The 138,287-nt window shown below is 43.1% G+C and overlaps 1 protein-coding gene across 3 annotated transcripts; it reads left to right on the top strand.

Annotated features, from left to right (window-relative positions):
* The first annotated feature begins 51,807 nt into the window (after positions 1 to 51,807).
* PXDC1 (PX domain containing 1) lies at positions 51,808 to 115,947 on the top strand. 3 transcript variants are annotated; one of them, XM_080379930.1, is made up of 6 exons: positions 51,808 to 52,459; positions 80,948 to 86,289; positions 102,759 to 102,850; positions 103,136 to 103,253; positions 107,249 to 107,360; positions 114,306 to 115,947. In XM_080379930.1, the coding sequence occupies exons 2-6, from the start codon at positions 86,115 to 86,117 to the stop codon at positions 114,421 to 114,423; spliced, it is 615 nt and encodes a 204-aa protein (XP_080236056.1). In that variant the 5' UTR covers positions 51,808 to 52,459; positions 80,948 to 86,114; the 3' UTR covers positions 114,424 to 115,947. The 3 variants fall into 3 exon arrangements, with proteins under 3 accessions (XP_080236056.1, XP_080236055.1, XP_080236054.1); XM_080379929.1 differs by lacking the exon at positions 51,808 to 52,459 and having other exon boundaries at positions 61,339 to 86,289; XM_080379928.1 differs by lacking the exons at positions 51,808 to 52,459; positions 80,948 to 86,289 and adding an exon at positions 88,457 to 88,847.
* Positions 115,948 to 138,287: the final 22,340 nt, after the last annotated feature.

Genomic DNA, 138,287 nt, shown 5'->3' with positions numbered 1-138,287 from the left:
AACTACTGCATAGACTGTGCTGGAAGACATATGGAACACTAATGTGATAAATACCAAAATACCTGGTAGAAGAAGGTGATTGTGCCTGTGTGTGAAGGGGCATTGGGACAAATGGTAGTGACTTGTATAAAAAAAAAGAAAAAAAACAAAGTTCATTCACTAACTGTATGTCTTAATTTGCTGTGTTAGGTGTACCATGCTGCTTTTTCACACTGATTTTGCCTGCAGCTTTGCATGTACTGTTTTGATTCCACCCTCCCACCCCCGCCGATTGAGGAAATGATCACATTTCTGACAGCGCTAACACATTTCATTCTGCAGTGTTGGCAGTGTGTGTCATGTGATGAGTGGGAGCATTAGCTAGTCTTAGTAAAGCCGAAGTACACGTTGAAAGCATGTACTTAGCAGCCTTAGACACTGTTTAAATGTTAAATTCTTGTGTGTTTAAACTCTGTACAGTAAATGATGTACTGTTTGCTTTTGGTTTTTTAACTCGAAAGGTATAAACTAAGATAAGCTCATGTCCTCAAGTCACTTCAGGTATGTGGTGGTTGATGGAGTGACAGCTTGATTAGTTTTGGTTTGTTACTTATGTGGGAGAAAGCTTAATTTACTCGGTTTCTTTATCTGTCGGAACAAAGGTAATTCTGATTACAAAACTAGTGCTCCTTTTCCAGAGTCTTTTGATACCAGAATTAAAATCTGGACTTGGATTCATCAAATATGATAAGATACCTTGAGCTTACAATAAATTCATTCTTCACCAAGAGCTTTTCAGTATCTGGCGATGGAATAACAGGGGAAAAGGCTTTTTTCTAATTTTTTTGTGGCAGCTGTATTAAAATGCAGAATGGTAAATATTATCTAAATATTGTAACAAAAAAGAAGGAAATTTGTGTAATGGAATGGTCACTTGCTTGCCTTGTTACAAAGAGAGATACTTGTTTGCAGATACTTACTTCCTAGAAAGTAGCATATATGTCCTAGTACATGAGAAAATAGTGGTTGGAAAATCTGAGGGAAATGGTAGTGGTGAACTCCACAGACAACATAGTGGAACAGTGGTAACCTGTTACTCTTTATGCATTACTGTAGTAGGCACAAGAAATCCAGTTTCCTGTCCTATCAGAAAGCTTTGGTTTATAGGATACAGCTGAGCACGACAGGGGACTGTCATTAAGTCCTGTACTACTAAATATCTGGCTTTTAATACACCATTATGTTATACCTGTCACAGTATTTTGTCTCTTTCTGCAGTATTACTTTGAAGTATATACTTTTTCATTTATTTGTATTAAGTCAGTACTACTTACAGGCATCAAAGATTTTCTTGCTTTCAAATTAACGACGTGCCTGCTTTGCCCTGTTAGATGCACATTAGCCATCATGATGTAAACACTTGCATGCTTAACTTTTGCTGAGGAAATAGTTCCTTTTGCAGTTAATAGAATTTTTCTTTATGAGTTTGACTCTCATTACACAGTAAGGTTTATTTGAGATCAGGAAGTGAATGTTTGAACCAATGTCTGTAAGACTAAGTGATAACACTGTCTGAAAGTACCCTTCTCTTGTATGTAAAATCTCCACTTACAAAGTATTTAGTTCTTGTCTGCGTAGTGGTAACTGCAAATGCCTGCATAGTGTTCCAGAGCTAAATAGTTTGGATGTTTGAAATTGCCACTCAGTTTGCCTGAGTTCGGTAAATACAGTTAAGGTGTTTTTTTCCTTAAGTGATCTATTTCAGGTCTGCAATAGTCTTACGAATGTTAAGCACACTAGAACATAATGCTCTCTATTTCTGAAATTGTATAAAAAATACAACAAAATGTAGGACTACAAAAGGAGGGGGGAAAAAAAGAGGGGAAAAAAGCCTTAAGAAACCCAACCCTTTTCTGGTTCCTAAGCATATACTTTACACCCACTCAGAACCTATTGGCTGTTTCAGGGGACTGTACTCAAAAATGAAATGTAAAGGGTAGAAATCACATGAAGATCTGAGTATAAGCAATACTAAGGATGGCATAACTGCAGTGATGAAATATACAGAAAAGTGTCATCTCTAAACTTTTTGAGTATTCTGATTTAGTTTGTGAATAAATGTAGTTTACTGCTAATCAGTTAGAAAACAGTTTCATTATTCAAGCTCTCACCTGTTAAAATTCTTTGTGCTTTGAGTTTACCAGATACATTGCACTATATTGTTTTTCATTCAATCTGCAGTGTCAACTGCTCATCAAATTTCAGGATTACAGTGAAATTTAATTTTAAAGTGCATTTCTGTGTATATTGATATGTGTGTATATATATTTGGGGGGTTTTGTGTATAGTGAACTCAAGACTTAAATGTTTATGTAACTTATTACAATAGTTATAAGGCTTTTGTCTTATCAAGAGCTTAGAGCTACGCAAAAGAAAAGATGTGAATATCTGCCTTAGTGACTTGGAAGTCAGATGACTAGTTCTGATGGCACAGAATCCAACAGGTTCACATTTTTGGCAGTTCTGCTGTCAAAGACTGCAAGAGAATTTCCTGAAAGTTGTGTGTTTCAGATAATAATAGTTAGGGAGATTTCTGTGCTGCTTTAATAAGAAAGTGTGGGAAAATATTTCATCTTTTGTGTAAATCTTAGCTTGAAAATACAAGTTTTTCTATGCCTGTGTAGTAAAATATTTTCTTACATGCTGGATCAAACCAATTACATTTTATTTTTGTTAGGTGTGAGTGGAAGGGAGATTTAAGGTTTGCTTTCCTGATTAAGCATAGTTTAAGAAAGTATAGAGTCTCTAGCTTCTTGCATTCATATAAATAATATTCATATAACCACCACCTAGGTACCACAACCCTGAATATAGAAAATATTTGCAGCACCAACCATGAGTTTTTTTTAAACTGGTACGGTGTATACATTGCTAAGTCTAAGAATTAATTTTAGCCAACTTGATCAGTTGTTTAATCTGACCACTCTGTGAATCTCCTTCTATACTGAATGGAGAGTTGTGGCCATTCCCACAAGACATCTTAGTGTCATATGAGACGTTACTTAAATGTATGGGCTAATTCATCCCCATTAGGGTTACTTACTCTCTGCATACAGTTAAGCTTACAGAGGAAATCTGGAAGATAACATGATGTAGGATGTATCCTCCTGTAAGTGATTGTTTTCGTTTCCTAGCTCATAGGGCTGCAAATAGTCGTTGCCAAAATAAACAGGTCGTCAATATCTGTTTAAGGGAAACCTTAAATTACGTTACAAATGGCTAAGTTTTGGAATCTGGTAGTTTGATGTTAGGTAACAAGTGCGGAGATTAACCCGCAAGTCTCAGTTGGGGTTCTCTATGGCCTGTATACAGCTGTATTCTCGGTTGGCCTTCTGTGAGGGAAGTACCAAAACCCAAAGGTTTAGATTCTAGACTTTGATATTCCCTGACTCTGAAAGAACTGAGATTTTGATTAGGATCAGATGATGATTCCAGTGTCTCAGGGGAAGATTTAGACCCGTATTAAGTATGTACCAGACCTCACATTTTAACATAGAAATAATCCTTGACAGTATTTGTGTTAAATGATTAAGTTCTTGGTTTTGAGGTATGTCCCCCTGTCATAATGCAAAATAGGTAGTATGAAATCACAAATACAGGGTCAAAACTTAGCAGTATATTCAGACTGGTTTGCAGTTTTCACTATGTTGAGCTGGAATTATATGCAGATGCACACACAAAAGTGTGCACCTCTGGTGTTCATGTGGCTGCACGCTGGTGTAATTGTAATCTAAGGATGTAAATGCATGTAAGTCCTATTAAGACTGAAAATTAAATTGGGACACTTGTGCTTGTAGGAGTTTGGATTCTTATTATCTGTACAGAGGTTTTATTTTCAAAGAACAGATATATTCACAGGTGCACAACTGACACTAAACCAGAAATACTGCTGAAAACATGGCACTAACTTGCTCCAGTGGGAGGAGAAAAAAAGGTGAAAGGTGTCCTCTTGCTTGTGTAAAATGAGAGATATTTTAGGACTAGGAACCCTCATTTGGGGACACAGCTAGCTGTAAGTGAAATCATTGAGGTGTGAGTCAGGAGAGCTGTGTTCTGGACTAGCTCTGCCACTGGACAGAGCTATGAGATCTTGCTAGGGGTGACTCATCCCCTGACCTACTGTATGGCCGCTTCGGATTTGTGAATGCTCCAGCTAGAGACTGACTGCCTGCATTTGTGCAGTGCTCACTGCTACTGGTGGTACTAATGACTGATACGTTTTTAATTTATTACAGCATTCAGAAGAAGAGCTTGGACCTTCAGATGCACTGACATCACACTTGTGAAGCATTTGGCTGTAGTTTTTGCTGCTATTCTTCCCATGACAAACAACTCCAGAAACACATTAAGAAATGTCACTTGGGTTCAGGAGCTGGTTCCCAGCCCACCTTTACCCTCAAATCACTTCCTGTGGAACATTAGGTCCTTCACTCTTAGACTTCACCAGAGCATCCCAGCAAATAAAGAAGCTGTTGGCATTGTCAGACTTTTGTGCTGAAAGCCAGGGGTTATCTGGAAGAAGAGAAGAAGTGATCCTTGTGTGCCGATTAAAAGCACTTAGGAATGGTCTTCCAAAGAACTGTGTGCGCATTATGGTGCAGGTGGTGACTCCAGTGTGCTGAGAGGAGTGTGGAGGTTTGGGTTGCACAAAGGGTAGACATGTAGATTTGTTATGGTTACCTCTTGCTCATACGTTCCGCTTGCTTACAAATGAAGGGTTTGACATTTCAAGGCAGAATCTGTTGAAATGTATGTACCAAAGCCGACAGTGACAAAGCTAACAGGTGGTTTCTGTACTAAGTCTCTCATTTTTAACACAGGTCTTTATATAAAACAGTAAATTACTGAAGAAAATCAACTGATGCAATAGCACTCACAATGGGGTAAAAAAAAAAATCAATTAAACTTCTTCATGGTTATTTTTTATAACAAAACGTGTTATCATAAGCTAATCCAACGTTGAAGTAAAAATACAAACTATTGAAATATGACATCAAATAAACTTGACTTGAAAATCCAGTGATTAAACACATCTGTACCTTATTTACCCCAATAGAAACTGCTTACTTTAAAAAAAGATTAAATTAGAAGAATGGAATATTTTCTAATTTTAGGCTTAGAGGACTGGTTTTACTCTGACTGCACATTTATTTCTTGACTATGGTGGTTTTGTGGAGTCTGTTATTAGCTATGAATGTTACTTAAGAAATGTAACCCTTGCTAAAAATAGAAAACCTGTTATCACAACTTGCTACCAGACAGAAGCAAATAATGACTGAGCTGTGCCTACACTGTTCTCTTAAACATAATTGTAAAGAATGTACTACTTCAACAGGATAAAAGTTTCCTTTCAGGTAAGCTGTGGTTTTCTTGATTTACAGTAAAATGTTAGTAAAAGAGTCATGGTGGAGAGTAGCTATTAGCAAACTGTAGTAATATCTTTATTAAAGAATTAAGGAGAAACCTTTTTCAGAAAAGAAAATTCTTATGTTCTTAGGAACTGATGAACGTCACAGACCTCATCTTCCTGTTGTACAGTTGGAACAGAAAAGGTTTGAAATGCATACCAAACATAAACACTTGGTTCCTCTTTGTCTGGAAGTATAATAGTTGGACACTTGCAACTGAGCACATAATGTAATTACTAATGGGAAATATTTTCTTTCCTTAATACAATTTGTATGGCAGCATTTTAACTTGTTTGCGCAACAGTCTGTTTTTTTTAACTGGTAAGTTAAAAATGAGTGGTAAGTAGTCATTTAGGGTTCCATTGGCTTTTCACTAACTTTGCATTGGGGAAATATTTTGATCCTTGTTGATGTTAGGCCCAGGGGACGTTGACTTTAACAAGTTGGTTTTTAATAGCATTTAGCAGTAGCAAAAGATGTGAACTGCGGAGGGGATGTAGGTATGTGGAATTTAATTAACCAAACTGGAATTCAGCCAAAACTTGGATGAACAGTCCCAATCTTGCAAAAAGTGCAAGGGGACTTCTAATAGTTAGTAAGTGAACTGAGCTTTCATTTTGATGTCACCTTGACAATTGCGGTGTAAGCAATCTAGTACCTACTTTTCTAGGGAATTTTTTCAGTAATGTTGTGAACGATGGCCTATACCACTTACTAAATTACTAGTAATTACTGGAGATTACCTCTGGCAGCATTCTATCCTGTTTTCACATTTTTCATTTAAGCACCAAGCTCAACCTTAGCATTTGAGAACAGGCAAGAGTACAGCCTGGAGTAGCAGAGCTGCAGGCATAACATGGTGCAGTTGCTTGCCCACTAGAATTTTTAATGTGCTGGGGTTTTTTTTTTTCCTCCCATTTTTTTCCCCACTGTTAGTGGAAGCTGTATAGTAGGCTTGATAAGCTAATTAGGAATAGGATCTTGAATACAAAGTGCTTTATTTCTTTTTTGTATATTTATTAGTCTATTTAAGTGGGCAGAAATATTCAGCATCAGCTAGTTTATTGAAAAGACTGACTATTGATAGCAGCTTTTGTATGTATAAAATATGATTCATAGAGCCAAATTCTGATCTGTTCTTTATATCAGCCTCAGGCAGTACAGTTATTCTACAGTAAAGTGAAGAATTTTGCTGTGTCCTTGTAAGTGGTCTTTCAATATGAATATGACATGGTCCATCAGAAATGCTTCCTTACTCTTTAGAAAAGGAACAAAATGTAGGTACAGAAACTAATAATCTTGACATTTCTTTTTTGTTGTGTGAGACACCTTGGTATACTAGTCTCTTATCAAAAGTCCATACACCCTGGTCATTCAGAACTATCTGTTAATGGAAGACTAATGTGACTGTCATATAAAACTATAATTTATTAATATAAAATATTTTAAATGTAATTAGATCAGTAAACAATTAGATTCTAGTTCAAATGTCACATATATTACAAATCTTCCAATCCTGCTCCCAGCTCCAAGCACAATTTTTCTAGGAATATTGAGTTATGCTTTATGTTCTTTTTGTGTAAACCAGCAGAGAGTGGTGTGTCTGATTTTTTATTTTTTTTTTTAATGTCAACTTAAGCGAGTCAGAGGGGAAACTGAGGTAGATTTTCTGTGTGACTGTCATAAAGCTGGTAACTCTGCTTCCTCTTGAGCAAACTCTCCCTTGCATTCCCTTTCCTCCTTTCTTCTACTTTGCACAGTAGTTTCCACAAAGTGCAGCCTCAGCATAGGTATGGGGCTGTAACAGAGTTGACAAAGGACTCTTTGTCTTGCTATATTCAGGCAAAGGTCCTACTGCTATAAATAATGCATGTTTTAATTGGAAACTGCAAATAGACATATCAGTCTTTACAGGCTGGTTGATTTCAGTATAATCTCTTAGGGGCAGATTCTGCTTATATGCTGAACACGCAACACGTTCCCAAAATTTGTGGTTGGTTGGTTTTATTGATAATACCTGTGCTAGTGAGTTCCTTTCTATAAATTAAGACAAATGTCATATCTAGATAATCATCTGGGAGTTTCTATCATCATATATTATGAAAGCTGCCTAAAACACTATTACAAGACTGGGTACCTGCTGATGTTAAGAGTTCTAGGTTCCATTTGCCTTGGTCAATATTAATGTGATTGTGCACTATACCTACTGAAAGTAAATTTAAACTATTAGTACAGGGTGAGTTTAGAAGAAGATAGACATACTCATTTCTTGCCGAATTTCCCTGGGATTAATCACACTATGCCTGATGTTAGCCACAGGTTTAGGCTTGCATGCACAATTACTGTGGATAAGCTGATACCAGGCTAATTCATGAAGCTGGATTGCATCTAAGAGGATGAGCACAACTTCTTGTACCATTTTAATTAAATTGGTTTAAAACCACACCTTAAGGCCTCCTCTGAAAATAACTTCTACCAACTTCAGTAAAGGAGTATGACAGTTACCTAAGTGGTGCATAAGTGTGTGAAGGCTATTAGTTTGCTTTGGGCTAGGTTGGGTTTTCCTTTAATTTGGATCATTTCTCTTTGCACGCATTCATCAGTCTTTGTTTTAAATTAATTTGACATTGTCAAGATGAATTTTGCAAGGTTTTTTTTATCAGTTTGTAGATACTAAAATAGATGACACACACCACAGCCCTGCAACTTGCAGAACTGTAGTAAAAAGGGGAGACAGGTTAGTGTGGCCCAATGTCATTGTATTGCTGTCCAGTTTGGGCACCCAAATCTGCTGTTTGTGAGCAGGCCTGAGAAACATATACCTAGAATCATAGAATGGTTTGTTTTGGAAGGGACCTGGAAGATCATCTTGTTCAAATCCCTTTGCCATGAATAGGGACACCTTCCACTAGACACGGTTGCTCAAAGCCCCATCCAGCCTCGCCTTGAGCACTTTCAGGGATGGGACATCCACAGCTACACTGGGCAGCCTGTCCAGTGTCTCACCACCCTCATAGTGAAGAATTTCTCGCTAAAATCTAACCTAAATAACTTTCATTTTAAAGTCATTACCCCTTGTCCTATTGCTACATGCCCTTGCAAAAAGTCCCTCTCCAGCTTTCTAGTAGGCCCCGTTTAGGTACTGGAAGGCTTCCTGGAGCCTTCTCCAGGCAGAACAACCCTAACTCTCAGTCTGTCCTCATAGGAGAGGCGCTCCAGCCATCTGATCATCCTTGTGGCCCTCCTCTGGACTTACTCCAACAGGTCCATGTCCTCCTTATGTTGGGGGCCCCAGAGCTGAATGCGGTACTGTAGGTGGGGTCACATGAGAGCAGAGTAGGAGGGTGAGAGTCACCTCCCTAGATCTGCTGCTCATGCATTTTTTTGACGCAGCCCAAGGTACGATTGGCTTTCTGGGCTGTGAGTGCACATAGCTGCATCATGCATGTTGAGCTTCTCATCAACCAAGAACCCCAAGTCTTTCTCTTTAGAGCTGCTCCCAATCCACTGTTCTGCCCAGCCTGTATCTGTGCTTGAGATTTCCCTGACCGGCATGCAGGACTTTGCACTTGGCCTTGTTGGACTTGATGAGGTTTGCTTGGGCCTGCCTGTCAAGGTCCCTCTGGATGGCATCCCTTCCCTTCAGCGTGTCGACCACATGTCACAGCTTGGTGTCATTGGCAGACTCGCTGAGGATGCATTTGATCCCACTGTCCCTGTTGCTGACAAACAGTACTGGTCTCAGTACCAACCCCAAATGAACACCACTTGTCACCAGTCTTCACTTGGACATTGAGCCACTGACTACAACTCCTGAGCGTGACCATGCAGCCCAGTTCCTTATCCACCGAATGGTCTGTCCATGTGTCTCCAGTGTAGCGGCAAGGATGTCAAGTGGGACAGTGGTGGATGCTTTGCACGAGCCCAGATACGTGACATCAGTTGTTCTTCCCTCATCCACCAAGACTAACTTCATTATAGAAGGCTGCCAGATTTGTCAGGCACAACTTGCCCTTAGTGAAGCAATGTTGGCTGTCACCAGTCACCTCTTTATTTTCCATGTGCCTTAGCATAGTTTCCAGGGGGATCTGCACCATGATCTTGCCAGTCACCAAGGTGAGACTGTCTGGCTTGTAGTTTTCTGGGTCATGTTATTTTCCTTTTTAAAAATGGAGGTTACAGTTTCACTTTTTTTTTAGTCAGCAGGAACTTTACTGGACTGCCATGACTTCTTAAATGCAATGGATAGTGGCTTAGCCGCTTCATCTGCCAGTTCCCTCGGGACCTGTGGATGCATCTCATGTCCCATGGACTCGTGCAGCTTCAGGTTCTTTAGATGGTGTCAAACCTGACTTTCTCCTGTAGCAGGTGGTTCTTCATTCTCCCAGTCCCTGCCTTTGCCTTCTGCAACTTGGGTGGTGTGGCTGGAGCACTTGTGGTGAATACTGAGGCAAAATAAGTCATTGAATACTTTGGCCTTCTCAGTGTCCCAGGTAACCAGGTCTCCTGTTTCCTTCTGGAGAGAGTCCATGTTTTCCCTAGTCTTCCTTTTATCACCAACATACATATAGAAGCTTTTTTTTTTGCCCTTCCTGTCCCTGGCCAGTTTTAGTTCTGTCAGAGCTTTAGCTTTCCTGAGCTGGTCCTTGGCTGCTCAGACAATTTCTCTGTATTCCTCCCAGGCTGCCTGCCCTTGCTTCCACCCTCTGTAGGCTTCCTTTTTGTGTTTGTCTGGGAGCACCTTCTTCACCTGTGCAGGCCTCCTGGCATTTTTGCCTGACTTGCTCTTTGCTGGGACACATCACTCCTGAGGTTGGAGGAGGTGATCCTCCAAGAATGCTTCTAAGAAATAGAATTTAGGAATAAATTAGGATTCAAATGTATAGAACTCTCAAGTGATGTGGAATCCTTCCAGAAGGGCCTGAAGGCTGATTTCAGAAAATGCTGTTAGGAGCACCAGATCCCAAGCCTTGGGTGCATAGAGCAACCCAGTGTCCCAGCATGGGTATGTATTGAGTTACAGGTGAGCAAGGTGCCTCAGAGTCCAGTCCAGAAGGTGCTGGCATTGAGCAGGTAGCTTTCAAACTAAGAGGCAAGGCTGAATGTAGGATTGAGTCTTGCCCCTAATCTTCAGACTTAGGTACCTCTGGCTGGTCGTGATTCAGTCATGAACTCTTACCTCCTTGTTTGATGGCTGGAGTTTGTTTTGACCAAACACAACCAGGGGAAAGTCGTGGGGCCCCTACTTCAATTTACTTGCCTATGTGAAGATACCCCATGACAGTTCAGGTCACTCCTTTGCACAGGAGGACAGGGTTTCATATTCTGTGCTTCCCAAGAGTACGGAAGGGTAAAACCTTTTGGAAATGGAGTTTATAAAGTTCTCCTATTAAAGTGTTATTTTTGCATGGGGAGACTAGGCTTCTCATTTCAATTCCAGAGAATATTGAAATCTTCTGTGTAAATGGAACAGGGATAATGTCTCATCATTCCAGGTAGTGTGTCTTAAATGCTATGTTGTATAGATACTCTCTTTTTCTGTTGGCTAATAATGAGTGAATTAGCCTGTGTGCGTAGCGGTGGCTTCAAATGTTCTAGCTTTATGGTCACGGCCCTTTCTGTTAGGAGTGGTGGGGCTGTGGGGTTGTCATCAGGCTGAAGGGTTGTTTTTTTTTTATTTATTTTTCCTTCATTGAGGTTACAAAACAAGCAGGGGGCAGAAGTTAGGCAAGGAAAAATAGTTTGGTCTCATGCATCAGTCTTTTCAAATGTGCCTGTCCTTTTTAGGACAGTAGTAAAAATAGGGAAGAAAGGTAGCTTCATTCCCTTCTTCCCCTAGAAGATTCTTCTTGAAAACAAATTCAGGATAACTAATAAAATTAAAAAAGTAGAAAAGAGAAGTTTGATTTAGAAGGAATTGCTCAAACCTGATTTTTGTTGGGAGACTAATAGTTAAAGCATCAACTCTACATTTTGCAAGGCAGTGCATTGTGTTAGTAAGTTATTTTTTTTTCTTGATCATGACTGAACAGGACTTAATGATATGTACATGACATACATTCTTGGATTGCTTTGCTTGAAAGCATCTTGAATAGTCTTTCAAGTTTGTTGAAAACCTAAATCAATGTTTTTAACTTGACATTCCTCTTTTCAAAGGTAATTCTCCATCTAACAGGACATGTAAAAGGCCAACAGAAATAAATTGGCTATGAACACAGCAGCAGTGTTGGCAGAAAATGCCTCACAAACATATATGGATTATGTTTCCTCATTTACAGTGTATTGATTATTTTCACAATAATCAGCTGCCTCTGCACTCTTAGATACAGAAAACCTGTGCCGAGAGGTGGCACGTGAAGATGAACCAACAGACATGGGGTAGGTGGAATGTTTCACGCTGAAAACTGATATTCAGCATTCTTTTGGGTTATTGCCTTCGTAACTCCACACCCAGTGAGTAATGCGGTCATACAGCAGTGACGAGCCACTGTAGCCCAGGGAGAAGGAAGCTCTTTCTGCGTTCCTAACCAGGTGTATTCAAGGTATGCCTGTAAGCTGTTGCTGAAAGCGCTGACTGCATCTAATTGCTGTTGATTTATTCTGGTACTGAGCCGTACTGGTTAATAGCTGTTAGTAGAGGAATTTTCCTCTTTATAGGTGGGGCTCAGAGCCTTGTCGATTCAAGTCTTGCTGGAGAACATCATGCTGCTATAATTACTGGTAATTCTTATCCCTAGGGAAAGAAATCTGTAGCACTCCTCTTTTGTGTCATGAGGAATACTTTGGCCAGAATTGTATTATTCTTGCCAGTATGGGTTGGCAAGAAATCATGGCTCCTTGTCCTGTCTGTCGCTCCAGTGGCCCTGCCGCTGAGGTTATGTGCACAAGCAGCTCTTGTCCAGAATGAGATTGCTCAGGAGGTTGTTCCCAGTTTTTTGTTACTGACGCACTTGCTGTGAGACAGTATCTCTCTTCAGCCTCTAGTTTTTAGGGACGGGTGTGTCCAGCATTAGAAAATGTCCTACAATGGTAAATTACTGGATTACTGTTGTTGTTATTGGTTCATATGCAAATACAAAGAAACAACAACCTAATATAATCCTTTTACGTACTAAGAAAACATCACTTCCTCAGTGATAGTGCAACTGGCTCAAGGCGTTTGTTGTCTGAATTTTGGAAATGATGTCTTGGTGATTGGAATGCCTTTTCTTCACTTGCCAGCTGCTGCATGGAGGTGCAGCAGTTCCATTTTTCATGTGGCAGCTTTAATTTCTGTTTCCTTAACAGAAAGTGAGCAATGCAGCACACCTTTCACAGGATGCAATTAAACCTGGCTTAGTCACTGCTGGAGGAACAGGCAGAAACAGGTCATGTAATAGAAACTGTCTCTAATAAAACTGAGACAAACATGTCCTGTTAAAGGTTTGGGGAAATCTCTTCAGGCAAAAAAACTGTTTCCTAAGGATGGACTTTGCATGGCCTTCCTTCTATTGTACTTTCCTTCCTGTAGATGACATGCTGGTACCAGTCATGTTATTCAGAGTGAAGCCAGGATATCATGCACCATGTCTGCAGGCAATGGCTTTACTCCTCACCCTGCTGAAAGGGGTCATGCCGGCTACTACTGAACCTTTCTAACCTGATCTTGTATTAATTTTGAACTCTCCTGGAGCCAGATGTGTGATTACTCTTTCCAAACTTTAGTAGCCTAGGAAGCCATGCATTCCATCTAGAATTAGGCACGTGGATTCCTTCTAGAGGCAGGATTTTTACCCTGGGAGTAATTAATCTCACCCTAATTGGGGTGGTGGAGTAACAAGGTGGTTGCTTCCTAGGTATAGCCACAGCAGGAGGTGTTAGAGTCGTAGAATCACTTAGGTTGGGAAAGACCTTTGAGATCATCAAGTCTGACCGTTAACCCAGGACTGCCAAGTCCACCACTACAACATGTCCTAAGCACTGCATCTACGTGTTTTTTAAACACCTGCAAGGATGGTAATTCCATGATATCCTTGCACAGCCTGTTTCAATGCTTGACCACCCTTTCAGTGAAGAAATTTTTCTTAGTATCCGATCTAAACCTCCCCTGGTGCAACTTGAGGCCGTTTCCTCTTGTCCTGTCAGTTGTTACCTGCAAAAAGAGACTGACACCCACCTGCCTACAGCCTCCTTTCAGGCAGCTGTAGAGAGCCATGAGGTTCCCCCTGAGCCTCCTTTTCTCCAGGCTAAACACCCGCAGTTCCCTCAGCTGCTCCTCACAGGACTTGTGCTCCAGCCCCTTCCCCAGCTCCGTTGCCCGTCTCTGGACACGCTCCAGCACCTCAATGTCTTTCTCATAGTGAGGGGCCCAAAACTGAACACAGTGTTTGAGCTGTAGCATCACCAGTGCCGAGCACAGGGGACAATCACTGCCCTTGTCCTGCTGGCCACACCGTTTGGATACAAGCCAGGATGCTGTTGGCCTCCTTGGCCACCTGGGCACACTCCGGCTCATGCCCAGCCGCCTGTCAGCCAGCACCCCCAGGCCCTTTCCCACCAGGCGGCTTTCAGCCACTCTGCCCCCAGCCCCCAGCGCTGCGTGGGGCTGGTGTGACCCACGTGCAGGACCCAGCACTGAGCCTGGTTGAACCTCACACCACTGGCCTCGGCCCATCGGTCCAGCCTGTTCTAACAGCCAGCACCTCTGCTGCCTGCAAACCTGATGTTGCAACAGGGTCTGCTGAGGGATCTTTTTCAGGTTATGAAATGCTGTCAATAGTCAAATTGGTTATTAAAACTCCTTTTCGGGACCTGTCTGAAAATTGCAATGATATTTAAAAAAGACCAGTCCCTGCAGTCTAGTGCTGAATGTGGAATTCATATGAGTAAGAGAGGCAGTATTGTCCATGGTGTTTTTCTGTACTATGTTTTAGAGACCTCCTTAGAGTAAGATCGGTGAAAGACCTCTATTATATGACAGATTTGAAGAAAAATTAATATACTAGGATAGAATTTAAGGCCAAAAAGATTATCAGAGCAAAATCTCCCAGATAACATAGAGACCATATTCGGCTCAGAAGATAAACTGTCAGTAGCCATAGCACATAGTTTTGTAATACTCTCTTGCAGTTCCATGAACAGCAAAATTAACGAAGGCTTGTTTCCAAAGCATGTGTATGCATGTCTTGCCTCTTCCCATTTAGATTCTCTGGTGTCTAACACTGTGGCCATTTCCTCTGTGGCAACTACAAGATCCTCTCTTTTGTCTATTTTCAGAAATTATTTAAGGGTATAGTGTTTTAGAACCTCCCTACCTTTCTGTTAAAGTTGATTAAAATTTGCGACTGGGTTTCAGAATTACTAACAGGCAGTGGACAGACCCATGTCTATGTAGAGCACAAAGACGTGTTTTATTTTCACAGGAAACCTGGCTACAAATGTTAGAGTGAGGGGTGTGGTGATGTGTTAAAGAGTATTGAGAAATGACTGGTTTCAAAGTGTGGTTGGCCCCAGAACACACAGAAGCGTGCCTGTGTCAGATAACCTACCTCGCCTGTTCCCTGTATTCCATTCCATGGAACTTCTGTGTGCCAGCTCCCACTAGACAAGAGATGGCTTGTGTTTTATGAAACTACTATACCATTTAAAACCAAAAAAGAAACGTACTGCTGTAATTCTGTCTCGCAATGTCTCGCAGCTAAAATGTTGCTTATTTTATTTCTAAATTTGTGTTGTTATTTTTAGCTTGAACTTTTTACCATTGGTTCTTGCAATGCATTTCTCTGCTAGGTTAAACAACCCTATGAGACCAGGTATTTTTCACTATGTGTGTGTGTGCTGTAATTGGATCATTCTTGATTTCGTTTTTGATAAATGAGGCATGTTGAACTCTTTAGTCCCCTATGGGTAGGGCATTTTCTCTAGCCTTCATATCATTCTGGCTCTTCGCTCTGTAATTGCAATCAGTGTGGTCAAAAAACAATTTGTAAGTTACTTGTCAGAAAGCATACTATAGACAGAATCTGGCTGTCACAGAAACCTGCAGAAAGAGAGAGATCCTATGTCCTATCTGCTTTGCACAATAAAAATATGTGATAATGTAATGATGGCAATATCAACTGGATGTTTTTTCTTTTTTTCCAATGTGGCTATGAAGATGCTAGTTCAGTACAAGCTGTAAAACCAGCTAATTTATGAAGTTGCATTTTTTTTTTATATTTGTATTTAGGTTTCCTTTTACAACTCTTGCATTCATTAGCAAGCATTTGTCGAACCACGCTGTTCCTTTGAGATCCTCAAATGCCCTGCTTAAAGCCAAGCAGCGTGTGCATTCGTGAAGATGGCCTATCGCAACATGTTTCCATTTTTCTCTCTATGAAGATCAATTTAAATTTATTATTGCCAGCTGTTTCTTTCTGCGGTGTGTTTTTTCTCATGTGATTAGCAATCCTGATTGATTCAACTCCTTGCCCTGCACAGGGAAAGCATCAGGGCTGTTCCGTTATGTCAACTTGTGTGGGAAACTAGCATCACAAAAGATTTAAACCCGTAAGCAGAAAGAACATGTGTTCGACCAGGTTTTGCTCTTTTAAAAATGCCCTTTGAAGTGGTAATTTATTTTTTAATTAGAATAATAAATAAATGTGGTTAGGTTTACAGTTTGTCTCAGTTTTATCCAGAGTGGTGGTCCTATTGTGGGGTTTTTTGGGTGAATACTTGCACCAGCTTTGTTTGCTCGTCCCTATCTGACGCATGAGAACATCATCTCATTGACTGCTGAACCCTCTTGCTCATGGAGCAGCGACTGTTCCACACAAACACAGTGATAACACTTAATCCTTAGTCTCTGAGGTTGATCAATAGATTCAAGTTAACCATTTCACCTTATGGCTAAACATTAATTATGCAGAGTGTACTAATGCCCTTTTTTAAGAAACATTTTAACCTTATGCATTTAGTGATTAAGTGCTGGCAGGTCATTTTTTTCCTGTGCTGCTGCAGAGTAAAGTTAAACTTAGCTGGCTGCATCCATGCCTCTAGCTGGGTGACGAATTGTATGGGTTTAAGTCGATGCTACTGACGGAATAGATGGGTTGAAAATCAGATTCTTTTGTTGTTACAAAACAGCCAGGCTAGAATGAAATGGCAGTGGTTCAAGCACATGCTAGACAGACCGTATGTTCCTTACAGTGAAGCAAAGTGGTGTTGTATATCTGTATTGCTAAGCATAAGGACAACAGCTCCAGCTTCCAGAACTGCTGGCAGGAGTCCTACATAGAAATGTACTCTTCCTCTATCCTTTAAAAGTCAATTAGGAGTGAAGCCAATGTCTGTTCCTGCCCACCTCATGCTAGAGCAAGATGTACTTGGAAAACATGCCTGATGTAAAGGAGTGGACATCATTAATATATCTCAACTATATATACAACTAAGTTCTAAAATAGTCAGCTAAAATTGGCACAAAGCTATCACCTCTGAAATACAAGACTGCAGAGGATAACTTGGGTCATTGAGTCTCGTTCCTCTTCTCCCAAGAATTAAATGAATTCTGATTAATTTATCACATCCATTTTGAGAGATGTCATTTTCCCACCCTATTGGAAAGCTGCTCCAGAGCTCTGATTCTTTCCTACCTTAAAGTCATTCTCTAATTCTCACCACAAATCGTAGACCTATTTTCTCTATTTTAATGTCTGTCTGCCTTTGCTCTGAGAACTCTTCCTTCTTTCTCTGGTGCTTCTTTTAAGAACGCTTTTCTAAAGAGGGTACTCTTTTCTGCAGAGCTTGTAAGCAACCACGAGCAACAGGAACACTTCTCTGTGATGTCTGGTAAACCAGTGTTTTGGGCGAGACTTCCTTTATGAACTGTGCTTGACACCTTAAAGATGATACATTCAAGAAAAGCCCCCTCTTAAGAACATGTTTACATTAACTTTAAACACATTAGTCTGAATTGGAACTATGTGGTTTCCCTCTAGGGTTCTGAAATATTTAATTTTTTTTATATTGTCACTCTAATGGTGAGGGAAAATAATAATGGCAACAGTCAAATCAAAAGTTGAGGATCTGCAAGAGATCTTTGGTGAAGAAGAAATGACAGATTTGTCACTGCGGGCTTATTATATCAGCCTGTGGGCTTCTGTTGGACTCTTGACTGAGTATAAACATGGGGACCAGGCCTAAGGCAGCTACTTGTAACCCCATATAAATTTAGATGCCATTAAGTGGCAGCTCATTTGGCACTTTTCTAGAACTATAAAGTCTGCACTAGAACATTTCTGGTAGTGCAGCGTCAGAAATACAGATACGACAGTTTAAGACAGCTGTTTTGAGTGCAGTGTAATTTGTTGAGGAAATTCTGGATGTAAGGTGCATTGTCTGTATCCCAGACTGTTCTTGGGTGAAACGCTGTCTGCCTGTGTTGCTGGACTTTGAAAACTTACTCTAGAAGGTGGAAACTGACCCCTGTTGTTTTACTTGAATGTTAACATTAAAACTAATGGGAGCTTAATTTTAGGCTACTCTTAAAACTGCATTTTGCTCTTCTCCAATTTAAGTCACTTAAATCTAACTCCTCAATCACGTGTTTGACCTGGGGTACAAGTATCTCAGGTGCTGTCCAGATTGCATAAGGACGATGAGGTGAAGTAATGTGCAGTAGCAGAAGTCAAGGTGAAAAACACATTCCCTGTATTTTCTCGAGGTCAGAGATTCTGCAATGTCTTAGCTAAGGCTGAATCTTCTTCAGCATTTCTTCTTACTGTAGAGAAATCCTCAGTGAAAGCAAACGCCCTGCTGTCATCTGAGAGCTCCATTTCTGTACTTCACTGCTGGCTACTTGGGGGTGCCATTAACAGCATCTGAGATTTTTGAGGGAAATGCCCAATTGCTTTGTGCCTGGGAGAGGAGTTTGAGATGACAAGTGGAGTTTGAGTAAAAGTGGGTTGAATACCTGGCTGTTGATGCTTTAGAGCTATGTAGTAGAAATAGTTTTCTAGTGTACAAGTGGTAAGTGAGCCAAATCAACCTCAGGTAGATTTGCTGGAAGGCTGTGGTTTTCCTCCTCATCAAGAAAAAACCCAAATCTTTTAAAGGCATTTCGTTCTGTCTTTGCAATTTGCATGACCTTAATGAGTGGCTGTACACACCTGAATTGGTAAATTGGTGCATCTCCTTAGGAGGATAGTTGTATAATCTCACCCTTTTCACAAACCCCACTGTTTTGTATGTAATGCTCCAACTAAATCAGAACAGGGATAAAACCAAATAAGCCCTGCTGTGATTCAGGCATGGGTAAGACAATGACAATAGTCATCTGCTGAAACAAATTGCTCAGACTGCAAGAAATGTAGCTCTACAGCCCTCAGCACTAACCCCCGCATCCCCACACCCCATCTTTCACCCTTGGGATCTTTCTCTGTTTGTTTCAGGTCATGATATTTTCAGCTCTGGTGCTGTGCTCCACATACTGCGTACTGGAATGAAGTGCATGTCCATGTCAGATGGTAAATTCACAGATTTGCTTTGGCTTTGCCTTCTGACTTACACACTCCCAGGTTTCGTCACGATGTCATTTGCTAAAAAGCAGAAAGGATTAAATCATTAGCAGTAAGTTTTTTCCTTCTTGGTTTTTTTTTTATTTTCTTTTCATGACATTTCTTTCACATTATTAGGCAGAACATTGGCTCTGCATCAGCATTGCCTGAAATTGTGTGTTGTGCTGTCTGCCATCCAGCAAAGGAGAGGACAATTTAAATGCCTCTCCATGCAGTGACAACTGAAAATAATTAGGAACTACAAAGCAACTGGGAAGTGGGAGGGGGAGGGGCATGTGGCTTGGTGGTTCCCTCAGTGCTGACAACAAATGTAAGGGACCAGTTTCATCCTAGCACTGTATGTATGCAGCAGAAGTAGTAGGAAGCCCGCAGAATCAGAAGAAACTAATATATACCCCAAACTTTGTCACTGCTGAGTCTCCCAAGAGAGTATGAGAAATACAGCGCTGCTACAAGGAGGCTTGGGACTGTGAGAAATGACATTGTGTTGTGCAGTTTGACTCATGCTATGTACATCAGTGTGGGTTTTTGAGGTCAGGTCTGCAGCTGGTATAAATCGTGACAGTGAAAAGAAATGTTAATGCAAATTTCCCTCATAATCTTTAATTCATTTTTCTAAATCATATGGCAACTGCAAAGCAATTTGTCTTCATTAGCATGAGGCAAAAATCCTAAACACTTGGATAATTTCAGTAAAAAAATGCAACACATCTTCAGATGAAGATATAACTTAGGTCCAGCTGCAAACCATGCAACCCAATCACCTTAGTGGAAGGTAGTTCAGAATTCAACATCACTAGCACTAAACGCTGCAGCAGCATTGGATTTAAAGCCAAGTTGTCTTCTGCTCTTGCACTGGTGTAAATTTCGGTTACATCCAAAGAAATCAGTGGGTTTGCACTATTTCTGCAGTGCAGGTGTAAGTGAAGAGACTGGTGGTCTCCGCTGGAGTGTCTGGGCCTCTTCTACAGAATCGCAATTCCCTCTCTAGTAAGGGATGGTGTCAGGTTAGGATGGTTATTTATAAATCTCTTTATGTGCTGTAAACGTAGCCGTGCTGGTTAATATGAAGAAAGTCCCTTTGGAGAGCCACACAGCAGGGACATCTGCAGCCAAATCCACGTTGCAGACTTCTGTTGGCACAGCGGTATCAGCCAGGGATATGAAAGGGTGTGATCTCTGGCTAGCGGAGCCAGGCTACAAAAATCTCCCAATACCAATGCAGTTACACCAACGTAACTGTTATAGCTATAGGGTGACTCTCAGAAAGGTTGCCAAATGCAGTGGTTCTGCTGCTAAGTTACGTCCACGCCAGGGATGCTCTGCTGGCTGCATAGGCTAAAATAGTTACTCCAACAAAAAGTCCTATTAGTATAGATCAGATAACGTATCTTTTAAAACCTGCCTTCTTTATCATAGCAGTTAATAATTAGCAGGCTTTAGGCAAATGGGGGATCTGACTTTTTCAGCAAACTGTGGAAGACAGGTTAAAGCTGCCAAAAGCAGCTTGTGTGTCATGGCACTGGTGAAGTAGCAATTACAGTCTCCCTTTGCAAGCACAGCATGGAAGAAAAATTTGTGTTTTACTCATAAACCAGTAGGTTTCTTTTTCTTTTTCTTTTTCTTTTTCTTTTTCTTTTTCTTTTTCTTTTTCTTTTTCTTTTTCTTTTTCTTTTTCTTTTTCTTTTTCTTTTTCTTTTTCTTTTGCTGGTGATTGTTGTCAATTACCAAAATACATGATATATAGTACCAAGGGAAGTAGAAATATTTTGTAGGGGTTTAAAAGCATAGCACAATGTTTCGTTTTCAGTGATGAAGGAGAAGCAATACTGCATCTTATCTGGATATAGATGATTACCCTGCAACCTAACTCCCAGTGTTTTTGGAGCTCATCTGTGAACCCAATCTCAAATCTACATACTTCCCTGGAAACAGCAGATGCTTCACATCTAACAAGAGTTCTCTTCTCCCTCCCCATTTTTATTTATGGAGCCTTTCTCCTGGTCTGGAAAAAGCACTGGTCATCTTTTGCCTAGTTAAAAATAAATAGGGTTCCAGAAATGAATAATAAACAGGACTAATAATAATATTAAATAAGCAAGCTGCTCTCTTAGAGAAAAAAAAAAAAGAAAGAAAAATCTAACTTTTCCTAGCTGTTTGCTTTATTTTAGCACGTGATTTGCAGTAATGCTTCCAGCTCAGAGATTCTTAGAGTTATAACTCTTCCACTCTGTAATTTGTTGTGGTTTTGGACAATCTAGGCACTGATACCAATGGCAGAATGGGGGGAGTGGGACAAATTTCTTCTTATGTGTACACTAGCACTTGCATTAATCTCTGATTTAATGTGCCTGGAAGGTTTCACATCCTTCCCTTCTGAGTGTGGCCTCTATGTGTCTGGGCTTTGTTACATTCCAGTCAATGCAGCCTAAATCCATATTAGATAGGTCATAATGATTCTTACTATTCAGCTAGGGCATGTAAACGGCTACAGTCATCAGATACTAGTAGAATTTGAAACTGGCTTCTACTGAAACCTGATATAAAGCAATCTTTGAATTTTTAATATCTCTTATTGCATAAGCTAGTTTTATTAATTCTGCTCTTTCACACTGACTTGTTAAGGAATCTCTCTGATTATGTTGCCGAATCAAGATACAGCAGAGAAAAATATCAGAAGAGAAGGGAAAAACCTCTAGAGCCAAAGGGCAAGAGAAAGAAGTTTCTGTATGTGTGATCTGAAATGGGGCTGAGAACTAGTGAAGCAAAGTACCACTAGGAAAACTGCTGCAGTCAACACTGCTGGGAAGAGCTGTGGTGGAACAGCTGGTTCTGGTAGGCAAATGCAGAAAACTTGAGGCTCTGTTGCTCTGCAACACATCTGGGACACTTAAACCCATTTTTAATGACATGAATGCAAAAGGATGGAAAATGAGGCTCAGCAGTTACTTTTAGTGTAATACAGTAAATGATCCTAGGGTCTGATCCAGCAATGTGGTGAGCATTCTCCAGTATCATCCAGGAAAAGTACACAAGAAAAGTAAACTTCTTCCAGATGGACTCCCACAGATCATCCACTGCGTATCCAAATATTTCTTAGGAAATCACACCAGCTAATAACATTTAGGGTAAGCAGTAGCAAGATTAGGAGTTCCTCTTACCGATCCAAAACTGTCATCTCTGCTATGGTTTAAAAAGAATCTTCTCTACAATTTCTACCATGCATCTCTTAAGGAGGTAACCTTTGGGGCAGGGGGTGAATTCTAGTTTTACCATTCAAGTTTTCTATTTGCTGTTACAGTGTCTCTTGTGAGAGCCAATGGAAAGTGATTTTGAAATTGTTCGATACAGGAGCTTGGAGCTTCCACTGTGGTTTGGCATCTGTTGTGCTGCTGATCAGATTAGCACTGCTGAACTGTTTTGCATGCTTATCACAGGAGATGAACAAGCAGGCTTCCAGAGAGTGAAGGAGATCTTTGTGCTTTAAAAAAAACCAAATTCTGATTATATCGGATGGGCTTTGTAGAAAACGTTGTAACTCCACACGCTTACTGAGGAATGGGCTTTAGTATTTGAAAACTGCAGACTTTTCACCTGAATCTTACCAGTGGATCAGTGTGGCTGTCATGGTGTGTTTAGTAAGCCTGAAGAAAAGAATGTAGTTTGGATAGCTGTTATGTGATTTGGCCTGCATCACAAATACGGGTTTGATTCCCAAGTTTACTCATAAACAACTGGAAACGTCTAAACATGCAAGATTGAATTTGCTTCCTTCCTGGCCTGAAAAACCAACCAACTGGCCCCTTGCCCCCACATAGCACTGATTTGTAGAGGAGTGAGCTTGGGAACTTAATCCTGCAAAGGAGAGGGGTGCTTTGATAGCCAAATAACTGTAAAAGTTGCAGATCTCTGTATTTACTGTTGAAGTCTCTAAAATCTGATCTTCAGATGGCAGCCTAGTAAGTCCTCTTATCACCAAACTTATTCCCTCCTTTCTTATTGATGGAAGGACTTAAAACCAGATTCACTCTGAAAATTTAAAGTACAGAGGAGGAATAAATAGCTACCTGGAACAGACAGGGGAATTTTATGTGAGGATGAGAAGATGAGAAGTTTTACTGCATCAAGCAAAAGAAGACATAGGATTTTAAAAATCCAGTAGCAGGAAAAGTTTTTTAAAAAGAACTGCCAAAGCTTGTGCTGATCTGACACAACGAAGAAACCTGACTGGCTCACCTGGAAATGGAAAGCATCCTTAAAGAAAGTTCAGGAGGCTGCTCCAGTTTACTGACTTTCAAGGTACAAGACCTGTCCAGATGTTTGAACTATTCTTGAAGTGTTTGGAAGTGCGTATTTTGTTAAGAGGTACGATGTAGTCCTGAATTACTCTGCTTGGAGGATCTCTGTCATTCTCATTAGCCTGAGAAACGGATAACGCAAGCCAGAGGCAGACACGATACAGCCCCCTCTCTGAAAGGCCCCTGATGGTTCATTCATAATGTTCAGTAGCCTTGTTATAATTGCTCTTCTGGGTTTCTCCTTGGAGGGCTACTTCTGGTGTGTTGTAACTCACCTAACCAGCTGCAGTAAGTATTTTGAGAGCACCCACTGTGGCTCTGCAGGCTGAATGGAAGACGTGTCTTGGAGGTTCTTGTTAGCTTTTGTAAGTTTGCAAAACTATATTCCTAGGTGTTCGTGGTCACTCTAACAGGCCTGCTTCCAAACTCTGCCCTCAAAGTCAGTGAAGCAGGATGCAAACGTTCAATTCCATCAGGTTATGGCAGCAGGATAGGCTGCATCAGAGCACACCGCGCGTGTATGTAGAGGCATTTGCTCTGGTACTGATACCCTGGCATAAGTATGGTGATGGACAGAAGGCCAGAATGTATGCAACTCTGAGACCTTGCTGACCTGAATCTGTCATCATGTAAGCGGGTAATGTTCTACCAAGGCAAAACAGTGCAGCAGAAGACTCTGCAGCATAGGGCAACAACAACCTGCTCTTCACTGTATTTGGTTTTCCCATTTCTCATTTTTGGTTAACTAGATAGGTTGTATGAACAGCATTTCACTGCATCTTCTCCTGACCTTAAGAAATTTTAAGTAGCCTGCAGCAACGAATTTACTCCCTGACCTGAAATGTGGTATGAATTATCACCCTGGAACAGTGCATTTAAAGTAGTTCAGTTTCAAGCTCAGTCTTTCTGATCCAGAGCTTTCTGGGAGCAAGACACACCTGCCTCTACAGACAGCAAAGCCTGGAGGGACCCAAAGAGATTAGAAGCTGCTGCAGCTTTGCTTCTGTTCTCTCTCAGCTTAGTTCACTGCCCATGTTGATGTTACAAGGAGGTGCAATGTAAGGTAGCTTTTAATATTTTGCATTTCATTTCCACTCAGTTCCTTTTTGCTTATTTGTGCTGAACGTGTAACTACTTGTCTGGATAAGAAACAATTCCAGAGTAAACAGCGAACAGCTGCCATGTGAGGTACGTGTGTGTCCACCATCAGTGGTAGGAGAACGGTGATGGTGCCTCTGTTGTCACACTGTTTGCTGCTCTGAAGGGGCCTTTGTCCCTTTGGTACCACACATAGCCACAGCACAGTTTGGGGACCCCACTGTGAGTAATACGTTTTCTAGAAAGAAAGCTGGTTTACAACTTACAGTAGTCAAAACTGAGGCACACAGTATTAAATCCCAACCTCTGAAGTAAAGAGCGTGTCCACAAATACAAGAGTCCTCAGCTTCTCTTTAGAGCTCTTTCTGCCTTGCAGACATGTGCCCAATACTTAATGCATAGAATCATAGAATCATTTAGGCTGGAAAAGACCTTTGAGATCATCAAGTTTGGCCATTAACCCAGGACTGCCAAGTCCACCACTACAACATGTCCCTAAGCACCATATCTATACATTTTTTTTAAACACCTCCAGGGATGGTGATTCCACAAGCTCCCTGGGCAGCCTGTTCCAATGCTTCACCACCCTTTCAGTGAAGAAATTTTTCTTAGTATCCGATCTAAACCTCCCCTGGTGCAACTTGAGGCCGTTTCCTCTTGTCCTGTCAGTTGTTACCTGCAAAAAGAGACTGACACCCACCTGCCTACAGCCTCCTTTCAGGCAGCTGTAGAGAGCCATGAGGTTCCCCCTGAGCCTCCTTTTCTCCAGGCTAAACACCCCCAGTTCCCTCAGCTGCTCCTCACAGGACTTGTGCTCCAGCCCCTTCCCCAGCTCCGTTGCCCGTCTCTGGACACGCTCCAGCACCTCAATGTCCCTCTTGAAGTGAGTGCCCTAACTGCTGCAGAGCAGAGTGATAGAACTGTGCTAAAACACCAAGTTACTCAAGATCCTTAGTGCTATGCAGTATATATTAAATTATTTTCTCCGGGTTTAATACAGATTTTTTGCAATGTTTTTGCTCTTTGCTACTACTTACTTGTTTAAAAATATGGAGTGGAGAGGGAATGTAGAGTTTCCATTTGAAAACTAGGAATGGTAAAAGTGTTATTTGCTGAAATGTGGGAAATGGATATTCTGTTCTGAGCCAGTTTGGCATCTGGGAGGACGCAAGTCCTCAGGTGGTTGTTGAGCGTCATTTCACACACTTCAGATAGTCTAATCCAGCATTTCCTTCTTTGGCTCATGCTTGTCCCACTTGTTCCTGGTATATCAACAGGTTGTGGTTTTTTCTTTCTAGAAGTTTAGCAGTTTTTCAAGAAGAAAAAAAAAAAAAGTTTGTTTTTTCTTCTCCAGGAGAAAAAAATAAAGCCTTTGTACCATTTTTGTACTGATATTTGACCTTAGCAAGAGGCAGTGGAAACATGTTTGACAGAAGCCAAGGCCCTCATTAAGGAAAACATTAAGTACCATCTGAATTTTTAGTTCTGATTGTAACTGGACTTGCAGCACATTGGCATAAGCATGAAATTAAGCACAGGCTTGAATTTTTTACTGGACCTCTATGTCTAGGTAGCTGGTGTGTCTTTTGGTGCCAGGAAGAAACAAGTTCTCAGAGGACTGAATTAACAGTCTCTTTAAAATTGGTTTCTTTTGCATATACTGTTACTGGTCATACAATAAAACAAGTTGTCTCTGCATTTCATTAGCTTTGCCCATGCATGCATACATAAGTAGTATGGCAGCGCCCATTGAAGAGACAATCGCTCAGTACTCCATTGTGTTTGCACATGCATGCATAAGAATGTTGCATTTTAATATATAAAGGCTCTCGTTATGTGGTCTGTGATGATGTTTGTGGAAGTAAGCAAGCTTCCTGGAGTGTCCTGTCTCATGCTTCCAACAACCTGTTTATTTGCACTGGGCAAAGAGGTTTGGCTTTCCAGACCCAATACTTGTTTCACAATAATCTGCTCTCTTTCCTGGACTTTCCTATTTCCCTTGTTTAAATTTTTTTTTTTTTTGCTCCCTTTGCAGTGTTTGTTATAGTTCAGTCTTTTTCACTTAAACCCATCATTTTAATTCTAATAGAGAGAAGTGGTCAGGTGGGACAAAATGACAGAGATCTGTGCAGCAATTGTGTTTCAAGATAGTTTCAATGTGGCAGCCAGAACCACAAAGAAATTAAATTGTTTTAAAATGTTACATTTCCAGACAACATCTTTTCTTTGGAGGGAACAAGACCAGGTTCTTAGGGATTAAACAACACATGATCAAATGATTAAGAAGTCTGTCAGCGTATAGTGTAGCGGAAACACGATTAAAAATCCTGTTGGGACTCTGTGTGGATTTCAGCGTAGGAAAAGAGACAGGTAGTACTTAGGAGTGTGAACCAGTAATTAAAAGCTACACAATGTGTATGTGCTTGCATGTATATTAAAAAAACTGTGTAGTGGAGAACATAGGTGATGCAGATAACCAGCAGAGCAAGGTTATGCTGAAAAAAGTTTACAGCTTCCTATGAAGTGAATGTGCTTTGGCTGTGAACTAAATGATACCTCCCTCCTGTTCTAGTCCAGAGACAGCTGTGGAGCGGTGGTGACCTTCCTTGTGTGATAGTGTGAGGTGCTATCAGTGGAGAACTGGATTGGTGCTGCCTCATCCAGGTCAGGTTTTATTCGAATTCCAGTCTAAATACTAGTCACGGCAGAGGAAAGCATTTTACTGAACTGCTTAGCCTGAAATCTCTTCCTAGATGCCCTTGCAGGTCACCAATGCCACTCTCCCCCAGCTTTCCTCAGTATCTCCCTTCCCTGTGGGGTGATGCTCTTTCTCCCCTGGGGAGGCAGGTTATGCTGACTCCTCTGTAGGAGCAAACGCTGATGCCTTCTGAAATCAGTGGGCATCTGCTTATTTAATCAAATGATTATCAAAGCAACAAACCCTCATCTCAGGCAATTGCAGTGCTTCCTATAGCCAGTGGGGAAACATTAACTTCTGATCTTGCAGTTTTTGAGTACCATCTGCCCAGCCTGGTTCTCAGAAAGTGCAGCTCACTAACCTAGCTGGTATTGTTTGAGGATATAGCATAGATAAATATGAGCATAAGATGGGGGTTGCAGGTTGCTTCTCCATCCTCAGTTACTGCTCTAAAGCAGCCTTTCAGGAGGCTTCCAGCTGATGTGGAAAAATCTTAGAAACCAAAGTAAATACAGTAGGGAGTGGTGACTCTCATCACCCCCACCATTTTTATGACAACACTTCTCCTGGAGGGAAGCGACCAAGTAAATCCTGGCCTCTGCTGGGAATGGCCAAATAAAATCCCAGGTACCATGGGCAGATACATAAGCTGACAGATAATGCTTGACTGACCAGACCTGAACTGATGCTTTGAAACGGAAAGCTACCATGACCAGTCATCAGTTTCCTCTGTCTGAAACAGAATCCTTGAAGCTGTTCGGATTTGAAGTGCTCAGAAAATTAGACTTCATCTGCCTGTAGAGAGAGATGGGGGGCAGGGGGGAAGATCAACAGCTTTGATTATTTCTCTGCTTTTAGCGCCACAATTCGGTGTTATGTGTTATTCATGGCATCAGTCTCTGGTACTGCTGACATTTGTCATTGCTGGTTTCATTATATGCAAATGTGCAAGCCCCTTTTGTAGACACTGCATGAGACTTTTTTTTCATTATATGAAAGAGTTAATGTGTAATTAACAATGTACCAGTGAAACCAGCACTTACTTGGCCTAACATAACAGGAATCTGTTCTTCTCTAATAGCATTTTCAGTTCATCACACCCACCGTATCTCCTTGGGATATGAGTAATAACCTTGCCTTTCTTGAGTCAGATTCAAATGGTGCTTTTTTTCCCTTACTGCTGTAAAATGAGTCTGAACACTGTTGTACGTGGTAATTTAAGCTACCCCTGTTCAGATATTGCTGGCCTCTGCTGGTACATAAACCTCTAAAACATCGGGCTTTCATTAGCCCTAAGTATGAAAATTAAGCTCTGAATGTGGTTATCCTGATATATATCTGGAATATGTCCATGGAGAACCACAGCCTGACTGCAGATGTTGGGTTGTACCTGGGGTGATGGAGAGAGCATGCCTTGTGAAATGAGTCAAGGCAACTGGTACCCTGTGAATAAGGCCCCTAGATTTATGTGTAAATAAGAGAGGATTTTGGCTCCAGAATACCAAATGATACTCAGGGGATGGTGCTTTCATTGCATTTATTTTAAGAAAAATCTGCTGTTGGGGCAGCAGCAATTTAACTCTTTATTATGCTCATTTCTATGTGGCTCATTGAAATATTCCCTGCTGGAATATTATTCAGAGGCTTATTATCCTTAATATTATAAAGCTCTTCATTTATTTAAATTTTTTTAGGTTAAAACCTCACATACCAAAGAAACCATGATTACAGGTACTTTCTATTCTTCAAAGTTCACCCAGCCTTTCAAATAAACAAAAATAAATATTGCCCTTTTCCCTGCCCCCTTTTCTTTATGTCCATGTTTGCCCTTCCAACACAGTGCTTGGATAAACAGGTTCTCTCTGCAGCTCTTTGCAGGAACAGTGAGGGAGTAGAGAAAAAATTATTTAGACAAATTGTTGTCACTTCAGCATGGAGGAAAAAACACCATAGTGCTGTGCCTGCGAACCTTTCTGGAGCCACTGCAGTCTGTGCCAGGGACTGAGTGAGGAGATGTGGACTAAGCCAGCCTGTGAGGAGCACAAGACATGCTTTGCAGGAGTCTTTCTCCCCTCAGCCTGTTGTTCCTGCAATCTCAGTAGTGAAGGAAGTAAGAACAGGGAAATTTAACTGTATGCTTTTTAAAACATCCAGTGTATACTGTCTTCTAGCCTGCCATGGGCTGTACCAGAAGGCAAAGCTTCACCGGAATATTTGCAGAAGTTGTTCAAAACCTTCCCTCCCCACCCTCCCAGTTGCAGTTTAATTTTGGCCAAAACCAGATTCTTGAGTAAAAATGAGGATGTTTCATTCAAAAGTCTTTACAGCAGAAAATCTTTTTGTTCGTTAAATTAAAACCAAACCATTTTACTTCCTTGCCTTGTTTAAAGTCTGCATGGAAAATAGTTTGGGGGTTTTAGTTGGCTTTTTTTCCCCCCCCACCAGCTAAACTAATAAAATGTACTAGACTTTTAGAAATATTCTGTTGTTGTTAAAATATCTTAGCAAATGAAGCCTTCCCTAATCTGTGATTTCATCTCATTACCTCTGCACACATTAACCTCAGCAGTACTCAAAACCCATTCACTGTACTGAAACCAGACTGAACCCTGCTGCAAGTCCTGCAACTCAGTGGGTGAATTTGCCCTTTGAAATCTCCAAGGCAATTCAGCAAATCTCATTTGCAGGAGGGATCAGGTGAGAAATTGTTGCTGTTCTGTGTAATCTCATTCAATTTTCCAGATGAGAAGGGACTGTTGGTTCTCCAGTTCCCAGCAGGATTTTCAGTGCGTTGTGGAGATCAGGCATGTGAAGGTCACGCACACTCCACTTCAGCTGTGTGGTTTTTACCTCCAGAAATGAGAACTTCTCCAAAAAGGCACAATTGTTATTGCTACTTATGTCTTGAAAGAACTGCCATTATGTAGTAAATTATAGTGTTTATATATGGGTTTGGGACCTTGATCAAAAATAGAGAGTTTTCTTAATCCTGTTTGTCAGAGGCAAAGATTAAGCATAGATGATCCACTAAAAGAAAAATTGCAAGAGTGTCTGGATTTGATCCTAGCTTGAGAGAAGTGCTAAACTAAAGATTAAGCTGTTCACTCTTAAAGCTGAGCCAGCGATTCTCCTGGAAACCATTATGGCTAACGATAAATTCTATAGAAATCCTTAATGTATGAAAATATAGTATGCGTGATATCCAGAGAGATATAAATGAAGCCAAGCAGAATTCCTAGATACTTCTGGCACTGTTGCACAGAGAAGTCTTTGTGGTGTTGTGAACAAAAAGTATTTAACCCCTGGCAAAAGCAGTTTGCAAGTACCGTACTTTTCAGAGTAGGTGATGGCTTTACAATGTGGCAAAGGGAGAAACCCTGACTTTCCACCCGCTGTAACCCTGGATATTCTCCAGGGCTTGGGTAGTGCATCTGGAACTCCAGAAGCATCTTTTGCATCATAGCCTGATGCCATTGCTGGGAGCAAGCTCCTGCCAGACATGGAGCCTGGGTTTACAAGGTGCAGCTAGAAGAATGAGTGCAGCGATGTTAGTTCTGCCTGTGATTGGGGAAAGGGTGGGCAGGGATTAGACTACATGAGTTCAGAGGTAACTGGGCTAAAGATCATAGGTCAGCTCACTGTCATTAGCAGTAGAAGTCTGGAACTGCTGTTGTGTATGTGCAAAATAATATGCAAATTTTATAAGTTAAAGAAACTCCCAAGAAATGTCTGGCCCCTGCACAGATTCTTTTTGCTTAACGCAAAAAGGAGATCTGTACTAGTACTCCTTCCCTTTAGTATGGCACCTCAGAAGGCAGCCATGAGCTAATCCATTTATTCCAAGGAGAAAAATGAGAGATGGAAAGGAGGCAAGATTTTTGTATTAAATTTTTCAGTGTAGAAATTTAAAAACCGGCACCATTTAGATGTCTCTGAGCTCTTGCAGGCTGCTCAGGCTGAAGTGAAGGAAGCTTCATAAGATTAGTTCTAGTACAGAGTGGGTTTTGCCATGTCTGACTGTAGTGGAAATGTATCTCCCAAAATATATAGTGTCTGTCTCAGGATTCAGATCTGTGCTTGACATGTCGGAAGAGCCTGGACAGTTAAATGAGGCTTCAAAGGTAACAAGTATGTTGAGAGCTTTAAAGCTATTTGGATCAGCTGTAGAAGTATGGAAGTAAGTCTCTTGCTCAAATAATGTGAGAAATGGAACAGGAAAAGGTACATGAATAAGTGTTTTATATTAAGAGTTTACAACTTGAATTCACATATCTATGACAGAAAAGAAAATATGTTGATTGCTTATGGCTGAAACTGTTAAAGCCTTATGGTCAGCAAATGCTGAAATGCAGTTTATTTTATTGCCTCTGGAAGTGATCACTGTGAGAAGTCATTGTGATCAGCAATATGTAGCCTTACTCCCAGCAGGAGGGGGAAAACGCATTTTCTTTTTTGAAAAATTCAAGAGTTGACTTCAAAACAAGTTGTTGTACACCTATTTCTATGCCGGAGTCAGAATTTGGCTACAACATGCTCTGTAAAAGCCCCAGATGAATTTTCTGTGATGCTCTAAAAATCTCTTCCTTTCCAAGTAAAACCTAGCAGTGAACAAAAGTGGAACAATACAGAGAGGCCATATGTAACAGTGCTGCCAAAATAGTTCCCTGTTGTAGCCTGGGAGAGGAGCAGAAGGACAAAAGAGGCTTAAAATCCATGCAAAACTGTCCTCCAGCCCTGGATCGCTGCTGTTCCATACAGCGTAGTGCTCTCACCACCAGTTCTGCTCTGCCTTCCACGTTTCTTTCTGCCAAGTGTAGAAACAGACCCTTACTTACTCTTCCGTATCGGGGAATAGATGTATTAAGCAAACTGTAGTGATAACATGCCTGCTTTGATATGTACAGCCTTTGAAAAGGGACTTTCTTCTAGAAAATATGTTGTTCTGCCCTGTTCCCCAGATTTTCTTACCCCAAAAGTCAAGCTAAAAGTCTCCAAACAAAATCAAATTAATAAATAAGCCTCCTTCCTTGTGAAATGCCACTTCAAGCATGGTTCCTACCACTGAGAGAAGGGCACTGCTGTCATTCTTTAGTGGGCATTGACATGATCTGAATGTCTGAACAGCACTTTTGTATTTAATGCTCTTTTTTTCTGCTGCTGGGCTCTCTCATTATCTGTGGCTCATCTGCATTCAATTTATTTTGTGGTTTTGGGAACTGCAGTAGTTAATGCTGAAAGCCATGAAGGCAATAATGAATTACAAATCCTTTCAGTAAATTCTTCTGAAACATGTGCAGTGCTTGACAAAGGTCCTGAGCAGACAGGATCGAGACCCAAAGTTTCTTTCTGCCATACTTGTTTAGGAAGTTCTGCCACAGCGACGTTCCCCTTATTCTAGCGAGGTGCTCCCTCGCACGTGGCTGACTCGATGGGACGTGGCCACAGAGCTTGATGCACCTGGCTGCTGTTCTCGGCTCTGCTGGTGAGCTGCCGGGCAGCTGCACTACCTCCCTGTGCCTCGTCTTCCTCTGGGACCGTGCTACTGGCCATCAGGTGCTACTAGCCATCGTGGTGTGCCTTTGGAAAGCGCCCTGAAGGGAAGGGGAGGGCAGCTGGGCAATTAGTCTAGACCCACAGGCAAATAGTGGTTTGTGTGTGTGTGTGTACTGTCTCACTAGGACTACTCAGCCCTCACTTAGACCGCTTAGAGCTCTAAGAATGTGTCTCTGACCATGCTGTATAATTCATTCAATATTCTATGTCATTGGCTAATAAATTTATTGATGTATTGTAGCATGGATACACCTGGCCAATACTGGACTCCATGAATGGAGCTGCTGCCTTTTGGTTACCCTAGAAATATGTGGCGAAATATCCTTTAAATGATAGGATATTGTTAAAATTAATCTTCTAGCATGCTTCAGTGTAAAGCTTGATTAGCTAGTAGCCAGAGCAGTGCAAGGCAGAACTGCTTCTGAGTGTCGCTATTAATTATGTATTATTATTTATTAATAATTGATATTGCTTTTTTAGATGGGCATGGGGGCTTGGAGCTAGTTAAATGTGCCCAAGAAAACGATCTCTGCAACGAGGAGTTGAAATTGGCAGGAGCTGCACTTGGGGATCAGCACAAATGCAGTCCCGCAGTTTGTTGTTGTTTCTGACAGTGAAGCTATTGTGGGGCAGGGAGGGAGGGAAGGGGAAACAACCGCAGCTGGAATTTTCCCTTTGGGCTCTGCTGCCTCCCTCACCGTGCCTTGCAGCAAAGCTGCGACACTCTTTTGAGCTGGCACAGTTACTGCAGAAGTAAGTACTGGGTACAGTAGCATCCCCCAGATTGCTCTATGAGGGTGAATTTCACAATCTGTCACAGCAACAGCTGAGCTGGGATGTGCCAGCAAGAGGGACCGTGAATTGCTGGGTGCTGGGCAAAGGCAGTGAGCACTGGCCGAACAGGGCAGCTCTGGGCTAGGGAAAAGGGTAACCCTAGTGCTTTAGTTAACTCTGAATTATGGTCCTGACTTTTTAACTTGTGTTCATGTGAGCATTCATTTCTTTTTGTCTGACCCTTGTGGACTGGGGGAGAGCCCAAGCCAAAATTCCATTTACAAGCACTGTCTGCTCTTAGGGTCTGGATGGAAAGAGCCTGCATCTCAGCCGTCGCGGAAGTGATACCTCTAGAGCTCATTATGTTTTGGGTCCATTTCTACATTGTTTTTAGCAGCCAGCAAATTTGCTGAGGGGCTGAGCTATAGGAAAACCAAGGTTATTGTAGTAATTTGAAATTTTAACACCAAGAATGAGAGTTAAATTCAGAGGTGTTCTTGTTGTGTCTTTATAACAATCATATAATAGTCCTCAGGAAATCCCACTCAGGCACAGAATTCAACCCTCTGAGCAATTTCTCATGATCTTTTTGTTTGGGTGGTGACTTTTACCCATGTTTTAGTTAGAGTTCCTTAACAGTTTAAGTTACCTGTTTCCTTCAAGAAACTTGATGGCTTTGTGAAACTATGTTAAGTGCATGACAACTCTTAAAGCTCCTGTTCCTCTTCCTCTGTAAAGGTTCGATGATTTTTAACAATACAAAATACTAGAAGAGGTCACTGCAGACTTTACTAATCACATATATCAAATATTCAACATCCTTTCTTCCTGGAAGGAACTGGCTAGCACATCCTTCAAGTTAGACTTGGTAAATAATGAGGGTATTACTTCTATTTTTCATGAGTCAATATAATAACATGTCAAAAGATAAATATGCTCTCTATAAAAAGTTTTATTGCTTGTGCTACAGGGGATTTATTGCTTCTCTAATAATAATATCTAACAGATGTATATGCTATTTTGTAATTGCATTAAATGAAATAAAATGGCAGTGCAATGAAGACAGTGTTTTACAGGGCCACTACACAACTGTGGCATAAGAAGACTGGAGGTAACGGTATTATGATGAGACATCCATTAATGCATAGACCACTACCAGAGTGGGGGTTGGGGGCAGGAAACATGTATTACAAAAAAACCCAAACTGTTAAAGGATTACACAGTCTTAAGTTTCAGGCAGAACGTGAAGAAGCTAGCTTAGAATACAGATGTTACTTCTGGTTATATCCTTTCATGGAGCTGTGGAGGTGTTTTGATGAGTTATCACAGTGCCTTGTTACTCGAGTGAAAACTCCCACTCTATACAAAAGCATTTTATAATGCCAAAGAGGTGATCATACAGCCCTAATGGTTTTGTGCTATAGCAATTTCAGCATGTCTGCAACCCTTCCCCTCTGATGACCACCCTGGCATCTCTTGAGGAAAAACATCATGGGTATTTGGTGGTTCACAAACCTCAGATTGAGAATTGCTGCTATAGGTGATGTTGTATTTCTTGTGTTTGTCCATCAGAGGTAATGATTTCAGAGGCAGTCGGGATAGAGAACAAAAAATGCAACCAAACAAAAAAAGATAGGATGTATTTTGAAATATTTGTGGTTTTTTAAATTTGGTTTCAGCACTGAGATGAAGATTTTTCTTTCTTTTTTTTAATTAATATAAGCCCTGCAGACATTTTGCTGTAATTGGAAGCTGCAAATAACTGAGAAAGAAAAGAACTTAAACAGGATAGAGAGCTGCCACAGGGAGCCAAAACTGTGGGTGGGCCTTCGACACAACTAAAGAAATGAAGAAAAAAATGGGAAAGTAGACTATCTCTGAGGGATTTTCCTCCCAAAAGCTTTTGTGAGATGGGAATTCAGCTACCAGTGGTTGAGGAGGCAATGATCTGAATGACAAGCATACTGGGAAAAAATCAGTGGCTCTGCACTGCTTTCTTCATGCTGGCTACTTCAGAGCTTGAATTCCGTAGTTTTAATTTTTGGTGGTGGTGGGTTTTGTTCACCTAATGTCCCAGAATGTGCAACTCATTTTGGAGCAGTAATGCTCATGTTGGTGTGGTACCGTGCAGTAGCTGCCTGTACTGGCCTCAGCTCTTAGGGTTGTTGATTCACTGTTGCTGATAAAATCAAACAAATAAAAGGTATCAGCAGAACCCATGCAAAATAGGGAGCTCTTCAGAGAGGCTCTTGTTTACTAGTTAGTTGGATTATGGTTACTTCGATTATTACTACGGTTTTACTCTATTGTTTTCCTGTCTAGGGTAGCTATGCTTTTAAAACCAGATATCAAGAGTCTTTTAGATGCCATATTCCATGTCAGAGATTTTAAGACTTATGCAGTAATAAAGACCAATAAAACTCTGCAGTTTTATCACTTAAGCGCTGAGCTTGTGGTTTGATCAGATTAGCATTATACATCTCTTTCTTCTAAAACACTGACAAATATGACTGCAGCGGCATATCACAACTGGGTTGTAACCCAGGGATCAGGACATACCCTCCAATATTTTTGCAGAACAGTTTGGACCAGTCTTAGGACCAAATGCTGGAATAGCTTCTTTTAAGTGTAATGTTTTATGTATGGGTCTCTGACAGATGCTTAAGGCTAGGCTTTTCCTGCTGTAGCTGGACTTTTAAATAAGTATCTCAAAGGTGCTGAGTTGCTTAGGGGACCCCCCGCACTTCATTTGAGCTGGTGGCAGTCAGCTGCACTGATAGCACTAGAGGCATTTTGAAAGCGTGTTTGTATGATTTTCCTTCACACTGCTCTTTTCTGACACATCCAGATTTTACAATCTTAACTCATATGTATTTGCTAATCTCCAAGAGTTAATTGCTTCCTTGTGGAAATCCCAGAACAAAATGTACTCCCAACAGAATACACATTTCTTGGGGTACATTTCTTTTTCTGAGGCTTTTTATTACTGATGGTGTTATTTGATTCATTTTCTTCACTTCTCACTGATACAGGTGAATGAGGAAGGGGAAATGATCCCTCCTCAAACATGCCTTGGAAAATCTGCCTGTTTAATAAACCCATGAACTGGCAATCAGAAGGCACATTTGTGAAGTGGCCTCTACAGCTGTGGCCACAAACAACCCAAGCAGTTGGCTGCCTATGCCGGACATCCCACCTCTGGGCTCGTGGGGCTAGCATTGCCTCCAGAATAGACTTGTCACAGGCCAGCCACCTCCCAGGAAAGGTCCCTAGACCATTCTAGCTGCCAGACCATGTCTGATGATGGTTTGAGTAGAGTGTGCCTGGAGGTGGTAAATTTGTGACAGGGAAGATATTCAGGCACTTAACTCGTGGAGAGCAGCATGTTGGGGAGCTTGGGGATGCTTTTGGACATGGTTTGTCAACGGAGCCGAAATGGATAGTGTGTGCTGACACCCTCTTTCACATGGAAACTGTATTGTATGTGGCAAGAGCACTGGAACAGGAGTCAGAAAAGCTCATTTCTAACTGCCTCAAAAGATGATCTATTGCTTGATCCTCATCAAGGTAGCTGTCCCTGTGCCTCTGGGGGGACAGGGGGGAAATTAAATTTCTTACATGACTTCTAAGCATATTACTGCTACTGCCATTACTGCTACTTAAGAGCAGCTTATGGATCTACACAATCTGGCTGTAGCCACTACTGCTGCTGCAAACAAGGACTTTTACAATTTCAATGTCACCTGATGGGCAGGAAGCCAGTTTGACAATGTTAATTCTCAGAAGTTTGAGTACTCTTACCATTACATCAACACACGCGAATGTTAGTAGTGGTTGTAAAATTATGCAGCCTTAAAAAAAAAAAAAATCCAGACACATGCCAGTTCTATTATAGACCCCATCTGTGCATCTACTGGTTCAAAATGGAAAAAAATCCCTTGCCTAGCATGTTGATCAACTAATTATTATAAACTACATCTCGCAGTAACATCCTGTTTCAATGGTGTACAGCTGTTTCTGTCTCTCTGTGTTTCTTTCTCCTTTTTGTGTCTTTTCCCAGGCTTCCTTCTCAATGCTTTCTAGCTAGCGGAAGAATTGATAAAGTCCTTAAAACATTTGATCTGAAGCCTTGATCCAAAACAGCGCATTCAGTAATAGCCTTTGAAATTAATTCAGTGGACTTTAGATCAGTATCTAATCATAAAATGCGAGGAGCAGTGAAACACGTCCTCTGCTTTTTCCCCCTGCAAAGCTACAGATTTTTTTATCTTCTTTTGAAGGCCCACAGGAATTTAAATCTGCTTCTCAGGCTGCCTTGTGGTGTGGCATGCTCAGACAGGTGCTGCAGCAGCAGTAGCGATGGCTTACAGAGCTCCTGTCCCTCTCGGGTCGGGTCAGGTCAGAGTGTCACAAGCCGTTGTGCTTGGCAGCGAGACTTACTCCATCTCTACCTGTCCTTATTTCCCTTTCTCCCTTCCAGGCTCACTACTCGGTTGGGCTAATGCAGTGGCTGGTGGGATCCTACCCTAAATGGGCTTGGGGAACCAGTTTGGGTTATAACTCCTTTATTTCCCTGTTGTACCCCAAATTTCCGTACTCTTTTTTTTAAGCTGGACTCTTCCCCTTACTGGTTTTGACAGTTTGGCCATGCAGAGAGCCGTGCTGGCAGAGCTTGAAGATGAATGGGGTAGGGTGAGGAGCAGGGAGGTCAAGGGAGTAAGCCAGGAGCTATCTGAAGGGTGTTTTCTCCCAACCAGTTGATGTGGAAGCCAATGCAATGGAGTTAACCCAAAAGACTAAATTGTGAGGCTCCTCCTCAGGGTTCAGCTTTTACTCTATGAGTATTTCTACTGGAATTGCTGCTGCTGCTGCCGGGTAGGAAGTGTGAGTGCAGTCTAGCTCTATCAGCCCTGGCTCCAAGGCAGGCCCATCTGGTGATGGATCCCTTTCAAACATGAAGTATATTTGGACTGATTTATGCTTCTACCTAAAAATCACGCAATACTACCAGAGCTGAATATTCAGTTGAATCTGAACCAGGCAGTGTTATAGCTGTGTTTATTTTAGTTGTTTGTCTTTGCAAATCAGCTCAGACTGAAGGCACAGAAAGATTTGCATGAATGATTGCAAACAAAAAACTGCTGATTTCCCCAAACTCTAGTTAATTGACCATCCACCAACTCTAGGAAAAACAGATGGAAACTGTGGCCAGAAAAATAATTTTTAAAATAAAATCTTTGAAACACCATCAAAGAACCTGCAGCACGAGTCTGTAGCAACAGCTGTCTTTGGGGGATCTTTAGTATCCATTCAGAGCAGGCAGCAGAGCAGGGCATAGGTGACCCTTGGACCTCACCTCTTGTTGGCCAAGAGCCACCCAATTGTTGTATGTTATGAACATTGCCTCCTCTCCCTTGGCACTGACACGTTTTCCCACGGGGGCCACCAGCGCCAAAGGCTTTCTGAGGGTTTCTCAAAGAAAGAGGTCGTGCCTGAAAACTGGAGTCAAAGTGGCAAGCTGAGGAAAGGCCTGTGCAACAAGTCATCTAGAAAAGATAGAAAACCCTTTGTTCAAGGAGGAAGCTCTTTGCCCTGAGTTTCAAAGAATATCTCCGAGGAAATGCCTGTGGAGCCTATGAATATACGCGAGGAATTCTTCTCCTATGATATTATTATTACAATTCAGATTACAGTTTTATTGCAGTGTATAAACCAAATCCAAGATCTGCGTCTCTGTTCCCTGTTGGTCTCTTGGCTGTTCACATAGGAGGGATGAGGAGAGAACATACAGATGTCCTCATTTTCACTTCTTGTTTGAAGTATGTTTTGTGCAGTCTAGACAATGGGGAAGAGTAGGATGCTTGAGAGAAGTTATATATTAAAGATTATATATTAAAGATAATTTCTGGGAGGTGGCTAGTCCTGTGGGAGAGATATGAAGCCTGCATCAATGCCGGACAAAGAGAGATGCTCAGTGTTTAACTGCAGGCTAACCCTTCACAGTCATCTGCTGGCTTTAATCTCCAGGCTGATGATATGACACGACACATGTTCCTCTTCAGCTGCTGGAAGAAAGAAGCAATTTTGTACAATGACTGTGCTGGGGTTGGAACTATTTCATAATTCAGTGAGAAAAATTGTTACAGAAAGTCATGGGATAGTATTTCTGAAACTCCTGCTGTCACCATTTCAGTAAGAGGATCCGAGGAGTTTGCCCTGTAAAGCGGGGCCTCTGAGGTGCGCTTCAGCCTAGTGATTCTTTTTTTCCAAGACAGAAGTTATTTCAAATGCCCTGGAGGCCAGAGAACATATTATCTTCACTTGCCCTTATGTATCATAACTTACTGAAAACTTCCCTACAAATTAACGATGTGACACCAAACATCAAAAGCCGTGACTGCCATATGTGCTTCAGGAAGAGGACGTGAGACGTCAGGGGATATCTCTTTGATTTGTTTCTTTTTCTTGGCAGTTTTAAATCACTCCACAGTTTCCAGCTGCAGGGGTATTCCTGCAATGACTGAAAATACACTAGGATACTTTATCTATGAAAATAGTGATATGTCTCCTCATCCTTTCAAGGCAGACTCAGATCTTCTCCCCCTACAGTTCCATGAACAATTATAGCTGTCTCAGGTTTCACAGGGAACTTTTTTTCCACTGATATCTTAAGATATTTTTGTATGTGAGCTTCACAGGTGTGAGCTTCATAGTTTCACTGCCCGGAAGGTGTGTGTAGCAAGTCCTTGCCACACCAGGCACTGATTAGAAATTAGACAGCTTGATCCTCAGCCATGAGGCAACCAAATCATGGTGTGTATGAAAAAGAGGCATTACACGCTCCACCAAGGGGTCAGCCACTCAGAAAGTACACCACCTTACTTTGTGCACCCTTTTTTCTACCTCAGGCTTTGCTGTTACCACATTTTAAACCTTTTTAAACCTTTCAGGTCATTGCATGAGTCGTGCCTTGGTTGAGGCCTCCCTTTTTGAAGGAGGATGCAGTTTCCCCGTGGCTAAAGCCAGTCCAAATCCAACTGGCCACCAGTCCATGTGTGCTCCCACTCCAGGTAGTTCTGTTATCAGGCGATGGAGTGATTCAAGGAATTGATCTGCCTAAAAATTAGTTCAGAAAAAAAATATAAATTTTAAGCTCCTTGAAGTGGCATGTTTTCCAATTGCTATACTACTTATTTATTGCTGCCACAAATGGAAAAGTAGGGAGACAATCTACGAAGACAGAATGTGTGGGTCATTCAGCATCCTGCAATATGCAATATGTCAGGCTAGACACAGCCATGGTGATTCCTTGTTTGCTGCTGGGTAGCAATTTTTCAAGAGTTCTGGACAGAGAGTTTATTTTGAACGATGGTAAAGAAGCAGAATTCTACGAGGAAGCAGAATTAAATGTCTTTATCCTTGCCTTCATCAATGAGTTCTGTAGGAATGTCATGGAGGTCTTGTGAAGGATGAAATGCAAGCAATGTTCTGCTTATAAAGGTCAGAGCAGAAATAGCCATCCTAAGGATGCCAATTCAGATATTTTGTTTGACTTTGGGAGAGCTGAGACTGTTCTAATGCACTTTTCTAGTTTACCGAGCCAGCGTGGTGCAAGGGGAAGCACGCTGCACAGACTGCTGCAAGACAAACAGGCCGAGAGTGGCTGGGGCTTGCTGACTCAGCCGTAGCAACTCCAGTGCTTCCCCACGTCCTGCTGCTTTGCATCCTTAGTGCTGGTGTCACCGCTTTCAATCACAGCCGTGTCACCTCCTGCAGTCATGAAAGGCAGGCAAGGAGCCGAGTGCACACACACGTGCCCCCCGCCGTGCACACTTACGCCCGCAGCAGCAGCGAGCAGATCCTGGCAGTTGCGCAGCAGCAGTGCCCTTACGGCTCACACAGCTGCTCTGCATCCGAGGCAAGGATGTCCCCTGTGCTGCAACAGCAGATGTCAGACACGGCAATTTAGGGGACAGGGTGCCACTGCAGCCCCAGCCAGGAGGCCATGAAAGAAGGGCACAAAGCAAGGTCACATCTGTTCTGGAACAAAGGACATCTGTCGCTGGCCCGAGCAGCTTTTTGGCATGATTTCACAAGGACAAAGGCTCAGGTTGACTGATACAAGACTGGTACTTCATAAAACAAGCCATAGGGTCTTAGGCTGACCAAATGTGTGCTGACAGTGAGATGGTGCTCTGGTGGGTGTGAGGTTTTATTCTTCCATCTAAGGGAAGAGTGTAGCACAGGATGGTCCCCATCCCGTGCACAGCATTTAACCACACATCTGCCCATTTCTTAGGATCTCTTTGTGCCATTCAAAACCTAGACTACTATCAGATTATAGGCAACAGATGTTCTCTTCAAGTGGTTTTGTGTGTGACGTCCTTGTAGCGGGAAAATTTCTTTTGCTTCTTTAGAGGCTGGGTTCATCTGTTGCTTTCTACAGGTTGTTAAATTGTAGTTGTGGCCAACCTATTTATTGAAAGGCTGCAAGCCACTGACGTACATCTGCCTTCTGCATGAATGTGAGTCTTATAGGAGAAAATCTTTTAGAAAGGACAGACTTCTAATGTGCCTTCTGTAAAGTGTTCTGGAATTAAGCTGACCATAGCAAATTCTGATAATTAGCTTGTTTAGCATCATGGTTAAAAAAATATGTTGTGCCTCCTTCCTTTCTCTGCTGGTGCCAGTAGTAGCTGTATAGCTTTTTAGCTGGAGGGATCAGAGCACAAAATTTTGTAGCAGAGTGTGTGTGCAAGTATGCACACAAGTATAATGTAGTGGAGGTTTAGGAGAACAATAGAAAACCAGAACAGTCAGGAATATTCATTAGTAAGATTATAATAGCAAGATAAGTGTATTTAGTTGTTGTATACTGAAAAACAGAAGCAAATGACCATTAACATTTTAAGAGCTTGTAGCTTCTTCCTATGCATTCCTTTTTACGTTCAGCCCAAGCTGCCACATGCCTGTCTCTGAGGGTGTGGGGAACAGCGAGCAAAATCCTCACTGTGGGCTGCTGCACAAGTTCACCAATGCATGAAAACACCATAATGCATTTAGGCATTAAAAAACCCTGAAACCTATGGAAGTTTGTTACATGGTACCTCTTAATGATATGCTGGCTCCATTGTGTTACTCTGCCCGGGCTTGATAGTGCTAAGACAGAACAATGAAGAAAGATTTTAGCATGGTTTGTAAAGCTCTGGCAGGGGTGTTGCACCCACTGTCCTGCAGGTAAAAGCCTCTGACCTTGCTTTTGCAAGTTGCTTGCAACTGTCATAATGATAGTTGCTGAAACTGCTGGCTTTGCCCGGCTGTTTAAGAAGCTGATTTTCCTACTGCATCTTTGAATAAAAAGAAAATAAAATATATTACAGAAACCAAGGCTGGAGATATGTATCCTCACTCTACTCAATGAATGGGAAATATGACAGAAAGAAAGGAAGAACAATTTCAGAACTGTAACATTCTGCTAGATGGTCTGAAACTTAGCACCTGCTAATACATCTGCAGTCTTAACAGAGAGGTGTGAGGCACAAAATTCACACTGGGATCCAGATGAACTCTGTCTACCACAGAGTTAAAATAAAGAAGATGGAAATTGTTTTTGTATATACAGGCATGTCCAGATAGAATTTCAAAAGTCCAGCGATGGTAGGAGAAACTGCAATAAAAGAATGGATAAAAAAAGATCTAATTTTCAACTGCTGAAGATCTTCTTTTCCAGAACAATTTGTTATGTACTGCTGTTTGATGGCTTTTGCAAACATGTATCTGCAATGGCGCTTTTGGGCTTTGAGCAGTCTGCAATGTTTGAGCCCCTGTTCATTTCCTTTAGCCCTCAAAGTGACAAGAGATGTGGTAAGTACAGAGACATAAATGGAGAGTTCAGATTGCCTGGCTTTATCTTCATATAGCTTGAGAGCCTAAAATAAAATTGCAGGCATCATATGCAACCAGTGGGACCTTCAGGAAGTGTCTAAATGATGCTTTCCTTGCTGCATTTGCTGTACAGGCAGTCTAAGGTTGGGCAGTGTGAATTCTCCACTTGAACTGAGCTGATGTGCTGCATCCTGAAATGTGCTCTGGAGTGCTTCCTACCGACTTTATCCAGTTCCTGGCCACCTCGGGCCAGAGGGGCGGCCCCGACTAGCACGTCCTGAGCACAGGAGGAGACAGAGCGCTCCACCAGATCATCACTGTTTTCATCTGAACCCAGTGTCACTGGCAAAGGATGAACTCCTTGAATACTTTTCCTGGTTGTTGCTTGGGAAGCTGCTCTTAGGTTTAATTCATGGCCCACACAGATGTCGGTATGGTCCATCAGCAGGTGAGATAAAGCTGTCAATGTTGGCATAAAGCAGCTTGGTAGAGACTTGTGGACATAGAAAGAGTGTTTAAGGTGTCTGTGGATACTCTTGATGCTAGTGCCACCTTCAGCACCACCAGTCTCCTCATTTTTGTTTCATTCTTCATTAGTTATAACAACAAATCAGATCAGGGAACTTATTTGGGTTAAAAACAGACTGATTTAAAACCTGGATCAACTCCTTGATCAGTCCACCTTGTGATGTTTATAGCTGTTATATAGGATTATATAACCACATCCTGAATAAATGTTCCCCAATAACAAAGTGATACCACCTGAGGTTTGATCAAACACGAGTTTCTAATCAGTAAGTGTCCTGGCACCACCGAGGAGGTGGTGAAGTAGTGGAAATGAATAACTGTGAAGGGGATGGGAGCTTGTGGAGGTTCACATGCCACTAAAAGAGACATCCAGGAGCCGTGGTCTGCGTGGATTGTAGATGTAACATACCATACAGAGGCCAGCAAAATAGATATTCCGGAATTATCATTAATTAGGAAATGCAGAGATAGGTCACAGGCTTCTACTACAGACCTGTGCAAATTAATCTTCTGGAAATTTTTCTTTCCCCACATTCCTCAAGCACTCCAATAGTTATATATAGCCAAAGTTGTTGGAAGACAGCCATTAATGAAGGACAGTAGTTGGCACGTACTGCTACAATGACTGGCACCCAGAGAAACTGTAATGATATGCAAAGTTGAAGAGGTGTTGTGTTTAAAGGTAATGAATTCTTTAAGCAATCGTTATTATAAAGTGTTCACTCAAGCGGTTGAAACGACATTTATTTCATTAGTAAAATGAGGAAAGCTGGTCTTGATTTCTGGTTTTGAGCTGTGATTTGGCAACCCCCTCCAGCTATCTGAAACAAAACAAGAGACATTGTTTGTTTACTGGTTTAAAGCCAGTTTCTCGCACAAAACTCCTAAATCTGGTATTGTAACTATCAGTACTTTGCAATGTATATTTTAGTCTTTTAACATGTATTTTAGATCATGTTGTTTCAAAATCAATGACTGAGAGAAATTAAGAGGGCTCACCACTTGCAAAATGTCATTCCCACTCTTCTTAGTTAGCTTTAGACCTCAGCCAAAATTTATATCCCGATTATATACCACACCCCAAAGAAACAATAACATTTTCATAAGAGGAAAAGAATGCTTTGGGATCACCAGAATAAAAGCTTTCAGAATTATCTTGGTGATTGGGTCGTAAACAAAGTCGCTCTGAAATGGAGGGATAAAAGTCATAGGGATTAATACCAGGTCTTGCATGTTCATAACTGTTAGTACTTCTCCAGTCCTGCTGTGGAGGTGAACGGATACTCCAGATGTGAACCGTGGGCATGCTGAGTCCAGAGATGTCCAGGTTTAGCCTTGGCTTTGGTCCCTGTACTCTCTCCTGTCTTTACTGTTGGCCAAATCCGAGCTCTAGAGCCAAATACCTCAGTCCCTGGAATTGACACCAAGACCTGAACCACCCCGCTGGCTCCTGTAAAATCCTGTGCCTTAATAAAGAGTCAGGATGGGGTTGTAAGGAATGGAAGGAGCTTGATTATTAATGCTACATGTAGCAAACAGAATCCCACCATTTCTCCACGGGATTTAGCATCTGAGTTTTTTAAACACACTGTGAGTTGTCTGCTGTCACCAGAGAGCCCTCCCTAAGGCTGAATGAAGAACTTTGCATGTCCCTTGCTCATTTCTTGACAGGTTTTGACATTACAATGAGCTACAATGAGCCGTTTATTTTCTGGTGGAAAGTTTAAAAACGAAGGCTGGAAATTCTTGGCTAAAACCATGCAATTTAAAAAATTTGAGTGCACTGTCCCTCTGTCCCAAATCCTTCATCACTTCCAGTTGCAGATGGATGGCAGTCAACAACATGCTATTGTTTCTGTGTTTTGTCTTTAATAGATCTTTCTCTCTGTGTTTTATTCTGAGATTTTCCTGATGGATGTGACAGAAATCTGAAAGCTGTAGGTTTTATTTATTTATTTACCCACCTACTTTGCCGTTAAGCTCTAGGAATGATAATTTGCTTTCTTCTGTGGCGTTGTTAATTGTCTAACATGAATTATCCATGGTTGTAGAGACATCAAACCGTCTGCTGGCACAATGGCCCCTGTGATAAAGGGTAGAGCAGCCTCATCATGGTACCCCTTAGCACTATTTTAGTTAAGAACCTGTCAGTCTCCACTAAACCCCCCATTATTCAGGATTTCTGAGCAATCTATAAATATTTGCTCTGGTACAAAAGAGCTCAGCTGAAGAGCTCCTATTTTTAGCTGGAGGTTAGGCCTGGTTTTTTGTTTTGTTTTTCATCTCCTTTTAAAAAGATGCTCTCAAGGTTAATGGAACCATAATTTGACCTCCCTTTTAATACGGTGCCTGTTTGCCCTATGCGTATATTTCTGTATATTTGAGTATTCCCCTGACAAATACGTGACAACATGAGTCACTGCGAAAGATGGGGACCAAACAATAAAGTTCATTTGCTGTGTGTACAAGACTGAATTCAGTAGTAAGTCAGGGCACAGTGTATCTTCTGTCAGAAGGTTTTGAACCTTTGTTAGAAAAAAGGTCTTGTAATTAATCCTCGATGCCTCTCTTAGGGCCTAATCATGTGATGGGATGTGCCTACACTGGCCTAAATGCTCAGTGAATGGTGCCATCATTTCCTGCCCTGACCCAGCAAAGTGCTTTGGGGGTGGGGGGTGGGGGGTGCGGTTTTTGTGACACATAGGTCTGATGGGTTTGTCTTTTATTAAATGGTATAGAAGTTCTTCTAATGAAGGTAGTGGTGGGTTTTTTCCTGACTGTTCATAGCACAGCAAGCCTTCTACTGGAAGCGATCAGAATTATCATCAATTATAGTGAACCGAACTGAGCTCAGCTGTCCTTATTATGAAAGGCGCAGACCAATTACTTTAAAGGCCAAATCGTATCTCATAAAGCTCCTCTGGTAAAGAATACTGCGTGTTTTGATTGGTGTTTATTGGTGTTCATCTACCATAGCCAGCATCATATCGATAGATAGAAGCGCAATGAGGAAAAAATATGTTTGGGCCTTCCTCATCTGTCTCTGATTTGGGAGACAGAGTAAGTGGTAGCTTTTAGCTGTCAAGCTTTTTGTATTCAATTTTGCTTTCTATAGTATATTACAAATACATACTAAATCCTGCACTGAAAAAAAATATTGCTAAAATCTTACCCTTGAGAACTGAGAAGACTACGAATTAAGGTCACAGCGCAATCTGAATTTGGCCCATTTGGATACACAGAGTAGAATAAAGTCTTTGTTAACGCTTACAATTTCAGGGCACGTGACTGACCAGATATTTGTCTAAAAGGTACAAAACCCAAAATAATCTAATTTCATGCTTCCTGCTTCCCTAAGCCTTCTGGCATAGTCTGTGGGAATGCAAATCTTACTACTTTCTCTAGATACAGTAGGGAGTACTAAGCCAACCTGGACATACTAAAGCCCATGTGACCACATGGGATGCACCCAAGGGTGTTAAGGTCAACCTTGTAAGCCAACCGATGTCACGGTGAGGCTGCTCCCTATCTTTTTTGAAAGGTTATAGTGCCTGAGGTTCGTTCCTGATGCCTCAGAAAAGGTATCACACCTGCATTCAAGATGAGGAAGGAGGATCCAGGGAGCTATGGGTTGTCCAGACTCACTTGAGTCCCTGGAAACATCATGGAAATGTGTGAGACAGCATCTGGGGCACTATGTTCACTTTTGCACTCCTCAGTGCAAGAAAAGCATTGAGATACTGGAGTGAGTTCAGCCACCAAAATGTTTTAGAAGCCTGGACCAAAAGATGTGTGAAAACAGGCTGAGCAAGCTGGATGTGTCCCATCTGGAGAAAGGAAGGCTGAGGGGAGATCTTACTGCTGTCCTCAACTACTTAATGGGACAATAAAGGGAAGATTGGACCAGGCTGCTTGGGCGCATTATGGCAGGACAAGAAGAAAAACATGCTGGAACGTGGGAAATTCTGACTTCGTATAAGGAAATTTTTTTACTCTGAAGGTGGTCAAACACTGGAACATGTTCTTAGAGAAAAAGAAAGTCTCCACCCTTGGGGGTCTTCAAAACCCAGCTGCACAAGCCCCTGAGCAACGTGCTTGAATTAGATCTGCTTTGAGCAGGAGGTTGGACTGGAGACCTCTGAAGTCCCTTCTGACTGGAATGACCGCATGCTGGTTTTGAAGGAGATAAAGTATTACAGTTTTTTCAATAATTTCATGGGTCACCCTAGATCTTGTGGTTAGAGTTAAAAATAGAGTTTGGAATTTGCCAGACCTCAAATCGATCACATCTGTGTTTCCAACTTTGCTCTCACAATAGGAAAGCGGTTGCCTTCTTGGACTTGTTTCAGATGCTGCCTGGCTGTGGGAGGCAATTGCAATGACACAGCAGAAAATTATCATGAGATTGCCACATATATGAAAGGTTTAGTGATAGCAACTTAGGTCATGGCCGAACTTGACCTTAGAAAGTCTTTTTTTTTAGCTTCTTCTACCCTTGTCTTTCTAAAGGAGCCGGTTCATCACAACCTTTCTGGAGTTCTGCATCGCAGCAACTCCACTGTTAACTCTGAAAGTATATTAGTGTATACAACTGGAGCATACTAGTAGCCTAGCAAACCCAGAAAATGCCAGACACTGGCAAAATAGTACACTATTACAACCCTATGTATAATAGCTTTTCAGTGATGGCTTAATTTGACTTTTTAATTTTGTTAAAGGACTTGGGCTGGATTTATACCACTACATTAAAGGTCCCTGGGAATGTTCCCAGCCATTGAGGCCAACTGGCATGGAACAGACTGCATCTACGATGGTGAACTGGGTTTGCATGCACTGAGTGGCTGTAAGCAAACTGCTGCTTGAGTGTGGTTCCTGGCACAGTCCCACCACCAAAAAAAGTCCAGAAGTCGCTTGGGAAAGCACTAGATGGAGCAGGCTCCATTCATGCCAGGGAACTCTCTCATGGTTTTATACATAGGTAACAGTGGTGGAGTGCATAGGCACATGGTGGGCATGCTTGAATTTACTAGTAGAGCTTTATACTCTAAAGCAGATGAGCTAGTAAGTTCTTGTGATGAGAAGAGGACACCTGAGTACATAGGCATAAGCCATGAAGTACTGTTAGATGTCCTGGATCCTCTCCTGGTACTAGACTTCTATAGACTTCTTGGGGGAAGGGCTCAGCCTTTTGCATCGGCTTTCATCCCTTCACAAGAAATTCTGTATTTACAGCTACTTTAATGTTTTGCTGTCTGGCAGTTCCCAGTATGTTAGGCCTTAGGTCAAGAAAATGTTAGTAAGCAAATTCAAAACTCAGTTAGATTTCTGTTTCTGTTACGGTTCTCTACCATGAATAAATATGTGTACAGGCGGAGTCTCCTGCAAGAAAACAGAGCAGGCATGAGAGCCAGGGCTTACCTGCCCAACTGCCTTTTGAGATTGCGACTCCTCTGAGACTTAACCAATGCTAGCAAAAGTGTGTTTCACTGATGTCTGTGTGATACCCTGAAAAATCTTCTGTGCTACAACCAAGATGTATGTTTCAAATATCTCCAAATGAAAAGACCTAGAAACAAACGTTTCTTGCTCCCATTGCCATGTAAACCCAGCTAAATGTGCACTACAGACCTTAGAAAGGCTGGAAGTTGGAAAAATTAAAAGCCACGGATGTTGTTCCTCTCTGTTGTATATGAGCAGAACACTAGCATATGTCTGCATAAATCTAATGTGCAAAAGATGTACAATTGGAATTCACCTAGTCCAATAAGGACAATAATTATTCTTGAGGACTGTGGAACAGTAAGTGCTGAAGTGGAGCAATTGCTTGAGGTAGCCATGAGGTATTTTTCTGTTCTGAACTTTATTTCTGTTACGTATGGAAGAAATCTCCCTGTCTTTGATGGCTTCAGAAACAACCTACAGAGAAGGTCTGACCAATGCTCTGAGGATATTGCTGGCACTATGGCTCCGGTGCTTGCATATTTCTTTTCTTTGTTCATAACAGACATTTTCAAGGTGTGAAGGACAGAAAGCAGATGGCAGTGGGAATCTCTTGGTTTTCCCCGTTTCCCACTTAGAGAATGCATCCATGCAAGACAGAATGGTACCAGAAGATGACATGCTTTTTCCCTGGAAGAACTCCTAATGTGGCAAATTGACAGTATCTGCTATGGTTGCATTGGGCTGCCTTCAGAATGGAAGGAATCCTTCCTGAGACTGCAGGAGCAAAGTCACTGAAATGATTGCCGGGTAGAGCCATTTCACTTTTCATTATGAGGGTATTTCTGTATCTGGCCTGAGAAAATATGTCCATGGTCTTTGATAAACTATCTTTGAAAGCTTCTGTCCCTGTCCAGGGATGCTCCTAGGGGAGCACTGTACAAACTACTCCAGGGAAACCCTCCATGGTCAGAAGGCTACAGCAAATAGTTTTGGCTGGTTGCAGGGATTGCATAGGGTTTATGTAGGATGTATCCCAGTAAGCAGCAAACACTGGGGCTGCAAGGATGTACAGGGCCTTACAACTGTTCTGCAGGCCATGCACCACACTCCGCGTGGCATAAAGAAGGGAAATTCTGTAGACTTGAACAAGTCCATTGGTTCAGCAGTATGAAAGTCATTCCTCTGCAGCTGGGTTTCTGCCTGCTGAAACCAGCACTTAGGCTTTCACTTGAGTTTTCTGTCCTTGCTTCAAACCCTTACTCCCACGTTCAGGGACAGAAGCAATGTTGCCATGACACAGTCGACATCCCATAAACCCTACAGTTTATTTTCTATCAACATCTTTTTGAGTCTGGGATCAAATTATAACACAATTATACAAGATATCAGTAGTGACGACCAACCGAGCCACACAGAGCTGTTCTTTCAGACTTTTTCCGCAGATAGGATTGAGAGAGTTTAGTTCTGAAGGATGCTACAGATGTTGGGGTTTTCTTTACAAGTTTTAAGCTGGTCTTTGAAAGTGATCCCTTTTCTCCCCATTTTGAGGTAGTTAATTTTAACTCCAATACCACATACAGTTCTGATTGCTTTCATTGCAGAAGGGTGGATTGGAACTAGCAGATGCAGAAAAGGGCAGTGAGAAAGATAAGCAGAACAGGGATCCTGCTTTACAGTAGGAAATTGAAGGGAAAGATTTGTTTAACCTTGCAAAACAAAAGCAGAAATGGGATATGTTTGCTGTCTGGAAATGCATCAGGCGGGTAAATACCAGAGAGGAGAAAAGGAGCCATAGATGCCTTAGAATACAAATGACCAGAAATAAATTTAAGCTTGAAATTAGAAAATGGTTTCTAGGCTTTCGAACTGTAGCCCAACAAGTGGGATTTGTGACTGCTATTAAAATAGATCTTGCTGCAGTTATGAATGGGGAAGGGCGATGTGGGTGCGTGTATTAGCAGTGGGATAGACTGAATGACCTGGTAGGTGCTGGGTTTGTCTTGCTGCCGTTACTGTGCTGATAAATTGTCCTGGAGATAATGCTGTGATGATAGCAAGAAACAGATCCAGCAGATTTCTTCCTTTTTAGCTGGAGTTCCTCTTCCTAATTTTAAGTTCTCTTTTGCTATGAGTTACAACATTTCATGGTTTGAATGTTTGTCTTAGGGAAAAAATCCTAATGCTTCTAGAGGGGGGGCTGATGCATTTTGAGGACAAGTACGTACCTGCTGCAGGGCAGGAAAACCAGCAAGGACAAGCTGGGAAGGCTCTTTTGGCCCTGGCCCACCTCAGACATCCTACTGAAGTCAGATCCAGGACCTGCATCCCATAAAGCTTTTTGTGGGAGGGAAACCCACAAAACTTTTCAGTTCATCTTGCTTGGGATAGCTTCGCAGGGGCAGAGAATCTGCTCTGCCAAGGTGGCAGGTACAGTTGTAAAGAAGAACAGTTTATTCTGCAACAGGTTTCTTCACAATGTGAAGAATGTGAAATTCCTGGATATTTGAACAGATTTTTCTACCTGCTGTAACACTGTTATTTTTCTGTAGGGTTTGCAGCAAGCAGAATTTCTGGAGGTCCCAGGCATCCTCATGAGAGAATCTCTTCTGTGTACATGAAGATTTCTACACAAGGGAAATTTGGGATGACCTTTTCCCCTGCAGACCAAGCCATGCTGGCGAATTTCCAGCCATATATGAGGACAAGGCAGTTTATTTTGTGTTGTCAAAGAAAAACAGAGGTAAAAGGGTAAGCTGATACAGGTTGAAAGAAATGGAAAGAAAGCAGATCCCATACACTGGAGACTTAGGCTGCCCTAAAAACAAGAAAAATGGGGTCCAATAAGTGACAGTCCAATTTCATTTGATGTTCCCAGAAGCTGTGGGAGGAAATTATCCTCTTAACATGGAGTCAAGGCTCATTGAAGTGGATGAGAAAATTGACTGAATCACACCCAGAGGGTGTCAGTGCCACATTTTGGCAGAAAAACTGACTTAGAAGATGAAAAGGATAGTGCCTTTCTGTGAAGAATGGAGCTGGTCTAACTCACAAGTAATGACCAAGCCATAAGCAGCTGGGGCACTGGAGAGCTGTATGACAGATTCCCTGAACTGTGCAGGGTTGGAAGGGAAAGGAATGCCTGAAAACACTCAGTGGCAAAATAACTGAAGAATAGCTCTCAGTGATAAATGAATCCAAAAGGTAGAGAATTTTTTTTTCCCTGCTCCATTATTATTTTGATATACTTTTCCTGTTTTTTCTTGTGACCACTTCAAGGAGAGCTCTTTCCTAGCAGAGATTTACTAAAGACACTCTGACATCAATTTCCATTTTGTTCCAGAACCTGTAATAACAGGCAACAGAGCTGCAATCGTGGATGAGTTAATGATCTCAGGGGTGGTTTGGAGGTGCTCACAAAGAAGTGGGCACCTAAGGTACAGCTGCCCACAAACACAGAGGCTTTGCAGAGCATGCTCCCGCAGTGGCAATTCTGCTGTACAGATGCAGGCGTGCCAGTCTTGAAACTGTTTTCATGGTTGCATGTATCATAAATGTGCCATGGGCCCTGGGTCAGCTAATCCAATTTGGCAACACAGAAACTAGTAAAAGAGCATAAATTCAGAATAGGCTATGATACATTCAGATATGAATTGCCCAGAAGAAACAGTGACCACCCATACTGGCCCATTTTGGGGTCTGCATGGAACATTATTGGTAAAACCTTCATGTTGTAAACGAGTTGAAGGTTGTTTGTGACAAAGCTCCCAGCCTGCCCTGACTATGTAGTAACTTCACATCTGTACTAATGCCTGCTGTGTAGATAGATCAGTCATGTGGAGGGGAAAATAGGCAAGCTGAATATCTCCCACAGGTCTAAATGATTCTTGTTTTGGAGTGCACTGTGTTAAGTAGTTGCTGAGAAATTTGGCCCTGAATGCCATTTGTTTCCTTGGTTGTTTGCTTCCTTGCAATGTCACTCCCACACTTTTTATAGTATGTGAAAACTCTGTGATAACTCTCCTTGTCCCTGGTGCTTAGATAACACAGTTTTATGTGTAGTTCATCCAATCCACCTAACCTTTTCAGTTGAGTACGCATCGTATGACAGATAAGAAAATGCAGTCCTTTTATTCTGCTCATGTTTTCAGTGCAGACTTATTGGCTGTGTTGACATAAATATCTATTCTTGCCTTTGTCTTGTTGTCTTCTGTTTAAAATAGAGGTAAGATAGATAAAGTTACTACTTCACAGGAGTGTTTGAATGTTAATGTAATTGATGTTTGCTAAGGATGGACTGGGAGATGCTAGGGGAATTCAAGGTTTTATTGCTATTGCAAGTGAGGTATTTGGTGCCTAATGAATACCTGCAACAGCCCCAAATAAAGATGTCAGAGGAACTTTATTCCTCTGGCTTGCGTTCGGGCAAACCAGCTTGGAATCCTTTCATCCCAACTTCAGTATAAGGGTTTGAGGAATATATGAAGCTATATTGAAAAATACTTATCAGCCAGCTGCTGGTGGTGGCATCAGCTCGGCCCATTGCAGGGAGCAAAGCCTGAACTGCTAACTCCTGCTAAATAAAGCAGATGACTCTTCTTTCTTCCTTTTTAAAGAGTGGATTTCCTTATGGAAAAACAAAACAAAAAAGCCAACACCAAAGTAACCGATCTCATTCCAGCACTTTCAGGTTCTGTTTTTATTGCTCTCAGCTCCCTCCTACTTCCAATTATTTATGGAACAAGCTGTGAGTCACATGGTGGAGCTGGAATGATTCAGGAGTTTGTGGAGTGAAGAGAAACAGGAAAAGAAGGGCCTGGCGGATCAGACAAATGACATCAGTGCTTCGGCATCTCATCCCAGAGCTTGGAAAATGCAGCTCTTGCTGTGAGAAAGGTTGCAGAGTGATGCTCAGAGGCAGAAGTGATTCTTTTTTTTGGCCAGCATGCAAAATAACACTAGACATAGTCTCATAAGGTTTATTGGTAATGACAAGTCAAGTGGGAGATACGGATTTATAAATTGTAGCAAAAGAAACAGCTGAAAGTATTGAAGAAAAATCCCATCCAAACAGGTGATTATGCATCTGTAAAAAGTACAGAAACTGCATGGAGTGTTTAATCTTCTTTACATTTCTTAGTTGATTGCCAATACAGGTTTGCTTGACTGGATTCTTTTTTTTTTACCTTCTTAAGAATAGGAATTATACCTATGTGACAATTCCTGTGAACTCTGCAAGCACAAAGCTAGTAAAGAATTTATCTGTTTTCCACGATAATGAAAAGGAAGCTGCCAGGCACTCATCACAACCTGATATCCTTTAGCCATGGGATCCTGAGACTGTGCTTGTGGTACCTCATAAGAGATTAGGTGGAAAATCTTGAGATGCTAAGGCAGCAGGTTTGCATTGAGATATTTTTCTTTCAAAGTGGGGCTTTGGCTTAAGGACCACTCAGTGACAAAGCTGATAAGACTGAAATCCAGCACACTGCTATAGCTCAGTAGACAGTGTCTAGGACAACGGTTGTCTCTGCAGCTGCTACAAGGCAAGAATAAAATAAAAACTAGTGGCAGAGTGTGGCAAGAAGCATGTCCCAATGTAAAAGTGACAGAGGTATGTGGGTGAGGAACAAAATCAAGTATGTACTGATTTCAAAATTGTTTTTTAAACTTGATTTGTATAAATTTATGAGCACCAGTACTGTTATTCCCGTCTAATGTGTCCTGGTTTTAAGGAATGTACATACTTAATATTAGTAATGATGTTTTACTTACATAGGATAGTGATCTGAAAAGCCACACCTTATGGCAAGCTGGTGAAAAAACATTTTCTATTTCAATAGGCTCAAAACATAGTAAATATTTTATAAACCCACATTGATTCTGTTTCCTACGTTATGGCCTTCTTGCTGAAAGGACTGAAAAAGCCCAGTTCTGGCCTCTGCAGCGTCACACGGGTGTTCAGATCTGCTCTGGAGACAGTGAAGCTGAAGCACGGACATCGTGCCAGTGCAGGGCAGAGGGTGTGCATGCGCCTGGGGTTGCTGCAACCACTTCTGCTGTAACGCCTGCCACTGTTCCAGGCACTTATGTTGAGCTGGGGGAATGTAGTGTAGGAAAAGACATAGAAAAAGGAGATGCAGCCAGTTAGACTGCCCCCCTGGCATGTGATTCCTCCCTAACTGTGCTCATTTGCAGTAGGCATGAGCAGTGGGTAAAACAAAGCAACCGTTGGGCTGCTGGAAGGGGACCGGCCACAGTGGTGGGGCCAGGTAGGTCAGTTCGCAGTGTCATCGGCAGAGCCATGGGACCAACTCAGGAGGAAGGCAAAAGGACAGAAGCAGGCAGAGATAATCATAGCAGAGGTAAAAAAATAGCTCAGCAGCAGGAAGGAGCAAGTGTCCCAGCCTTCTGGGTGCTGCACTTTTTGGTGTGAGGCTGTGACAGCTTGTGGATGGTGTGCAGTGGCTGCAGATTGCTAAAGTAAGCTTTCCTGGCAGCCGTGGCTGGCAGCAGGGCTCTGGCTGTTGCCTGTTGTGGCGGGTGAAGATGCTCAGAAGTGTGTTTATTTTGGCCAAGGGAGCTCCCCGGCCCTGCTTGCAAAAGGTGCTTTAGGAACCTGGTTGGTGCTGTGGACCTTCTGCAGGCGGTGGGTGCTCTGGCAGAAGGAAAGCCCCGTGGGGAAGTGACTGTGGTTTACCCCTTTGCCTCCCACAGTGCCCACAGCAGCCAGCGCTGGTTTTCGGAGAAGCTCCTCCCTGGGTCAGCAGTGCCTGTGCCATATTCAGAGCCACAGCTGAAGGTCCCTCTCCGCCTGGTGCCAGCGAGCAGCCCCAGGCACCACCGCGTTTCCTTCTTTCGCCTTTGAGATGTGGTTTGACAAGAGGAAAAAAGGTGGCGCAAAAAGGGTAAATAATGCCATCTGTTTTGGAGGAAAGGTGATCATTCCCGCAAATTAGCAGCTCCGGTGCCACTGCAGCAGGCATGGCTGGCACAGGGGTATGAAAATAAACTTATGATTCCCTGGGAGGAAATCTCAGGAATGATGGGTGTTTAAAACCAGCTTAATTAAAGCCTTATATTTTGTTGCTGTAGGCACATGTTCAGATTACAGCAGTCTGGGTAGCGCAAGCGTAAGGCTGAAGAGGGAAATGCAGCAGCAGTGGGTGGCTCTATGCGTGGGAAGGAAGTTGTATTTTCCCTTGAGAGTTCAGGGAGTTTGTACTGGGGACCGGCAAGTGCTCCCACTGCAGCAGCAGCCAGTCAGAAACCACTAGACCTTATGTGGGTTAGTCACGTTAAGTCACAAGATGTGACATTGACTGGTGATTCTAGTGCATGCTGCAAATTGCTGATTTTCATATGCAGAAAGCACAAATCAAAGCAATTAATTCCCTATTTCCCTTTTCCTTGGGAAAATGAACAAAACAAAACTGTTTTGAATGGGCAAAATATTTTGGCAGCGTCCAAGTTTTGCTGAGGCATTTACATTTATTTGAACCTCCTTTAATTCCCTTTAAAAATCATAATCAGTCCATTTTCAAAATGGAAAAAAATTATTTGAGGATGTCAAAATAATTGTTTTGGCTTTCTTAATTTTTCTCCTGTTGTTTTAACTTAAACTATTCTATGATCTTGTTCCAAATTTGTAGGTTGCTTCCCCCTTCCACAAAACTTCATTTTTCAATGAAGTTTTATATTATATAATATATTGTATATCTTAATGTATTTTGCCTATTTTAGCCCCAAAGCATGCCCAGATCCAGGTGTGAGCAAGCAGCATTGTTGTTGCCCTGCTCTAGTCACTGTCTCCTGAATAGGAATTCGGCTTCCTACACATGCTTCCACATATAGTTTGTCTTCACCAAAATCATCCACTCTGAAATTCCTGGGAACGACAGTCTTGCTTATTAATTTTAAAAAATTGACACTTTGCCTTCAAGTGATCGGATTTCCAGAGTCCCAGGCCTTTTTTCTTCTCCGTGAGGTATAATAAATAAGGCTATTTCTAATTAACTCTGTGGGCTTGCACTGATGCCAAATTTGAATTGTCTGCAAAATTTGTTTCAAAGGAAGTCCCTCAAAAGCAGAGTGGTGCCAGTTATTGTCACTATAAAATTTATGTGAAACTGCTTAGTTCTTACACGGGCTGAAGGTCTAACCTGTATTTAAGACTGTGGGTTGATGTGGGGTCTGGACATTTTCGGTGGTGTTACATGTTACAGCTTGGGGTTTTGTCTAACAGCACTCTGAAGGGAGAGGCATAACTATGGGGAAAAAAAGAAGCAAAGAGTTGCTTTTCATTTGAAGCCTCCCATCCAAAAGGAGCTGGATTTTGCCTTGAATGTGTACATTATTGGAGGAAATCTGCTCCAAGTTAAAGGAATAAAATGTCTTATGAAAACTGAAGAATATGTAGGTGTTTCTTGTATACCACAGTATGAAAGAGGAGGATAGAAGTTGAATAGTTCCTGTGTTTTCAGCCAGGACCCTGACAGCTGAGAAAATAAATGGCTGATTTAGTGAAGCTGAAGTTGGTTGCAATGGGAGAATAATTGTAATTACCAGTGGAAAACAGAGCTTCCACACAGGGCCAATTACAGATGTCCCGTGACACCATGACTATTTTTAATTAGCTGCATATGTGGGAGAGGAAAAAAATCTTCTATTTAGGTATTTTGTCTTGCAGAAAAAATGTGAAAAAGCATTAGCTGCACAGTCTTTAAGCCAGATGAGAAAGTTGTGCCCCTGTCTCTCAAATGGTAGTGGGTGGCTGTAATGTATCTCCTCTGGTCTGGGTTTTTATTTTGTAAATGCATTATTGATTTTTGTTGCTGTTGTCAGCTATTAGTAGCTTCAGTTTCATTCCAACAGCTCTTTTAGATACAGGTCCTGTATATTCCTAGAAAGCCCATTTTTGCTTCCTGCAGATGATGTGGGGCCTCAGGTTGAACCCAGAGGGTGGACAACCAGCTCAGATACGCCAGCCTTAAGATTCTTCTCTCTGATGGAAATGCCCATGTGAGAACCCAGGGAAATCTTCTGTGGGCAATCACTCAGATGTATTTTTCTTGGTTGCTTATTTCATTGGTTCATACTGCTTCTGCAATCTATTCCCAGGAACATTCAGAGGACAATTTTACTGCCCTGTGTGTCCATGCTGTAATGCTGTCAGCAGACACAGTCTGGGCCATGAATTAAAATAATAGAGGAATATGGGTGCCTCAAGATCTTTGCCTGAAATCCTGAAATAGTGGCCATTTAATGGTCTAGATGAAGATCTGTCTTTCATCTTTGTTGACCGGGATGAGTTCATATATGCATCCATTTTGAACAGCTACATGAATGTAAAGAAACAGTTCTAAAGAGTGTTTGAGGTCTTGTTATGGGACAACGATTCCCAGGAAGTGAGAAGAGGAATGCGATAAAATAATACTCTGACCGTTCTGCTTTCAAAGTATTTCATAAACGTTAGCTTATTCTCAAACCAGTTCCGTGAGTTAGAGAAACTTCATCCACAGTTTACAAAAGAGGAATCTGAAAGGCAATGAACTGGAAATTTCAGTGAAGCTCCTGACTCCTACGTACTTTCCTTGGCTCAGTACAACTTGCTTTCCTTCTAGGCACCAAAACATTCAGTACTTCCTATAAAAACTACACTGTAGGCCTTCTGAGCCTACAAAACTGGTGTCCCCAGAGCACCCTTGACTGTTATAACAATACTGACCTTTTATCAGGTGCTTGGCAGCTGCTTAAGTAATTTTTTTTTATTGATGGTGATGACTGATGCTCTCTGCAGAGAGAATCTGGCATCTCTGTCATTCTGAAGCTTCCCCCAGAACCTTTTTGCCAGCTGTAAAAATAACCTCCACATGGGCAGAGGCACCCTAGGTTATCTCCATCCCTTCTTGCCCAGCAAGGGGTTGTTCACAACAACTCCCGCCATGGATCTGTCATACCCTTGCATGCACTAGTCCACACAATCCACACAGTCACCAGGTATCCTTCAGCCTAGAGCCAGAAGTCTATCATTAAGAGAAAATACATTTGATTCACGTTACTGACATGTTTGGAGTTGGGTCTAAATTGTGAATCAGTCTTATCTGACCCCTAGAAATGTGTGGGTCATTTATCAGTGAATCAGTCTTATCTGACCCCTAGAAATGTGTGGGTCATTTATCAGTGAATCAGTCTTATCTGACCCCTAGAAATTTCTGCAAATGAAGCCAACTGTGTGTGGAAGGCCTATATGGGAAAGTTCATACCCGGATTAACTTTGCCAGGATTTGTTCAGGACCAGAGCAGAATTATGTGACTGATCATTTTGGTCTGGTCCATGCGCCATATGGAAAATAGCTGTTGTGAGGCTGGGAAAATACATGGAACCTTCTAAGCTTCATGAAAAGTTCCTTTCCCAGGGAAATAAATTATATTCTGGCGGTTTCAGATTTTATGGGTATTGTTTGGCTTTTGCTGTCTATTTCCTGATAAAATTACTCCTTTCCAAGGCATATGGTACCTCTTCCTCATGTCACTGCCATTACCAGGGTCCGCATCATTGCCTCAGATAGCCTTTATTCAGAACTTTGGGCATGTGCTAAAAGTAACAGGATGCTTTGAAAAGGACCTGGGTCTTTACAGGAAACCAAAGCCACATCATATTACTCAGCTCTCATACTTTCCTGCAGTCCCACATTGCCTGTTTCCCCACATATGGCTCCATCACACACCCTGTGGTGCACGCTTGGTTGGGGGTGTTCCTCTTCAGCAACAGGCTCCGTCTCGCAGGGCCTGGCCTCAAAGGGTTTGTTTTTATGCTCTGCTTTAGCAGGGGGTTCATACAAAACACCTTCAGGGGCTCCAGGCTTCCACTGGCACATGGTGAGCAGTTCTCCAGCATTTCATAGCATTATTGGGAAACCTGAGGGGGTCATTTGATCTTACTTCTTGCTCCTTCCTGATGCACAATCCACAGTACAACAGCCACGAAACTGCGACTCTCATGAAAGCAGTGCCTCTGAAAATTGGGACCAAATACCTCCACAGAGGCAGTAAATTCTCTGCAGACTGAGCTTTTCATTGAGGTGCTTTCTCAAATTGAGATTCCTTCACTACAAATCACATGCTTTGGCCATATTTTGTTGTTCCTAGGAGTATTTTTTTTTTTTACCTACAACCATTTTCTTAAAACAGCTGTGCTTTCTTTATGTGGCAGAGCTCTCCTGACATCACCAAGGACTTCAAGTTCCGTTGAATAATCTGATTGCCTGAGTGACTGTGTTATTTCTCATGCACCCCTTGTTTCCAGACACATAAAGGAGTGCTCTCCAGGGGGTCTTTGGAGACAATAGTGGTACTTAAAGCTATTTAAAGGATATATAAAGATAAATCACATTTCCTTTCCAAATAGTCATAGCTCCAAAGTAAATACTTTGTATTATTAGTTGGCTCACTATTTGAAAAGACCACTCTGCCTATGTGTTTTGAAACTAGCTGGATCTGGTAGACCATCAGATAATTAACAGCAGTGTATCTGAAATACAGCCTGCACCCTTTAGCAGGTTTATCGCTTAATCTAATCAGTGGTTTTCTCCCTCTACTATGGAAGAGTAAAGGGGTGAATCCCTTAGAAAATAAAAAAAAATAATGTAGATTGCTAAGTTTAATAGTGTTGGCAATGAATGGGGGCCCAGGCTCACGTTTTATGGGTTATTGGGTGTCCTTCTGCTTTTTGCATGGCCTGTGTGATGGGGACGGCTGAAGTTCACCTCAGCTGAAATCCCCTTCTTGTCATTGAGAGTAACCTAGGTTACTCTTGAAAATTACATTTAGGCCTCTTAATGCCATGGAAACACCACTGAATTACCTTTAAAAATTAAAGCTGTGGCACTTTCCTCTTCTTTTGTGCCCATCTCCCTCCTGTAACTGGATCCACTAGAAGTTAATTATGTTCTCTGTGTAAATTATGAAGCTACCCCAAAGTCTGTATTAGGCTCACAAATAGCAGCAGGAGTAGGTAACACTGATGACTCCTCCTTTCTGCCAGAGGGGAAGATGTGTTTACTATAGGCTGGGAAGGCAGCTGAACCCCTCCAGGACGTAACATCACCCAGCACTGCTCACCAAACTTGGCTCTCCCACCCACCCTGAGCCATTCCTGTGGTTCCCTGCACAGGCTCCCTCACTGTGTGCTCGCTGTGATGCTAGGAGATGGTGATAACTGCAGCATTGTGAAATACTCGGAAGATTGGCTTGGCTGAAGGACATAAATCCAGGAGGGGAAATGCTGGACGGATGAATGATTCCACAGACCAAAGGCTTCCCACGTTGATGTGATAGCAATAAAACTTAACTCCGAGCACTGCAATCTCAAGTGAAAGGAAACCCTGGCAGTCTTTAATGAGTGACGCATCCAGACCTTGTTGTTTTCCCTTTGCTTTGCGATCCATGCAGAGGATGGAGACTGGCAGTAACCTTCCACATGAGTCAAAACAAGAGCTTGTGTGGCAGCCAAACCCATGAGATCATGGAAGGGTGCAGGAGCAGCTCTGGGTTATTATTTTATCAAGCTGGCAGATGCCAAGAAGATCACACGATACAATTATCTCAGCCTCCAGGTAAGAAGCAGACACTTTGACTCCCCGCTGTTGACTGTGCAGCAGTAATGCTCACTGGAGAAGGTCTTTTCTAAATATTTTTTTCTCCCTTAAACCTTATGGTGTGACTGCTGCATCCTCATGAACTTTCTGGACTAATTACTTGACACTGAATTACTGATGTCAGTTAAAACAGTGAGCAGAGAAAAATATTTAGAGAACAGAAGATCATTTTCTTAACTTGACAGCTGTTTCCCAAAGATGAGCAGCATCATTATGAGTTTTCTGCTCACCTGCAATCCTCCAGTGAGGTTTGGGATTCTTTGAAACTTACATGAACTCTCAATGAGAGACACAGCAAGCACCAAAAAATCGCAGAGGAGGTTTGAAGCGATCAGGTTTTAAAAAAAAATTGACTGTGCATCACATGGGTTTTTCAGCAGCTGTTAGCAGTGATTTAGTTGATTTCTGCGCAACATGTAGAGAAATTAAAACCAAGTATGTTTCAAAATTCTTTCTGTAATGTTTTTCAAAGCCCTTACAAGCTGAAAAAATTCAGCCTAGTTAATCCAGAGGTCCGTGCTGCCAGTTGTTATTACAGTTGTCCCTTGTGACTCTTTCAATTATAGGACTGCTGCCGCTACTCTAGAATTATATTCACCAACATTGTAAGATGCTCCATAGACACTGTGCTAAATAATATCATGGTAGCCAGCAAACTCCTTTCCTCATAGGTTAGCGTTTTTGAACAAGCAAACAAATTAACTAAATAAGTAAAAAATGAGGACATTTAAAGGTTCAACCAAGGCAACAGTCCCAAGCATAGCATTTACTCTCCCTTGCTATAATGCAAACAAGCAACTCACAGGCCTTCTGAGAAGGTGCAGGGTACAGTCAATCATGTGTTTTTTGAATGAGATAACAATTCTTACTATGGTAGTGGCCATGGGAACCCTTTCTAGTCCTGTGCCTTTGCCGGTGTGCCTGGGTTAGGAGACTGGGGGTGGCAGAATGAGAGAATTCCATAAGATTTCATTTCTTCCTGGAAAAATTTTGGATGTTATTTGTTGTTTGGTATCTTTGAGTATTAGTCAATGTATTAATATAGGCCATTATTTTCCTACCCTGTGGAAATATTGATCGATCTGTGTTGGAAAAGCAATGTTCAGGCTCTTGCAAGCTATTCAGGAGTAAGGAATTGGTTTTCCTATGAAGAAAGCATGGGATTTTGGACTTGAATCTGGAGCTGCAGGGAAGGTGTCCTCAGAAGTTAAAGATGTTGAAAGAGGAGAAAGAATGAAAATTGGGGGCTATGATACCTCACTTTTCCACCATGAAGACCATTCACTATGGAGAGGACAGCTCAAAACCAGTGTGACTGGACAGTGCCGTGACTCTGAAGGCCATCACTGCCAGCCCTACCCCTGGGGTTCGCTTTGGGCAGAGTCACTGCTGAAAATACAGTGGCCCCTTGACTGCCGGAGGTGGCACCTGGCTCTGCAAACCCGAAAAACCCATGAGGCTGGAAGGCAGGAGTCAAGGGTGGGAATATTTCCAGGAAATAAGAAAGTTTTGAAACTGTGCAGAAGAGCAGGAGAGAAAGCAGAGAAGAATCCAAGGAAGGAAAAAAACTATAAGATTGAGGTTTCTCCAGAGTTGACTTCTCAGGTATCTGTTTCTTGATTTTGTTTGATCAAAAATCTGAAGGTTGTGTAAAATTCTTTACACCAGTTCATACTAAACGTTAACTGTATTGATTTGAATGTGCTTATAAATGAATCATGAGGATGTCAACGGGCTGGTATCTGGCTCTTGTGGGAGACCCCACCAGACAGGAATCGCCTCAGCAAGCCCAAAGCAAAGGATTTCAGAGGGGAGTAATCCTGCCTGCCTCATGAATCAGAGGTTCATGACAGAGGGCACAGACTGTGAAATGCATGTTTCTTCTGGCTTTCTCTGTGGAACTTGGCTGGAGAGACATGTTGCAGCTCTTGACCCAGAGGGTGATAATAGTGAAATTATCCGAGCAAGCTGGCTGCAAGCCAGAGGAGGGGAGGAAGGGAAAGAACCCTGCGGCGATGTAAAACCTTGTCCTGGTTTCAGCTGGATTAGAGTTAATTTTCTTTCTATTAGCTGGTAGAGTGCTATGTTTTGGATTTAGGGTGAGAATAATCTTGATAACACACTGATGATTTAGTTGTTGCTAAGTGGTGTTCACACCAAGTCAGGACTCTTCGGCTTCTCGGTGCCCTGCCAGCCAGGAGGCCTGGGGAGGGGCACAAGAAACTGGGAAGAGACACAGCCAGGACAGCTGGACAAAGGGACATGTCATGCTCAGTATATAATGTCATATATGTCGTGCCATGTGATGTCATGCTCAGTTTTTAAGAAAAGAGGAATAACTAGTGCAACAAAGACAAATGCTGGGGGAGGCACTAGTGCTGTTTCAGAGGCTCCAAACTAGGATCTCAAGTGACACATGGAAGTTTCTTTTTCCTTTCCTGCCTCAGTGCAGGAAAGCTCCCAGGGAGCTGTGCAAGACATGTTTTTCTGGTGGAAGTTTATTAAAGAAATTACATTGCTTGGGGAGGGCTGAAAAGCTACTTTAGATCATGGAGGATCGAAATGGAATTGAGCCCAGAGACAGAGGGGAGGGCTTCTTCTGAACTTTGCAGGTTGTCTTGAAAGGCAACCCTTTTGGGTTGGAGATGTGAAGACAGAAAACAGTGGCTGACTTGCTCAAAAGGCAGTAAGTATGCAGATCAGAAGAGAAATGGGATAGCAGCTGTGGGTGAAGAGGCATGGCACCGAAAAGGGTTTCAGAAGGGCAGTGGGACTGTAGCAATGGATGCTGCTTCCTTTTCTATAAGATTCCTTTAATTTGCTGTTTAAAAAAGCACAGAAAAAGAGCTGCATATTCTAGACTCAGGGAGCTGAGGCTTGAAATGAGTAGTTATTTTTGTAGCATCTATTGGGTTCTTTTTTGAGGGTTTCCACATCATGTAAATTTGACACGGGTTTGAGAGAGCAGCCATCCTAGATATTAATGCCTGTGCCGTATTCGGTAAAATGTAGTTGTTCTAAAGAAATGTGCTTCCTTCGCCTTCTTTCCTGGAGTGCCGTGTCATAATGAATTTGACATAAGAGATGTTTGGAAATTAATCTTTAACAGAGACCTGAGATTTCCAGATAACACATTGCAGCAGGAGTAAACTCTGTGAGGGACTGCCAACACAAGCGAAACTTCCACCGAGGTTACCAAGCCAAAGTTGGCCCCGGTGTGAGTACTGTTCCAGCAGATGCAGGGGAAGTTACACAAAGGCTGTGATTTACCCTGGCCTATGCAAAGTCCTCATTGTGCTTTATTCAGTAAACTTGAAAATGTCTCAAGGGAGGGAAAGAGAGGAAATTCCATGCTTTCCTTTGCAGCTCAAGGAAATGAGCGTCGCTTGCCCTAAAGAAACCTGCAGCAAAGGCTTGGCTGCACTGAAATCAGTGGCAAAATTCACATGATTTTGTGAGCTGGTGCTTCACACCTGGTGTTTTTCTTCTTGGCAATTAACCTCTCTGGCTTTTTCTGTCACCTCATAATCTTGCTCATGACTGCACTTCTGTTACCTCCAAACTGGAAAGTGCTGTTCATGGGCTGATACCTGTATTACAACCACCTTCTCCCTATTTTATACTTATTTTTCTTGCCTCCTGCTATTTTCTTTTCCCCTGGAGAGAAATTCAAGTTGTACATCATGCTTCTCCCCTGTTGCCTATATGCATGTATTTTCCAGATGTCAGTCCCCAGATGGTGGTTCTAGGTAGGATCTGAAACTCTTAAGAAGATGACCCACCTCCCCTTGGGGCTGGGATCTGACCTGAGAGAAGCCTTGACACAGCCCTGGAAGTCTGCACAGTGGCTGTTGCCACCTCAGAAGAGTTTTCTGGAAGTTTTTGTCAAAACTGATCTAGAACCTTGTTCAGATTGGTTTCCACCTCTGCAGCTCTGTGGCCTTTGTGTGATTAGATGGAATGCAATGGTTTACCCTAAAAGCCTGTTAATCTAAACTTTATCTGAAACAAATGCATTATTTGGAAAAGGCTTGTCATTTTATATCCAGTCAGTGGTGCTGGCTCTTCTTTTGCACACAACTGTCTCATCGTGTTATGCATGCGTACATATATCTAAGAGGTCACCGACTAAGAACTAGCATAACTTTGTTTTGCGTTTGAACCGCAAGGTGATGTTCTTTGTTGCTCCCATAGGCTGTATTTCATGGCACTTGGGAGGATTTTTGCACCACAGTACTTCTTGCAACTACAAACTTTGTGTGTGTCTTACCATCCTCCTTTTCAGAGCGTGTCTTGCAGCTGCCTGGCAGGGGCAAGTGCCTGAGTGCTGCCCTTTGCTGTACAGCAGCTCCCTTTCTGCCCTCACTGCGGGGGACCGCATGTCTCTCTCACTGCTGCTTTCCTCCCTTCCCTGCTCCGTCCTGCCAGGGGGTTCTGATGTGCCCCAGGCTGCCTGGTTCTCCCCTATGCCATTTGGCTGGTCAGGGTGTCACCTTTTAAAGCGTGCCTGGGGTATTAACGTCTGCCATTGTGTGATCTGCACAGCTGCAGATGTGGCCCAGGCTGCCAACAAGGTACTGGCCATTCTTTCTCTCACCGTCTTGTTGGGAGGGGACCTTAAACCCCTTCCAACTGAGATCAGTAGGTTTCTGCCCATAGATACCTCCAGCTTTCCTTACAGTGTTGGGACTGATCACATTCAGTAGTGATGGAAGTTACTGAGTGCCCAAGAATGTCAGCCTGAACATGAAGACTGTTTCTGTGGGCCTTTCTGCATCTGTAGCTCTTAGTCTCCATTACTTAAGGTATCCAGGGCCATCATGGAGACCCATTTGGTTTTAAATCAGCAATAAGAACTTAACGCATATGGGTCTCAAAAGGACACACTGGATTTATTAAAATAAATGCTTTGCTGTTAGTAAAGTTTTCAGAGAAGGCATTTCTATGGTCTTCCTCTTCTATCCTACCACTAAACTGCCCTGTTTATGTCTGCAACAAAAGTGTAGGTGAATGTTTAGGTACCAAAAATGCCTTTTCATTGGCTTGTGTTAACCTTCTGTATCTTGTGTTCTAGGAGTCCTCTCTTTCTTACACTGTAAGCTCTGATGTTCCCGTGCATTGCTAAATTCACCGAGGCCAGCTATGCAGTTCTGCAGCTTGCAGAACTCCCCCAAAGCAGTAGGCCAATATCCAGCAGTACAAAGGTCTCTTATTTTTTCCCATGTTCCATTTCCCAAACATATACACCAGCAAGCCCAGTGCACGTATTGCCCAGTATTTCCTATTAAAAATAGCTTTAGCCTATAACTGCAAATGGTCTTTACATGATAGTATAGTGGTAATGTCCTCTGCCATTAGACTTAGACTTTCAGAAGAACTGACCTGAAAATAAACTCTTTTTGGATCAAGCTTCCAGAGCTGAAAGCTAAGTCTGCCACTGTTGCAAGCCCCAGAGCACCAACTGTCTTTGGTGGCAGCAAGTTTGTGCTGAAATTGTGAAAGGTTGTTCTTAAAAACTCCAAACTTTTCACATTATTTTATTTTTATGCTGTTTTAAATTGTATGTTATGTGATGGCTGGCTAGAAATTATCTGAGTTGTGAGTATGAGTTTGTCAAAAATCATCAATTCATCTTTTGCTAGACAAGAAGGAAGTGACATAGCAGCCGTCAAAAAAACTCCCAAACCTGTCCTTGTGAAGCGTCCTTAAAAGAACCCCTTTCAAATGATAAAAATTTGGGTTGTGTATATGCAAAGACTTTCCTTTTGCTCTCCTCCTCACAGAGGCATTAATTACGTTTCAGTGTGCCCAGGCTGGTTCTGTGCTGAACTCCTGGTGTACCCATACACCTCGGTTGTCCCCAGTAACCAAGATTCAACTTGAAAATAGGTTTATTGATGTGCATGGACCAATTCCCATCATCCAGCACGGGATGTTAATGTAATTCCAGGGATAAATGGCGTTCCTCTGGATTTGCATCCATGAAGTAAAGGCTAAGCCTGCCTTTGAAGGTGTTCCAGGCTCCTTTCTGAAGTGAGCAACTATTGCTGGGCAAGAGTGGAGTTACCTCCTTGCTGCTGAAGGCAGAAGTCCCCTACTAGCCTTGGCTGAACACATACCAGCCCTTGAAATTCCAACCCTTCAGTTAATTTTATGGAATAAAGAAGTAATGGGCAAAGTCAGATCTCACTTTCTTTATGGAGCTGCTTACAGAGCAGGGCTGGACTGTGCCATGCTTGGGGATCGCATCTGAGTCCTGTGAAGAGGGGAAACTTCTGGTAAGGTGTTCTGCTGAACAGACTCTTAAAATGCTTATGCTGTTATGGAGTGCTGACTGAAAATAGACTTCATTTTCTGCAAACATTAATAAAATCATGAAGGAAAATGAATAGGGTAGTAAAACAGTCTTAAATGTGCTAGATTTCTAATGTAGAAGATAAAAGTGTGTGTAGAGGCCATAATTTCCTGGTGGATTTTTTTTGTTTGTTTGGTTGGTTTTTTTAATTCCTGGTGAAGAGAAGAGAAGCAGGTATTGCTTTCTATGACTTTTTGTGTTCTTTTCACAGACAACATTTTGGATATAAAATGGAGAAGACAAAACTTTTGATGGATTTCAAAACAAACAACCAAATACAGAAACTTGTTTTTCAGCTCCTTTTTGTAACACATCTCAAAATGAAAATGTGGGCGAGTGAAAGTGGGAAGAGTTTCAATGGAAACTCATTTTTAAACATTCTTCTTTGGGTCTACAAAGGGAGGGGAGGGCTACTTCTATGTGGGGAAAATACTGCTTTTATCCTCCTTTCAGTTTTGGAAGGGGAAGGTCTTTGTAGCATTTACCACACAGGAGGGTGTTACTGCCCAGAGCGAAGCACAACTGAGAAAATAATTTTGACCTGATACATAGAAGTAGTGTCTAGACAGAGAGCATTTGAAGTGCTTAAGGGGAAACTCAGAGTAGGAACCAGTTATGACAAACTGAGCTTTTGAAGTGACAAATAGAAGCAAACATGTATAAACTTAAGATCTGATAAAGTAAATGTGAGATTTGCTGCTGACTAAAATGAAACTAGAATACAGGACCAGCTAAATTTTAGCGTGGTTTGTTTCTGCTGCTCTCCTCTTCCAAACAGGAACCAGAGCAATTGCTTGTGGGGCCATGCTATGCAACCACGTGCAACCCTCCTGTTTAGTTTGGTTGGGTTTTTACAAACCCAAAGCTTTCTTCTTTCACCTGGTCTGGTTTACAGTCTGGATTGGTCTCACAAGGATTTTCAGCAGAATGACCTAGAAGGTAACGAACTGCTGTGTGTGGGCAAGAAAGGACCATAATTTACTAAACTGGGCTCTGCTCTGCCGGCAGCTGAAGGCAGCTGTATTCATGGGGTCCTGAATATGCCATTTTCTGGGGCATTTTGCCTTAGCAAAGCTAAACACATGCTTCATGGTGTTGTGGGTTGTAAAGACACCAACAGAAATGTCGCCTGCATCTGGAGGAATCGAACGCGACTGATTCCTGACTATCCGTACTTCTAAGATGTTAGAAGTGGAAATACGTTACTGGGATGAGAATGAGAAATTTGGTTACAGAAGAGAATTATCAAAGGCAAAGTCCTATAGCCAAACTGGTCATTTGAACCCCTACAAAACATCCTGAAGTTTAGAAGATCGCGTTTGAATTCTTGGTCTGTATCAAGGCATTCAGGCTAGACACAAACTAAGGAGAGTTGCTGAAATACTGCAGTTTCTTAGACTAGAGAAAACCATTTTGCAAGTAATGCTGATTAGAAGACACTCGTTAAAAGTTTCAGGAGAAACTTAACGTTGCTGAGGAGAATTAGAGGTGGATCTCCTTGATCCTAGTGTGGTGTTTTGTTCTGAATTAACCTGTTAGAGTGTCTGTCTGTGCTGTACGTGAACTATGCAGTGAGTAGGAGCACTTGTCACTGCACAAATACATATGCTTTCCATGTATCTTCCATCATATTTAATCAGATGTGGTATAATACCTTGAATGAAGGGTTTTTTACAAGTACATAGCGTGATTATAGTTGATATATGTGTAATTGTTAACTATTACTTATCTATTTTCCTTCTGTCTGAATCAATAATATAATAACACTTTTATGAAATCACAATCAATTATTGTGGCAGTGAGTCAGATGTCATCTTCCACTTCAGCACTTATGACTGACTGAGATAAGGACAAATAAACTGACTAGACTCAATACTTGGGGTTAAGAAAAGCTCTCCTATTCCCATGATCTAAAAATACTGCTCCTAGTTGTATTTGCAGGGGGCACATCACAGTGGAGGTCCAAGGTGACATGAAGAAGGCTTTGGGGCTCCAGAGAACCTTCAGCCTTGCTGCTCTCCTCTCCTTTTCTCTTGTTTCCTTAGCTGCTAAATGCTGATGATCCTGTCATTGTGTTTCAACCCTCACTTCTGCCTTCTGAACTGTTTAGGATAGTTCACTATCTTTGGTGATAGTTTCACCAATTAGGAAAGTGTTCTCTTCAGGCAGGATTTAAAAAGTGCATAAGCCAAAACCCAGTGATGTCAGAAAGATGAGAAAAGAGCAAGTGTAAGCAGGGGTTTTGTTTGTATGGAAACAGGCACACTAAATCAGAACTTTCTTCTCCTTCTTTCTTTAGGCCCTGATGTTTTTATTAGTATTTTATTCTAGAGTGTCTAAACCTACAGTAAGACAAATAATAAGTCCTCAAAATCTTAATGAAAATGACAATATGGAGCATGCAGTAGATACTTTGGACCACATTTTTTCTGCCGCTGTGTGGTATAAGGACTATAAAATTTTGGCCTACAGTAAATTATTGAAGTTCTTGAGTTGTGATGCTTTGTCAAGTGTCAGCTTAAAGACTATCCTACAAGTCTTAAAGATGTATTCTACATATTGGAAGATCTTTCAGCCAAGCTTTTTGGTCCCTTTACTTCTGAGGGGACTGGAGCAGCAAAGGGAGAGGTCAGCATGAGTCTGGAAGCATTAGGTGATCCGGTGCAACATGCTGTGATAATATTACATTGTGTTTGTCTGAAATAATTTGATCTCTCTTTTTGGGGGGAATAGATGTCAAGGAAAAATCTTACTTCATCTGTTCGTCCAAATGACCCCAGAAGAGTTAACATAGTCCAAAACCAGGACTTATTGACTCTTAAAGGATTAATTTGTTACTCACAGTCAATGATCATAAGAATTATGTGTCATTTAAACCATGACAATAGTTAATAGAACCTGTTTCCTTCCGTACTGTCCCATCTTGGCTTTCAGGGAATTGACTCCATCCTGTATCACTGACCATGAACATGGCAGAAAAGAAGAAAATATTATCGGCTTTAGCATTTCTAGTATGTTTAATGCTCTTTGGGTACAACAGGGACATTTGAGGCTTAATCCTTGAAAGTAGATTAAAATGAAGATAAAGTATGGGGCACGAGAACTACCCAAGGAGAATGTCTTTGAGAATAAATCTAAAATTGAAATGTTTACAATATCCTACCGAGATCTACTCGAAGCATAATCAAACACAACAACAACATAATGCTGCCTGTTGCAAAAGAGTATGTAAATTATGTGCCAAGTACAATGTACAGCATTAACAGGTGCTCTTGGGTTGTAGCTGAGTCTAGCACCAGAGGTGATGAGAGGTAAGAAGGAATGACCTGAGAGACTTCTAAAAAAGCTTTTCCAAAACTATTACTTCTGAGCAGGTCTTGGTGACAATCTATGGCAGATGATCTGATCCAACCAGAACTACAGGGTTATAGGCGTGATGCAAAACATAATTTGCAAGCAAGGTATGAATGCTTAACAAATATATGTGATAAGACTAGATAACAATAGCATTAAAATGTGCTTCCTTTTGAACCAAGTGGTAAATACTTATCACGTCTGACTTGTATCACTGATCTTCAATGTATCACTAGGCATGCCTATACAGCATGACACATGATGCTGCACAGGCATGACGATACGCTGTCATGAGACAGTGTTCATGAAAGTTTTCCCTTCAAGTATAGTGAAGGTGAAATTGCTCCTAAATGCACACAGTTGAGAGCTGCTATTACCTCATGCTTCGGGATGCTATGCAAGAAGTTGCCAGCAAGTACACTGTAGGTTTCCTTCTGCTTCCCACCACAAGAGAAACCATCTCTTTCTCTTCTGACTTCCTTTGTCTTCCTTTGCCTCCAGTATGTTTTTTGCAGACAAGCAAAACTGAGCAATGGAATTTCCTTTTTTAACTGTTATTTTCTGTTTTTCTTTCTGTCACTGATTGTTAATAGGAACCCCCAAAAAATATATACTGGAAACATTACAAGAAATGGAAGAATTAAATCCTCTGAGTGCTAACAGTACTTTCTTACATCTACTAGGATGTATATACAATGTAAAAATACTATTTTTAATCTTTGTTTTACATAATTGTTCATGGTCATTGGCCTTCTTCCCCTTTATAAACACGGGATCTGTTTCTGGAACATCTTTCCTTGTCTAGAGGGGTATGTTGGAGACACACAGCGCCCTTCTAAAAAGAATGTAGTTTGTACACTTAATAAAACTCTTCATTAGCCTCATTTATAACTTTGGTTATAGTGAATGAGATCATATTTGCTCTGGAGGAAAACGTTTAACTATTCCTTGCATTTTGCAAGCAAAAACTTAGTAAACTTCTTCTCATTACATGCTGCTAAATATTACCCAGAATCAAAAATTGTTCTTTTTGAACATACAAAAGCTTAACTTCTGTTTATTGAAAGTTCCTGTACTATTTACTTACCTAAAGACTTGAAGGCTGCTTTTGTGTGGGTGAGGCAAAGAAAAAGAAGAATCTTGCATCCAGGGGTTTTCCCTTTGAAATGTGGGAGTTGTGCATCTTTGCACGCCAACATTGAAACAAGACCTACGCCAGCACAAGGCCAGGTTAAAACCCTTGGAGTGAAATCCTAAGCATGAAACCTTATGGTAGAGCCCTTGTCAACTTCAGCAAAACTGGAATTTTATCCTGAGGCTTTACCATCTCCTTCTGGTCATGACCATTATAGCTGTAAGACTCAAAGAAGCATGTGCTTTTTATTCCCCCTTATTTTGAATGATGGAGTATAATTACAGTCCCTATGCTCCAGATTCAATTTTTCCTATTTTGCAAAAGTGCTAAGACTTCAAACCAGAGAAGATGCATGGGCTTTCTACCACAGAACTGCCAAAGAAAATGCCACTTTTTGAAAGGCTGGTTTCTGAAAAGGCATTATATGATTTTAGTATTTTATTCTGCACGCTGTGTAATCCTCCTACAAATTCTCCAAAGCGTTTTTCTTGCGAGGGTTCATTCTGGGATGCTTTTTAAAATACAGGTAGATATGAAGGAGTATTTAAACTTGCATTACACAAGCAGGAACGGGAGTTGATTTGAAAACAGTGTAGCATTTCAAAGCATGAATGAGGTAAGTTTTCAGCACAGAACTTACTCTCCAGCCTGTAAGTTGCCATACAGGCAATCTTTCCAGATCAAAACCCTATAATACACCCAGGATCTAGTTAAAAACTCTTCTTTATGTGGAAACTGATGCTGCACATCTTTCTCAAGTTGGTCTTTGCCAGTCTAGGTCATTACGAAAAATTAAGCCAGGCCCATGGTTTTCAATGTTAAAAGAGCTAATGCAGTGGGATGAACTGCAAGTGGTTTCTGACTCCTTTCATTTCTGTGAGAAGGCAGCACCGTGTCTGGCCATTTGCATGCAACAGGCACTCTGAACATTTCACACATATCCTCATACAGCTGAGAGGACTTCAGAAGTCCCTGTGCAGATGGTGCAGAGCCACCTTCCTTGCTCAGGTCCCACAGGACCCTTCCTTGCGCAGGTCCCAACTTGTGTGGCATGTAAATTTAGGACCCGAGAGTGTTATGCATTTCCTACCTGTGCCAACAAAGGCTGATCCACACTGCTTTCTTTTGATGCTTTTTTCATTCTTCTTAAGCAATACCTAGCTTGATTAGGTTTTTTTCCTGTATAGTCATTTATGCTGAGATTCAGTGGGGTGCGCATTTCTCGGTTCCCCCGTGGTGTAGATCAAGAGGAATTTCTTTCTTGGGGAGTTGTTCAGACCTGGGCCAGTGTAAACAGGATAAGAATCTCCCTGGATGTCACTGGTGGGTTTAGCCTGGTTTTATGTTTGTAGAGCGAGGGAGCAGGGATTTTCTTGGAAAAAACAGGCAGAAGTCCTGTTTCAAAAGCTTCAACAGCAGTTAAGCTTTAATAATATACTCCCTCCTTTGCTTTGCTATGAATACCTGCCAGAAGAAAGGAAAGGATTTCTTTCTTCTGAATCCCAAATGCATTAATCTCTGAAGTGACTGGTCAGGACAAAGTTTAAATGTCAGATAATGATATCTGGAGTAGATTTTAGTACAATGGCTCAATATTACGTGTTGTTGAAGAAGGCGGGGGTGGTGTTGTTTGGTTTTGTGTTCATACATTGTGTCTGGAAAGTTCTGCTTCCTAGAATTTTGCAGTTCTACTGTGACAAGGGGTGGTTTATTTTTTTTAACTTGTTTGTGTAGATATCTTGCAACTTCTATTGCTTTGTAATTTTTTATAAAACCATTTATGTTAGAAGGGACCTCAGGAGGTCTCTAGTCCAACCTCCTGCCCAAAGCAGGATTAGTGATGAGATCAGATCAGGCTGCTCAAGGCTTTATCCAGTCAGGTCCTGAAATCTTCCAAGGATCACGGTTGCACAACCTCTCTCTCTGCAACCTGAGCGGCTGCCCAACTGTCCCAGTGGGGAGTTTTCTCCCATTTATCCCTTTTTCACTCTGGCCGTTGTCTCTCTGCTATGCACCTCCCTCCTTACCTCTTCTCAAAGGTGCTAGACGTCTGCTGTCAGGTCCCCTAAGCTGTCCCATCTGGAGGCTGAACAAGCTTTGGTCCCTCCATGACTCCTCATAGACCTGTGTGCCAGCCCCTGGCCCTCCCCTGGACTTGTCCCATGTGACTGTCCTCATTCTTGCCCTGGGGCCAGAACTGGATGCCGTATTCTAGGTGCAGTCTCATGAATGCCAAGTAAGAGGAAATAATCGCTGCCCTCAATCTGCTGCCTGTGATGCTGGTGGTACAGCCTGGGATGCTCCTGGCCTTCCTGGCTGCCAGGCAGGCTGTGGCTGGTGCCCAGGCTGCTGCTCACCACCACCCCGAGTCCTTCCCACGGTGCTGCTCCCCGGCCAAGCAGCCCCCAGCCAGCACTTAGGCAGCAGTTGTTCCTGAGGGTATTCCCCCCTGGCACAGAAACAAGCCCTTGAGCTTTCTGAAGACCATACCTTTGAGGAATGAGGAGCTCGGCGATCCTTTCTGAGCACAAGAAACCTGTGGGCTAATGTGATGAATTCCTACCAGGGCTCTTTCCTGTCCTTGGGGACAGAAAGGTGGTGACGATGCTGCTTTTAAATACGTGCGCCCTGGCAAGGCGCACTCTCCGTGGGAGACTGAGATGCACAACAGGGGTTTCTAGTGCACACTGTGTTTCTTGAATCCTGTTAGGAAAAGCAAAGCAAAACATTACTTTTTCTAAAATGAGCATTAGTTGTTAAAGCCACCATTACTTTCCAAAAATACCATGGTACTATTAATAAGGCAAAAAGTACGGCAAAAAAATGCCATATCTAATGTTGTAACTAATCTAATTACTTACATAGAGAAGAACTCTTAATTCCATAACTGTCATCTACACTTTATTCTGAAGGAGCAGGAGGGCTGTCTGGAAAGGAATGAAGAAGAATCAAAGTCTGAATTCTGACCTCAGTTATGCCAGCTAGTGTGCAGGGCAGCTTGGATCCAAATCTGGTTTAGGAAGGACTTTAAGATTTAGCTTGTTAAATCTGTACAAAATGGATTACTGTAACGAAGGAAGAAAGCAAGCCTTGTAGTGACAGGACAATAAGGGCTTTATTCCTGTTTTTTCATAGGATTTCCTTGGTGATCTTGACATTTTTAGGCTGTGTGACTTGGTCAAGCTTGAGAGCCTGTGGGTAGGCACCAGACATTCATATGCAGAGATGCTTCTAGTAAGCAGTCTGATTTTGAGAGAGTTTGATCATCAAACCTCCCAGTTCTCAGCAGGACAGAGTTGTGCTCCACTTGGCCTCTTAATGATCTGATGTGCCGCGGTCTGACTGCATCTCCCCGAATAAGCCATTGACGCTTATGCAACCACATCTGTGCTTCGTGCTTTCTTGCAGAAAGAAGGACTGATTGAATGTGTGGTTCTGCCCTAAAGCCAGACAAACAGGATTTGGGCCTCCAGTCCTGTTTGCTGTTTTCAGAAGTGTTTTTTCAAGTTTCCAAATTGGTGGGAACAGCTGATATCTTGGATGATCCCAATGCTCAGTGGGAGACTCAACTGAGTGTCAGCTATGCAAGAGAAAAGTAAGAGATGACACTTCACCTTCTTCTCAAAGAAGTCAGCCACAAATCTACTCCTTTTCTTTGTCCCCTGCTGTCAGAGGAAATCTGAGCAGGATTTGAAGAGGAAGAGCTTTATAGGGGAGATCTTATCACATGTATTGAAGCAACCTGGAAAGCATTATGTATTTTTAATAGTTTTATGCTGACAATGGTGGGAAGTAAGCTGGAGACAATGGCAGCTTTATAGAAGGACATAAGTTGTTACGTATTCTGATATTTATTTCCCTCAGTCATGTGCTGGGGTCTCTTGTCTGGTAGTGGCAACTACGTGAAGGAGTATCTACTCAGGGTCTGTCTTCCATGCTGGACAATTTTGTCATTGCTCCAGGAGGCAAAGAAGGGTTGCTTTTTATGGGAAAATTAGGCCAACTCATTTGAGTACCAAATGTGGCTTTGGAAAACTGCTATGGGATAAACAGCTTTTGGACTCACACCAAAAGAAAGTTTTGAAGGTTGTGATTTAGCATTGAGAAGGACATGGAGAATGATGCCTCTAGGGCCGTGCTGTTTCACCATCTCAGGTATTATGGCATCACCAATCCTTGGAACTGAAATCAAGATCAAAAATGATGGCATTAGGGAAAATGAGCTCTTCTGTTTTTTAAACCACGCTGTGCCATGGTTTGCGTTGTAGTGTGGTAAATTTCTTTGTGGACCTTTTTATTCCATCCATGTGGTTTTCTTTTTAAAGGGGGATAATCTCTGTAGTAATTGTCAGAGAAGCTAAAAGATAGGTTGGTTGGTGATTTTCAGCGCTAAGAATTACTAATACTTTTCTGCTGTTTAACTGTTCTGTGCTGGTATTATATACTGGCACTCCTCAGTAGAAGATAGCAACGCAAACATGTATTTTACAAGTCTCTGGTGCAGCACCATTGATTGCAGCCAGCTATTGTTCTCCCGTCTCCTGCCTCACACAGGGAGTGAGAAGTTTCCTGGGATTTAGGTCCAGACCTTTTTGACAGGAAGCTGGGGAACAATTAGGAGGCAGCTGAATCTCTTCACACACACACACACACACACACACACACGTGCTTTTTTAAAAGGAAAACAGTGGAAAAGAGGAAGTCAAAAGAGTTTCCCTTGTACTCTGCTGCTGCGCAAGGGGCTGGCTGTATGTAAAATAGTTATGTTTTTAACTGCTTTGGAGACAGGGTTTTCTCTGGCATGTGGTGGAATCAAGCCACTCTGAAGAGAGTCTGCTCAACTTCTTGCTTGAAAGAAGGTGGCATTTGTGAGTTGAGGCAAGGCAGGAACAAAAGCTTGCTTCTGCCCCACCTGCCAGAAGGAGAGGCTCGCATCCGTCCATCACCTATTGGAAACCATGCGAGTGGCAGCTCCTGCCAAGCAGATGGTTGATATTTATGCTGTTCTGCCTTTGTGATTCTTCTTTCCTTTCAGGATAGGGGGATACAAGGCCCTAGCATTGATTTTTCTGTGCAGCTAAAAAGACAAAGCTGCTGTGCTTTTGAAGGTTTAGGCTGTTGATTTTCTTATTCCCTGTAGGTCTCCCCAAGGTCTCTCATCTCTTTTTCATCTATGCAGATGCCTCTGTCTTCTCTAGATCCTTCCTGGTGACTCCTTTTAGGAAAGAAAACTGAAATTCTGGTCCCATTGAAACATTTTGCTATAAAGCTCTGATTCTGTGCTCAATTCTGCATGGGATTAATTGGCATCTGTGTTTAATTGTGCTGACCCATAGTTGTACATGGTAGCGATCAGAGCTCCCTAGGGGTTTGCAGTGATGAAGCTGTGTTTGTGTAGTGGCGTCACTCCAAAATGTTTAGAGGCAGAAATACTTCCAATTCTTATGGAGAATATCTTTAGGGCTGAGGGAGAAGGTGTCCCCCGTTGCCTTTAGCTTCCACAGACTGCTCCCCCTCTATTCCCATCCAGTCCTGCAAGCTGAATTATTAGAAATTTCTTGCAGCAACTAACAAACCTTGCTTTGCATTTGGGAACTGAGTGAAGAGTATTCTTATAAGAATAACAGTACTTTTAATTCCAGATCTTTTTGTTCAGAAGGTTGACTGCACAAGTAGCATTATGGGTTTTTGATGATTAAATGCTATGAGAAACCAATTGAAATGCAAAGAAAACAGATCCTCACAAAACCATTACCTTTTTTTTTTGAAACAGAGAGTGCACTGGAAATATACGCTGCCAAACAGGTTTCCAAAAGTAAATCTAATTCAAAGAAAATTGCACATAATAGTGGAATATACATCTCTTGTTTGGATAAGAAACAACTAGCTAACTGTATGTACCTCTCATTTAATCTTAACTTTTTTGGTAGGCCTAAGTGCAGCTGCTACCATGAGATAACTATGAACTAACATAGGATGTTCACTAAAGATCAGAGAAGAAAAAATACGAGGACTAGTTTAGCAGCTACAAGTAATGATTCTAGGAAGTTTTTGTCACCTCACCTTGAGTTAAGGCAATGGGAAATAAGACAAGTGACAAACTTAAGTGGTAGGAGAGGAAAACCAAGCCTTAGTGTTTTACAGGCAACAACTGAGGAGAAGCAGCTTGATCAGCAATCTAGCCAGTAGATGCATTTTTTTACCATAAGACGAAGATAAGATTATACTATCCTGTCTCTTTGCCTTCTATAATTAAATCATTTAATGTTAGTGATGACTCTGTTAGGGTCTGGCGTAAAAGCAGTCTGGCACCAAGATGGTGTTCCCACAGCAAGAAACCCCTGTTCATGCAGAGATACCCCTCTACAGAGCTTGTGAAAATATCTTTCAGGGTTAGTCCCTGACTTGAAGTTAAGTAAGGTTTTCAGCGCTCATTGGTGAATTCCCTACTACAGTTCTTCTGAAACCTTTTTCTTTTATCTTTAGATATTTATAATTTCTTCTTCTGTTAATTTCTGGTTCTGCTTAGATAATACACATTTTCCATAACAAGTCTGTATCCTATCATTCTTTGCTTACCCATTGTATTGCATCTTTAATTTTTTCAAGTAAAATTCTTTTTAACTGTTCCCATTAAAACTAGTCCTTCTAGGGGAGGGCTGCTTGAACTGTCTTAACTTCCAGTTGTTTTCTGGGGTCGATGATTGCATGCACAACTACCGACTTCTATTCGTATTAGTTACACTGAAGCAATGGAAGAGATGGTCTTGGACTAAGGACTGCATTGGGCTTGTATAGTAGTGAGTAGGAATAAAACTGTGCTGGGGAAGCCTAAGAAAACATGCACTTCATTTACGGCAATCTTGCAGTAGGATATTGCAGCAATTTCTGCTGCATAGCCTCTGCTTCAGCAGAAAATGCGGAGTTGTACTTTTGACATTGACCCAGAAGATGAGTTGGGTTGGTGCACCATGTTGCAGTGTTTGTTGGCGCTGTCCTGTGGGATGTGACATTGCATGCTGAAAGCAGAAGGCTTCTGTAGATTTTTTAGCTGTTCTGATTTTGGTTTGACTTCACTTGAAACTTAAACTGGTGTCCAGTGGGATTAACACTGGAATACAATGAGGTTTATACCTGCGTTGTATGGAAACAAGAATCAGACAAGTCCCACTGGCTTTGTGTCCCAAATAAAACAAAATATCCTTAATGCTGAAACCTGATGGATTTTTGTGTGTGGACCATCTATGCAATCAAGCACAAAGGTTTTTAACATGGGTAGAGGCTGTTTTTCCAGCAATCTGTACTAAAACCACTGTATATCTTTTACTTTATTCTTCATGTTCCTCTGAGGCTTCACAGTGTGTTCAGTTGAGAGTCAACCCTGGCTCAAGTAACTGACCTTATTTTTTTAAGAGAAAAGCTGTCACTCTCCTGTGCAAACACGAAAATTTTGTAGGTCCTTTGTTAACCTCCTTATATTGAGAGTGATAAGAGTTGCCCATCAGATCTTGTCCTTTATTTATGAGAAGAATGCACTGTTACCTTTCATGACCTTTTTCAGTGTGTGTTAAGTATACATGAACTAAACCATATGTATGTGTAAGGTACTCTGGTCTTTATAATATGACAAATAATAAAAAGGGCTTTAGGGAAAATACTTATCATATGTCTGGCTGGAAGGGAAAAAATACATAAGGCCAACACACAGTAATTGACTTGGAACGCTACAAAGGGAAATACCTTTTCTCATGGAGAAAAGAGCTTCGATTCACACATGAGCTGTGCCAAGTAGAACTGATGAATATAGCACAATAGTCCTAACAGATTCACTACAAGCCCCGTCCTGAATAAGAAGAAAAAGAAACAAAGAGGAGGGGGGCAGGGAAATGGTTTCCTTCTTGCTCTTGGGAAGTTAGAAAAATAGAGTGCTGAGCAATATAGGGGGGGAAAAAGGGAAAAATAGTCACATATTATTCATGCTTCACTCGTGTTTGGTACATTCACATGGGCATATTAGGCATGAAAAGAAGTCTGAAATGTAAATAGAGACATCCATTGTGTGGTTTTACTTTATTTTTTAAGGAGGAAGGGAAGAGAACGAATGGAATCCCCACTCCGCTGTTTTTCAGAAGGAATCCCTTCTGAAGCCATTCTGATGAAAGCATAATTAACCTTGTTTTCATTAATAGGTCTTTCCTTTGTGGCTCAGATAACAAAAAATGGGGGAGAGCGTGGGCCACCCTAGCGATCAAGGAAACATCATAAAAATTGAGGATGAGGTCGTTGTGCACAAACTGAACTACCAAAGGTATGATGGGCTTGAATTTCATTCCCGTAATTATACTAATGATGCAGAATGTAGCCAGACTGAAATAACTTGGGTAATTACTTAACATATTGCTCTAGTTTCTGCAATAGCAGTCATTGTTTACATCTCTAATTATGCCGTGTAGACACATCAAATCACTCACACTTGTTTTGACTTGAAGTATTTGAAGCAGCAAACACTGATGAGCTGTATCTTATGGATGCTGCTATGTGAATGAATGCAATTCAGTAATACTTGTTCATCAGGGTCCAATCCTGCATGTCTTTCATACTCAGCATTCCTGTTGCTGTGACTTCCTTATGTGTTTCTTTCATTGAGAACTTCTCCTTGCCTTGAGCAGATGTTGAAGGGCTCCATATCCACTTAGCTAAGCACTCAGCGTGCCTTTAATTTTAAGAGCATGACGAGTCTACTGCAGGTCAGCTGGACTGCTCATATGTTTTAAGCCAGAGTTATCACTGGTTAGGATACAGACAGAGTTTTCAGCATCTAAAACAAAGCCAGTTGCTCATTCTGGGGTAGCATAGCAAGAGCAAAGGAAGAATTTGTTCCAATTGCTAACAACAGAAACAAAAATATGCCCAACTTGTAGTTGTTATACTCTGCCTACTGATTTTAAACTGAGTGATTTTTCTTCACAGTAATGAGGAAAAAAAATAGAACATTAGAACAGCTTTGTCCTTTAAAAAAAAAAAAAAAAAAAAAAAAAGCAAGCTAAGATTTCCTGCAGTGTGCAACTGGTTCTGTTGTGCATTTACAGCTCTAGAGGATATACACAATGTAGGGTTTTTTTATCCCCCCACGCTCTGCAAAATAGTATGTTCTCTAAGGGTTGTATACAAGTCTGTGTGCCAAGTGCTACGAATATTTCAACCTTTCAGACAACCTCTTTCTGCAGTCCTAGGCAAGCTCTGTGGCTCTGTCTCCCCTTCTGCAGACTTAGAATAATAATGCTCGTCTTTTTGAACACTTTAGGGCTTTCCATTTCTATGCTCCATACAAATTTGCAGTGTTAGGCCATACAAGGGATCATTACAAACCATACAGAAGGCCAGTACTGTGGACCTTTTATTGCCCAACTGGCTAATTATGCTAGGTTAAGAGTCTGAAAATACAGATAAGTTTTGTCTTGCATAATTTTTATGCCAACATGGTTGGTTTTTTAGTAACCTAGATGTATATTTAATTTATTTGCCTCTGCTGGAAACATAGTGAATATATACTTTCTATGTTGTCTCCAGGAAAAAGGCTCATAAAGGGTAAATTGTTCCACTAGAAATAGTCTATTAGATTAAGGTAGTTTACCCTTTGGCAGGAATATACCTAGCTTTCAACTGCACTTACAGCTCCTTGAGCATTTATAATACACTTTTTAATGGAAAGAATTTCAGCCTCTTCTATTAAATCAAATTCAATGTCAATTCTGAGGGAGAGGAAGGGGTTTTTCAAGCATTTTTTTTACCCAGAAAACATGTACAGGTTCTAAAAATAGGTTGTGCATACATTAATGACTATATTATGAGGTAGCCAAAGCTGGAAGGATATTGAGTACTTTTTTAACTCCCATTGGCTCCAGGAGGGCTCAGTACTTCACAGAATCAGCCTGGGGGAGAGAGGAGGAGAACAAAGTGAGAATACACAGTCCCAGCAGTGCTCTGGCTGTGCATGCAAACCTTTTGCAGTCTAACAGCCCCACAGGAGCATGAAAGGATGTTTCAGTCAGTAGCTCATTTCTTCAAGGGCTCCCTCTCACCAGGCGTGTTCAGAAGGGACAATCTTGTCATATGAGCTAAAGACTAGAACAGCAGAGGCTGCTTTGCCTTTGGATTGCACATTAAAAAAAACCTTTTAAGAGAAGGGTGCACATCATGGGAAAACAGAAAAAGAGTGCCCACTCTACATTGCAGGTATTACAGAGGTGCAGGTGGCTTTTTAAAACTCGTTATTTCTTTTCAATAATTGTGTAAGTGGATAAAACTTCAATCTCTCTTGCTTTCCAAATTATTTTTGGTACTGTTAAGCAGTAGGTAAGCATTTGATTTATTCCAACGCCACACTGGCAACAGAGCAGAATGAGCTAACCGAGCATCTTTGCAAAGGCTCTGGTCTCCCAGGCTTACAAATCCGCTAGCTGAGGCTGGAAATGTGACTCTCCTTCACTGCAGGGTCCAGGCCGTCCACACTTTCATGGCAGGAATGATTTTTAAAAGTCAGCAGGCAAGAGGCCTTTGGTGACTCCAGGCTTGGGAGCTATGACTGCTTTTTGGCTTGTTAAGTGTCTTGATGAAATCTTTGGGTCTTGAACAGTTAGTTAGAAGGAGCGATTCTTAAGGGATCCAGGTGCCTTGGATGCAATTTTTGCTTATTTACAAAAATGTAGAAAGTCAGCTTCCTTGAGCAAAGGAAGACTTGAACAACCAGAGAGCCTCTTACCCCAAGGCAGGTGTTGTTCTCCTCCTGCCCCTCTCAGCCTGCCTCTGTCCTTGAGCTTTTCCATGGGATTCATTGCCTTTAGGTGTTCCTGCACCAGAGGGGCTCTGCAACACCTCTCACATCTGTTTCAGGTGGAGATGCATGTTAGCTGGTTAGTGGCTGCTGCTATTTCAATAATCTATTTCCTCTAAAGAGGTTAATGATCTAAACTGAAGTCATGAAATCTTCCAGCTTCACTCGTTGCGCTCACGAAAGATACCGTCTATTTTTTCCTGAAGATGAAAGCTACTTTCTTTATCCCCTGTTTGCAGTAGTGGATATTCCTTACTACTTATTATAAAGCCTATTGCCAAAAATGAGGAATTTAACTACAAATATAGTACAAAACCCTCTTCCTACCCTGCATGGATGTGGAGAGAAAGAGGGTGAATCATCATGCCTCTCTGCTAAGGGGGTTGAAGTCCTAATGACAAAGGGGAGCCCTAAAATGACTTTCAAACAAACCAGGGAGAGATCTTCTTAGACATTTAGATGAAGTTCCTCCCAAATGCAGATGCAGTCTGGGAGACGATTACTATTGGGGACTATAACTCATGAGGATAAAAGAAGGTGCTGCAGCGGACTGGAGGGTGTAGGACACGTGGAGAAAATGTAGATAGCATGGAAATAGCTTTCAGAAGTCTTCACAGCTTGCTTGTATATGACAGAAGGCAAGCATATCCCTATAATTTCCAATTATATACCAATGAAGAAACCTGAAAAAACAGGACTGAGATGTCACGGTGCAGCGCAAGGTTAGAACTACAGGCTCATTCAACTTTGAATGAAAATTTGTGTTTCTAGCCATGGTTCACATTGCAAGTGTAAGAGGCAAGAGTTACCTGCCCTTGGGTTTCTTAAGCCCCATGATTTGGCCCTGGCCTCTTCTCAAATTCAGACAATTTTGCTGCATCATGGTTGCATTTGAATCAGTTGAAGACTTGAGAGGGAAGTTTTGGCCAGAGTAGCTTTCACAGGGCCAGAGTCCTTTCAGCAAGCTGATTAACAGTATGTGGTAAGTACTCTGCATGTATTTCAAATGAAGGAACTTTCTTAGCAGTTTGTGAAACTAAAATGCAAGACTGGAAAATTGTTAGGTAGAAATCAAACTAGTAAGTGGCCAAGAAAATGTGTGCATTACCGTAACATTTTATGACTCCAATGAGACAGTAAGATCACAAAAATGCATGGGGATAAAATATACACAGTCAGCATCTTTATTCTCTAAGGTGCAATTGCCACTAATTACTTTTGTCTCGAAACGTAAGTATGGAAAACAGTAACCCTACATGTCACATAAGAAGGAATAATATGTGTTTTGATAAAAACCTTTCCTTAAAGAAAGGCAAATACACGTTTCCCCTTTTCTGCTGAAGAGCAGCTGCTGCACAATGCCTCTGCCCATGCTGCGTACACATGGAAAACTTGTCAAATGCAAATTCCCACCCTCTATGTACTTTTAAAAGAAGTGTACAATGGAAATAATTTGTAGACCAAGAATAGACAGTACTGATAATAAAAGATGCTTTCATCTGGAAGATGTCTATGTCCTTTGGGACTGTCCATCCTTCCTGCACACCTATTTTACATTCCGCGCTGCAGATAATCTTGCAAGTCCTGCCTCAAGAGACCTTTGCCATAATCCTGCAGTCCTTTCACAGTAACAGGTGATTATTACTAACCCAACTTTTATGAACACCAGTCATACCCAGATTTAGTGGCTGGTTGGCATTACACTGCTGTATAGGGACGCTCAGGAGCATACCTGAGGGGTGAGAGGATGTATATACGCATGTTCTGCCGCCTAAACTGAGAACAAGATTAAATCGTGGTGAGCTACCAACTCGCCCACAGGCGATGGGTGACCACACCAGAAGTCTTCAGTGGCAGGATTTAAAGCTGTGCCACAGATTTACTTTCTGGTTCAAAATGGGGATGTTGTACTTCTGTAGTTACTGGATTAAGATTCTGGGTTTTGGAACAGGATCATACTCATGGGGAAATAATGAACTGATCCTGCATGCGCAGCGCTGGGCATGGGAGTACTTCTACCTTTCATCTGGCATCAGTATGCCAGCTTCAAGCCCTTTAGATGTAGAATTTTCAGCATACACTCATTTTTCATGAGCAGGCAGTGAAAGGCACATAGGGTTTTGTGTGATTTGAATATTTTAGTTAAGTTGGAAGTTTGGCACCGGTCAGATTGAGAGAGAAAAATAGAACTGAACACTTAATGCTTGAGCCTACAGGACAGTGCCTGCCACCCTTAGCCCAGCAGAAGCTGGGGACCCCCAACCAAGACCTTGCAGAGTCCAGCTGAAGCTGGAGCTTTGACATGGTGCTGAGAGCCTCGGAGGGGTGCTTATTGACATGCAGTTTGTGGGCAGGCTGACAACAGCAAAAATCACTTTATTGCAAAGGCAGAAAATACCAGTCAGAATGAGCAGAAGTCAAGTGCTTTCCCTGCTGAAATAGAAGCAACACAAGACTGACATCTTTAAAAAAAGGGGGTTACTCTCGCAGTTCTCTTCCTAGAAGTTTCGCTTCCTTAGGACATGTGGCTATTTCAGGTTACCACAGCAACTTTCAGAAGAGAAGTCATTTTATTTTCATGTTTTGTTTTTACATGGAAGAACTGGGAAGACCACCATGTACTGGAACAAGAGGAGGGATTACAAAAGCCTGCCCTGAACAAAAGGAGCTGTGTGAAGATCTTCCTACAGTACAAAGGTTCACAACAATTCCCTTTCCTGTGTTGAATTTCCTGTGCTGAATACTCTGAACAGCTAATACGGGGTACTTGGGAGATGCCTAGCCCGACAGTGATGTGAAAACCCTTTTTGTGGTGATCCAAGGTGAAATTGGTGGGCCTCTGCCACAGCTTTGCTCCAGACAGGGGTAGACAGCTCTTCTTGGAAAGCATGGTCCTTCGGGTTTGCTTTGGGTTTGTATGGCAGCTATGAGCCCAGGGCTGTTCTGAATGAAGTCAGTTTGGTAAGAATTGGTGCTGAGCGCCTCAGGATCCACTCCAACATCTGAAGTATTGCCTATCCTGCTGTGAAAAATCCAGATTTCTCTAAAGAAATGTCTGCAGGTGCTGTAGAGTGAGGCTGCAGTAAACAGGCACTTGCCTTTCTGTTGGGAGAGATGGAGCTGTTGTTTGCATTCTTTACGTATGACCGTGCTTCAGAGTGAATTAAAACCAGTTTTGTTATGTAGAAGTTAATTCAAGAAAAGGTACAATTATATATTTGAATAGAGAGATTGGGACATCATTGCATTTATTAGTTTGGAGTTGGTTTACCATAGAGGCATGTGGCACGTAAATGATGCAGGCAGTTACGAGCAACATGTTATCTATTGGAAAGAGTGTGATTTAGTTATTTAATTATGCACTTTACAGAAAACTATTAAGTATCTTTCACCTCTGTGCCCCTCCCTGCCATGCTTACTTGTACAGTCCCACGGTGATCCGGCCGTGATGTTCTCCAACCACCGGTTTTTGGCTGATACCCCTAACAGCGGTCATGTCTCTGGGTTCTGCTGATTTTTCTGAGCAGTTAAACAGCACCCGAACTGTTCCCGTGTGAACTCCTGGCCTCCCGAGCCACAGATGTCACACTGGCAAAAACTGGCTTAAATTTGGTGATACGTAGTGTGAGTGCAACAACCTTCTGACCTCCCCAGATTATACGAACAGGAAGGGTCTCTTCAGCCCCAGGCCACAGCATGACCCAAACTGCCTCCCCCGGCCCCCCCAAGCCCCCCTGCAGCAGAAAGCCAAAGGTGCCAGAGACACCGGAGGCTGCTGCCTTCCGGCAGAGCCAGTCCCAGGTGATGCATCCCACCTCACAGCGCTGTCATTCACTTCACCTTCAGTATGTATATCTTAACCCTGCAGCTTCTAGGCATTTTCAGGCATCCACGTATTTTCCACACACTTTCTTGCTTTACATTGTGTCTCCAGTTTTGCCAGATGCCTGCAGCTGGCTACTGAAGGCCCTGCCAGCTCTCCCCGTAACCCGTTCTTGGGGTGTTAAGACAGTGCTTGGGGTCCTCGTAGGAAGGAGGATTTGCAAGTATTTGCAAGCCCCCCATCTCCCTCCCGTATGTGATGCTGCTGGAGGCTCCCTCAGGAATGGTGTCCCAAGGCTGAAGGAGTCCCAGGCACCAGCCGTGCACCCCTTTCTCCCGCTTTTCCTCCATTTTCCTTTTTAATGGACCTACCTCTCCCCGGTGATGCCTGCACGGCTGCCGGGGTCTCCGGGAGGGCTCCCCGGGACACAGAGGGATGCTCCCCGGGACACAGAGGGATGCTCCCCAACCCTGTGTGCTGCGGGATGGGGGGTGGGGGGGGTGGCAGCCCCGCACGCTGCATCTGGAGGCGGCACAAGCTCTTCCCCCTTTGCCTGCCCCAGCTGGCGGGCCTGGAAGTTTTAAAAAAAGAAAAGGAAAAAAAAAAAAAACAAAACCAAACTTTTGGGGTCATCGGGAGGGGAAAAAATGTCCTCATCCTGTCCGTGGCGCCTGCGGAATTGTCTCGAGAAGGAAGAGGAGGATCCCGGCGCGGGGCCGGCGGCTGTTGGCGGAGGGGTGGGCGCCGGCCGCGGGGCCGGGCCGGGCCGGGGGGTCAGAGCGGCCGCGGGCGGGGGGGGCGGTGCCCTCCTGCGGCGCCGGGGGAGGCGGGCCGCGCCGCAGCGCACCGCACCGCACCGCACCGCACCGCCGCCCGCCCCGGGGGTTGAGGGCCGCCGTGGTCGGTGCCGGGGGCGCGGCGGAGCCGGGGCGGGGGGGGCCGGGCCGGCCCCTCGCTGCGGGCCCGCCCCCTCCCTCCGGCGCCGGGAGGCGGCACAGCCCCGGCGGGCAGGGCCGGGCCGGGCCGGGCCGGGCCGGGGGGGCCGTGCGGCGGGTGGCACCCCCCCTTCCCGCTTCCTCCTCCTCTTCCTCCTCCTCCTCTTAACTTGGCCGCGGCGGCGCGGGGCGGTGCGCTTCGCCCTCCGCCGGCGGCGGGGGATGCGCGGGCGGCGGCGGGATGGCCTCGGCCGTGTTTGAGGGCACTTCGCTGGTGAACATGTACGTGCGGGGCTGCTGGGTGAACGGGATCCGGCGGCTCATCATCAGCCGGCGGGGCGACGAGGAGGAGTTTTACGAGATCCGCACCGAGTGGTCGGACCGCAACATCCTCTACCTGCACCGCAGCTACTCCGACCTCGGCCGCCTCTTCAAGCGGCTCCTCGACTCCTTCCCCGAGGACCGGCCCGAGCTGTCCCGCTCCCCCTTGCTCCAAGGTTTGGGCAGCCCCCGGCCCTCGCTGCGGGGCGGGCGGGCGGGCGAGCGTTCAGCCGCTGCCGCTTGCCCGGCGGTGGCGGGGCGGTGGCGGTGGCGGTGGCGGTGGCGGCGGCGGTGGCGGCGGCGGGGCGGGCGGAGGGAAGGGGGTGATGGAGCCGGAGCCGCTGCGGGGCCGGACGGGGTGGGGGGAGCTGGAAAGCTGCGGAGGCGTTTTGCTGTTGGAAACTCCTCCCGGGCTGTTGATTTCTGTTGTTTGGGCTTTTGGTTTGGGGTTGGGGTTTTTTTTTGTTATTTTGGGGTTTTTTGTAAATACACGGCGGGGGTGAAGAGCTGTCCCGCAGTCCAGGGGGGCATGCCCCGCGGGGCCCGGGCTCCCACGGGAGGGAGACCCCAGCCCCGCCGCTGTCCCCAGCTGTGCGGCGACGGGGGCTGCGGGCCGGGGCAGCAGCGGGGTCCCCGTTCGCGCAGCCCCTCCCCGCTGCCGCCGGCCTCCCCGAGGCTTCCCGGGGAAGGGCAGGGGGAGTTGTTGGCAGGAGAAGGGCTGTAACTGAAAAATCTCCGCATGTTGGTATGTTGTTTGCCACAAGGAGAGGGAAGAAAAAAATAAGAAAAAAAAAAAAAAGAGGCTGCGGCGCTTGCCAGTGGACAGAGCGACTCTGGGAGCTGGCATCATTCCTCGCATAACTTCTGCAAAACAGGGGAATTGCACCAGCGGTTGGAGCCGCGTTTGCTCTTTTCGTGCCTGAAGTGGATTAACCCAGCTCGGGGGATGCTGCCCATCCTCGGCCGCCCCTGTGCAGAAGCAGAATGTACCTGTTCAGTTGCCTTGAGGGTGGTTTTAATTTGTTCAACGTTTGGGGTGGTTTTTTAGATGCAACGATGCGTTTTGCTCCAATCAAGTGTGTAGAGCGGTGCAGAGCGCCCGCTCATCTGACGATGGATGTAGCTCTCCCAGTCTCTCCAGTTGTTTGAGTGACCACATAAACGATTAGGTTGAACAGGACTGGGGCGAAGCCTATATATTGTGTATGTTTTCCTCTGTGGGAGGACTTCCCAGTCCTCCCGGGCTGTCACTTCGCCTCTCACCATGCTAATGTGACACACACACACCCCCACCCCTTGCAGAGGGTCTGCGTTTTGACATTCTGAGGGCTGGGTCTCCACCCTGCATACCGGTGTAGATCCACTGGATCTATTTCTGGACCCTGCCCGTGTGCCAGCGGGCTGTGTTGGCTGCCGGGGGGGCGCAGCGCCAGCCGGCCTCCCCCGGGCGGCCTCGCCCGTGTGTTGATGGGGGCTGAAGGCGAGACAGGTCTTTTTGCGTTGCCCTGCCAGACCCCTAACCCCAGCTGGTGGGCTTGGGGGGGGCGGGGGGGAGCCTTATTTAAAAAGGCGTAAACCTTTCCCGGTGACGGGAGGCGCAGCCCGCTCCCCGGCGGGTGTCCCCCGGCGCTGGGCTGTCCCCTCGCCGCTGCCGGGAGGGGCGGCCCGGCTGGGCGGGCGCCCGGGATGCGCCGCCACTCGCAGGCCCCGAGTGCCCTCTGCAGGCGGGGGGGCTGCGGGGCTTGGCCGCGGGGCTGCGGGCGGGCTGCGGGGCTGGGGGGGCGCGGGGCTGCGGGGGGTGGCGCAGGGCTGCGGGGGGCGCGGGGCTGCGGGGCTTGGCCGCGGGGCTGCGGGGCTGGGGGGGGAGCGGGGCTGCGGGGGGTGGGCGCAGGGCTGCGGGGTGGGAGGTGCTGGCGGGGCTGGGTGCCGCAGGGGGTCTGTGTGCGTCCCCCCGTGGGTGCAGGCAGGGGGCATGGGCCTGGCCGGCGCTGGGGCTCCCTGCCCGCCCCCCCCAGCCCGGCCGTGTGCGCGGCGCAGCGTGCTCCAGCGCCGGGCGCGGTGAGGCTGCTGGTCAGGGGTCTAAAGTATTGCGAAAATTCATTATGCACTGCGGGTGCCCTACCTAAGGTACTGCGAGCGTGACTTTTAGTAGTGCTGAGCGGCAGTAAATTCTAAATAACGTGGCCTTTAAGTGTACGTGGTCCTCCGGCTTTTGAGGATGCTGGGTGGGTGTGGAGCGAGGCAGCAGGGCACAGCACCTGCCAGGGTCACTGTGATGAAAATCTGACTTCGCAGGGTGCCGGTGGCCTTTGTACTTGTTGGCTTTATGGGGCTCTGAAGAGTAGCTTGGCAGCTGCCCTGGGGCATGTGCGGGGTCTGTGGCCAGATGGACTTGGTCCTTGCTGGCCCTGGCCCCCTGCCCCCCTTCCCCGTGTGCTCGCTGCCCACCGCTGAGGCACAGGAGCCGCTGCGCATCCTTAAGCTGTGCTCATTCCTCAGCACCTCTCTGAAGGGAGCATGATTCCTCTTCTGCCTCAAGACCCACCACAGCTTTTGCAAAGTATTGAACTGTTTTCACAGCATCTCTCTGAAGCATCGCTTGTTTTGTTGGGGCCAGACGGGATTAGAGTCCCGTGCACTGGTTTTACTTGACAGTCCCAGGTAACACACACCACTAGTGCATCAGCAGCTGGGAAAGAGTAAGCGTCCTCAGCCTGTGATGCTCGATTCCTGCCCGAGACCTGGAGCCAGCAACCTTCACTTACCCTTATCTCGGGAACAGGCATACTGACTTCAGTAGAATCAGGAATGAGCAAGGCATAATCAGTCCAGGGTTTGAAAAATCGAAACCCAATATAAGCAGATTATGATCTGTTCAGCTCGGTGAGAGGGTGGGGGTTACCTTTGCAACGGAGATAAAATGAAAATCAGGAGCAGTTTCTAAGCAATCACAGTGCACTTCACAATTTCAGTAATACGCTGTTTAGAATTATGCTGCTCCTGCTCTAAAGAAAATTACTTTATAGACTGTGCTTCTCTGTATAGAGAACGCTTCATCATACCAGCATGTTAAAGTGACTGGCCACAGCCTTGTGTAACTGCACAAAGCTGAAACATAAAAATCTCATTTAAATAAGTGACACTGATGCAAAGCTTTAGGTGTAACAAGAGATGGCATGGGGCATGTCTGGTCCTTATAATAAGCGTGGTTTCTTAATGTCCTGTTTAAAAGCAGACATCCTGCTGCCTACAGTGAAGCTCAATATACTTCACCCAAAAAAAAACCTGACAAAAGCACACTCTTGTGTGTGTTAGTGTTCAGTCATATACATTTGTGTGTATTTTTATATATGTATAAATGTATATGCATATGTATGTGAGTTTGTATATGTGTGTGTGTTTGTTTTAGGCTTTCTGAAAGGAGGTGAATATTAGCTGTGCCTTTTATCTGGAGGAAGTGGTAAAATGTTGCAAACCAAATTTGCATTGCATTGAAGGACTCCAAAGTCCCTACAGATTTGCCTAAGGAGCCTTAAAAGGGCTGGCATTATCCTACAGCTCAGTCATGCTGCAGTACATTACAAAGGGATATGGTTGAGGAGTGGAAGCTTGAGCTATTTCATGTTATTAACTTTTTAAAAGAAGATTTTTTTGTTGTTAAAACGTCAGCAATATTAGAAAAAGTTGGTTGTTGCCATTGTTGCTGGTTTCAGCAAACAGCTCATACTGAGCAGGAGTGTGCTCCTTTTCTTGCTCAGCAACAGCAAACCATCCTCTCCTTTTCTTTCTCCACCCCTCGTCCCCTTGGACTGGCTTCCACAATGCTCTGTATTTCTCAAAGCTGCTGAGTGCTTTGAGATTAGAGGAGGGGATGGGAGGTATAGTTTTCTGCAGTGGCTGTTCCTTTTACCCTTTCTTTGATATGGGAAGAGGAGAGGTCCTGCGGGGGAGTATGGCATTCACACAGTCTGGTCTTTTCTTTGATAATTAATAAGAACATGTGGCAAATTGCGCTTTCTGTATCTGGAGTGTACTATGATGCTAAGGGCCAAGGACGTTGAACAACACAAGGCATCTTCCTAGTAAGCTGGTAAACAAGGTTAGGTATGTGCATACCTGCAGGGTGACTAAATATGATTCACTGTGATGTTACCAGTAAGTCGCTAGTATTTTATTTGTGTCTGAAATGTGCTCATCCCTTGCTCTAGGCAAGTGCACAAAAGAGGATCACAGAAAAACACAGGATAATTCACTCTTAGCAGAGCTAGAACACAGCCTAATGTTACTAAATGGTCTGTTTCTATATGCAAAATAAACAGCTTTTGTATTTAAATCAGTATTCATGAGAAAGGCAGCACTATGGACTTGGAAGCTGACTTAAAACTGATGATTTAGAGATAGTTGCAACACCCCCAATAGCACTGGAAGTGAAGTATAAACCTGGAAAAGTATTCTCCCTCCTGTTTTCTCTAAATATTACTCCTGAGGGTGTTTTATCTAAGATTTATCCTAGAACCTGATCCAACTTCAGTGCGGTCAGCAGTCAGACACCTGCCTCTTGACTTCAGGGTGGGCAGGATCAGCCCCTGAAGTGCTGGACCAGGAAGCCAGAAGGGCGCATTAGTAACCTTTCATAGTTGGGATTTGTTTTGCCCTGAAGTGGCAGGGCAGTTTCTGGCAATCCTCCTCTGCCGCTGTTTTGTTGCCTTTGTCATCAGAACAGAGGCTCAGATGCTCTTCCAGTGTCACTGTTCATATTGTGCCTTTGTGTAATGCCTGGTCCTGCTCTGATAATCTGAGCCATCAAGTCAGAAACTCTCTCCAGTCTTACAGACTGGTTTTTTTTTTAGATGGAACCTCTCTTCCCAAAGTGCTCATTTTCCTCCCTTTTCCTTCTTTTCATGTCTCCTCTGACTCATTCTGCGCTGCCCTGACCTTTTTCCATCATTGGTCTCCTTTCTGTTATTCTCTCTGTTTCTCCAAGTTGCTTTCCCTGAGCCGCTTTCTGTTCCCTTTCTTTGCCTCCAGGTTTGCTTCCCTCACCAGCTTGCTGCCATCCATGGTTATCTGTGGTTCTGTGGAACTTCTCGGTTCCCTTCTGCCTTGCTGGCACACAACCGCTGTCTGTCCATAGAAGTTCTCCAGTAGTGGTGGAGATTTCCCACAGAAACTTTGTGTCTGCAGCCTGCCTTGTAGCGTACAGGTAGTCGCTTCACCTGCAGCAGACCCTGAGCCATCCCTCCCAGGTGACTAGTGCTGAGCTCTGGCTCTAAGGCTTGTGCCTGCCCTCCAGCCTGGTTGCCTCATGCGGGAAGCAGCTGATCGGCTGTTTTCTCTGTCCCAGTGGCTGTGCACCTGGAAGCACATGGGAAGCTCCTCCAGGGTTGCTGTTGGACGGACTTGCACAAAGCAGAAGACAGTTCCTGAAGAGCTGGCCCAGGAATGTTATGTTTGCCTGCAAATGTCGCATTCATAACTTACGGTTTTCTATATGCTGCATTATAGTGTTGTTGTTGTTTACAAGACCATCTGGGAGTGTGATTTATGAGAAGAGGGAGCTCTACAGAAGCAGCATAGTCATTTCCACAGACAGCAGCTGTTTCGGTGCTGTGACAATACAGATAAATACACTGCATCTATTGTGCTCCTTTCATTGTTGACATTGTCAACAGTTCATTAGCAGAGTTTGCTCAGAGCTTCTGTCTGGCAGACAAAGGATGCAGCTTCTGGTTATCAGGCTCTAGCAGGGCTGTATAACCAAAATTAAGTTTGGGGCTTCTGGGTTTGGTTTTTATTAGCTGAATTTCATGGTTCATCAGTAATGATGGAGATGAATGGAAGCTGGCTGTGTTGTTACAATGCTAGGCACAAGTTACCTTTTTGTGGTGGACTGAGGCAACATGTCTGGGAGGATTTTGGTGGAAAGGATGGAAATGAGGTTGTTTTTTTCATGACAGTTCTCACCTGATAAGAAATCAGCACTAAAAATGGTTGTGGGAGCTTGCATTTTTAGTCAGGTTTTTGCTGCTTTGTTTGCTTTTATCTCATGCTTCTTTGACACCTTTTTGTTTCTTGTGGCTCACCAGGGATCAAGACTGGGAGCCTTGTGGGGAAAGCCTGTCTGCTGAGTTTTGTCACCAGAAGGTGCTGCGTCCCTTCCAGAGATCCTGGGAGATATAATAATAATAATAATAATAATAATAATAATAATAATGATGTGTGGAAAGCCCATCAGCTGGAGGGCCTGGACTTCTCAGCTTTTAACTTTCCTCCTTGCTTTGCATAGGTATTTGAGTGTTCCAGGGTCCTCAGGTGGCCATGGTCACAGCCTCTGCTCTGGGGGATTTCAGTCTGACGATTGCACAGGACTTTGTTCCATCTATATTTTTACATCTACTGCATATGAACTGCAAAAGAAGAAATGGCCTGTGTTAGAATTGGGTGTGTGCAGTGCAGGCAGGGTTTTAAGAACTCCTTATCTTTCTCCATCTAACACATTTCTCTCAGTATCTTCTTCAATACGCTCGTTGCTACCTAGTGAGACTTCTAAAAGTGTGGAGTGACTTACATGAACTTTGCATACTCATACCTCTTGAAAAAACTTGTCCCTATTTTGTTCTTCCAACATTAAGTTTAAGAAGGGCAGCACAACATGTAACAAATTTTGAAAATCCACCTCCCTGCACCACTCTTTTCAACTCCATCATATCCTTTTCACTGCTCCCCAAGTAATGCCACCGAGGTGGATCTTGTCAGTGATACTGTATAAATAGAAAACCCTCTGTAAAGGCTTTAGAGACTGTAGTGACTCTTGTCATATGAGACAGATGAATTTCCCCACGAGGGCAAGGGGCAAGTGTGTCTGCCCCAAGAGAGGGGTGTTGTAGAATTAGGCAAGAGGCATCGAAGAAATGTTGCCAGAGCTGCCAGACTAAGTCAGACCAGTGCCATAGCTAGCTCTGGGCTCCTGTCCCTAGTGATGAGAACCAGATGCTACAGAGGACAGCCTAAATAACTGGCAGAGAACAGCAAAGTGACAACCCTGGTCTCTAGTAATTGGAGATCCCTGAATGCCTGTAATTATTTGCCCTTCTATGGATCTTATCAAGTCTTTGGACTTAAGGGATTCCTGTAGTGTCATTTCTACAGAGTTAGTGAAGAAAAGTGTGAAACAAGCTTTCCCATCTGCTGGTTTTTTTTAATTTCCTGCCTTTACATACCACTGAGTATTCCTTTGTCCTTCTAAAAACCTTTTATCCTATTCCCCTTTGTCAGAGAGGAGGCAGCTGTAAGTGGGAGCTGTTCTGGCCTCTTCAGAGTCCAGTCTGAGGTGGCTAATGCCATAGTTCCCAGGCAGCATGGTTGAAGGAACATGTGTCTGTGGGGAGGAGGGATGCTACCAGGGCAGCCACTGGGAGGAGAGAGGCATCGTGGCCGTGAAGGAGGGAAAGATGCCAGATGAAGTGATACTGAGAAGAGCCCATTTCAGCAGAGGAAAGATATGGGAAGCAGTGCAAAGGAGCAAAATATCAGAAAGCATTGTGCTGAGTTGCCTTTGAGCCCTGACCCATGTCCCAGCTAGGTAGCTTCAGTTCCTGCATGATTCTGTGGAATATCTGACCATGGGGATAATCAGAAGTCAACTGGACATGGTCCCCAGCAGCCTTATCTGACTTTGGACTTGGCTCTTCTTTGGATGAACCAGACTGGACTGTCTCATTAGACATTATTCTGTGATGATTCTGTATACCTCCTCTCACGGCTGGGACCTTACTGCTGTCGCTCCATCTGCATCCTGAATTCTGTGTGTGCGCACACATGGGTTAGAACATATCTGATGGAAAGAAGGAATGAAGGTATGGGACAAAAAAGATTGAGCACTGCAGTGTTAATGAATACTGTAGCTGGGGGAAAGGGGCCTATGTCCTGTTGAAGCCACACAGTCTGGCCAGGAGAGAGAGCAGAGTAGCAGTCTCCTGTGCAAGACGGATAATCTGTCTTCCCTAAAGATCTGAAATCCCTAATCGTGGGCTTGCACAAGGAGAGAAGAATGGGCTATAGATCTGAATCGATAGGCCTTAAATCTTTCTTGCAGTACAGGTTAGCAGAATACAGTAGGATTTCTCCCTGGATTTATTTGCTACTCCTTTTTTCACTTTGATATCTACTCTGCGGTTTTCCCATAGCAGGTGGAGAGAGGATTAGGTGAGGATGGCTCAATGCAGTATTTTAATCTTCATGTACATACTAAAATACATAGCATTTAGGAGTATCGCCATTCCATCTTGCACACACATCTTCAGAAAGTACACCTTGGCTTCTGCTCTTGCTCAACTTTCTATACATATTGAACTGCTTTTGAGAAAGTAGGAGATCTCTTGGGCATTCTTTGTTCCTCCCCTGGCCGCAGGCCTGGAGTCTTTCAGACTGGAGAAACAGAGTTTTGCCCACAGTTTGAGATCATGTATACACAGTGACATGTACATAGCAACACATCTCCAGAAAAGCAGGCCTCTGTGTATCAGAGATGGCATATGAGACATACTTGACTTAGGTATGAACTTACTCTTCCTTGGAAGGCACTAGAGGATTAAGACAGTGTGCTCCTCATGGGCGCTGACCGTCGGGACTGCGTTGTGATTTTATTACGAGCCACGGAGCACATGCTGTGATTCCTGTCCCGCCTCGTTGGATAGAAGCGTGCAGTGCATCATTATCTGTGGTTGTCAAAACGTCATTAGTTGCAGATTTGGTGGCTCATGTGGCAGTAATAGGACAGGCCTACCGAGGCTTGTGTGTCGACATCAGGAATTGGCTCCCAGTTCATTCTCCTCCTCTGCTGAGCTCGTTTCCTGCTCGTTTGCAGCTCTGGGCCCCTCTCCCACGCCATGAACCAGCATGCCAGGTACACAGCTGCTGGCCTGCTCGCTCAGCCTCCTGCAGCTGCTCTGGCACAGGGTCCCGGAGTGGGAAGGATGCTGCAGGTCTCTGGTGCTGTTTGTGCAGTGTTTTTCCAGAGACATGTTGCTATCTATGCGTAAAGTTGCTATGTATTCTTGGTCTCAAACTGTGGGCAAATCCTTTTCACCCAGTCTTAAAGACTCTGCCTGGGGCTCTTGGTCTGGAAGGGGGCAGAGGAGATGTCAAAGGGATTAAATGAGGTTGCTGACTATGGGGGTTGTGCACACAGCAGAACGTAACACAAATATCCCAGGTGCAGGTGAGTGCCACTCTGGGTCAGGCGGTGTGCCTGTATTGTCCCTCCCGTCACCAGCGTGTGTGCTTCCTTGTGTGCAGGGTGAAGAAATCTTAGAGGTTTGTGGTATTTGGCAACAGAGTTTGTGGTAAAAAAGGAGCTGGTGGGGCTCCAGTTTACCTCAAGCCCTATAAACATAGGTGTTTATAGCATTTAAATCACTTGAAATGATAGTTAATTGTCCAAGCACAGCACTGGTAACAAGATGGAGAGCAAAGTTTTCCTGGGAGGAGTATGCACATGTTTTCCATTAGCAGTCAGACAGGGGCCGGGGCAGAGGAAAAAGCATGAGAACAGCCTTTCACCATGACCTCACTAAAAGTTTTCCCAGCTCTGAGCTCAGCTCTGTTTCATGACTGAACAAGTGGAAGAAAGCGCAACTGGATCCAGGCTACTGGTTCCTTTACTGGTGTATTACTTTTATATCTTATTTTTATTTTATAGCAAACTGTCTCAATAAGGATTCTCAGGGTCTAAAAGCCCTGGATGGAAAGAATGGCATGTATTTATGGTCTGTGGGCAGAGGCAACAGCCTCAGGACATGTTGTAGCTGCCATACAGACGCTGCATACGTGGCCAGTGAGTCCTGTACACTTCAGATGCATCCACCTTGTGGTGCATTTGTGTCGGGGTTAATGAGTAATGGAGGTGCTGGACTCTGTCTGCAGACTCAACTGGCATGTGCATGTGCCTGTTTGTTCAGGCGTTTCCAGCATCTGGAGATTCTACACCAGCCTCTGGGTTGGTTTTTTTTTCCCCTCTCTCTCAGCCTCATCAAAGCTTCCAAATAGGAAAAAGAAGATGGGCAGGAGAGAACCCCCCCCAAAGTGAAAAATAAAGCTGAAAAGCTTGGGTGTGGTTCTGTGACCCTTCTTTATACAAGTCCTGATTCCTGCTCAAACTCAGTACAGTGCCTGGGTGAGAAAGAAGCTTGAATGAGTGTAGTGGGTTGACTTGGCTGGATGTCAGATGCCCACCAAGCTGCTCTATCACTTCCCTGCTCAGCAGAACAGGGGCGGCGAGGGATGGGGGGTAGGGGAGAAAAAATAGGGTGAAAAAGAACTTGTGTGTCAAGATAAAGGCAGTTTAATGAAGCAGTACCAAAAGTTGCGCATCCAGAAGTGAAGGAAAACAAGATGTTACCCTCTACTTCCCATCAGCAGGCGATGTTCAGCCACCTCCAGGAAGCAGGGCTTCAGGATGTGTAGCAATTGCTCCGGAAGAGGAACATCATAAATAACAAATGCCCCCTGTTCCTCCTCCTCTCTCTTAGCTTTTGTATCTGAGCAGATGTCATACGTTATGGAATATCCCGTTGCTCAGTTTGGGTCAGCTGTCCCAACTGTGTCCCCTCCCGAGATCTTGCCCCCCACCCCCAGCCTGGCGGTGAGGGGTGGGAAGGCTGGAGGGGCAGCCTTGATGCTGTGGGAGCGCTGCTCAGCACCAGCCAGAGCACTGCTGTGTTATCACCGCCGCTCTGGCTACCAAAACAGAGCACAGCACTGGGAAGGCTGCTGTGGGGCTCAGCCAGGGCCAGCACAGTGGGGCGTCCTAGTTGCAGTCTCTTGCTGCCAAGCAAAGAAGCTGCAGCTTCTGCAAAGGCTGGGGTTTCCTGAGGTGAAGCCTTTGACAGGAGCAGCTCGAGGTGTTCCCCGCTGCTCACCTAATGGTGCTGGCAAAGCGGAGGCAGCACTGTGTTGTGGTGTGGGAGAGGAAATGAGTTGCAGGGGAGGGTGAGAGCACCTTCAAGCAGTCTTGCCGCAGGAGGCTTCACATCGTGAAACCACAGTGTTCCTCATGCACGTATGTGCTGGTGGTGATGGCAACAACCAGTGAGGGCGAGCTGCAGGGGAGCCAAAGCAGGGACGAAGGCCTTCTGCTCCCAGCCGACTGGGCAGGCAGTGCCTTGCTCCGGTTAGTGTGGCTGTGGGGTTGTGAGCAATCCCTCAGGTTGTGGGACCATAGTCTATGACTAACTGCAAACCACAAGGGCATCTGTTAACTCTTAGAGAGACTTGTAGAGTTCAGATAAATTAGAGCCTCACACACTTTGTGGCTAGTGCAGAAGAAATGACAGGGTTCAGTATGTATATAACCAGTCAAGTGCTCTCTGTGTGTTTGGACTGCAGATCTATGAAAAAGGAAGGCTTTAGCCCCGCCAAACTGAATTCCCTGTATGGGAATTCATGTAAGGTCAGCAGGTTTACACCCCAAAGCTGTGCATCCATAATCGTTAAGCACATATATAGGAAGCTGTCCAAGCAGATGTATCACTCTCCTTCCTACGCTGTCTGCCTTTTAGTTTTGGTATTACTAAAAGCTTTTTTATAGTTTTTTATCATGTCAGATGTTACAAGTTGTCTGTGCCAGTTTCCAAGTCAGTGTGGGTTTGCATGGCTGGTGCCTTTCCAAGAGCTGGAAGGAGGGAATATACCAGGGCTGGAAATTCCTGGTGAAAGCAAGAAGCTGTAAAACCTCCCACTGGGTGATCTGTGACAGTGCAACAGCCTGATGGCATTGTCCAACTTCTCTTGCTGAAGCATAAAAAGGCTGTTTGGAGCTGCAGATGCTTTGCCTGATTACTAATGAAAGAAAATCCTAACTGCTTGGCTGGTTTTCCTCACGGGATGAATGCTCAGTGTTGTTGGTGAGGTGGATTTTTTTTTTTCTTTTTTTTTTTTTTTCTTCTCCTGGTCTGAATATCTTGATTTGTTTGAAAGTATCCCTCTTCCTGGTAAACTGCTAGTTTCAATAGTAAAAGCTTATTTGGGAAAGGGTCTGAGGTTGAGGGCAGATTTGAGAGAGAGCGGTTGGGTGCTGAATCCCGGGTGGGTCAGCGATGAGGTGTTTGCCTGCAAGGTGGGAGCCGCAGTCGGGCAGTCTCTGCTCTGTCTGTGTCAGTATTTATGCAGCCTGGATCCGGACCAGCCAGAGAAGCGGAGACACCCCACGGTAGCTGGCACCAGGGTGGCTGGCTCTCTTTTCTCTGATGTGGGCTACAGCGGGGCGACAGTGTTTCTAACATCATAGGTGGGTGTCTGAGCTGTAGGGCTGTTGGCAGCATTATTTTTTTTTTTAGGCCAGATGAAACCACTTCTTTTTGAAAGGTTTGAACTTGTTTTCAGATGTGGGATGAGAACATATTTGTGGAGGGGCGAAGGAGATCCACCCAGGCTTGCTCACACCCAGTAGTTAGGAAGATGAAGGGTGCTGGTCTGCAGTTCAGGTCAGTAATGTCAAGCACAACCCAGCTAATACACGGTCTGTGGACCCATGCAGATGAGTTAATTTGTGTTTACGGCCTTTCAGAGAATTTCCATGCAAAGCTACCCGACTCTAGTGTACACCGGTCAAAGCAGGCTACACGGCTGCCTGCCTCACACGCCTGCTGGTACTGGTACGCTCTGCTCTGCTGTCAGAAGAGGGAGCGAGCTGTAGCAGGGTGAGGGACAAAACCAGGCAAAAAGAGGGGCTGTCAAGCAATAGAAAGGCTCGTGCAACCAGGCTACTTTTGTGGGACAACTGTCAAGTAAACCTGGTTGCTCTGGAGACAATCTCTGTTTTATTTAGAGCTGTAATTGGAGGAGAGCTGACCGTTTCGAAGTCACACTTTTCTCTGGAAAGTTTGTACGGGATCGTATCTCATTGGTAACAAACACCAAGGACTGATGGAGACTGAAACTGTTTGTGGATGTTGTCTCCACACTGTGCATGTTTCATGTTTCTTTCTATATGTTTGCCTTTTGAACAGGGAGATGGAGACGTGCTTAGTTTAACACAATTTTAGTATATTGGTTTCTCACACTGCTTTGCAGATTTGTAGTTTTGATGGTTTTGATTTATTGAGTCTTTTTCTGCTCCAGGTTTTTGTTGTTTTGGTGGTTGTGGTTTTTTACCAGTGGAGCTTGTGAAATTCAATAACCTCTTCAGTATTTCATTCTCATGTGCGTATCCTGCTACCCAGAAAAGATGCACAAATGTAGAGGCGAAACAATGACTGGGTTAGAAAAAATAGGTTACAAAGATCAGAAATAGAAGGGCTGCCAGAGGGAGGCAAGATTGTAGGGTATACTTCTCCTCATATTCCCTGTACGAGCGTATAACCTGCACTGTATTTCCCTGGGTCTGCTAGAGGAGGGGGAAGTTACAGATGCCCTGCTGGTTACACATACAAAATATGGTATTACAGTTAAAGATCCCTGTACTGAGCAACTCAAAATTAGAAGCATTGTAATCCCTTCTGCAGCACTGTGATAATTCAGTGATTATTAAAAAAAAAGAAATCCAAGAAGTCGTTTTGCACTTGAAGGACGTGATACTGAGAAATCTTCCTTGGGCCGCTCACTGGGGCTTACATGCAGAGAAACACAAGACAGCCCTCAAAGGGTTTTGTTTAGCTTATGTTTAGTTTTTCCCTCTTATCTGTGGATTGTGGGTTTTGGTTTTCCTGGGGTTTCTTATGCTTTTTATTGACAGGAAAAAGGATGAATCATATTTTTTGGCAGCAGAAAACTGGCTGTTTGATTATCACTGCTGGGAATGCTGTGTAGTGACCTGTGGGTGAGGGCGTAGGTGGTTCTACTTCTGCTCGTCTTGCAGCTCCTAAATGTGATCATAAACAGCTGAGTTTGTGTCAGGCTTACAACTCTGCTTGTAACTACACCCACCTCAGTTTGGGGTTCGGGCTTTATCATCTGCGTGGGTTAAAAGACATTTCTGGGAGGCATGATATTTGAGGTTGTCCCACATCTTCTTGAGTGGATGCCGGAGTGTGTCTACATGTGAAAGTATGCTTTTGTCTATGCTCATGATCTGTTTACTTTGTTTCTAGGGCTTATCACAATAAAAGAAGCCCATGATATAGAAGCCAGACTTAATGAAGTGGAAAAGCTTCTGAAGACTATTATAAACATGCCCTGGAAGGTGAGTAAGCCAAGTTCCACATTTAGCCCAGCTTGACTCCTCCTTCATGATGACATGCCCTTTCACGCAGATTAGAAAGTGATGGGCTTTGCCACACTCTAAAAGAGGCAGCAATTTATTGAGTATCTTGGAGGAGAGCTGAGCACCAGAACTGTGTAACGACATCTCCAAGCTTTTGTTTGTAGTAAGTCTTTCTGTCATACTATGAAGGTATAGAAAGGGAGAAGAGAGACAAAGCAAACTATTGGTAAAAAATGGATGTCTGTTTCTTTTTCTCTTTTTCAGTATTCAAGATCTGAAGTTGTCCTCACGTTCTTTGAGAGATCTCCTTTGGACCAAGTTCTAAAAAATGACAATGTCCATAAAATTCAGCCAAGCTTTCAAAGTCCAGTAAGAATATCAGGTAAGAGTTGTTTAGCTTCCTACAGTTGACACAAGAATTACAGAAGGAAAATTACTTTATTTGCTCTTACCCATGTTCTTTCTCCATGAGCAATTCAAAAGATAGTTCCCAATAGTCTGCTTTATGATATAGAACTTATAATTAGCCTTGACATACTAGGCAACATGCATTCATGCAATAAAGTGGCAGGTGAAATTGAAGGCTGATAAATGCAAAGAAGTGGATGTGAGGAAAATGCAGTCCTTGCTATTGTCATGTATGGTAGTGCTGTTACTCTTAGGAAGGAGATTTTGAGGCTATTGATACAGTTCTGTGAAAATGTAAGCTCAGTGCCAAGCAGTGAGCAAAACCAGCAGTAAGAATATTAGATATTATTAGGAAAGGAGGGGAGAACATATGAGAGGAGCACAACCACACCTTGAATACAGCGTGTGCAATTCTAGTCTCTCCACGTCAGAAAGGTTGTAATAGAATTTAAAAGCATACAATAAAGGACAAGGATTCAAATTGTTAAACAGCTTCTGTAAGAAAAAGGTTAAATAAAGAAGGACACTTCAGCTTTGGAAAGAGATGACAGAGTGGGGATACGGTGGAAGTCTGCAAAGCTGTGAACAGAAAGAGGTCGATAACCCTGTGCTTCTCATGAAACAAGTACTATAGGCTATCCAATAACATTGACAGACAACAGGCTTTAAACAAACAAAAGAAAGGTTATAATACTGTTTTGTTTCCATTTGGAGCACAGTTAAGGAGTGGAACTCATGGGCATAGGATATGGTGGAACTGAAAGCATAAATGATTTCAAAAAGGAATTAGACAAGCAAGTGGAGGAAAAGTACATTGAGACGTCACAGGTGGAGACGTGGGAAGTTTCTAAACCACAAATTGCTAGTGGGTAAAAGGGAAAACAGTATTACTCTATCCTTGTCCATTCTTTTAGCCTTTCCACTTTTCATCTGCTACTGACTGTTGAGAAAAGGCTTGTGAACTTTTGGTGTGCCTGGGTTTGTATTTCTATACTGAAACGTTTTGTTTCAGCCTAATGGCAACTGCTGGTTTTGTGTCACCAGAAGAGTTTATTTCAGAGAGTGAAATAAAGTGAAATACTACATAGTCCTCCAAGATGCATGAAGTGTTTAGCATGACACTAGTATCAATTTTCTTAGGTACTAACAGTATATTGGTAAATGGCCAGTCAGCATGTCAACATGCTAAATGTGTAAACAGTGTGTCTTAAGGATTGATCTTATACACAGGGTGGACTTTTTGTAATCGATTCTGAGCTCTGGTTTTAAGTGAACTATTCTTTATATATATTCTTTATATTATAATATATATATTATATATAATTACAATTATATATAATTATAATATATTTTTATTTATTATATATAAAGAATATATAATATTCTTTATATTAAATGGTAAATGGTTAATGACCCCACCAATAGCTCTTTAGAAGTGTACTGTGTCATACAGAGCTTCAGGGAGAGGTGTGGTCCTGCCAGCCCATCCGGGCCGGTGCCTTCTTGTAGGGGCTCCTGGGCGCAGGCTGCTGTGCAGCGCAGGGGTTGTGAAGAGGAGCCCCCAGGGCCGTCCTGCAAAGTGAGGTGACACAGGTCTGGCTTTCTGGGAGTGAGAGACAGGAACCAACATGTGTGTCTCCCACCCCATGGTTAGGGAGGGTTGGATGATGTCTTGAATCCATGTGGAAACCCCAAGTAAAATTCCTTGTGTGTTTTCCTGACGTTACTCATCTTCCAAAGGCTGAATGTGGTTATTCACTTCGCTCCTTGCGCTTTGCCAGGATGTGTTCTCAGCGCTGACCCTTGAGAGCATATGCACTGGTTTTGTCTGAAATATGTTGCTGCTCTGTGAGATCAGAGCTGCAAAGTGGGTCCTAGCACCTGCCCCTTACGAAATGAAGGATCCCCAAAATATGTGCTGTAAAAATGTTTCAGAGGGTGGCTGCTGCCAGCGATACCTCATTCTTTTTGCAAACAGGCAAATATCAATAATAAATGTATTTGGAATTGCATTGATTAGAAACCGCAGCATTGCTCTGACTTGGGGCTTTCTGCTGTTTGGAAGGGGTTTGGATGATTTTTGTGAGGGTCTGGACTCCCTTAGGGCACATGTACTGTGTGTGTGCATGACTGAGTATGTCACATGGTGGGTACAACAGAGAGAAGATGGTCAAGACGAACCTAAATTCAGAGGGAGAGTGCCTGGCTGATGGACAGAGGCTAGCAGCTAGCCAGCCTGTATGTAGAGGAGCTGTGGAAACCATGTTAGCTGAATAACGTCATTCAGTTTAATTCTAAATTAATTATGGTAAAGATGAGTCAGACCTAATTAATTGAGGAAGATTTTACTACCTGTGCAGCTATCCAAAAGCATCTTATGGTAATTAGTTTTATCATTGAAGTGATTGTTGCAAAGATTTGGAGAACATAGGTGGAAATTTGATGATAATTGGTATTTGCCTGGTTTGAATGTTGCATACTGGAAATGTTTCCAGTGCCGGGCAGCGTTGTCAGTAGATGGCAGTAAATGTTAACGTCTAAATCCGTTCGCACAGCAATGAAACGGTGTAACTCTTCGGTCATGTCAAGGACACTAGGAAAACAGCGGCATTCCTGTTAGTGCTAGTGCAGCTTTCTACGTGGCTTGCAGACTTAGAAAAACTGGCAAAAATGTTTTCTGTTCTCTGGAAAAACAAACTGTCCCCCACGTGGTCCTTTCAGAGTGGTGGGTGATGGGGAAGAGAGAAAGGGCTACCCTCTTAGATGAAAGTTGAATATTAATTTATGGTGTAATAAATCTTATTCTGCAACATGATGCTGGTTCAAGATGAATCACAACTGAAGTGTGATTCTGCTGGGATTCAGTGTTTTTACCACCCCCAAATGTATTCTGCTAAAGTTAGCTGCAGTAAAATACAGACTGAAAGTCAAAGATGACTTAAGAAAAATATGGAGGTGAGTTCTGGCGTTTACCTTACTGTAGGAACATGTAAATGTACACTTTAAAAAACTACCTCCATTCTTTATCCTGTCTCATTTCCTGCTCATTACTTGAACTGTATGTATAGTTGGAAAGTGTTTGTTTGAGGGTTCACTCTAGGTATGTTTTGTACCTGCCATATTTTCTGTCACAGACTAATTTCCTTTTGTTTGTACTGATAATGCCAAGCTGCAACACAGGGTTCTCGTGCCCTGAGGCAGATCATGAGTCATCCCACTTAAGTCAGTGATGATTTATACAGAGATGTGTGCTCACTTGGTGGTGGCCCTAGCTTCATCTGAGATTGTGTGACCGAAAGGAATCCTTGCGGCTTGCCTAGTTTGCCTTTCCAGGTAGCACAGATGTGGATTAACTTCTCATTCATATCAAAACTGTTCTTTAATTATAAGCTCTCCCCATGGCAGTAAGTCAGTGGAAGTAGGTGTAAATTTTAGCTATTTTGGATTGGAGGCTTCTTTCTCAGTGAAAAACAATGAAGCAGAGTTGAAGGCAGCGTAGAAGATGGTAATGCTTAAACTAGACTTAAAGCTAGTGATTGAATTAACTTGGAAGGTCTCTTTTTGTTTCCTTTTTCCTGGCTTTTTGTTTTTTCTTTAACTGGCTTAAGCCTTGGACTGTCTAGGAAAAATACAGTTATGGTTTGGTAGTGGTAGGTTGCAATATATGGATTGGCTGCCATCCTGCTAAGGGTGACGGGAGTTTTGCCATTGGCAATAACAGGACTGAAACTGGGCCTTGCTTGAAGTACTCTGTGTGTCATGAATTGATTATGTGAATAAAACTGCTTAAGCACTGGCAGTTTGCAGATGTAAGAAGCTAGGAAACCAACTCTTCATTCCTGCTTTCATGTAGACATTCTCAGCGTCACACACGCATCTCGGTTCATAACCATGTCAATTGCAGATGATATGCGGTTGTTTTCCAGCTTTCTTGGGGTTTTTCATCTTGTTTTCTTTCTTTCCTGACAGAAATCATGCGATCAAATGGATTTTGTTTAGCCAATACTGAAACAATAGTCATTGACCACAGTATACCCAATGGAAAAGAGAAGCACCTGGACGTAGATTCAGCAGAACACTTGTAAGTGGGGTTTGTGCATGAGTAATGCTGTCAGCTTTGGATAAACCGCAGCTTTCCCACCTCCTGTAGCAAAATGTTGTCCTCTATCTGGGAGCAAAACTGGTACAGCTGTCCTTCTGACTGGGTGAAGGTTACTGGGCCTGATTGCTAACGCTTCAAAGCGCTTTCTATTAAAATGGATCAAGTGGCTGTCAGTGAGAATCATTGACCCCAGGGAGCTCAGTCCTCTGTGTATGAAAAGAAGCTGTGGCTGTCATAGGGGTCCTGCCAGGTGAGAGTAGAAGAGTTGGCTTTTTTTCTCTCATGACTGTGATGAGAGCTGGCTTAAATCCAAATTTGGAAACTCAAACATCCTTACAAATAGAATATCCTACTACAAAGGATGTGCTTGCTTTGGGGAGCAAAACATCATCCTTGGAGGAGGGGAACACACCCCTGAATGTAATGGAAGGGAGCTCAGCAGCTGCTCAGGTGCTGCGGGATGCTGGGGCTGGGTGAAACGTGTATTGCTTTAGAGGAGAGGGAAGTCAGGCTAGTCTTACCTGTAAATTCTGCCTCCTAATATATGTAGGTATTCTGGGGTCAGAGACCTGTAACCAACCAGGAGGGCTTTCATGTAGGTCTTAAGTCAGTGACTGTATTGACAGATGGGTATTGATGGAAATCTGCCCCTGCCATAGCAAGTGATTGATATTTCAATGGGCTTCAGGTAGTGAAGCATTTAAAAATTTGTCAGAGAAACATTGACCTACTTTTTCATTAGGGCAGTCAAAATGATGGAAACAGAATACTAAAAGCCTTATGGAGGCTTTATCTTTGAATGCAGCGCTCTGTCTTGCCACATTTGGAATGTGGTCATTGCCCATGTGGAAAGGCTTAGAGCTTGACAAGATTTTGTCAGGGTCTGGAGTGTGTCACTGGCTGCAGTGTAATTTCTCAGAGTCTTTCTATTAACTTATCACTTCGTGCTTTGAACCTTGACCTTGCTAACAACATTTAAGCTTATAAGCTTATATTAATGAGGCTGAAGCGACACACTGGAGGTAATTCTGTAAGGCCAATGTCTGGAAATTAAAGCTGTCGTAGTTCATAGTGGGTCACTCTTCAGTACTGAGAGTGACAAACAATAGGAGAAAATTACCAAATAAAGCCTTTTACTGCCTTATTTTGATTATTTTTTAAAAAAAATGATTTAAAAAAAAATCTAGTTTTAAATTTAAAAATATTCTGTGGCCCAAGCAAAACTTACTGGTCTGGGATCAGAAACTGCCATCATCTAACTGTCATCCCATTGAAGTCAGAATTAAGTCTGGAATTAAGGCCAGAAAATACTAATATGATAAAAACTATATGGTAGGCATGGTTTCCCAGAAACTGTGGTGAAATAAATAAATCTAGGATAACAGCTTGGCTTTGTGCATTTGTATTTTATCTTCCCTGAAGGAAGTTAAATCAAGAGTCAAGAAGTTAATAAATTCAAAATGTCTGTTTTACATGGTGCCCTAAATTTGCCCATCCTGTAGCTGTATTTTATAGCCGAGAGGTAATAGCTAGGAGATAATGGCACTTGTGTAGCACAGATTTTTTTTAAAGGCAGAAGTTTTCTATAATGTTGCTTTAAATGTACGTTAGTTGCCCAGAAAGGAAGCTTTAAAATCTTTCAAAATCCTATGCAGTTCCTTTTTAGTCTCTGTAAAACTGGATATATAGGATTGGTGTCTTTCATTCTGAAATCAGAGTTAATTCCCTGTGGACTTGTATATCCTCAGATGGGAACTTTTTCCTTTCAGCCCATGAGTCAGACATTTTGAAAAGCAAACCTGTATTTTTTGGAGAGAAGCACTTGAAGCTTCAGCAAGTAGCATTCATTCCCTGAGGTCCTGCTGCAGTGGTTAGCTTTTGCAGCCTGCAGCATTACCTACCCAGTGATCCATCAGCTGAAAAGTCTCATATTTGTTGCAAAAGAAACAATAGCATTTTTGCAAGTTGGAATTGCTTACTCTGTGGTTCTGAAGTAGATGCTTTCTGCTTCCTTCATTTTCTTTCTAATTTTATTTGGCAGTGCACAGTACTGTTGCAAAATGTGGTGAACCCCATGTGCTCAGTATCCATGTGGCATAAATAGTCCTTTTATGCATGGTTCTCAGAGTACTCTGCAGTTCTTTTGAAGGGATGGGTGGTAAATAAATACATTTGAACTTAATGCTTTGGGTTTGCTACAGAGGTGCTTTGCCCTGCCAGGACTGTTTGCGCTTCTGTCTTTTAGGCCAGCAGGAGAGGCTGTGGCATTGGACATGCTGCCTTTCTAGCAAATTCACTCCAGTAGTAGATGTGCATTTTCAGGACGGTGCTACCATTGCCACAAGCATGTAGCTGTCCATGGGAGAGGCTTTCATGGGTGGGAATGCAAAAGCAGCGCAGAGATGGTAAAACCAGATACAGAATTTTTCCAGGAAAAAAGAAATCCTACTCTTGACAGGAAAAGCAAATGCTTCCCCTGTGCTTTTATGTCTTAAATGGGAGGAGATCTTTTCAGGTACTACGTGTACACAGGGTGATGAGAGGAGCTGGGCTGTTGTCTCACACCATGTTTACACTGGTGTTACTCTTGTGAGTTACCGAGAAGTGTCATAGAATCACAGAATCATTTAGGTTGGAAAAGATCCTTAAGATCATCGAGTTCAACCTAACGTCGAGTAAACCTAACGCTGCCAAGTCCACCACTGAACTATGTCCTTAAGTGCCAAATCTACACGTCTTTTAAATAACCTCCAGGGATGGTGATTCCACCACCTCCCTGGACAGCCTGTTCGAGTGCTTGACAACCCTTTTGGTGAAGAAATTTTCTGTAATTTCCAATCTAAACCTCCCATGGCACAAGTTGAGGCCATTTCCTCTTGACTTGTCGCTTGTTACCTGCAAAAAGAGACTGACACCCACCTGCCTACAGCCTCCTTTCAGGCAGCTGTAGAGAGAATAAAGTCTACCCTCAGCCTCCTCCTCTCCAGACTAAACACCCGCAGTTCCCTCAGCTGCTCCTCACAGGACTTGTGCTCCAGCCCCTTCCCCAGCTCCGTTGCCCGTCTCTGGACACGCTCCAGCACCTCAATGTCTTTGTTGCACTGAGGGGCCCAAATCTGAACACAGTGTTCGAGCTGTAGCATCACCAGTGCCGAGCACAGGGGACAATCACTGCCCTTGTCCTGCTGGCCACACCGTTTGGATACAAGCCAGGATGCTGCTGGCCTCCTTGGCCACCTGGGCACACTCCGGCTCATGCCCAGCCGCCTGTCAGCCAGCACCCCCAGGCCCTTTCCCACCAGGCGGCTTTCAGCCACTCTGCCCCCAGCGCTGCGTGGGGCTGGTGTGACCCACGTGCAGGACCCAGCGCTGAGCCTGGTTGAACCTCACACCACTGGCCTCGGCCCATCGGTCCAGCCTGCCCAGATCCCTCTGCAGAGCCTCCTGCCCTCCAGCAGATCAGCACTCCCCCCCAGCTTGGTGTCATCTGCAAACTGACTGCGGGTGCACTTGATCCCCTGGACCAGACTGTCAATAAAGATATTAAACAGAGCTGGCCCCAGCACTGAGCCCTGGGAACACCACCTGTGACCGGCTGCCAGCTGGAGGTAACTCCGTTCACCACAGCTCTTTGGGCCCAGCCATCCAGACAGTTTTTTGCCTAGCAAAGAGTACGCTGGCCAGGCTGTTAGCTTCCGTGTACCTTGTTTCCCTCTTCTGCCTAGCAAATGTGAGCAGCAACTCTATTGTATTAACAGAGGTTAAAATGGTGAAGAAGGTTGTCTTGCAGCACAAGAAGTAGGCCCTTGTGAAGGACGGGGTGTCTGTCAAGGTACTTTGAGGACAAAACAGCAAGAGCAGCAGTTTGGGCATTTAGGAATCTGCATGTCCATAGTAGTTTACAGAGATTATTTTGGGAAGAAGACCTGTTGGTAAGAACACAAAAGCATTTGGACTGTTGGGTGTCCCCTACAGCTGCTAGCTGCAGTAAACAGTCCTCGTTTATTAGGTTTGGTTTGGTACGAGCTCTCTAGGGCAATGCTTTGCAGACTGTGTCCGTGCTTCCTTTTTGGCATCAAGGAAAGTTTTCTGCATAACCACAGCATGTGAATGCCGCTGCTTTGTATCCGAGGTACACGCTGCTTGTAGTACCCTGTCAGTGAGGCTGAAGAACCACAAAATCTATTGGGCCTTCCAGTTGTAATAATCTAGTTTTATACAATTGACAATAGAAGAAGAGCAGAATACTTTTCTTGACTCCTCTTCTGCTTTCTTCATTCTGTCGGCCCTACTGATATTTCATAGTTGTTTCTAGATCACTAGCAGTCCATAAGACAGCACAATGTGATCTGTGAAATGTTTGCAAGATTCAAAGTCAGCTCCCTTCTGCACATGTTCCCACACATGCAGGCAAGCAAACAGCCTGGAGGCAGTAGAGGAATGACGGTAATAATCATTCAAAGTTCAGTCTCGTTTCTGTTTTGTAAGTAAAGAGCATAGCAACAGCATTGCAGGGGAAAATCCATGAGTTTCTACTCAAAAAATGTTCTGGTCCTCATAGTTAAAAAAGAGATGAGAAGGACAAGGTAATAAGTAGTATGGAAATGACAGAGCTGTGTCCGTACATTGCAGAGTGCATACACCACGCTATCCAATAACCTGTGATGCTTCTAAAGGAAGTTTTGGGGGAAGGATGGGAGTGGGAGATATATGTTTGTTTATCCTCCCACTCTTCTTCAGGTCCTCTGAAATACCTGGCTCTTAGGGCTCTCTAGAGTGAGGTTAGAGGAGTGTCTGCTATTGCCTCACTTAACTCAAGGAGTCTTAACTAGTTCATGTGTAGGTGAGATGTAGTTTCAAACCAAATTATTTTAAAGCATCATTCGTTTATCTGCTATGCAGAGAGCTGAAGGATGCCAGCCTGGAAAGGTAATAGAGACACATCCTGTTGTCAGAGCTAGGTTAGGATTTCTTTTTCCATCCTGTGCAATTTTTCAGTTTCTATTTCATTTTTTTTCTCACTCTATCAGAATGAATGCAAGTTCTTTCAAAATATTAAAAAGAGAGTGACAAAAAGAAACTTGACAGTTCTTCAGGTCCTTTGCTTGAATTGAGATGAGATTTAATCCTTGACCTGCAGTGACTGTCTTTAACTGCTAGGCTGTCTGGGAAGAACTAAAATGTTTTCTTACTGCAGAAATTCAAGCCTCCTAGGAACAGGAATGTGTATAACTGAAAGTGTGGGTTTTAACACATTGATGCCTTCTGGTTGAGCATAGGCATGAGATGCTGGGTAATCCTTGCAAAAGTTCAGGTTACAATGGAGAGTTTAGGAAGTGGGAAGGAAAGTACTGAAGCAAGTGAAACTAAATTTGGGAATCTCTTTGTATTTTGATATTCTGTTTCTCAAAACCCAAATCTTGTGCCATGGGGAGGACAGTGTGGCTCTGGAGGAAGGACATTATAGTCGTTATTTCCTATTTGTGTTAGACATTTGGCCTCATACAAAAGCCAAACCCAGAGAAGGTACCTGGGAAATGAAAGAGTGAGAGTCCAAGTTGAGATGGGAAATAAAGGCAGTTTCCCTTCCGCCTTTTGGGGGGAACTGAGGCACTTTGTGTTGCTGCCACATGCTGTGAGAACAAAGTGTAAGGATGTGGACCTCAGCTGCATGATTCACTCTTCCAGAGCTCACTTACTGCTTCTTTCCTTCCTCATGATTAGCTTTGAAAGTCAGGGGTAACAAGGTGATTTGCTTGCATGTGCCATGGTTCTCACTGGCCTATGATTTATTCACGTACACGTGGGTGTGGGCAGGAGGAGGTGTGGATGGCACTAGCTCTGAGTATTTTCTGTGAAGATTTTCCTGTACCATAGTGAAAGCTCTTCTAGACTTAGAAAAATCTCATTGTAGAGGTATCCAAAATTGCCTGACAGGAAAGGCTATGTCCCAGGAAATCATTCATTCGTTAGTAGGAGGGGAGTCCTGGGGCCTGAAAACAAACTAATAATGCTTTTGGTCTGGCTCATGTTAAATGCAACGTGGTAACCAAGTGTCATGAGATATGAAGTTCAGTTGTTACAATGACAAGTGCTGTGAAGGGTCAGTGTCACACTAGAGAGGAGTCATAGAAGTCCCTTTTACTGAAGACAGATATCCAAAGAGAAGAGAACTTGCTTTCCTGTTATGCTGTGCAGCTGTGTTTTAGAATAGTTTTAAAAGGGAATAGGCATCCTGTTTTACTGAAAGCAAAATCATCAGCCCATTCATTTCCATAGGTTATAAAGAAACAGGCTTTCTGTTTCTTTAAGGACATGGAGAGTAATGGTTTCCATTTACTTCTCAACTCTCTCTAGGAAGTATTAAATCTTGGTTTATGAAAGTGGCAGTGGATGCCATTGCTGATGTCTCCAGTAGGTTATGCTAGCATAATGATATGTAGGCTGATGTCAGAGAAACTATAGCTTCACGATGTGTAGTTGATCTGCTTGGACCTTCCTTGACAACTTCTAGTATGAATTCAAATTTCACGCTGCCAAAAGAGGGAGTGAGATATTGAAGCTTTCGAAAAAGAGTTGGGTCTCTAAATCTTTGTATTGCAAACTGAGCTTCATAAAGCTGAAGCTGCAAACCAGCATTAGAAATACTTCTACTACAACACTGCTGTGGTGTGAAGCAAGCCCACATATTACATTTACTCAGAACTTTTAACTTGCAGTGCCAGCAGAAACATTCCTGCCTGCAGCCCTTTTTCCAAGTAGTCCCCTCACGAATGTCTTCTCTCAAAATTTCCAGGTGTCAGTCTTCAGATACCCTAGCCTTCTCCCTCAGTGCTTTCCTTCCAATTTCTTTGACTTTGATTTTCTGAACGAACGTTAATGACTTAATGCCTTTTGGTGGTTTTTCTATTTATTTCTCCTTAGGTTCGAAAGTGTTAGTGACTTTACCTCAGAACTAGAAGACAGTGATGATCCAACAGCTTATGTCACCAATTTGACATACTACCACTTGGTCCCATTTGAGACTGATATTCTGGACTGAGGCTGCTCGGTGATGCAGTCAACCAGCATCCAGCCGACCTCTTCATCCATAGGCTCTGCTATCTCCAGCATTGCATCTCTGTGAATAAGGCTGCGCGGGCAGTACCAAAAGCCAGAGGAGTTGCAGCAAGTACGCCACAAAGCTGGTTTTGTAGTCTGGCCCTCCACTGTGTGTTATGGAGACATCTTGTAAGGAGGTAACTGCTTCGCTGCTGACAACAAACTCGTTTTCTGTGAAAGCAAGCTAGCAGAGGCCTCTTGGGGCTCAAGGAAATCTCTACTATGTGAGAATTGTCGGTCAGACACAGCCATCAGAAACTTGTGCTGTAGTGTGCTGTCACCCATGCTGCTTGGCTTGCAGTGCAAGTTGGGGCTTCCTTTTTTAGGATACCACCAGAAACTTCCCCAGATGGCGTGACCACACTTTTTATGCTATGTAAGCAAGAAGGCGAGCAAACCAGCTGAATTTTGTCAGTTCCCTGTGTGGTTGCTTAATGGAGGTCTTGTGGGTCACTTTTTGCTCAGCTACCGGGTGACTGGTGCCTTACACGAGATGTCAGAAATACCATTGAGTGCCTCCAGGAAACAGAACACATGAGCTGACCACTTCTTTTAATCATGGGGTTTTATATAATCGCTGAAGAGGTGACTACTCTTTCCTGGAATAGTAAAGCAGACAGCAGCTGGCATTGCAATGGACTGTGCATGATGTTTGGGTACCCATGTGATTTCAGAGATCTGGAAAGCTGATGGGAAGGCTGAGCTGCCCTGCTAAGAAGGGTCAAGGCTATGGCAGGAACTTGGATATGATTTTTTTTTCATGTGGACCAGCGAATGTGAATGGTGCTTACAGTTGTTTACATCAGAGAGATAATTCCCTATGCATATTTCTCCCCGGAGGATGGGAAGGAAGACAATGAGATTTGTGTTGTATTTGGACTGAAAAAGAATGATAAGCTATAGTGTCTACAGTGGCAGGAAAAACACTCTGTCCGCTGCCGGCCTGGCTCAAGGAGTCTGTCTAGCTTTCCAAGATCTGCCTGCAGGGCCAGGTGCAGGCCTCATTGTCGTGTAATGTCATGGATTTCAGTGGCAGTAGGACAGTAGGAGCAAGAGTGAGATTGGACCCTGCAACCTCTTGACTACTAAGTAGTACAGTGTTAAAATCTCCTCGGGGTCTGTGTTTTGCAGAGCACTCTGAAATCTCAGCTCTCACTGTGAGTGCTTAACACTTGCCAACCTAACCTTTCGTTGAGCTTTTTTCAATCTGTTTGGAAACATGAATTTGAACAGATCGAGATGGGAAGAAATGCATTTTGGACTTGTTTCTTGGTAAAGGGGCTTACTTGGTCCCCCAAAAGTTGATACAACTCCCTTCTGCAGACTTTTCATTTCTCTCTATAGAATAACATTCAAATAGAATTTGCTAATGTAAATAATAAATTATTGAGAATCCTAATTCTTTTACACAGTATGTTTTTAAAATATATTTTAATGAAATAAAATATAACTCACCTTCAGTACACTTCTGCAGCTTAAAACAATGGCTTCCTTTTCTTTTTTTTTCTTTCTCTTTTTTTTTCTTTCTTTTTGTTTTATTTTTTTTGTTTGAGGATGCTTTTGCAGCTACGCCAAATCCTCTTTCTCTAGTAATTTTGGAAATGCGCTGAGTTTTGGCAGTTCTTTCTGTGCTCCATGTGTTGCCCATACTGCAGATATGTGAAACCTCTGCCTAACTGATGATCTTGTGTCTAGCTGTATGTGGTTTAATGCCACTAAGATTAGTGGAGGAATTCTGCATTTTCAAGACCATGAGTGAAATCAAATGTGTCAGGTTTTTTTTTTTTTTAAGATAAACCAGGTTCTCGTATGTTAAATTTCTGGAGTAGAAAGGGGTATTTTCACTCATGCAAAGGTTTCTGAGCAGCCTCTTGAATTAGAATTGGGAAGGTTGTTTGTTTGTTTGTTTTACTCTCATTAGTTTTAACTCTTTGCTTTAAGTTAACCATTATGGGGTAGAAATAACATCTAGTAAACATGTGCGTTGGACTGGGAATTGGTATATTTGATTTCAATTCCTGGCCTTGCTGTCAGCCTACCATGTTGCTTTGGGTAATTCTGCTTCATCTCCCTATCCCTGAGTTTTCCCTGAGTAATAGTTTGAAAACCACCAAGTGTCATTGGCTTTTGATGCAATACTGTCCCCTGATTCCTTTGAATTTTCCTATGAATTTTTAACCACATGATAACTACTTATCTTTTTAAAAGCATTTTAAAATATATGGATTAAAAAATAGAGAAGTATTGCTAATATTTTAAATGTACAACCACATTCCTCATATGAAAACCAGCTAATCTGCACACACAGTAAAGTCATCAGGGAGTCTAATGCAAAGGAACTAATCTACAAACAGAATTTGTACCCATTTCACTTGGATTTTTCAAAAGCCATTTTGATCAAGTATTTTCGAGACATGATGTCATGTGATATTTTTTTTCTCTTAGGTGAAATATTTTTATTTGATAAATCAAAGCAATGCAAATGGCCATGTGTATTACTTTGTCCACAGAATCAATTAAAAAACCCTTTGGTTAAATTGCTGCAACTTTCGCATGTGGATCAGTTCTCTACAACTGAGAGAGGTTTAGAGTATGAATTCTGCATATGGTTAATTCAAATGTACCTTACTGTTAACCAAAAAAAAAATATATCTTTGCACACAATTGAGAAAGAACACAGAAAATTTTCTTTTTTTTTTTTTCTTTTCAACCAGCTCTAATTATAGACTAGTAACATCCTGCAAGAATATAGTCTAAACTCATTGCCAGATATCATTCCATTAAGTTTTGTTTTGTGATGTAGCACAATGCTCAACTTCTCCAACTATGCTTCAGTTTCTGTTCTGTTTGGTGGCATGTCATGGCAATGTCATAAAGAGAGCATCGCTTACAATAGCACATGGGTTAGTGTAGTAATTCTGAACACTTTGAGTGCAGAAGGGATGTTGGATCCAGAGTCTAGGCCTGCAGTGTAGCAGTTTAAACATAGGTAGTCACGAAAAATCTGCAGTCAGAAGAGAATGTTTTGCTGTCAAGGCAGACTAAGGCCTTGGTGTAAAGCTTATGGTTCAAAATGTGGTTGGTTAAGCCAGTGCTCCTCAAGCAATATAATGTGATAAAGGGCTAATAGGTAGGAGGTAAAAATGTATGCACAACTACAAATGCATGTGAGTTGTGAATAGTGTACTAAGATGTAACCCTATTACTCATTAAAGGTAAAATAGCCCTAAGTTTACGTGTTAGTGATGAGAAAGTGGGCCTGGTCCTCCCAGAGAATTTGTTGGGGAGCAGAGAGCCTGTATGAGCAGTTCTCACTCTGCTGAGAAAAGGAAGGCTCCAGCTGAAGTATTGACTCTTGCCATGCCCTGGTGTCATCTCTCTCCTATTCTGGGCCAGTGGTTCTCCAGCTCACACTTTATAATTACTCTGTGGGGCTGGCCTGGCACACAGTCCACCCGCAATGCCAGAGGGCACAAGACCCATGCAAGCAGACGTGTGCTTTCTGCTGTGTCTCGCCAGCCCTTCACGTGGGGCTTGAGCCACTCTTTTTGGCTTCCTGGTAATGTCCTCAGCATCACACAGGAATGAAAGGAGTATTTGTGTCAGCTGAAGCATCAGGTGGTCAGAAGTAAATAAAGGATGGCAAAGTGGAACCACAGGTGCTCAGTCTGTGGGTCAAATGTGTTCCTTCTCTTGGAGTGACTATCTTCCAAAACAGTCATGCAGATGTCTGTTGGGGAGTGGGATGGCTGGATGCATTTTTTCTTTCCACTGAGCCCTTTGGGGGAATTTTTAAACCAGAGGATTTGTGTCACACCAGAGCCTCTCACAGAAGAAAGTTTATTTATCAATAAATAAGCCAGTACCTAAAACCGAATCTTAGCTACCTCCTTGTCTCTCACCTTGCTGAGTGGAAAAAACCATGCCTATCTTCTTGCTTGCTGCTTCTCTGTTGAGAGGATTAAAACAAAGGTCTGGAAAACAGGGATTTGTCCTGAAATCTCTCTGTTTTGGGGATTTGCCTTAATTTTTGTCCGTGGTTGGTTGTCACTGGCTGCTGGCACGCCCTTGTGGATCCTGTGTGTTGGAAAGGGCATGTGTCTACAGAGATCCTCGGCTGGGTAGATGGGCACAGACCGATGCCCAGGCAGGGGCCAGGGGTTGTGGAGCACAGGCAGGCTCTGCCCTCCTTTGTGTCATGGTAGCTGGTGGGGAAGTGGCCATTTCCATCTGCTGGTCCTGCTGAAAAGGAGTAAGAGGTGGGTTCATACAGGGCTTGTAGCCATGGATGTGGGCAGTTAATGCACGTCTGCCTGTATGGGGATGCTCTGCCCATTCACGTGGTTGTATGTAGGCAATCCTCTTGATGTACCGAGGGCAAAAGCTGTGGGCGAAGCACAGCCCTGGTGCTGCTGCACAGCCACTGTCACACTAACGTCTCAACGAGTGGGCTGAGCGCGCAGGGCTCCCCCGCCTCGGCCTGCTGGGCCATGGCAGCAGCCACAGCGGCCCTGGGCCTGGCCTTGGCCCGGCGCCGTGTGTGTGAGGAGGGCACTGCCAGCAAAACAATTTATAATCAATCAGGAACCAAGCATCTCTCGCAGTCCTTTGCTGAAGTGCTTGACAGACACTCATGGGAACTGGTTTTCCTTTTTGTTATTTGGGCATGCTGGGTTTTCTTCCTTTTCTTTCCCGCATTTCCAGCTTCCCAACGTGAATGTCAGGGCGCCACGAGGGCCGGTGGCAGTAGGGGGTCCCCGTGGGGCTCCCCAGGCAGGGCCTGGCACCCCGGGCCTGTCCCACCACCCCACCAGGAGCAGGGCCTGGAGCAGCCCCGGCATCGGGCACCTCCCTGGGGATGGGGGTCGGCCAGGACGTGGGGAGCCAGCGACCAGCCCTGCTGTGGTGTTGCTGGAGCAGGGGCTGGCGGCCCGGGGGGCTGACATGGGGTCCTGGGCCATGAGCAGGGTGGGGGAAGCCCAGGGGCAGGCAGGGACAGCCAGGCCTGTGGGTGCCTTGAGGCCCAGATGCTGGCTGCTCAGGATTTTTGTCCCGTGTGTATTGGAAGTACATTTATTTTTGCCACAGTTAAACGGGTAACCTGATATTCAGGGGACATGAAACAGGGTGCAGAATTCAGTTCTTGCTGTGTTACTGCATGAAAAAAAGAATCACAAACAAACAAGCAAACAGCAGTCTTTCATTATTTAATAAAAATGTAGCTGAAATAAAATTTCATCTCTTAGATTTCTAAACAAGACCTCTCCCCTGTGAACCCATTGTAGATAGTAAAATTCCCCATGCTCAGGTCTGCAGAACGTCTCGGGGTATGGGAAGTACTACCATCCAGCTTGGTGGTGTGTTTCTTCAGAAACTTAATAATGAATGTGTAATTATCAGTATTGTTCATTACTTAACATACTGATGATTCTAACAGAAAGGAGCCGCACAAGGATTCTCTCCCTAAACCCCTCTCCGCAATGCCAAGCCACTTCCTATATAAGCTGTGTTATTAAAAAAGCCGGTCTTTATTTTCTCTGCAACTTTGGCTTCCCCCTTTGGCTCACCGCATGGGGATCATGTACCCGTCCTTGCTATTAGTTGCATGAGCAGAATGGAGTTGAAGTATACTGGTATCTAGTGAAGGAGCAGGAGGTATGTGCCTCTTGGGAGGAATAGCAATGACAAAATCATTTGGTTTTTATTTTTCAAGTCATGAAATATGCTGGCATTATAATGTTGTCAAATCTTAAGAGAGTTAAGGAAGAGAAAGGGTATCACACTATGCTATGTCTTTTCCACTAGTCTTTTTATTATGTTTTTGTTATAGCAAATACTTTTTAAAAGCCTAGCCTTGGATTCCAAGGCCGTTCTTTATATCAGCAGTAATTTGTAGCTCAGCATCAAACTCTTAAAAAAACATATTAACGTTCTCTAATTGCTTCCTATAATAATGTCCATTCTTGTTCTAGTCAGCTATCTCTGAACTCCCTTCCCTACACATACAGAAATTGTTCAGGCTGTTTTACCAGTCAGCTTTCATCAACGTAATTGCTTTCTTATGGAAATATTCACACCCTAAAGTGCAGTTCCCAAGTTTTATAGCACACAGAGCATTCCCATTTTCAGTGTTGTCAGGTAATTTCTTCTTGCTCTAAGCCAATTCTCATTATAATTAACATTGTTAGTAATACATACATTGGGGGATTTAGGTAAGGGAAAAATACCAAGGTAATATTATACAGAATATATCTAGATTTAATAAATGGAACATTTGCATTCATCTAAAAGTCCATAGCAGCAGTGAATATGTGGAAATTGCTTGGATGCATTTGCAATTTAATTGTATGAATTCAGACTTTCTTGGGGTTTCCCAATCCCTGTTATCATGTCTGTTTCTTGCAATTAATGTATATAACCTCACCATGCTCTGGTGAGAGAGAGAACAGCTCGAACTTTCATATCACAGAAGGGGAGATGGAACACCAAAAGGTGGCGGAGACAGGATTTTGCAGTGCTTAGTTTTTATCCTAGCAGGATGCCTAGCAGGCAGATGCCTTGCACTTCAGGACAGGAGTTGCTACAGCAGTTTAAGTTGTCGTTCTTCACTGGAAAGACTGCTAGTAAGGGGAAGGTGCTCAAGTAAGGATTTAGAGAAAAGCTCCTCATTCTCTAAAGATGCCTTATCAAACCTTGCATAGCAGAAAAATTAATTTTCTGCTGTCTTGTGAGGCTACCTATGTGTCTGAAGAGCTGGCTGGTTCCAGATCAGCTCTTAGCTGCATGAAGGCCGGCTACTGCCAGAAAGGACTGGATTAGACCCCAGCCACTGTCCAGGCTGCAGAGATGCCTTCCACACCCATCTTCTAGTCCTCAAATTCTGCTAAACAATTTTCAGGAACTTTTAGATAGAAATGACAGCTGACATACTGGCAAGAAGAAAACCCAAATGTGAGCAGTCTTGACTAAAAGCATCCTGGCATCAGCTCTGTGTATGTTTTTTTCAAGTGAACTTCAAAAAATAGAGGATTCTTCTCTAGAATCTTTTATAGCATATGTGGGAGCTCCACGTAAGACCTTGCATGTCCCTCTGGTACAGCTGTTTCTGACACAACCTGGCAAAAATCACTACTTGGCCACAGTTGCAGCACATGTGTTTGTAAGGTCTGTGAGCCACGGAGCCCTTTTTGGCTCCCCTGGCATCTCACAGGAGGCTTTCAGCTCCTCAGAGGCACTGATCCTCTCTACAAAGCTCTGTGTCATAACCTTAAAATGCCTCCAGCATTCTGGGGGGCTCCAAGCATCTGTCGTAATTTCAATTAGTAAATTGGCTTTGTTTAGAATCGTAGTTTCATTTGGAAACCATCTGCAACTAATCACAACCTCTTCTTTAGCTGTATCACCTTGTACTGTGCAGGCTGGAGATAGAAGAAGTACCAGCAGCCAACTTTGTTACATAAAATGAAAAAAAAAAAAAAATCAGCACCATCACCAGCCAAACAACTGTTGTCCATAATTTTCCCTTGTAGCTATTAAAATTAATTTGACCAGAATCCATGAGTTCTGAATGAACATACACTGTTCTAAAACAGAAATTGCCCAAATTTTGCCAGGTTTCCCTTTGTCTCATGGGAGCTGGCTTCAGTGGTTGAGCACAGTGATACCACATGCTGCATTCAACCATCTTGAAGTGACCTTCAGATAGAAAAGCAAGCAGTGGGTGTACTGCAGGCAGGAGGGGGCAGGAGGCACAAGGATGGCTTAGAAGGAGAGGGATAGATAAATAAGGGAAGGATTGTGTGCAAAAAGAGGAAATCTCTGGGGATAGTTTCAGTCTCGAAGCTGCAATAATTCATCTTTGTCAGAGTGTGGGTGGGCTTGCATGCTGTTGTACTGGCACTGTCTGAGTGCTAAATCACACTGTTCCTCACCTGTTATCCTGCAAGAAACAGCATGAGCCCTGGATGGTTTTGAAAGGGGGAGATGTCTGTATCTGATCGGGAGCCCTTGTATAAAATGAATGCGCTGAACGTTTTGGAAACACATTTTGCAGCAACAATATTTATTGCAATTGCCCCTTTAAAGCAGCACACAGCTCTTGTAAAGGGTTTTGCAGTTCAGCTTCTGTTTTAATTAGTCCCCCATACATCTTACCCTGTATGCTTCATTTCTGTATTTGTCGGACTCAAATGCACATGGCTGCAGGTGAGGGCCATGAGGGCACTAACAGGCTTTGATTGCCCTGACCACCCTCACCTGGGACCCCACCCACACCCTCAGAAGAAGGGGCTCAACTTCAGCTCAGCCCAGGAGCTTTAGTCCTTTCCTAAGACAGGCTACAAGAGTAGCTGCCCTTAGTTGTGCTCCTGAGTAGTTGGGGGGGTTTTCTAGGCTGTCCTCTGACATGATGCATGCATTGCCTGATGCTTGCTGGATACCTGATGGGAGCTGCTGTTGCCACCATGCTTTGCCTCGTGGTGAGTTCCCCTGTTTCAGTTACTGGGACAAACCTCACCTTTAAAAGCATTTCCTGATATGAGTGTGAACTTTCCTGTTATAGGTAAGTGCTTCCCAGAGATATCTGAAGAGACTATGTGCTTGGGAATATGTTCTTTGTACAGTGCATGAGCTCATAGTATAGCTGGCTTGTTCTGGAGGGTATAACTGCTTGATGGCTCAGCTGCTAGAAAGCACTGATGTGCATTGATATTTTTTATGAATTAATCATGCTTTAGGGTTTAGAATAAAATGACAAAATCTGCTCACATCTAACTTCCAAAAAGAACCCGTTTACAGGCTTTCATGATGGGGAACTTTGCTTGTGTTTCTCTTCTGATTCTAGCCTGTATTGGCAGAAACTTTATCAATGGACAGTTCACTTGAAATGGCTTATTGGCATCCTCTCTCTGTAGCGTGAGTAAATATCTAATCCAGCAAACAAGCTGTTGTTACATTAGTCACAAATTTGAACCCATATTGGTCATATACCCTGTAGATCCAGGTGGTAAATATGATCATTGCAGGAGGAAGAGTGGAGATGTTGCCTGGCAGGTGGTCCATAAAGGTCAGGGGTTTGAGAGGTGAGGTATCTGGAGTCTGCACAATCACTGCTGGCATTGGTCGTGTTGAATGTGCAAGCAATATGCTTTTCAGAAAGAATGATTTTGGTCTCCTCTCTACTTAATCGCTACTGAAGTACAGATAGGAAAAATAGCATGGGAACCTGGGGTTTGGTTGTGAACAGGTTAAGTGGGCTGGGAGTCCTGCTCCTCAAGTTGAGGAGATAATAGTGACATTTAAGCAATCTGTACTGAAATGCAGAACTGCAGTTTCTAGGCTGTAAGAAAACTCTTGATTAAATCTGTTTCCTTTGTGTTTAACAACCTGAGAAATGATGGAGGCAAGCCAGCTGTGGAGGTTGGCTGATCAGATACATGACTGAGGGGAGAAAAATCTGCTGCTAATGGGTGTAAACATATGTTAGCAAAACAGCAGCAAGAATGCCGGTCAAGGGATATAGTCACAGGTACTGTAGCAATATATAATGAACTTTACTGGGATTTGGCTTAAGGTATCTGAAGTATTAACATGGAAAACGGACGTTATTTCCCACAGAGCTACAGGGTGAGACAGGTTTTTTATGAAGCAAGCAACAGGGCAGGGAAATATATAACTCAGTGAGTCAGAAGAGTTGCAGAGCAGTTGCATGGCCACAATAAAATGAAAAGATTGGAATTATGACTTTAGGTGGCTCTGAGATTGCAGATCCAGATTCGGGGGTTAGCCTAATCAGGGGTTTAGCCTAATTAGGGAGCATCAAGCACTATAGTGCCTCCTAGAAGAATACATTTTTCACCAGCAGTGTGCTTCAGGTTGATAAGGAAAGCTGGACACAATTAGAATTTAATGTGCAAGTTTATTAGGCATCTAAATGGTGATTTATTAATAGCTGTGAAGAAAGATGGGTATCTTTCATATTTTATATATAATCAGATGCTTTCACTTGGGAACCTCCTCTAATATGTTTAATTAGCCTGAGAAGGGAAAATATGCTCCTGGTGTATGGTACTGTTATCATTCCAGTCAGTGAAGCAGCCTCCAACATAACACACATCAAATGGGGCTCAAGGCTGTTGTGCTAAAAATAGCTGCCTACTGCTTACAACTGTAGCAGAGGCTATGGCTGCACCATAGAAATATAGATGCCAATAGCACGAATGTTGAATTCTTGGTTAAAGGAGATGTATATGGCTCACATTCGGAAGAAATATTTTTCTGAGCAATTAAAACCTGTAGTGAGCTTTCTAAAGTACAGGAATAACTTCCTGAGGTGGAAAAAACGAGCATCCCACCTGGCTGTTGCGATACTTCAAGAAGTGGTAAAATGGAATTTCTCCTTAGATCAGGACTGGATGTCTCTGCTCTGCACACTGCTGCATGGTATTTAGAGCACCAAGCCATTCCCCAATAAGCCACCTCCAAATTAGTGTAAGCGCAGGGCTTGGTGCAGGATCTGCTAATCAGTCACCCAGTGTAGATGCATTACCTTTGATACACCACCTTGCAGATTTAAGGTAAGACTCTTTTTTTTTTTTTTTTTTTTTTTTTTTTTTTTTTTTTTTTTTATCTCTCTTTAGGTGCCTCCCCTCCCAGGACAAACAATTTAAACCTTTTGAACGGCAAGGGCCTGGGAGAAAGGATGCGACGAGCAATGCACAACACTGATTCCTTAGGGTCTTTTCCTTTGACTATGATCTGTTGCCTAAGCATGTAGTAAATGCTAAGTCCTTTCTGGGAGCCTTTTGGACCAGGATTCTAAGTCCTTATTCCATTTAACCTTCAGAGCTGAGGAGTGTCTTGTGATACATAGCAATTATTATCGTTAATAACCTTTCCCATACTCTGGGTAGGTTCTGTATGGAATTCCCTGTTTGGAAGCCAAGTCAGGACACTCAAATGCAGGACTAATGTTACATGTTAAAAGTGAGGAAATTATCATGCTTGTTTTTATTTTACCCTGTTAATGCCAGTGCTGCTTAATTTTGGAGATGACACTGGAATCTAATTTAAGATAAACATTTTTAAGCAGCTGAGTTAAACATAAATAGATATGAATGTAGGTATGCCAACTTTTTTAAAAGGTAAGACTTGTAGGGAGTTAAGTTTTATTAAAAGCAACTGATGTGAATGGGGGGAGAACAGGTGAAGCTTTTCCATACAGACTTCCTGCATAAAACAACTGTGTTCCTAGTAACTTTACCAACTGTATCTATTGGTTTAAAACAAAACAACTCGCAAATACTGTTTCAGCCTCCAGGACTGGTTTTCTATGTATTCCTGTACCATTATGGCAAGACTTGTTTTTTAAAAACAATTTTCACCCTGAACAGTTTCATTATAATAAGAAATATCCTATTTCTTCTTTTTTTCCTCCCCTGATACTTGTATCTATCTCTTTTTCTCTCCACTCCTCCCTTGCTACTGTGCCACTAAAAAAGGTGCAGCAAAGGAGAGAAGGGAAAGACTATACCAATTACAATGTAGAGCCCTGTAAAACTGCCTTAGGTTTCTTATAACTGAATCGGGAAAGATGACAAGGTATCTAATATCACAGTTGGGATTTATGCCAATAAAACCTGGTGTTCTAATCTCCTGCCTTTCTGAGGTGCTCCCCCTGCTTCTGCCCCCCTTGCAGAAGTTCATTTGCAGCTTGCTGAAACATGACTAGAGCTTAGATTGAGCTTAATTTCTAACTTTCTCTGCCTCTATGTGTTTTGATAACTGTGTTAGCGTTTTTTTGAAGGCCATATTGATAATTAGTATTGTAGGAGAGATTTTCCTAAAATGTAGTGAGTGGAAGGCTATGGGTCATCTCCTTTGTAACTTGCCATAGTAAAATTGTTGCCAAAATATAGATTTTAAAAGAAAGTCTGCTAGCTGAGGCTACAAGCCAGCTACATTGACACAGGCAGTGTAATGCATTATACTCACTAGTAAATTTTTGGTGCTTCAGAATCAAAGGCCACTTTCTGCAAGTTTCCAAGTGTGTTTTTACAAGGCTTACAAAGGAATGGTATCTGATGCTCAGCCTCATGTGCTAGTGTGTTTATACGTGCTGAACACAAAGGAGGACCGAACTGGCTTGTGTAGTTCATCTTGTCCCTGCTCTGTAAATGAATCCTCTGCAATTAACTTTAGCAGGTTAAGAAAGACTTTCAAGTTTTCCCAGCTCCAGTCAGGGCTGTTGCTGTTGACATTTGTTACAGGGAGGGAGGAAGGAGTGTTCTTTTGTTCTCAGGAGGAAAGTTTAATCGTTTTTTAGAGCAAGAGAAACTAACAGTGAGCAGTTAAGCAATGAGATCAAGCCTGTGCACAGGGAATCTGTGTGGAGTATGCAGCTGCTAAGCCTCCTCCACTGACACCAGTATAAACTGGAGGCCCCCATTTCTCCTCTTCTCCACATACGTCTCCAGAAACATTCCTCAGGTTTAGTCATCGCAAGTTTAAAATCTATTATGACAATGTAATATGAATCCAAATCTGAGAATCAGCTAGGTAAAGGAATTGGTCTTCCTCCCACCCTGTCTGCCAGGCAGCAATGGGGCTGGGGCTGCTCCGCAGGGGAAGGGAGCTGGGAGTGAAGGTGAAGCAAGGCAGGTAGGACAGTGCCCTCATGGTGGGTCCCAGTGTCCAGGCAGAAAGAGCAGAGCAGGTCTGTTGATATTGATCTGGGGCAGCCAGGAGTGCAGTTTGCCAGGTAAGTCCCTAGTAATAAGCAAGTCCAAGGCTGGGAAGTTAAGTCATTGGGTCAGAGTCTGGGTTGGTGAGGGACAAGGGTAGGCACAAGGCTGCCTACACCATAGCTTGGGCAGGACCAAGGGCAAGAGCTTGAGCTTAATGCCCTGGAAGGTGCAAAGGCCCCCAGCAAGGTTTCTTCCAGCTCTGTTCCCATCAGTCAGGTCCAAGGTCACCCAGCTGCGCTGTATCAGAGCTGGTCTTGAGCAATGGCTATCAAGGCCGGGAGAGGGGGAGGAGAGGCTGCAGGGCCTAACACAGAGGACAACATGTCCACCAGGAAGTTGGTGGGGCCATCTGACGGCCATGTGGACAAGAGTACTGCAGAGAAGATAATTGTGTCTGCTTGCTGTAGAAGCAGCTGGGGAGATTCCCTATGTCATTCTTTTTAGCAGTGATTCAGCAAATTATCAGCTTGAAATTTGAAGTAATTATGGAACAGGTTCAAGTACAAATAAACAAAATGAAAATTAACTAATTGCCAAGGCTGGTGCTAATCACCCAAGCATTCTGGCTGAGCTCAAGGGTAGACTAAAGAGTAATCCGCTAAATTTGAGACATGAAGAGTAAGATGGCAGACGAAATTCAGTGCAGGTAAGTATAACTCCTGGGTAAAAGTAGTCCTGGCCTCACATAATATTCTGAGCTGTGACTTCCTTGTTGTCACTTAAGAGCAAGACTGTGGGTTCAGAATTATTCCGGCTTAGTGCTCAGTAACGGGGGTGCAGGGAAGATGAATTATTACTACTTTGTGGGAAGGTAACAGAGATAAAAAAGCCACTGCATGACTCCAAGGTTCACCCTCCTGCCCTCCCATGCAGTTCTGGTTTTCTCATCTCAAGGCATATTATGGCAGGAGAAGGTCTGAAGAAAGGCAATGCATGTAAGCAAAGGTACGAGATGATCTGTTCCTTGAATAGATTAAGTAAGCTGAACTTTACATTGTCTTTTTCCAAGGATGCATGGATGATATGATATAGATCTACAAAATCATGAGTGATATGGGAGGAGTGAATAGAGATTGACTGTTTGTTATTTCTTCTGGCATGAGAACAGGGAACCATCAAGTGACGCTAGTAGGAGGTAGGCTCAATGGAAACAGGAGGTGGTTGTTCATGTGAATGAGGCCTGTGTACTGCCTGCCAGAGGATGGTTTGGAATGTAGCCTGGGAAAGGGATAGAACTTCTTTGAGGCTTACTATCTACACAAACCACAACAGGCTTGGGGGAGTCGCCTGAGGCTGGGGAAAGCTGGAGGTGGGGGGAGTATTAGGGTGAAACTGCCTCCTGAGTAGTACTTGCTCTTCCTTATTTACAAGCAGTGTTGGAGGGAGAAAACTGAACCAGGTGGACCAAGGTCCACTCAGCCATGACTGAATCTTCCTTTGCTGTTATGATTTTACACAGGAGCATTTTGAAGCCAAAATTCTGAGTTACTTTTTAAATTTGCAGTATATTTGTCCTAGGCATGATGCAAGGTTGTCATATACTGCTGTGAAAATACAGTATTAAGTCCTTTAATTCACCAAAAGTTCAGAAAAGCTTTGATGCTGCATGCATGCAAGTCTTCACAGCGTACAACTGCGATGCTAAAGAAAAATGTCAGAGTAAGTCCTCTATTTTGTTGTGCAGTGAGGAAGGTAAGCAGCCTGACAGCTGACCCTACAGCATCAGGATCCTGTCCTGCATATTACCCAAGACATCAGGAATGCTTCTATGAAGATAAGATGCTGTCTTGCTCTTTGTGCACAACCTTCTTAAAATGTTTGTTCCTTTCCATCCTTCTGCTTTTGTGTTTTGAGGGAATTTGCCACAATGGTTTCCATGGTTACGAGGACACGGCTGATCTTGGAGTGAGAAATCTGCAGAGAGCAAATACACAAACCAGGGCATCTGGGACAGGGGAAATGTGCTTTGTATCTGTAATGGCCCTTTCACCCTAGGTAAAAGCCACTGTGAAACTGAAAAAAATGATGTAATTCTTAACCTCCTTGTCTTACTCTGAAATGTAGTGCTCTCCTTTACCATTAGGTCTTTTTAGATTGCTGAAAGCACTCTGATTTCTGTGGTCTCTTGAGTATTAAAGGAGAGGAAACGGGCTATGTTGCAAAATATGCTACTAAACCAAGTTGTGCAATTTTCTTCTTTAAGAAAGACAAGTGCTTTCTCCCTGTTATTCAGAATTTTACGCTTCCATTTTGTTCCTTCCTCCAAACAAAATGAAGGAAGAGTACAGAGTTTTGGGAGAGACGCGATGGTTCCCTCCTTGCCTACACGCTCCTTGGTAGCACTGGCAAGTACTTGTGGCTCTGACCAGCTCTATACAGCATTTGGTTTGTTGAACCCAGGAATAGTGTTGGACACGTGTGCAGTAGTACAGGGCATGTTGTTACCATGCAAAAAAACTTTGAGGAAGCTGTGTTATCACACTGAGGTTGCTGTAAACCTGAAGCAAGCCTTGGTCCCATGACTACCACTGAAGGACTCGCTGCCTCTGCTACAAAATTTGAGGAAGGCTTCACTACAAATGCAGAGGGTGAGTTAGCTCGCCTTTCTGAAAAACCAGCAGAGGGTCTATGCACACATTTGCAGCCTGGAGTAAAGAGCTAGGGGATAACCAAGCCACGCTTTACAAAAAGTTTTTAATCTGGAGTGGCAGTCGCCAATCGAGTAACTTTGGTTAATGCTTCTTTGCAAGTCCTGATTGTAGTGAAGAGAAAAAGAAAAGTCTTACGTTAGAAACTAAACTTGGTGATTTCTGTGGTCCTCCACCGTATTTAACCATAGTACTTAAACAGGTCTGTGTTAAAATGGTAATTTGAGCAAGCATCAACAAGATTTCCAAGGTGAGTGCAGCTGCATCTCAGGGATGCTGATAAAAGCACTCAGGGGACTAACTGGTGTTCCAGGCAAGACTATCAAAAGATTTATTCTAATTTGTTTCATTTTCATTAATTGTTACAAATCCTTCATTTAACTACAGTTAAAAATGAGCCTTTTAGCTAAATACACCCAAAAAGCCACCTCACTTTTAAAATGTGTTTTTCTTACAAAGCCCAAGTCGCAGATGTCTTTTTGTTTGCAACTTCTACAGTACAGCTCTGCAATACTAAAGAAAAATGAGGTTTTGATGGAAGAAGCGGATAACCATTTAGGGGAGTTCACCAAGCAGCAGAACGTTGCAAATAGCAATAAATATTCAAATCCCAAAGCAAGACATTTCCAGGCTTCCATATTCCAATAAAACTATTAAAATTAATGCCTCACTATTTATAGCAGGTGGCAGCTTAACACCAGAGGATATTCATATTTAATAGAGTGCTCTTGTAATCTGAAGAGTTAAGGAACTACTTGCTGTGATGGATGGGTTTCAGCTGAGCATGTGGCTGGGCACAGCTTGCTGCTGATGCTCAGCCACCACAACAATCACCTGCCAGCCATGAAGCTCTCTTGACAAGGCGGTGGCCCTTAATGGGAAGGATTTTTGACAGATATTTATTGGTGTTCTTAATCACCTGATAGAGATGTCTATGATGGTCACTTCTTACACTCTCAGCAGCCATAGGGCACAGCTCTAGTCAAATAGGGCACTGCTCTGAGATATGCAGTAGTAATTGTACGTGCACCTCTGTCAAGTAGCATTTGGATGGCTCTGTGGGGTTTTATCCCTTTTACTTCATGAAAATAATCTCTTACAGCTTTGCCATCATCTTTGAGAGACATGCAGTGGCCCCCTGAAAAAGTGGGGCTGTGCTAGCTCCACAAAAATCGAGGTGGACCTCTAGGAATCATTGATGGGGAGCGGTGGAACAGGGCAGCTAGTGACTTGGAAACACTTCTGCAGAGGACAGTTTATGTCCAAGCAGTATTTGTGGTGGTTGTTTCTTCACCATCCTACTCTGTGAGAGGAGCCTCTGCCAGCTGCATGTTAAATGAGATGACTAACATCTGCCACATGCTCATTAAACATCGCACATATATGATATAGAACCCTCTGCCAAATCTAGTGCTAATTAGGATCTGTAATGAGTGTTATTCTCCTCTTAATTAATATGAGCAGGGTAGAATTTTCATAATGTTTAAGTGACTGAGGAGCTCGCATCTGCCTTCTCAAAAGCAGGTTAGAGACAGAGACGCATTTCATTGGACTGAAACAGCATGTGAACAGCAGTGGCAGCGGCCACTCTTGCAAACTGGGATGCAGCCCTGACTGCACTGGGGCTGTCAAATGGCTTAAGTGTATTATTCTGCTATGGTGAGTCTGGTCACATTACCCCAGTGATAACGGGTTTCCTATGGCTAGCTGCTTTCGTCTGGCTCACTCCCTCCCCCAAAACAGAGATTACTGTCTTTTGGAGAAGTACTGCACTTGAAAACTGAGTCACTATTCCAGAATCAAACCTCTCTCCTTTCAGGAGTGTCCACCCAAATGAACCTGCAGCACTTGAGTTTCTCACTCATAAGTTGCACTCCAAGGTCCCTGTGGTACAGGACTGTTGTTAGAAGGTCTTCTGGTTGTCCAAACAGAAAACTACAGAACATAGTAAGGATAGCTTTATTTTTTTTTCCCTCACCCTCAGTCCTCTGTTCTGCTTTTTGAACATGAGGGCCCTTAATTCATTTGATGGATGGTCACCAAAGCATGAGAAGATCAAGATTACAATGGATGTCTGCAGCTATATGGTAAACCCATTACATCACATTCTTCAAGGCTGTCAAGTTGTGATCTGGTCTGCACTGGAAATTATGTAGAAAGAAGAAAGAACTCCCTATCTTCATTTTACAGAAAACATTTAAGATGCATCCAATATTGGGTAGAAGGAAATCCACAGAAAACTGATATCACAGCAAATACAGTTGTGATCCAGAGCATAAATTTGTATTAGAAAACACGAATTTTACTTTGTACAAACAAGAAGGAACTGTGTCTCTTCCAGCTAGCCTAGTATAACATATCTGATTCTTTCCTCTGGCACAGGAAAAGTTAACTTTGAAAAACGCTTTAAATGTCCTTTTTACAGAAAGTTTTTTAAACATTCAATTTTTTACATATGTGTGCAAGCTGAAAATTGTCCTAATCAAGAGTCAAAGATCTGTAAAGATACAATCTCCTTCTTTGTAACTGAAATATTTTTTAAATTGCAGTTCCAAAAGCAAATTTGAAAAAGGTCTAGATGTATGGAATAATCTGTAGAACTTAAAGAGAACATGAATGCATGACTGCTCTTGTTCCATAAAAGTGCCCACCTTGCTGCCCTGAAGCTTAGCTACAAAGATTTGCAAGGTCAGTTCAGCCTTCTCCCATTTGCAGCAGAAAGTTCTGTAGTTTTTGGTGTAGGGGCTCTTGGACAAAAGCCAAGGTCTTGATGCAGCTCACAATGAAACAAGCGGAAAGATGCCCGTTAATGAGAAGAGCTTTAGATGTGATAATGGAGCCTTTTGTGGTAGCTAGGTTTGCTCTGACTTGTTTGTCTATAAAATAACTCTGCCATCTAATGTGTGCGGTTCGCATTGGTGCCCTATTTGGGGGGATTGGGAAGAGGTGTTTTTAAAATAACTCAAAATATTTAGGAATTGAGAGTTCTGTGTGCATAAGCCCATAAAAAGCACAGTCTTTAGGAGGAAATAGTGGAGACAGGCCTTCTGAAGGCCCAGGCCAGACAGAGGCTCAAGAGACTGCAATTAAAAATGAGAAAACCTGGTCTGCTGAAGCCATTAATGGTCAGTACTGCTGCAACATGTAGCTAAGGATGCAGCTCAGCAGTGACAAAGATTTGACTTTGCCAAACAGAAACTTGCCCCTACTCACCTGCTAGAACCCATCATGGATCTCCCTTTCCAATGCACATCTTCCACGTTATGGCTCAAGCTGGGGAGAATGCAGACATTGTGGAAGACAGGGGATCCCCACAGGGTGTGACTTAGACCACATAACCTGAAGCCAGTGAAATGAAGACAAGCTCCAAGTCATATCTGAGAGGCAAGATTGCGTTTCTCAAGAGAAGCTGGTTTCTGTGGGAAAAGAGATCCTAGCGCCTGCAGGCCACCTGCAAGAGGACGTGCTGTTGCCTTACTCAGCCACAAGCTGCTTTCAGGTTCCTACAACTGCTGTGGATCAGGCTGCCTCCTCTGCAAATCACTGCTCCAGCCAGCAGCACCTTGTCCCTGTGCAGGATGGTTTGGTACCTACGGAGCTCCTGCGGTTCTCATGTAAGTGTTTTGCAGCTTTCCTGCAGCGAGGGGGATCGCAGCATGTGGTCCTCGCCTCAAAGTGCTCTGATGGAGTTGCCTGATGAAATGAACTCCTGATCATCCCAGGATACATACTGAGAGAGGAATATATGTTGCATAGGCCACGGGCTGCTGCTGGGCAATGAAGGTAAATAATCTATTGCGGTATGTTAAAGGGTACAAAGACTTTGAGGTGCAGCCAGGTGCTGAAGCAGAGCTAAGCATGTCTTGCGTTGAGCTGATTGTAGAAAGAATCACAAAGGTATTTCCTCCCACTGGGTTCAGCTTTATCATTTAAGTTAAATACATTTGGTGAGGGTCTAACAGGTTTCAGAAACAGCAAGCAAACCCACAGATGTAGAGCAGGGGACAAATGTATCAAAAAATTGGTTCAGCACAGCTATTCCCATCCGCTTTTTATTGGGTATTGTGGACAAGAGATAGCAATTTAATTACTTGTAGAGGTATCCCAGACTGTTTTGAGGAAAATAGTGAGCTGTTGTTGCTGTAATCCAAAAATACTTCTGGTAATAAGGATAACTGATTCTCACATTAAGCTAGGCATCCCATGAGATCTAGTGTTTCCATCTAGAAATAAATGCCAGAAAAAACCCTGATGTGTCTTATTTTGAATGCAAAAGATGTATCTCTGTTCAAAGGAAGCATGGCTATAGTTTTGATTTGATCTACCAGCGCTAGCTGAGTGTATATTCTCTAGAAAATAGGTCACAGCAAGAAAAGGCAGTTAAATTTAAAGAAAAGAAAGATGAGCAGTAGTAACTAGAGAGATTAAGGTGTTCAGTAGATGAATAGCACTAACTGGCAAGCAGCCCTCTTTCAGATGGGCATAAATATTAATGCCTTCTACATTCATGCTAGAGAGAACCTTTTATTAAAACCTACAAAATTACAACCTGTGTTGCTTAGGTTGAGGGCTTTTAGCCTACTGTGGCTGCCTGGTAGGAAAAATATAAAGCTGCTCTTGTAAATGGTCACTCTTTGGTCACTTGTGAGAGTGAGGAATGCCAAACTTGATCTATGATCTGACTTCCAAAATTTTACACATTTCTTTTCAGGACAGTAGCTCACTAAATAAACGTAGAATAATTGTTTCCTTGCTGCAAATATCTGTTTATTCAGTGGCTGTATTCCCCATTCTAGCTTGTCCCCCAGCTTTGTTTCCATGCCCACGCTGTTTGAATAGCCAGGGCTCTTGCTCGAGTCCTCGCCTTTCCTGCTGTAGTGCTATTGACAATCTCTCGCCCTCATCTGCCCTGAAGCTCCTCATCCTGGCAGAAGTGCTTAAGTACACAAATGGATCACTGCCACCAAGTAGGATGTAGTGGGCTGCTATGTTTGTGTTAGTAAGGTGCTGTGAGATTAACCCTCCTGCATCCTTTCAGTTTTTGTGTAAAACAAACAAACAAAAAAAACCCCTGTCTGTCTTAGGACCACCTCCAGAAAGGCTCCATTTGCCTTCCCCCAGGGTTGTTAGATGTGCTTTGGGCATAGCAAACGCTTCTAGCTGGGACAGAAAGATGGCAACTACCATTTCAAAAGAAAAACTCTATTCTCCCCTGGGGTAAGGGTCTTGGACTTCAGAGGAAGGTCTGTGGACTGTGGCACGCAGGAAGCAAGCGGAGGTGATGTTGGAAATTTAGCATCTGTGTTCTGATAGCCTGTGGTTGCAGGGAGCTGGTTTTGATCTCAGTAGTTTCTGACAGCTCTGTTCTTTGCTTTTCTGCTTAGCTCTCAATTACATCAAACTCATGCTTATGTGATGCCAAACCTGAATAAGACTAAAGAGATTTATTTGTTTATTTATTAAAGCCGTGGTTCCCGTGGAGTGGTGGTGTTGCCAAGTGGTGCAAGTAGCTTTGTTAAAAGAGTCATTATAGATATCTGCACTGAGTACGAAAGGAGCGTGTTACAAGCTATAGGTGTGCCTGGGGTCCTTTCTGCTCTGCACACCCTCCTGCTGCTGTCTGACCCAACCTGCCCCCAGTACACCTGCTTCTTGGGTGCCCTTAAATAACGGGGTAGCTCTTACGTGGTGACAGACTTATGCTACTTGCTGCAGCTGTATTTGTATTCTGTGTCTGCTGTACTTCCAGCTTGAAGGGTTACAAGCTGAGTCCAGGCAGGATGTTAACTGCTGGGCTGGCTTCTTGTGCTCTATTTGCTCATTTTTAATATAGCTGCCATTATTTGCCATAAGAAAGGATTCTTATGATATTTAATTACTTCCTAGCCCATTATTATGTCAGGTGTTCAAAAAATATAGTTGAAAACATATTAGGTGATACACTCAATATTGTGATTACATGTTGTTCTTGTTTGCAATTATAACATATTAGTTACAATATGGCAATCTGGATACAGTCCACCATGTCATTCTTACCAGTGTATTTCTGTTACTAGGGAAAATTTGCATTTAGGACTGCCCTTTTCTAGTGTGATTGAAGGAATTATACTCTTCATAGACTTAAATCTAAATATTTGAGTTAAATACATGTGCACAGGCATACGTGTGTGTGTGTATATATATACACACACATATATATTTGAATATTATACTGAAGAAGCTTTACACTTTAAAGAAAGATTTTGAGAATTTGGATTTAAATACTGAGCCAGAACAAAAATCAGTTTACTTCACTAACTCTTTCCCAACCATTGTGCTTCTTGGCTGCTTCTTGCTTTGCGTTTGTTCCTGCAGAAGGGAGCATAAGATTCAACAAGTACACCTCATGTGTTATTTCAAATATCAGGTGTATCAAGGCAAGGGCTTGATGGAATTTCTCAATTATATTGCTCCTGCTAGCACTGTGTGTGCTTTCACATGAAATGGCAGCAGTATGCAATAAGGCACTTCACAGAGGAGCTAGCCTGTATTTACCAAGACAAAGCTCTTCTAGCTGATCCAGAACCATGAAGGTCTGTCAATAGATCTGTAATAGATCAAATAGATCAAATCTGTAATATTGCTTGCCTCTGAGATGATCTACAAGACCCTGAGGCTTGAACCAGGTATTAGTAGATCCTCTGTCCTTCCTACGACCTTTAATGAGGGGAATAGGTGATGCTTCATTGCATGAATTTCTATATGACTGTCCAAAATCAAAGCGCATGGACTGATTCAATCTTACATGTTTACAAGAGTTTCCAGCTTCTGTAAGTGTGTTGGCTCTCAGAGGAGTGATTTTATTGACTGTTACGTTGCACTACCACCTGTTGCTGCTGATGCCTCACCACATAACTGCACAGGTACCCTGGGCAATGGTGGGAACACAGCTGTAAATGAGGCAATGGTGAATCACTCTTTGTGTCACAGGAAGAAAACTAGCTTCTCCTCTGTGTCTGTGCCTTCGAACTTGTTTAGAAGCTTCAGGTGAATCACTGCAGTAGTTCTAGCTGGTTTTATGTTACTTTTTGCCTGTCACAAATCCCAGTAGATTGGGATTTAACAGCCAAGGTTAGAGGAAAAATTGGAACCTTTCATCAAGCAACAAGCTTGTTTCTATAGTACCCTGCTGGCTAATGGCTCTTCATTAGTTTAGACTGGTAATGTTGTTAGTATGAAGGGAATCAATCTTTGTGACAGCTTTAGGAGGCTGTGAATGTAGTGGGAGTTGTAAGAGGAAGAGCAATCATCTTGTTGCTTGAAGTAATCAAGGAAATAATCCTTTTCATTCCAGCTGTTTCAATCTCATAAATATGACATCATTCTGTCCATAATCTACCAGAAAGAGGTGTTTCTTGTGAGCATTAGTCAGTCAGAGGCTTTGCAGTCAGTCATGCTTGATTACTGCTCCAAAGCCTCACATACCCATGCAATTGCTGATTTTGGGTGGCACGTTATAACCATGAGAAATACTTGCAGAAACTTTGCTTTTACACTGACCAGAACTAGAGCTTCAGCGCTAAAAATCATTCGAATAACAATGAAGACCGATGTCAAATTGAGTGATTAAAAGGTTTACAACCTCCAGTAAATGAGATTGCCACAAGATGATTCAAAGGTGAGTGAAAAGGAGATATGGTCTGAGAAACCTGCTTTCCACCTCGCCCGGCAGAGAAGTCTGTGACAACAGCGATCTTTGTGTGCTGGAACCTGGGACTACGTTGTTTGCTTGTCCCCAAAGCTGCGATTGGCCTGAGAGTGGGGAAGGCAGGCACAGGAATGATGATCTTGTATTCTGGTTTGCATCTAGTGAACAAGCACTTCATAGGGAAGATATAGGAGTGCCAAAAAAAAGAATCCTAACTTCTTTCCCCTGAAGTGCAAAGAAATCCCACTAGACTCCAGAAACAAGCCACCGTCCTGTAGTCGTTGGACCAAGCCAGAGCATACCTTCTTTAGAATCAGTTTTTTTCCTTAATCTTGCTAGAAACTTTACTTCATGCACACAAAAGAGTATTGGCTGCTAATGTTGGCTAGATATTTCTTATTTATTGCACTGATTTTTCAGAAGCAAAACCAAATAATTTGCACTCCTGGTGGGGTTTGGGTTGGTTGGTTGGTTGTTGTTTGGGGTTTTTTTGTAGCCTGTCTGTTCAATGATTCATTCAGTATCTGTAGTGGGTTTGCATGGCAAGGTTTTGGTAGTGGGAGGACTACAGGGGTGGCTTCTGTGAGAAGGTGCCAGAAGCTTCCCCCATGCCTGACAGAGCCCATGCCAGCCAGCTCCGAGACGGACCCGCTGCTGGCCAAGGCTGAGCCCATCAGTGACAGTGGCAGCGGCTCTGGGGTGACGTATTTAAGAAGGGGAGAAAGAA

The sequence above is a fragment of the Falco punctatus genome (genome assembly GCF_963210335.1).
Source record: "Falco punctatus genome assembly, chromosome: 3".
In the NCBI taxonomy this organism is placed as follows: domain Eukaryota; kingdom Metazoa; phylum Chordata; class Aves; order Falconiformes; family Falconidae; genus Falco; species Falco punctatus.
The sequence above is the reverse complement of the archived record's forward strand: the minus strand, read 5'-3'. Positions and strand labels throughout refer to the sequence as shown.

Excerpts from the sequence above, each read along its gene's own strand:
- PXDC1 (XM_080379928.1), top strand. The coding sequence starts at position 88,592 with ATGGCCTCGGCCGTGTTTGAGGGCACTTCGCTGGTGAACATGTACGTG. Across the intron at positions 88,848-102,758 it reads CCGCTCCCCCTTGCTCCAAG|GGCTTATCACAATAAAAGAA; the intron begins GTTTGGGCAGCC and ends CTTTGTTTCTAG. Across the intron at positions 107,361-114,305 it reads GTAGATTCAGCAGAACACTT|GTTCGAAAGTGTTAGTGACT; the intron begins GTAAGTGGGGTT and ends ATTTCTCCTTAG.